General features: G+C 45.9%; 4 protein-coding genes and 1 non-coding gene across 9 annotated transcripts; 4 read left to right on the top strand and 1 right to left on the bottom strand.

Moving 5' to 3' along the window:
* Positions 1–12,358: 12,358 nt before the first annotated feature.
* On the top strand, positions 12,359–18,943 carry TMEM61 (transmembrane protein 61). 2 transcript variants are annotated; one of them, XM_063407019.1, is made up of 3 exons: positions 12,359–12,440; positions 15,895–16,308; positions 18,402–18,943. In XM_063407019.1, exons 2-3 carry the CDS (start codon positions 15,956–15,958, stop codon positions 18,685–18,687), a joined length of 639 nt encoding a protein of 212 aa, XP_063263089.1. In that variant the 5' UTR covers positions 12,359–12,440; positions 15,895–15,955; the 3' UTR covers positions 18,688–18,943. The 2 variants fall into 2 exon arrangements, with proteins under 2 accessions (XP_063263089.1, XP_063263088.1); XM_063407018.1 differs by lacking the exon at positions 12,359–12,440 and adding an exon at positions 12,540–12,909.
* Positions 18,944–20,134: 1,191 nt separating this feature from the next.
* Positions 20,135–25,077, top strand: BSND (barttin CLCNK type accessory subunit beta). The gene is made up of 4 exons (XM_063407017.1): positions 20,135–20,411; positions 21,392–21,471; positions 21,820–22,065; positions 22,797–25,077. The coding sequence occupies exons 1-4, from the start codon at positions 20,235–20,237 to the stop codon at positions 23,065–23,067; spliced, it is 774 nt and encodes a 257-aa protein (XP_063263087.1). The 5' UTR covers positions 20,135–20,234; the 3' UTR covers positions 23,068–25,077.
* A 357-nt stretch (positions 25,078–25,434) lies between these two features.
* Positions 25,435–25,505, top strand: TRNAG-CCC (transfer RNA glycine (anticodon CCC)). The gene has a single exon. It is a non-coding gene; the product is annotated as a tRNA-Gly (tRNA).
* Positions 25,506–26,742: 1,237 nt separating this feature from the next.
* On the top strand, positions 26,743–32,907 carry PCSK9 (proprotein convertase subtilisin/kexin type 9). 2 transcript variants are annotated; one of them, XM_063407016.1, is made up of 12 exons: positions 26,743–27,024; positions 27,769–27,954; positions 28,068–28,191; positions 28,347–28,480; positions 28,821–28,962; positions 29,038–29,231; positions 29,346–29,529; positions 29,810–29,980; positions 30,816–30,955; positions 31,037–31,187; positions 31,446–31,627; positions 31,880–32,907. In XM_063407016.1, the coding sequence occupies exons 2-12, from the start codon at positions 27,802–27,804 to the stop codon at positions 32,039–32,041; spliced, it is 1,737 nt and encodes a 578-aa protein (XP_063263086.1). In that variant the 5' UTR covers positions 26,743–27,024; positions 27,769–27,801; the 3' UTR covers positions 32,042–32,907. The 2 variants fall into 2 exon arrangements, with proteins under 2 accessions (XP_063263086.1, XP_063263085.1); XM_063407015.1 differs by lacking the exon at positions 26,743–27,024 and adding an exon at positions 27,225–27,680.
* A 1,729-nt stretch (positions 32,908–34,636) lies between these two features.
* On the bottom strand, positions 34,637–95,697 carry USP24 (ubiquitin specific peptidase 24). 3 transcript variants are annotated; one of them, XM_063407012.1, is made up of 68 exons: positions 95,196–95,697; positions 82,972–83,137; positions 81,937–82,004; positions 80,358–80,501; positions 79,726–79,848; positions 78,804–78,839; positions 78,172–78,237; positions 76,602–76,667; positions 75,717–75,791; positions 74,798–74,956; positions 73,578–73,692; positions 72,966–73,069; positions 71,707–71,814; positions 71,140–71,235; positions 70,877–71,038; positions 69,595–69,639; positions 68,917–69,024; positions 68,158–68,307; positions 67,357–67,488; positions 66,746–66,857; positions 66,424–66,500; positions 65,425–65,565; positions 65,217–65,270; positions 64,924–65,039; positions 64,159–64,225; positions 63,890–64,000; positions 63,424–63,522; positions 63,174–63,344; positions 62,479–62,564; positions 62,242–62,335; positions 61,831–61,986; positions 59,429–59,526; positions 58,584–58,679; positions 58,214–58,442; positions 56,895–57,054; positions 56,467–56,622; positions 55,851–55,921; positions 55,070–55,230; positions 54,592–54,653; positions 54,060–54,251; positions 53,703–53,820; positions 52,766–52,910; positions 51,956–52,075; positions 51,602–51,727; positions 51,292–51,390; positions 50,997–51,079; positions 50,644–50,785; positions 50,201–50,320; positions 49,592–49,815; positions 49,061–49,185; positions 48,375–48,516; positions 47,924–48,074; positions 46,805–46,900; positions 46,057–46,160; positions 45,859–45,972; positions 45,006–45,102; positions 44,689–44,805; positions 43,985–44,077; positions 43,562–43,667; positions 42,581–42,702; positions 41,980–42,093; positions 41,654–41,719; positions 41,318–41,384; positions 39,299–39,377; positions 38,648–38,723; positions 37,836–37,922; positions 37,272–37,382; positions 34,637–37,130 (listed from the first exon to the last, which is right to left on the bottom strand). In XM_063407012.1, exons 1-68 carry the CDS (start codon positions 95,499–95,501, stop codon positions 37,068–37,070), a joined length of 7,845 nt encoding a protein of 2,614 aa, XP_063263082.1. In that variant the 5' UTR covers positions 95,502–95,697; the 3' UTR covers positions 34,637–37,067. The 3 variants fall into 3 exon arrangements, with proteins under 3 accessions (XP_063263082.1, XP_063263083.1, XP_063263084.1); XM_063407013.1 differs by having other exon boundaries at positions 43,562–43,664; XM_063407014.1 differs by lacking the exon at positions 69,595–69,639.
* Between the last annotated feature and the right edge of the window lie 15,124 nt (positions 95,698–110,821).

Raw genomic sequence — 110,821 nt, 5'->3', positions numbered from 1 at the left:
CGGGAATGGGGGCCGGGAATGGGGACTGGACAGGCTCAGACCCCCGGGCAGGGCCGGGAATGGGGACCGGGACAGGGCCAGACCCCCGGGCAGGGCCGGGAATGGGGACCGGGACAGGCTCAGAGCCCCGGGCAGGGCCGGGCATGGGGACCGGGACAGGGCCAGACCCCCGGGCAGGGCCGGGAATGGGGACTGGACAGGCTCAGACCCCCGGGCAGGGCCGGGAATGGGGACTGGACAGGCTCAGACCCCCGGGCAGGGCCGGGAATGGGGACCGGGACAGGGCCAGACCCCCGGGCAGGGCCGGGCATGGGGACCGGGACAGGCTCAGACCCCCGGGCAGGGCCGGGAATGGGCACTGGGACAGGGCCAGACCCCCGGGCAGGGCCGGGAATGGAGGATTGTAAGGTGAGACCCCCAGGCAGGTCTGGGCACGGGTCCTAAGACACAGGCTGGGTGGGATACAGGGCAGAGGACAAGGGCTGAGGCAGAGGGGAGCCCCCCTGTCAGGGCTGGGGACAGACAGGTCCTTGGTGGTGCTGTGGTGACCGATGTCTCCCGGGCATGGGGTGCACCCTGGTGCCTTTAGGTTGGGGTCTGGAGCAAAACACCTCCACATCCCTCACCTGTGCATCCCTCACCTGTGCATCCCGCTGGTGGTGTGGGCACCAGAGAACCCGGCAGTGCAGGTGTCTCCGACAGAAAGTCCAAAGTGCCGTGCAGTTCCATTTCTGGAATAAAGAAGGGGGCACCTCCCTCCAAAGCACGGCTTGCTCTCTAAAACCCTGGCAGAAAATTCCTATCCATGATGGAACCACGTGACAAAAAGATTAAAGTCTGTGAGAAAGACGAGGCTTTGTTTTTTGGAGTTAAAATCCCTCAAGGGATGTGCTGCTTGAAAGGACAGAGGTGCAGAGGTGACAGAGGTGCAGTGACAGCCCCAGGAGGTCCTGGCAGTGCCAGTGCTGCCAGGGACCCTGGACTGGCAGAGACTTTGCCGTGGCACCGCTGGGTTCAGAGAGGAACAAGGAATCAAGGTGTTCGTGAGAACGCAGCCATGGTGATGTAACACAAGTGTTACACAGATGGTGACCCCTCCCCTTTGCCAGCAGGAGAAACGCTGACCGTGTCCTTTAGATGATTGATAGCTGGGAGATTGAAGCTTCAGACAGGGAGGGATCAAGGTTCAGCTGTGGCAGCACAGCCACACCTTTGCGTGGAAGGCTTTGTTTTGAACCCCACTTCATGATTTTATGGAGTCATTCTCAGAATGGTTTGGGTTGGACGTACCTTAAAGATCACCTAGCCCCAGCCCTTTGGCCATGGGCAGAGCCACCTTCTCTTAGAGCAGTTTGCTCAGGTCCCCATGCAACCTGGCCTGGAACAATTCCAGGGATGGAAATTTCAGCACACTGCTTTTATGGGTTTTGCTGCACTGCTTTTATTGGAGGACTAGACTGAGACGGAACAGCTCTCATATTTGGAAAGGGTCTCCTAATTTCCAGACTAAATTTATTTATAGCCAAATTATATTTGTTGCTCTTTTGCCTAGTCTGCTCACTAGCACTTCTTACATCTGAGCTGATTGATGTTATCTGCTTTTATTTATCAGTTCATCTGCTGACAGAAATTATTCATGCAAAAGAAGGTTCCCATGCACCAAGAGAGGTTATTTTAACCTCTCTGAAGGACCTAAATAATTATTCCTAATCTGAATGTGATCAAGCACTGGGCTTATTGAATAACAGCCTCATTTATTCATAAGGGGATATTTATGCCTTCAGTGTAAATATTATTTTGGAATTATTTTTATGAAGGACCATTAGGAGTCATTATAATATTTTTCATGTTTTGCCCTTGTTTTTGTAAGACCCTAGGCAACAAGAAGGGGGTAGGTGAGCTCAAAGATTGTGATGTGAAACTAAAGCAGAGTGAACCACCATTCAGATTATGGTCAAGTTGCTCCTGTAGCTGCTAATGCCAGGCATAGAGAACACAGGAACAAGAAGGGGATGAGGGAAGGGGAGATAGAAATGCTGCTGGTTTTCAATTCTAATTATTCTGGTTATTTGAGCAAATCATCATCCAACGATCTGTGTAGGCTTAGGAAAACATCATCTGCCAATCCTGGTTGGAAGCGCTAAGGTTCCCTTGGTAGCTTGGTGAGACTAAAATCCTTGGTTTCTTCAATTAAATTAACATTTTAAGTGTGTTTAAGCTGTTAGTGCTTCTTAAAAAAGCAGTCCTTTTCCCTTCCTCTGCTCTCCCTCGCTCTCCTGCCATCCCATCCACCCACTCATGCTGTTCTGGGCATGCTGTGCAGTACAAGTGCTTCTGCTGTCACTCAGTAAAACAGGTTGGAGAAATGATCTGACTGAAGAATTAAACATTTTCTTTTTAAATTATTTCTTTTTCTGCCTGGATCAGCTCCCTGGTGGAGCTCACCCCACTCACGCTTGTTCTGGGAGCAGAGCAGGGGCCTGGCACTGACCAGAGCTCCCCGTCCTCCTGGGGACAGCTCACCCCAGCCAGCCCTGCACAGGACTCTGTTCCTTACCCATGCAAAGGCTTTTGGATTAAAGATGCAGCTGTTTGTCCAAGGAGACAGGGAAAAGGGATACAGAGTCGTGGAATCATTGAATTGTTTAGGCTGGAAAAGCCATTAAGATCATCAAGTCCGACTCTTCCCCCAGCACTGCCAAGGCACCACCCTAAGTGCCACATCCACACAGCTTTTAAACCCCTCTAGGGATGGTAATTCCACCACTGCCCTGGGCAACCTGTTCCAGTGTTTGATAACCTTTTATGTGAGGAAATTGTTCCTGATATGCAATCCAAACCTCCCTGGCACAGCTTGGGGCTGCTTCCTCTTGTCCTGTCCCTTGTTCCCTGGGAGAACAGCCTGACCCCCACCTGGCTCCAAGCTCATTTCAGGGAGTTGTAGACTGAGAAAGTCCCCTCTGAACCTCTTTTTCTCCAGACTCCCCCCACCCCCACTCCCTCAACCTCAGACTTGTGCTCCAGACCTTTTCCCAGCTCTGCTGCCCTTCTCTGAACACACCTCAGCCCCTCAATGTCTTTCTTGTCATGAGAGGCCCCGAAATGCACACAGGATTCGAGGTGTGGCTTCATCAGCACCAAGCTCGGGGGCACAATCATTGCCCTGATCCTACTGGCAACACTGCATGGTCGTAACATACAGAGCATTTGAGCTGCACACAAAAGCAGGCTGAAGAGTTCTGTCTCCATAAGAGTAATACCAAGAGGCCTTCAGTGGCACCAAAGGAAGGCATTGAAAAGCATTAAAAAGCCCATTTTTTCCTGCAAACTCTCACAGCCCTGGTACTGACTGCCACAGAGCTGCTGCTGAGCAGTACCAGGACGTTGAAAGGACAGGCACTTAATAGGAATAGTTATGAAAACAAATAAAGAATTTTGGGAAGACTGCAAGCCTGCTTAAATCTGTAAACAAACCAGCGGAAGGTTACTCAGGGTTAGGAGTCACCTGGTTTTTTTCCTGCACGCTGGTTTGGTGCAAAGCTGGTGCTGTTGGAAACGGGAGCTTTTCTGAGGGTTGGAGGGAGGTGGGGCTCAAACTGCTTGTGAGAAGCTCCCTCTGCTGAGAAATCCAAAGCATGTTCGGTCACCAGGAAGGAAAAGCCTGCAGGGAAACCTTGTGTCCCTGTGTTTACCTGATGTTGCTCAACTGACCAGCTTCCAAATGGGTTTTTTTGAAAGGTATTTATCGATGGGATATCTATTGCCCAGGACCTATTTCTCAGGTTTCATGTGAGGGAGTAGAGGTGTGTGGTGGCTTGAAGAGGAGGAGGGCACAAGGTTTGGTACAGCAGCTGTAGCTGGGGTGGCCCTTGGGAAATTGGTCAAAAAGGGAAAATGCATTTTGAGTTACTTCAGAAACTTCCAGAGAGCTCTCAGGGGAAGTGAAACACCAACTGAAGGCTTAGGCAAGGTGAGATTGGTGAGGATGTTTTAGGTGTAGGTGGACCAATTTGGAAGTACTTGCTTAACATCCGTGGTGGGGAAAACTCTCCATGTGCATTGGTCCACCCTGGCCAGCACACCAAGTTCTTGGGATGACTTTGCTCTTTTCTCCTTGCCTTCCTGTGTCCTCTCAAGGCTGCAGTCACCCTGTTCACACTGGGAAGGGCTTCACCAAGAGAAGGAATAACTGGTGCTGCAGGAATCGAGGACACTGGGCTGTATCCCATGTGCTCTGATGCCATTTGTGTCACAAGTCCCACTCCTCTGGTGATGAGCTATTGTAGGTGGCTGGTGGGATCCATCACCACCTTGGGGGGAAGCAGATGCAGGGTGTGAAGTGAAATCAGGAATACTGATGATGGCAGAGTGTGTCCTTTTCTTCAGTGGCTGTGCTCTGCATCAGGAGGCAAGGTCAGCTGCTGGTCAGCACATTCACAGAGCCACAAAAAACCCTCAGTGCTGCAGAACATACGAGAGCTTTCGTGTATTCTCTGTGATGTGCATTAAATCCAGCTTTACAACTGCCTCTGAAAGGATACCCTGTCTGGGATTTACAAAAAGAATCACTTGTCAAAACAGAGAGTCAGACTGGGAAAGGAATTCAGTCCTCCCTTCATTGTCACCAGGGTAGTGTCCTCTGTGGCAGAAACTAAATGGTTGTGGCACGGATGTGGAGAGCTGGTTACTGAAGAACTTGGGGTTCCAGCACTCAAACCACAGGCTGGGGGAGGCCACTCTCCTCTGGGTGAGCAGTGGGGGACAGCGAGCTCATGGCAAGCATCAGTTGGCTTTACAGCCCTGAGAGTGAGGAGGAGAAGAGGGAGAGGAAACTGTGGTGCTTCCCTATCTCCTTCTATCAGTGAGATCCTGGGGATACCCACTGTGCTGGCATCAGAAACGAGCTGCAGCCACTGAAAGGCAATAAATGCATTATTTCAGACTCATCACAAAAGGGACACAAGTGCCAGTGGCTTCCAGGATGCTCAGGGTGAACTTTGTCAGGAAGGCAGTTGTGAACCACAGCTGGTGGGGAGTGACTGCAGGGCTCCCTCTCCCATCACTTGCCTCTGGAATCTTCTTGCTTGGAGTGGCAAATGCTGTGGGAACATGCAGGAATCATTCAGTGATGGTGAAGGCTTGCCAATGTCACTGGAGGAAAACCCTACAAGTTGTTTTTCTGTACAGGCCAAATTTTTCTCCCCTTTTCAGCTCCCAGAAAGCCTTCCTGTGTGTTTAGCCTCCCAGTTGCAGATGTACTTGCAGGCCCTTTTCCTCCAAATAAAGCTAACACTTGCACTGCCTTGGCTGTGGCCATTCTCTCTGTCTGGTGCTGTCACTCTGTCACCTGTCTGCTTTCATTTATTTCAACGTTTTAAAAATTTCATGGGCCCACTCCCAGATGATGTAAACTGATAAAACTCCAGGCCATGATCCAAAAACATCAGTGTAACTGTAGGATCTGGCCCTTTGGGTTTACTTACTGATGCCAAGGAGAAATAGAAAAGCTGTGAGCAAAGTGTAAAAAAAAAAGGAAAAGAATGGCTGGAAAAAAAAATTAAGATGTTGGTTATGTAAGAGTCGTATAGCTGTTAAAGTCACCTAGAATATCCTTTTAATAAATGAAAAAATCACAGCCAGATAAGTTAATAATTAAGGGTGACAAAAATATACCATTGTTCCAATAATAAGGAACTGTGTTGGTCTTACTGAAGATAAATGGAGGCGTATTTAACGTGGTTCAGTGCTATGCTGATAGACTACAAATGTCCCTTTTTTTCACTAGAAAACTCAGTATAAAATCAGGTCGAAAGCTGATTGCCAGTGTTTGTTCCCTCCAAGTTGCTCGGCTCCTTTCAGCAGCAGATGTGCCTTGGAAGCGACTCCCACGTGCATGGAACTGAGCAGAAGGAAGCTGGAGGCTTTGAGAAGAGGTTCCTGCCCTTTTCTGTGGAGAAGAACAAGATGTGCTCCCATGTGTGGATCATCTCATGGAGATACAGAATGATTTTCAGGCTGAGGAGTGGATAAATTGACTGGTCCTCAGCTCTGCAAATCAGTGGCTGGAAAAGGTGTCTGCACAGGAGGTGATGAGAGTGTGATTGCTCAGTTTCCTTTAATACAGGAAATTTCTGCAGAATCCAGTTTGGCAGACTAGGTTGGAGCCATACCTAGTAAAATGAGACAGCAATTTCAGTACCTCCTGACACTAACTCAATTTTTTTCGTACCTCCAGTAAGCATCAAAATATGATTGCTGCAGCACCCTGCCCATGGGGAAGAGTGGCCTTTAAATATCCACCCACAGAAACCCTGTGACTCAAATAAATCTGAGAATGGGTAAATTCACTGATCCTGCCCCCAGCTCCTGTTAAACTCCAGGTGCACTTCCAAGCCCCTCATGTGCTGAGCTGCAGTCTCACACAGCTGCTTTCTGTCTCCTGCCCTCTCCATCCTTGGCAAGGCCCATCTGTTTACAGAATGTTTGAGGAAAACATTGAGAAATCATCCAGCAATAAAACATTTTCACCCCAGAGCGGTTAATTACCATTATCTATGGTATCAGCCCAGAGCCTGTAATAAGCTCTGAACTTTTATTGCACTGAGGTGTCTGCTTACATCCAGGCTAATGCAGGATACAGGGCTGGGATGAATTTTCCCTCATGCTGGAACTGGCAGAGTGAATCAGGCCAGGAGAGTTTCATCCCTCTGTGAGGCAACCAGTCGTCTGCCAACGAGAGCTGACACTTCTCTGGCACAGGACAAGTTCCAGGGAAGTGAAACCACACCTTTTCAAATAAGATGAGTAGCCAAAGAAAAGGACAGGATACATTTTGGGGAGCAAGATTAACTCTCTGGATGCTGGGTGACTTCCCAGGGAGGCTGAGCAGGGAAGCCTGTGTTCCCCACCTGGGATGGCAGGTCTGTGTCTCAGGGATGCTGCTCACGGGTGCTTTCTGTGAGGTCCTGTTGCAGTCTGAGGTGCTGATGTAAGTCATCTGCATGTGGTAGATGGAGACCTTTCTTTTCATTCTGAAGGTAACTAATTTAGGCAATATCTTCCAGCTGTTTCTTCACCTGCATCTTTGCCAATGCCTGTTACTCACATTCACATCCCCCTCTTCCTTCCAAGTCAGAAGAGAGTCAGTTTTTCTCTGACAGATCGAGGGAGAAACCTCTTCTGACACCTCCATAGGAGAAATCTCCTGCTGATGCTGTTTCTTTCCGGCAGAAATCAGGAGAACATCAGGAGTGGGGTCTCCTCAGAGCCTCATAGCACAGAGCTAACCAGAGTGCAAGGCAAATTCCCTATCGAGGGAGCTGTGGCACTGGAGATGAGTGTTGATATCCTCTGACTCTTTTAATTCCATTACAGAGAAGCTGCAGCCTGTTATTTCCCAAACTCACCTCCTGTCATTTCTTGCAGAGTTTCCAAATTGTCTTCAGTTACCTAGAAACCCTTTTTAGGAGATGTGAACGTTCTGGGTAAAAGCGAGGCAAGGTGTGCGGGCAGAAATCACAGAGCTCTTACTGGGTCAACAGCTGGTGTTGCAGATGAGCTTTGAAGAAAGCAGACAGGCTTTTGGGCACAGCAGGGCACCAAAGGCATCCCAGGTGAGTATTTGACTGAATTAGAAGGGAATTTCTTACAGTATCTTGTACAGGCTCTTTATGTTGGTGTGCATGCAAGTGTGTCTATGCTGCATCAAATATCCTGGGGATGCTGCTCTCCTGGATTCTTAAGTACTTTGGATTTGTAAGGAAGTTAGGCCTGTAGGTAAATTACTGTTGTGGTGTAGTAAATCCTATATGAATCCTTTGCTATATTGTTTGACTTACCTGATAGCATAAGTTAAAGCTGTTAGGTTAAAGTGCTGTTAAGTTTAAATGCTGTTTATTGAGGAACTGTTGTGCCTTTAGGATGTATTCCTTTTTATCCTTACCTTCTCCTATCCTACTGGCTCCCCCTCCCCAGCCCAGCCTTCACATAGGTAGTGTTGAGTTTATATCAGTTTGGATTGATTGACATTGGATTTTTTGTTTGCTTTTTTTTTTCTCTCTGCACTTTAATTATCTAGTAAGTAATAGAGTGAATCTTGCCAACAAACTTCGTTGTGGTGTCTCTTTTATATTAAATCTGTTTTTGCTGATACCTTTGCTGATGGTTCTTTGAGAAACCTTGAAACCCTCCTCCTCTCAGCCATTCCTTGTGCCTCTCCCCAGCCTGTCGTGCTTCCAACAAAATGTTTGCAAGTTTTGCTGGCAGCATTATAACCCTCAGCCAGCTCCCAGCACAGCACACTGATGTGCACAAGTGCTTGTGGGCAGCCTGATGCCAGGGCAGGCAGTGGGATAATGCAGGAGCATTGGAAAAAGAAGAACAGCTGTGGAACATCTGGGACAGGGGTGTGTTGGACACTGAGGGCTTCACACATGGTGGCAACCAGAAGAGCTAGATGGCTGCTTCACTCTTTTTCTCTAAAATTTGTAATTAATGCTGCTTTGCACTTCTCTTTTGCACTTTTGTGCTGAAAAATAAACAAAGCCCAGCCCACTCCTTGCTCCCTGGGGAGCTCTGTAATAGCTGCAGGCACCAGAGGCATGAGGAGGCACCGGGTCTCCAGGATGCTGTAGTTCATCTCACACCTAATCTGAGTTCACTGGGAAGCAAATTTAGCCAGTTTTGTGTTTAATCAGAGCTCTTGCTGCTTCTTTGAACATCAGCATGTGAAATCAAGGATATGCAGGAGCTTCAAGCTCAGATATCCAGTGTGTGGAGTAAAGCAGGCTGCTGCTGAGCTTCAGCAGCCAGGGCACGTCTCCCCTGGCTCTCTCTGCTCAGGTATGATAGATGTCACTGACATCCAGCCTGACTGAGGAGCCTGCAGGGCTGGAAATCAATGTTTCCTCAGTGCAGCTCACACTCCAGCAGAGCTGCAGCAGCTGTGGCGTGTAAAACACGCTGCGTGGTGGGCTACCCACGTGTAACACAACTGAGGTGCCTCTTCATGGAGAAGGAAAGAGGTTCAGACACGAGGTTTCCCTCAGGCAAAAATCTCCAGGAGCTCAGGAAAAATTTTGTCTGACTAAAGGCTGAGGTGAAGCGTCAATATTTAACTCTTTTCTTCCCCCATCCCTTGTTAGGCAGATTTCAAATCCTTTGTAGATTTTGTTGGAGAGCTCCTAGGAAGCTCCTTCTGTCCTTCCCTGCAACACAGAAATTTCCCTTACATGAAACCCAAGGCTTAATCATACCCATTTCTCTGCACAACAGCCCTAAGAGGAGTGGGCACCTCAGCCAGGTGCTCCTGTTCTAACACAAACCCCAAACGAGGGGCTGAAGGAATTTGAGAACATTGCTTGTCCATTAAGCCCTCTGTGGATGATGCCATCAGTACTTTACAAGTCACTTTGCACCACAGTTGTGTTCCTCAGTGTGGTGCAGATTTACAGGCTGCTGGTTGGGACATCATTACAGTTGAGTAGGGAAACATTTAAGCTTTAAAACACAAGTTTTGGGTCCAGTGGTTTGCTAGATGATGGACATAGCTAACAGAGGAACCACATCACAAACTGATATTAAACAACTTTATACACATCTTGTTCTTCTATTATAATTCAAACTCAGTAAAGCCATTGGAACTAAATAATAAGATGTATTACAAAGTACATATTAAGGTACAAAAAGGACTTTGGCACAAACACAGCTGGTCTTCAGAAGGAGTACTTGTAGGTGAACTAGCCAAAAAACCACACACCACTTTGTGGTCAGGGGGCTGATCCCCTTTCACGTCCAAATTCTTGGCTTTTCCTGATGGAGACCACAAAGGAGTGCTCCCAAACCCTCCAGCAGGACCACCACAGAGAGATCCATGGCCAGCTGCAGGTTCAACCCCAAAGGACACCAGGGAATGTTGCATCATGTCAAGAAGTAGGACAAATATTTTCAAAGCCTGGGTTTGCTGACTGGATTAAGTAGGAGTGCCTGAGCCAGTATATCAACTAGCACGACTAATTAGGCATTTTAAGAAGATGCAAATTAAGGCAAAGATAAACAGCAGGAGGTTTCTCCTTTGCTTTACACGTGCAGAATGCAGGAACTCTCTCCCATCTGCACATCCTCATGGCTTTGTGCTGCAGTCCCTTATCAGCTTGAAAGGGTGCACTCAATGTGCCCAATGGCCCGTGCTAAGAGAAACACGAGGTGTGCCAAGCCCTGGGAATGGCTTCTCCATGGATCTGGACAACATGGACACCTTTTGCCTGCAGAGATGTGACCCCTGAAGCCACATCAGTGGCTCTTCAGTGACTCTGTCACAGGGGGTGTGACCAGAGGTGCTTGCTGGGGGCAGCTGGGCATGGGATGAATGTCCCGTGTGCCAAGTCACTGGTGGACACCTGTGGCCTGGCCCAGGTTCTCTGGACTTGGTGCATCCAAATTCATTCTTGACTTGGTGCTCTTGGTATCACCTGTCCTGTCGTGACAGGGCAGAGAGTGCATGCATCTGCACACACCCCCCCTAATGAAAAAGCTGGCTTATTTATCTTGATTATACAGCAAAATGCACTATTTTACATGTGATTTGCTGCAGCAGCAAAATTAGGTGAACAGTGAATCAAAAAGCAGCACTTTTTTTGTGCCAGCAGCGTTGCTCAGGCTCGGCATCCTTACCTGGGGGAGGCAATTACTGGAACAATCTTTCCCTGTTCCTCCTTTGTTCTTGTTCTTGCAGGGGCTGTAACTGTCTTTTATATCTCCTTGTTTTCTCCACTGCAGTTTTACCGTACTTGGGATGTTTTACATATTTTGCACAGATATTCTGTCTTTATTCTGGAGAAGCCCTGTGCCCCAAAGGAAAGTTCTCAGAGAGGGAAAACACATTTTGGCCAAGGTGCTGCTAAGCAGACAGAGGTGCTGGTAGCACTCAGCACTTCCAGCCTCTGCCTTGTGGTGGAGTGTTTGTCATGGGTTTGTGGCTGCCTGTAGGCCAGATCTCTGGGCAAGGCAGAAGGTTCTGGATGGTTATGGGGCTGGGAAAGCAGCGTATTGGCACAAAGCCATCTCCCTGTGCAGCCCTGCGCTGGGAACAGCATGCAGCTGGTGCACTAACACCACCTTGAAGGGCTTCATATGCTGTTTGACAATCAAATTTCAGTTAAATACAATATCTGAGCAGTTAAGGAGCAGAAAAAGTTGTCTTATTGTCCTTCAACAGGGTGACTGCTGATTCACTGTGCCCTCACATCACTGGGTGCTGGCCTTGGGGACCTCTGCCCCATGCTCCTTTTGGATGGGCACCCAATCTGCTGCAGGGCCACTCCTGTGTGAGCCAGCCCTCTGTGTGCCCCAGTTTGCCTTCTGTAAAACTCTGCAGTGGCTGCAGGTAAAGGAGGCTGTACTCCCACATGTTCTCAGCTGGGCTGAGTGGCTTCCAGTCGTGGATGAAGCAGATGTGAGTTCCACATCGGGGCTCTGCATCGCTCCCTGCAGCATGTGTGGGTAAACCTGGAGCTGGCTGTGAGCTGCTGAGATGGGGAGCTCCAAGCAGTGCAGGAACAGCAGCCCAGGGTATCCACAGAAATGGCTCTGCCTGTTGGTGATGCTCAGCTGCAGCCCAACAGCAGTGTGGTGGATCTGTGGATGGATCTGTGGATGTGTGAGATGCACAGCCGTAGCACAGCACGGTACAGCAGCTCTTGAGCAAATCTCTCTCCAGCTTTGTGATGAGGAATTGTGCCTGAATCCAGACCATCCTGAAATTTGGATCACAGCACCCTCATCTTGACACTCAGGTGTCCTGAGTGCTGCAGGGAAATGGTTTTGAACTAAAAAAGGGTCGACTTAGATTAGCTATAAAGGAAAAATGTATTTTTACGTTGAAGTTGGTGAAACACTGGCACGGAGAGGCGGTGAATGCCCCATTCCTGGAAACATTCAAGGCCAGGTGAGATGGGGCTCTGACCAGCTTGATCTAGTTGAAGATATCCCTGCTGGTTGCAGGGTGGGTTGGACTACATGGCCCTTGAAAGGTCCTTCCAAACCCAAACCGTTCTAATTCCATGAACGAGGAAAAAGGAACAATATCAGCGTTATAGAGGTGAGGAGAACTAAAGTGATCACAAAGCAAGGCTGGGGCACAGACCCTCCTGTGGGTGTCCCACACACAGGACGGCAGTGATGTCCCCAGCCCCCGGGGACCCCTCCCGGGCTCTGCATCCCGAACTCTCGGGAGCGCTGCTCCCCGACGGGACGGAAGGGCTGCAGGAGCGCTCCCGGGGAGCCGGGAGCCGCCCGCCGTGCGGGCTGTGCCGTGCCGGGAGGCAGCGCCGCTCCCTGCCCGCCCCGAGCCGCCGCCGCCCCCCGCCCGCCCCCGGCCCCGCCCGCCCCGCGGGCCGCGCTCGGCGGAGCCGCCGCTGGGCCGGAGCGGGGCTGCGGCGGCGGTGAGTACACGGGGGGACACGGGGGACACGGGGGACACGGGGGGACACGGGGGGACACGGGCACCCCACGGCTCGGCGCTGTGCCGGGCGGGACAGGGGCTGTGCCGCGGGGCTGACCCCGCCGGGGACCGCCACCTTCGCAGAGGGGACAGACGTGCGGTTCAGGCACGGCTGCTGAGCGGACAGACAGACAGACAAACAGACAGACAGACACTTGTGCTCTCCGCTGTCCGCGCCCGCCGCGGGAGGCTGAGCGCACCCGGGCTCTTGGATGCTCTTCCAAGGCATCGCTGTTACTTTGCGTGGAGTGGGGACCAGACCTTCGCTGGTAACTGTCACAACTAAATAGGAAATTTGGAGAGAGGCAGGAAAGGATCTCCCTAAGGATGTGCTCACGCTTTGGTGCATCTCTGCCCGGCGTTTCTCCTCTGTGACTAAAGGTCTCCAGCCCCGCATGGAAGGACGGTCTGTAAGTGCCGTGGAGGGACGGGTGTGGAGGTGGATTTCTACTTGATGGCGGTGGGAGATGTTCAAAACTCTTTTCTTTTCTCGTGTTGCTTGAAAAGAGCGTTTTTCTGAGTAATGCTTAGTAGACCCTATGAATCACCATCTGCATAACTTTATATGGGGGCTGCTATTCTCAGCATTTGACTGGAACTATGTAAACTATCAACATTCGTATCTGTTTGTACATGCAACGTGCAAATCTATTCCCCGGAAAACTATTTCAGAGCAGGTCAAAGGAGACAGGGCAGAACAAAATGTCAGGGTGCCTCGGAGAGTGGAGAAGGGTGTTTGAGAGCCGGCAATTGCCGTGGCTCCGTGAAAACTTGTGCTGGGGATGCTCATGGGGAGGGAGAGCTGCTGTGCAGACGCTGAGTGCCCCGGGAGCGGAGCCGGGAGAGGCTCCGGGAGCCCCGGGTCCTGCCCCAGCCTCTCCCCTCGCTCCCTGCTCCGCTCCTTCAGACTCTTCTGCCAGCGGTTTGTGTGCTGAGAAAACCCCGTGGGTCTTTCAGAGAGGCTCAGGAGAGCTGTGGCAGCCCGAGAAGGGGCTTGGCAAGGGGACAGCGCTGTGGTAATGTCACCCAGCGGTGGCAATGTCACCCAGCGGTGGCAATGTCACCCAGCCGCCCCCGCACAGGCGCTGCGGGAGCACGTGTGGGGAGCTGGGGGAGCTCGCAGCGGCGCTCCCTGCGCTGGGTTTGTCAAGAGAGAGAAGAGTTTATTCTCTCGAGCTGTCAATCCATCACCTCCCAGAGGCTTCTCCACCAGAGGCTCCTCCACCTTCCCTCCGCCTCCCCCTCGCCTCCAGCTCTCCCAGATGTGCTCAGTGCTGGAGGCTGCGAAATTCCCCGTGCCCGGGAAGGGGAATCACAGCATCTCCTAAATCCCACCAGGGAGATCAGAGGTCTCCCAAACCTCACCAATCTGACCCCAGAATGAGGAGTGTTTGTTGCAGGTGGTGAACATTCCAACTCTTGCTGCAGGTTCAGTCCAGTGTTTCAGTTTGGAGTGACCTGACATTTCCACACAGTTGGATCGAGAGCTTTGCTGTAGGGGTTTTTTGGGGTGATTTTTTTTTCCCTCTAAACAATATGCTGAAATTTCTGCATGAAAACGCATTGCTGTCCAGAGGAGCTGCATTCACAGGTCAGTGGGGTCCTTGTGCTCTCCTGAGCATCTCCTGCTGCAAGGCACCCTGAGTCCAGCCCTTCTGTTGTGTCCTGCTGGTGTTCAGTGATGGTTTGGGGATGCTGATCCCTGATCTAATGCCATCTCCAACAGTCTCTTGTCCATCTCAGCTCAGCCAAGCCCCTGCCATTCAGGAGGGAGCATCCAAATGTGCCCCCCATTACAGAGGGAAGCTCTGCCTCCTCTCAGCCCATGACTGCCTTCCCAGAGGGTGGCCACAGCTGAGGACCACTGGCCACAGGCAGCCCAGGTGGCATTTTGGGCTTGTGACACTGGAACAAAAGCTGGAGTGAGCTGTTGGGGCTCCCACTCCTGCAACTTTCCTAAATCTCAATTCTCATCAGATTCCTTCATTAAAGTTGATTAGATCAGATAGTGTTTCTTTCACTACAAGGTAATTTAGCTTTCCATTTAGTGGGCCCATCTGATAAATAACAGCTTGAAATAACAAAATTCCACCTGGCCTTGATGACACCAAGTCCACGCTGGGCTTCTGCTCCTTGCCTAGCTCTGGCTCTGCACTTCCACATCTCAGGGTACAATTTAAGACCCCTCAGTAGGAGATGAGCCCTGTCTGGAGGAATGGAGACCACAGCCACCACATTCTTGTCCTGTTACTGACACACAGGCAAAGTGACAGATGAAGGATGGATGAAGGCAGAGGTGACAGCTGAGTGTGGGTCATCCATCTGTCCACCAGCCTCTGCTTGAGCTCCTCCTCTGTCCTGGCCATCCCTCACGTGCAGCTCTCCACTGGCACTGCCACCATGACAAACCTTCACAGTGGAGTCACCCAGGCCTGAATCTGTTTGGGGGTGTTGGTGCTTAATTCCCACATGGTCCAAAGCTTTTTGTCCATTGAGAAGTGGGAGCTGAACCTGCATCTTCTTGCTGGGCAGTGAGCGGGGTCAGAGGGGATGTGGTGGGACCTCTCCTGGTTAATTGGTTTAATTGGGAGCTGGGGATGCACAAGCTGAGGAAGCAGATGCTTGCTGTTTGCTGGAGAAAGCAATGGGGACTGAGATCAGAAACCAGTTCCCCCTCCCCAAGTTTTCCAGCACCAGGGAAACTCTCTGCATGTGATATTTTGCTGAGAAGGGCCCCCCAGCAGGAACATGTGGCTCTACCTCACCTGTTTTGTTGTCAAACCAACCCCAAACCACCCTGATAGGGAGGGTGAAGGTGGTGATAACACCTGCAGGATCGATCTTGACAGGAAGTTGAGAAGGTCTGCACTGGAGCTGACCCAGGCAGGCAAGGTTTTGTGTGCCAAACTTCATGTTCATGAAGATCGAGCAGATTTTTCAATATAATCAGTTCTGGAGGAGAAAACAGGCACACTGATAATTCATAAGTGATGACATCTTACATTTATGTCCCTCTCTCTGACCTCTTTCATAAACCATGCTTTGAAAACCCAGGAAAGCCAGCTGGCATTCCTCCAAGTCTGGGAGGAAGTCTGGAATAAAACCCACAGAGAAGAGCTGTGAAAGCACCCAGAGCTGGGGTGTCCATCCTGCCTTGTTGTGCTGTGTTGCTCCTTGAAAATTAGGATGTTTTTATGAGGCTGTTGGGAAGCTGATGGGTCCAACCTGACTCTGACTTTGCTCTTCCCAAGGGCTTCCCATCTGAGATGGTGGGAATGCCCCTTATGGTAAACAATAATGTCTAAAGAGGCTGCCAGCCCCGCAGACCTCCTCGCTCAGTTGTTGTCTTCCACGAGCTTCTCCTGCTCAAACCTGGCGCCCTTCTTGTCTTACAGGACGTGGTCTCTCCCATGCCTTGTCTCCCTCTTCTCCCCTCCTGAGCCCTTCTCCTGAGGGATGGCAGCCGCCTCTTTCCGCTACGGCCTGACCATCACGGGGGCGGTGCTGCTGGTGACCGGGACGCTGTGCTTCGCCTGGTGGAGCGATGGGGAGGTGGGCTCCGGCAGCGGGGCTCGCCTCCTGCCTCCCCGGGGAGCCGAGGCCGTGCCCAGCTCCTCCTCCTCCTCCTCCAGCGCCCTGCTGCGCTCCGTCAGCTTCTTCTGCTGCGGCATCGGCGGCATCCTCCTCATCTTCGGCCTCCTGTGGTCCGTGAAGGCCAATGCCAGGGTGGTGTCCCGGCGCTACCAGTACCATTTCCCCCGGGACCTGCAGTACTTCACGGCGGAGCCTCCGGAGAAGTGGAACTGCAGGTGGGAACCTCGTCCCAGCCAGCGCCTGGGTGGGCAGAGGTGCAGGGTGGGTCTGGCTGTCCCTGAGCCTAAACCTGCTCCCAGCCTGGCTGGCTGGTGAGCTCACAGGGGCGGTGACACTGCTCTGTGCCCTCCTCCTGCTCCCCCAGCAGATGCTCCTGCTCATCAGTGTCAGCCCGAGCCCCCGCTGTCCCCTCCCTGCCCACCCCCTCCGTGCCCACGCTGCATCCAGCTCTTCTGGCCCTGCAGGATGCCCAGGGACACAAGTCCTCAACAGGGCCACCGAGCAGAAGAATACATTGGTTTTCTGGCACAAGGTTTGGATGTGGGCGTGGGGAGGGGTCACTCAGAGCTCCAGTCCTGGTCTCTAAGGTCTGCAATGCTCTGTAAGGATGAGGGTGGTTGTAGCATCCTTAATGGAAGGAGAAAAATCTTTCTTACAAGGGAGTTAAATGAAAAAAAAAACGGAAAATAATCCTCGGAGTGGCATCAAGATAGGAGTGTAGGCAGAAGGTCCTTTATGAAACCCATTTCAGGGTATAGAAAGACTCCTTGCCCTGCCCTGAACACCACTGCTGCTTTTCAGGTTCCCTAAATCTTCCAGTGTGAGCCTAAGATTCACTCCCCCTTCTTCATTTAAAAGTTTTTTGATCAAAAGGATTTTTATTTTTTTTTTCTGGAGACTGCTGTGGAAGCAGAGCCGGCCCTTCCCAGTGCTGCATTGTGGGGTCACAGCAAAGATCTTGGCTGTGAATAAATCGGGCTCTGAGGAAAAGCAGCACTGAAAGAAACTCCTAAGAACATTAAACCATGAAAACACAGTTGCAGTGGGAAGCACGTTCCTGGCTCTCCAGGGGTTTCAGCACCCCTCTGGATATCTGTGAGCCTGTGAGCCGCTCTGGCTGTCTGGGGGGAGGTTCCTTGTCCCAGGGAGGGACTTTGCTGTGCCCCTGTGGGGAATGTCCCTTTCCCTGAGCTCCCAGCTCCCCTGCTGGATGGGATGCTGCACCCTGGCAGTGCTCGTGCTGCAGCAGCTCCTCCAGCCCCAGCAAAGCATCCTGTGCTGGGATACATCCCCCTCTCCACACTTCCAGGGTAGCATTCCTGTGCAAGCTGAGGCTGTTGGGCAAAATCTCTGGCAGAGAAGCCTAGGGCAGTCTGCCTGGGACAGAGATCTGCCAAGTTCAGGATGGAGGCATCCCTGTGGAGCACATGGCTTTTCCTGTGGGCCAGCTGTGCCCTCCCCTGCCTGCTGCCTCCCCAGCACACTGGGCAGGGTTTCACCTGCAGTGATGGGTTGCTTTCACAGCATTCCCAGCTTTGGGACTGCACCATTCTGCAGGGTGCGAAGCAGGGCCATGCACAGGGCAAAGGTTGTCAGAGGTTTTCCCTGTACACAAGCTGTGTTTGCTCAGGAAATCTCTGCTGGAAGTGGCACCAGGCTTGGCCAGTGCAGGGAGGGCTCTGGCTGGCATAGGGGTGGGGTGTGATCACAGTGACCTGGTGTTTGTCCAGATCCTTGTGCCAAACTGCTCCCCCAGCTGTTGGCAGCCTCTGTTCTCCAGGGAGTGAATTAGGGGCTAGGCATGATGAGGATGCCCTTCTTCCCATGGGATCCTCTTGCAAAAACCTCATGGATGTCAGGGATCAGCTGACATGGTCACCGCTGGACACATGACACATGACACTTCAGCAAAACCAGCCCATGTGCTATCCCCAGCACACACCTTAATCACAGGGATGCTCCAGACAGTGGGGTTAATGGGATGTTGGGATGCTCCAATTAAAGGGGCACCGGGATCCTCCAGTTGGGTGCTGGGATACTCCAGACAATGTGGGGTTGATGGGATTTTGGAATGCTCCTGTTAAAGGGGCACTGGGATGCTCCAGCTGGGTGCTGGGTGCTCCAGCTGGGTGCTGGGATGCTCCAGTTGGGTACTGGGATGCTCCAGTTGGGTGCTGGGATGCTCCAGTTGGATGCTGGGATGCTCCAGCTGGGTGCTGGGATGCTCCAGTTGGGTACTGGGATGCTCCAGCTGGGTGCTGGGATGTTGACGGTGTGCTCTGCTGGGTTTCTTCCTCTCCCCTGGCAGCACCTGGGACTCCAGTGCCATCCCTACCTACGAAGAAGCGCTGACCTGCAGACCCGCCCACGGTGCCCCGGCCTACGTGCAGCCGCCGGGGAGGAAGGAGGAGCTCACGCCGCCCCTGTACCGCTACCTGGAGGAGGACGAGGGCTGGCAGGGCGGCCGCCGGCGCAGCTCCTCCGACAGCGCCCTGTTCCGCCCCAGCCCGTCGTGGCTGGACGCGCCGCAGCCCGAGGAGCCGCAGGCAACGCCTCCCCCCAGCTATGAAAACATCAGCATCAGGGGAGTCTGAGCTGCACAGCCCGGGCCGGGACTCTGCGGGTGCCTGCCCAGCCCCTCGGCTTTAAACTGAGCCTCTCCGCTGCGGGGGTGAGAGGAGGGTGGGCGAGGAGGGGAAGGGTCAGCCTGGCTTTCCCTCCTGCTGTCCGAGCCGTGGCTCCGGCGCTGTTGGGATTGCGGCTCCTGCGGGCACCTGAGGTTCAGAGCGTCGGGGGTGACCGGCATGTTTGAAAGCTTTCATATTTTTAATAAAACCACTGCTGGTTTCAGAGGCTTTGCATTCCCTGCTCCCACCCTGGGGAGCTCCTGTCAGGCCGGGTGCTGCCTGTTCAATAATAAATCTGCAGCAAAGACAGAGTAATCTGGCCAGAGAAAGCCCAGCTCCTTCTGCACCACTTGCTTCTCTGCCTTTGCAATGCCCCCTCCAGCCCTGTCTCCATCCCTTCCACCTTGCTTCCCTCAATACTGACTCCCCACGCCTCACTTCATGTGGTTCTGGAGATGCTCAGCGGGTCGTGCCTGTGGTCAGAGCATCCAAGTGCACTTGGCATTTCAGGCAACCTCCTGGAAAAGCCATCCTGAGTGGCACAGCCCCCTCCCTCCCTGCCCTCCACGGGTGGGTATGCAGCCCTGCCCAGAGGAAAGGCCAGCTGTGGCAGGGGCTGCTGCCAGTTCCTGTGTGCCACCAAAATCAAGGGCTGCCATGGACCCCCTGTGGCACTGCAGGGCTGCAGAGTGGCTGTGGAGCTGCTGCCACATCTAACACACTGTTTATAATGTAATTATTTGTCATCAACCAGGTGTATCGAGGGAATAAAACGAGGGAATAAATCAAGGCAATAAAACAAACACTCCCTGGCTGTCGGATGTGTGGTGGGAAGGAGACACCTTTTAACACCCGGCTCCAACTTAAGTGTACTCAGGGATACTTTGTCCTTCTCAGAGTGGACCAACTTCATCCTTTTCTGGCGTTAGTTCCTCCTTCACAGCCCCCTTGCTGCCCAGTGAGGCAACCTTAGCACTCAGCCAGAGCAAGGCAGGGTCTGTTCTAAACCCCTCAAGCTCCAAAAAAAAACAAAACCCCGGAACATTCCCTCTTTTCCTGTGGCAGTCCCACAGCCCTTGGGAACACGCTGGGCCCTGGCATCCCCCTTCTCTGGGGCTGTGCCAGCTCTGATTTATGCCCAAGTCCAGCTCCAGTGCCCAGGGCTGGGAAAATCCCAACAGCACCAGCTGCTCTGTGGGTCCCCATCCCTGCAGCCGTGCTCCCCTGTCCCCCCTGTCCCTTCCCCGGCGTGGGGTCAGGCTGGGTGTGCCTGCAGGGAAGGTAACCCGGACACGTGCCGGGTGGCTCCACTGGAGTGTGAACGGCGGGGCAGTGTTTGCATTCATTACAAACCCATTAAAAACTGGCTGGCTCAGCCCTGGGCAGGACCAGCTGATCCTCAGCTCCTGGCAGCCTCCGGAGAGAGAAGCCACTCCTCACCTGATGCTGCAGGTGCAGCCACAGGTGAACGGCCTTCCCCAAATCTCTCCTCCTGCCTCTCCTGCCCGGAGCCCATGGCGGAGGAGAAGACCTTCAGCTATGGGTTCATCATCTTGGGTTTCTTCCTGGTGATGGTGGGGATGTTCATCATGAGCGTGGACAAGCCCCAGTACTACATCACCTTCTGCGTCCTGGGTGTCCTGCTCGTGGCTGTGGGCATCACATGGAGCATGTGCCAGTGCTACCCAAAGGTAGGATCCTTCCCGCTGCTGGGCACCTTGGGGGGCTCCAGGACCCAGATGGGTTTTGGGGGGCTTTGCCTGCTGTGGATGTGGAGCCTCAGGTTTTTCCTCAGTTTCCCCAGGGGAAGCCAGCTGAGCAATCTGGAGGGGGAATTGTTGTTCTGGGAAGATTCTGTCTGCTTCACCCCCTGCACACCCCCTGAGCCTGGGGCTCTGCTTTCAAACAGGCAGCAGGGAATAATCCCGAGGAAGTAAACTTGTGATCGCCTCTCCCATGCAGCTCCTTCCTTGGGGTCTGGGGTTTGGAAGGCTCCTAGGACTTCCAAGAAGGGACTGTCGTGGTCATGGAGGTCGAAGGGTCCTGCCCCCTGAGCCCAGCCCTCACCTGCAGTCTCCTTGGCAGAGGGCACTGCCGGCACGGAGCACAGCCACACGTCCCTGCCTGGGAAATGGGCCTGGCAGAAAAGGGTTTTTTCCAAGGAGAGGGCATCTGTAGGACTGATCTGGGCACTGCTGGATGGTCTATCAACAACCTGGCTGCCCTCCAGAATGTGGGGGAGCCACCCCAGGACCAGCTGGGACCTCTGAGAGCAGCTGTGTTCTCTGGGGTTGGGGTGAAGCAGAAACCAGCTCCCCCAAAGCTGAGCTCAGTCCCAGCTAGGACGGAGATGTGGCTTTGCCACTGTGCTCGAGGCTCAAGGGTGGTTTCTGACCCCTGACCTCCTGTGTGGACCCTGGCACTCCCTCTGGGCTTGGGGACACGTGTGACTCCACAGGGGGAAAGGCACTGAGAGCAGGGCTCTGCTGGGTTCATTCATTCCTTACTGATTTCCCTCAAAAAAGCCATTTCCAAGGAAAACACCCTAACGTGGTGGGAGAAGACCCTAAACCCAGCTGAAGGAACACTCTGGCCCTTTTCCCACTCTGAGGGCTGAGGGTCCCTGTGATGCCCAGCACAGCCCCTGGGCTCTGCCTCTCTTTTCCCCCAGATAACGTTCATCCCTGTGGACCTCGAGGCTGAGAGATTCCTGGACCAGAAATCCACGGTGCTGCCACAGAAGGACACAGGGTGGGTCCCACAAAAGGGCAATGTGTGTCCCCTGAGGGCAGGGTCTGAGACTGGGGACAGCTGCACTCACTGCACCACAAAATGCCAAGCAGGGATCAGGCTGGGAGAGGCAAGGGCTGCCTGAGCCCCTCCAGGGCTGAGCCTGAGTGATGCTGGGGCATGCAGGGCATCCATTGTTGTTCCTGCAGGCATCCCCTGGCTCTGCTACTGGTGTGGGCAGTGACACGGCCTTGGTGGCATCTAAAGCCACTCCCTCAGGTGACAGAGCCCTGTGTGCACGCGCCTGAGCATCTCCCAGCTCCGTGGGGTCCAGGTCTGCTCAGCACCCTGTTCTCCCTTTGTCTGCAGCTTGATTTCCCCCTGCCCCAACCAAGAGGCCACCAGCAGCTACGAGAAGAGCCTGCCATCCTACGAGCAGATCCAGAGGCAGGGGGCCAGCTCAGCTCCGCTCCCAGCCGCGGCACAGCCTAGAGCCCGCAGCTGCTCCCAGTCGGCCGTGCAGGCCAGAGCAGAGATCCACCGGGAGCTGGGGGGCGCTGGAGACCCCTCCCAGGGCCTGGCACCTCGCCTGGAAGCAGCAGCAGGCAGCTGCAGGTATGTGGTGCCTGCAGGGCTGGGGTGGCACTGCTGGGATGTGGGGTGAAAATGGGGTGATCAGAGCCCCAGTGTTGGGGGAGGGAGGGGATGCAGAGGGGGTTTGCTGCTCTCACAGCACTGAGCCTCCACACCCTTGGCCCCACTGAAGCCCAGGTGGGGTCTCAACCCACCAGGATTCTCTGGGCCAAATTATTTCCCAGGAGGAAATTCAGATGGCCTTTGGTTGTAATTTGCAGTTTGATGTTTGTGGTTTTTGCATTTTGTTTTTATTTCATATGATCAATATAAACAGCGTCCCTCACAAGAATAACCCCAAAGTTCCTGGTCAGACTTTGATAGAAATGAGATGCCCAGCATCAAACCAGATGCCACATATGGTGCCCAAGCATTGGTTTGGGAGGTCCCAAAGGGCCCTGCAGGTGATGGGGGTCACTGTTCAGGCTCAGGGCATAGAACTTGGGTACCTGCCAAAATGTAGCTACAGCTGGGGTGGGTGCAGCACTTTCTCATCCCAGCTGTCGATTCAGGAAATGCAAGGACAGCCACTACATCACCCCATGGGCAGCAGGAACCTGGCAGGCAGGTGTCCCCACGAGGGCTGGGACAGGGACATCCCAGGGCCCCCCAGCCACCCAGCAAAAGGGATTGGTGATGCTGGGATGCTGGGAAGCCCCAGGGGGAACCGCAGCCGCTGCCCAGCCGTGTTTGGTGTGACCCTGTCCCCACAGCCCCGCCCGGCCAGCCCCGGGGGACGCCCCGCTGGCCTCCCTGCTGGAGGAGATGGACACGCCATCGCTGGAGGGCTCCGTGCCCGGCAGCCCCGCTCCGCAGAGCCGGACCCTGCCCTCCGCCACCCCGAGAACCTCCCCGGAGAGGGGAGAGCACCCCCGATCCCCCTGGAAAGGCCCTGCCGAGGAGGATGACCTCTACTACGGGCTCCAGGAGGAGCCGGATGCTCTGCTCAGGGAGAGTGATGGACTTTTCGAGCCTGAAAACTGATTTCCTGGGAAGAATGGCCACTCGGCGTGGACTCACCTCATGGAGGGGACACACAGGTCACAGCCCGGAGGAAAGGGGGCTGTGCCCAGAAGTGCAATGATCCCAGCCTCCTGCCTGCCCCTGTGCCAAGCTGCAGCCCCTGTGCACACCCAGCCACTCAGGAGGCTGTCATTTCCCCCAAACCCAAAGGGGGTACACCCAGCTCCAGAATTCAACAGAATATGGGACAAGGCCCCCTTGCCAAAGGCATTTGGGTGGGCACAGAGAAGCTGAGCTGGGCATAAATACTGTGCTTGGGAAGGGAAAGGATTGGCTGTGCTGTTTGGAACAGGATCAGGTTTAGGTAGGCAGAACATGCTCTATGCAGATGGGTCTTACCAGGCAGAGATGCCCTCAAAGTCTTTTTCCCCCTTACCCAAGCTCTGCTGAAATTAAAATTCCATCCTGAGTCTCCTGCAGCGGGCAGCCTTCATATCTCCAGCTTGGGAGAGGGGTGATGGAGGTGACAGATTGTGCTGTCCCCTGTCTCCTGCACAAGGACCAGCTTCCAGCACTCTTGGGAGCACAGAGAGGAGGACACAGCTGAGCCAAAACCCTGATGATGGCACTTGAGGTGGTGGCTTTGCACATTGTCTGCTGGGTCAGTGTTAGAGCTGCAGGTGGGTTTGCAGGCTGGCACCCACCGTCCCCAAACTTCCTGTGAATAATAAGTGTTTGTTCCAAACCACGTGGATGGATCTCAGCCTGGTTTGTCACCATGACAGGGACAGCACAAGGGCTCTCCACAGCCTGTCTGCAGCACACAGGGGTGGCAGTGCTGGTGGCAGCCACAGCCCTTGGCTGCTGGGGGCTGCGGGGTTCTGCAGGGCTGAGCCTCCCCAGGGCAGCTGGGTTTGGGCCAAAGCCTCAGTGGATCCAACAGCACGGGGATGCTGAGAGTCCCTTGCTGTGTTTTGGGAAAGCTGGGCTGGATCTGCCTGTGCAGATCTGCCTGTCCCAGGAGGCTTGGGAGCTCATGTCTGCTGGCAGAGGAGCGCTTCAGCAAATTCCATAGAGTCACAGAACTGAGTTGGAAGGGAGCTTAAAAATACTGCAGTTCCAACCCTCCAAGCACAAAAGTGGGGGAAAGCTGTCCTCCAGCACCCGAGGGGGAGCGGGCATGAGAGCCCTGGGAGGATGTTCCTGTGCTCCCTTGCCACCTTTGCTGTTTTGTGTGTTTTATGTGCTTTGCTGGTGGAGTGCAGGATGTGCAAGAAAAGGCTGTACCTGAGGGGTCACAGCCCTGTGACACCCCTGCTGCTGTTCCTGCACCCTTGGCTCACCTTGGTGTCCCCAAAGCAGCCAGGGAGAAGGGCAGGGAGCACCTACGCACTTGGGTTGTTTATAGCCAACAGGAGGGTGGGGAGTGAAGGCTGCAGTGTTGGCTAAACACTGTCACAGGACTGTGAGATGCTCTGCAGGAGGAAGCATTACCAGATGGAGTGCATGGACTCAGCTCCTGCTTGTCCTTTCCAGTGTGGGGGGTGTGGTGGCTCTGGGAATGCTGTTTGGTCGCGGCCATGTCTCACTGAGTTTCAGAGGGTGCCTGGGGCGGGATGTCACTCTGTGTCACTGCTCCTGTGGAGTGTGGGGATCTGGTAGAGACCCAGAAGCTTTCACCTATAGAACCTCAGAATGTTTGGGCTGGGAAAGGACCTTGAAGAGCATCTTGTTCTCAGCCCCCTGCCATGGGCAGGGACACCTTCCACTAGACCAGGTTGCTCCAAGGTCCGTCCAGCCTGGCCTTGAGTGTTCCCAAGGATGGGACATCCACAGCTTCCCTGGGAAAACTGTGCCAGGGCTTCACAGTCCAAAGCCCCTCCCTGCCCTCCTGTAGTCTCTGTGCTGGAAGGGGCTCTAAGGTCTTTCTGGAGCCTTCTCTTCTCCAGGAAGAACACTCTCTCAGAATTTCCTCACAGAAGTGATTCCTGCCTCATGCCTTGGCACCCGCTTTCATTTTTGGCAAAATAAATCTGTTTTCTGGAAGCATTTCTCCAGGCAGAGGCAGGGGAGGGGGCTGTCACGGGGCCTGGACCCTCTCCCCACGGAACCCTTTGTGCATCCCCACATCCCTGGCACAGCATCCTGGAGCCGGAGGACTCGGCTCCCGCGCCGGCCGAGGTTAAACATTGTGGGAATCGGGACATTCCTGCATGGCATTAAGCGCCGCCAGCAGCCCCGGCTCTGGCTCAGCTTGTGCAGGGGGGCACCGCCCTCCCGCCCGCCGCCCACGCGTGTCACCGCTCCCGGAGCCGAGGGACGGGGAGGGGCCGGTGGGACGGGGCCGGGCCGGGGGGGTTCATGGCCCGCGGGATGGGGAGCACCGGAGCACCAGTGGTGTAGTGGTATCATGCAAGATTCCCATTCTTGCGACCCGGGTTCGATTCCCGGCTGGTGCAGGGCAAGGCTTTCTCCACACCTTTCATCCGTGGTACTCTGATTCTCAGAGATACTCACACATGCAAAGATCTCCAAAATCCGCGGAGACCCTTCATTTTACCGACGGGATGCGCGCCCGCACCGCCCGGAGCCCCATCTCTCCCCGGCGGGACGGCAGCGCGGATTTAGGAACTTTTCCCCTTTGCTGATGTCTTCTCTGCTGCCTCCTCTGCTCTCTCGTTCCTCTCATTCCTCAACAGGAGCCCCCTCTTCACACAGACACATGCTCTGGAAGCCCCGCAGGGAGCCAGGACCGGAACAGAGCTCTTCTGTACAAGGTGCAAGATTTAGGCTATTTCTGAATAATTTCTCAACTTTTTTAAAAATAACCTTTCTGCAGATATCCACTCCTGGAGTGTGAGAGCTGGGCCCTTCCCAGGCGCTGGATGTTCGTGCCAAAACCTCCATGGGTTCCTCAGCACGTGGAACTGGGAGGACCTCCACCACCCCCTCCCTCCTCTTTGGGCTCCTTCCATCCTTCCCTGGGACACAGATTGTCCCCTGTGCAAAAACGGAGGGAGAGGGAGGCTGTCCCCCTCGAGACAGGGTTCCCCCATGCTCAGCTGCCTCAGAAGCCTCCTGAGGCCCCAGTGGTGTGCTGTGGGATTTAGCAGGACTGAGGAAGCTGGGCCAAAAATCAGGAGTGAGACTTGTCCCCATGATCAGTGTCCTGAATGCTGACACCTTCCAGTGTCACCTGTCTGCAGTGGAGTGGGTGACAAGCGGGGTCTGATGTCCCTGCAGTGACCTGAACCAGAGTTCAGGCACCCACTTGAGGTCTCATTAAAAAATCAACATTTCCCATACAATCTGTTCACATATTAGACACACACATATCCATATAAGCCATGCACATCCTTATAAAGCATAAACACTTATATAAAACATTCTTGTCCATGCAAACCATACACATAATTTTGTGTAATAATGTTCATCCATTTAAAACATATACGTGCAATACAAACCACAAACATCCATATAAAACATAAAAATGGATAAAACCCATACACATAATTATAACATATACACCCATGTAAAACACATATTCACACAAAGCATACACATCCACACGAAACACACATTTGTATAAAACATGTGCATCCATGTAAACGGATAACCTCCGAGGAGCTAATGAATAACCGGTCCAAACACAAATATATTCTTATTTCCCTGAAAAGCCGGGAGCAGGGACGGGGTTTGCCGAAGGTCACTGGGGATGTGGGGCAGTGTGGGATGCCGATGCTGCGGGAGGGCAGAGCTGGGAAGCGGCGTGGAGACCTGCGGGAAAGCGCCGACATCATCCCGCAAAAAGGGCATTTGCGATGAGTGACGACTCTGTAAAAAATGCCCAGACAGGATTAGAGGATTTCACGGGAATTTATTCGTGGAGCGAGGCAGTAGGAGGCACATTAAAGCTTTCAGTCCTTGAGCGGCTGCGCTTTGCTCGCCAGAGCCCCCAGCGATCCGCCGGGACTCGGGGTGAGCAGCGGCCCCGTTTGCCCTTTCCCCGCCGCCCCGCGCCCCCTCCCGCGGCCGCGTTAATGCTTAACCCGCCCGGCCGGCGCGATGGCGTGATCCGCGCCCCGCCGCGCTGAGCCCCGGCGAGACGGGCAGAGCTGCGGCCGCCGCTGCGCTCCGGGATCTGCCCCGGTGCGCTCCGGGATCTGCCCGGGTGCGCTCCGGGACCTGTCCGGGTGCGCTCTGGGATCTGCGCGGGTGCGCTCCGGAACCTGCCCGGGTGCTCTCCAGGACCTCAGACCCGTGGGTGCGCTCCAGGATCTGTCCGAGTGCTCTCCGGGATCAGCCCGGGTGCGCTCCGGGATCTGCGCGGGTGCGCTCCGGGACCTGCCCGGGTGCGCTCCGGGCCATTGGCTCCGCCGGTGCGCCCCGGCTCCTGCGCTCCGCGGGTGCGCTCCGGCCCCTCGGTGGTCCCCGCCGGTGCCACCCCCGGCTCCGAGGGTCCCGGCGTCTCCCGGCGCTGCCCGTCGGGGCGCGGGTGCGGGATGTCCCCGCGGGCGCTGGCGCTGGTGCTGGCACTGGCGGAGTTGGTTCTGGCCCCGGGGGCGGCCGAGGAAGGGGAAGCCGCCGTCGGGGCCGCCCCGCCGGGACCCGCTGCGTTCCATCGCGCCGCCAAGGTGAGGAGCGTGGGGAGGGGGGACAGCCACGCTTCTCTGTGTGTGTGTGTGTGTCCCAGAGCCCAGCCCGGTGCTCGTGTCCCCGCAGGCGTCGTGGCGGCTGCCCGGGCGCTACGTGGTGATGCTGCGGGCGGGCAGCGAGGCCGAGCTGCGAGGCACGGCCCGGCGGCTGCAGGCCCGGGCGGCTCGCCGGGGACACCGGGCAGAGCTGCTGCACGTCTTCCACCTCCTGCCCGCCTTCCTGGTGAGGATGAGCAGCGACATCCTGGACACGGTACGTGGAGGGGAGGACAGGGTCGTGGCAGGGGACAGCAGCTGCGGGGGGCACTGGTGGGAGTGGCAGCCCCAGCCTTGGGGGCAAAGAGGAGCTTTGTGTCCTCCCCGCAGGCGCTGAAGCTGCCGCATGTGAAGTCCATTGAGGAGGATGCCTTCGTCTTTGCCCAGAGCATTCCCTGGAACCTGGGCAGGATCGTGCAGCCACAGCCCGGCTCAGGCGCCTACAGCCCTCCCAGTAAGCGCTGCGATGTGTGAGGGTGGTGACTCTTGGAGGAAGAGTCAGGTCTCCTCTCCTTAACTTGAGGGATGGGAATATTCCTCTGGAGCGACCCAGGTGCCTGTGCTGGCCGTGATGGTGGTTGCCCTTCTCCCCTGCTGCATCCCTGGCAGATAAAGGTGACCTGGTGGACATTTACCTGCTGGACAGCAGCGTGCAGAGCACCCACCGGGAGATCGAGGGCAGGGTGACTGTGACTGGCTTCGAGAGCATCCCCGGGGAGGATGGCAACCACTTCCACGGGCAGGTGAGTCCTGAGGTGCCACGTGCTGCATCCTGGCCACAGCACTCACCTGCATCCACCACATCCTGGCCAGGCTTGTGAGGCTTTCCAGGGCAAGGGAGACCCTTGGCCTGGACTAAAATGCTGGGCAGGACGGGCAGCAGGAGCTGTGGTCTTTGGGAATATCGGGACCCTCAAGGTGGTCTGGCTGGAGACAGGGCTGAGCCGGGCAGGGCTTCTTTCTGAAAAGTGTTCTGGGGTAGCATGGGTGTGCATCAGGTGAGAGGGAATCAAGGTGGGAAGGGTTGGGAGGGATGTGTGGGATGCGTTGGGCTGGGGAATGAAGCTGCGGTGCCTGTGCCAGGCCAGCAAGTGTGACAGCCACGGGACCCATGTGGCCGGAGTGCTGAGCGGGCGCGACGCCGGCGTGGCCAGGGGCGCCAACATCCGCAGCCTCCGGGTGCTGAACTGCCAGGGGAAGGGCACCGTCAGCGGCACCCTCATGGGTGAGTGACCCCATGCCCCGGAGAGGGGCAGGACCCCTCGCGGAGCTTCCCGCGATCGTGTCTCGTCCCTCGCAGCCCTGGAGTTCATCGAGAGGACGCTGGAGGCTCAGCCGAGCGCGCCGCTGGTGCTGCTGCCCTTGGCCGGCGCGCACAGCCCCGCGCTGAACGCGGGCTGCCGGCGCATGGTCCGCATGGGAGCCGCGGTGGTGGCGGCTGCCGGCAACTACAAGGACGACGCCTGCCTCTACTCGCCTGCGTCTGAGCCCGAGGTACCGCTGTGGGCGACCCCTGAGGCTCGGGTGCCGCCTCATCCCCTCCGGCTCTGGGTCAGCGGAGCTGGGGCTGGCCGTGCCATCCCTCCCGTGCTGCCCTGTTGCTGCCAGGTCATCACCGTCGGTGCCACCGACAGCGAGGACCAGCCTGCCTCCATCGGCACCCTGGGCACCAACTTCGGCCGCTGTGTGGACCTGTTTGCCCCGGGGGACGACATCATCGGCGCCTCCAGCGACTGCAGCACGTGTTTCACCGCGCAGAGCGGCACCTCGCAGGCCGCCGCACACGTGGCAGGCGAGCGGCCTTCGAGGGGTGGGGAGGGGCTGCTGGTGCTGGCACAGGGCTTCAGGCATGCCTGAGCCGGGGCATTTTTGTGTAGCGTGGGCTCGGTTTGTCTCCTTGGGGTGCTGCAGCCTGCCCAGTGCTCCTGCAGCCCTTGTGTGGGCGATGGGCTGCTCCTCCCGTGTCTCTGGAGCCGTGCTGCCCACGGGAGCGCTGTGTGCGTGGCTGTGTCCCCTCTGGCGGGTGGTTGCGTCCCCTCCGGTTCTCACTGCGGCCTCCCGGGCCCTTGCAGGCATCGCTGCTGTGCTGCTCAGCGCCCAGCCCCGGCTGAGCCCGGCCGAGCTCCGGCAGCGCCTCCTGCGCTTCTCCACCAAGAGCGCCATGGACACGGCGTGGTTCCCGGAGGAGCAGCGCCTCCTGACACCCAGCAGCGTGGCGGGGCTGCCCCCGCGGCTGGTGGCAGGTGAGGGCCTGGCTGGGCGCTGGGCAGAGCTCTGCCCTCAGCAGGAGAGAAGAGCCGCGGTGAAAGCGCGGGGAATGTCCCCGAGCCGTGCTGAGCCTGGCTGCAGCCTGCATGGACGGGCAGAGATGGAGCCCGGGCGGTGGGGTGGGTGCTTGGTGACACTGTGGGTGACACTGCGGGTGACACTGCAGGTGTCAATGCGGGTGTCACTGTGGCTGTCACTGTGGGTGACACTGCGGGTGTCACTGTGGCTGTCACTGTGGGTGACACTGTGGGTGTCAGTGCAGGTGTCACTGTGGGTGTCACTGCGGGTGTCACTGTGGCTGTCACTGTGGGTGACACTGTGGGTGTCACTGTGTGTGTCACTGTGGGTGTCAGTGCAGGTGTCACTGTGGCTGTCACTGTGGGTGACACTGTGGGTGTCAGTGCAGGTGTCACTGTGGCTGTCACTGTGGCTGTCACTGTGTGTGTCACTGTGGGTGACACTCTGGCTGTCACTGTGGGTGACACTGTGGGTGTCACTGTGGCTGTCACTGTGGGTGACACTGTGGGTGTCAGTGCAGGTGTCACTGTGGGTGTCACTGCTGGTGTCACTGTGGGTGTCACTGTGGGTTTCACTGTGGCTGTCACTGTGTGTCACTGGGTGTCAGTGCAGGTGTCACTGTGGCTGTCACTGTGGGTGACACTGTGGGTGTCAGTGCAGGTGTCACTGTGGCTGTCACTGTGTGTGTCACTGTGTGTGTCACTGTGGCTGTCACTGTGGCTGTCACTGCGGGTGTCACTGTGGCTGTCCCTGTGGCTGTCCCCTGCCGCTGACGCCCCGTTCCCGTTGCAGAGGAGCCGCTGCTGTGCCGCTCGGTGTGGTCAGGGCCGGCCCGGCACGCCGTGGCTGTGGCTCGCTGTGCCAGCACCGAGGAGATGCTCGGCTGCTCCAGCGTCTCCCACAGTGGCAGCCGGCCGGGGGAGCACATGGAGGTGAGCAGGGTGCGGGGGCAGCGGTGTCCCCTGGGTGCCCCCGGCCCGCCGAGGTGACACCGTGCTGCTGTCCCTCCGCAGGACAGGGACGGGCAGAGGCTGTGCGTGGCCCATGGCGCCTCCCGGGGCGTTCGTGCCATCGCCAGGTGCTGCACGGGGCCCAGGGCTGAGTGCCAGATCAAGGCTGGCTCCGAGGGGGCCGAGTGCTCCCCAGGACACCACGTGCTGACCGGTAACACCCAACACACGGGGTTACACACCTCTGAGCCTGAGGGAAAAACTCTGGGATTTCTTTCTTCCAGAAAAACTCTGGGATTTGGGGGTAAAAGGGAGGGTGTGTTTGCTGGGCTGGCAGGGAAGGGGTACATGTGCTGTGTGCATGGAGCGGGGGAGGGTTCAGGGCTCTCTCGGGACATCCTTGGCACCAGTGTGCGTGCACTGGGATGCTGCCATGGCTGCTCTGTGCCAATATCCCCTCTCCCCCGGGCAGGCTGCAGTTTCCACTCCCCGTCCGTGGTGCTGGGAGCCAGTGGCAGGCCCGTGGCGGGGCTGGGGAGGGGGCCCAGCCGCTGTGCCAGCAGGACAGGGGCGATGGCACACGCCCTGTGCTGCCCCTCTGCCAGCCTCGAGTGCCGGCTGGAGGAGCACATGGCCCTGGAGCCTGAGGAGAAGGTAGGGATGGGCCACGCTCCTCTGGCATGGTGTTGTCTTTGTCTCTGCCTGTCCCTCTGCCACCCTGATGGGTTTTGGGTTGGCTTCAACCCATTGTGGCTGTCCCAACCCTGCCTTCACTGCTGTCCCCACCTGCAATGGGACATCCCAGCCAGTTGGGTGACAGCAGTCACCTCACCCTGACCTGTGGGGACATGGGGGGTGGGCAGGCCCTTTGCTGACCCAGGGATGATGACCTCTCCTCCCCGCCAGGTGACAGTGTCCTGTGACGATGGCTGGGTGCTGGCGGGCTGTCACGCCCTTTCCCAGGGCTCCAGGGGAGCCTTCCCCGTGGACAATTCCTGTGTGGCAGCCGCTGGCCCTGGCGGCAGCTCGGCCGTGGCCATCGCCATCTGCTGCCGGGGCCGGCAGTAGTGCCAGGCTGAGCTGCAGAGGTGGTGCCTGTGCACGGCAGGGATGGAGCCTTTGCTGGGCCCCTGTGTCCCTGGTGCCTTCCCAGGGTTTCCAGAACAATCCATACTCTGACATGCAGCTGATGAGCTCCACACCTGGGCTGCCGTGCTGGCAGGGGATGAACCTGTCTGTGCCTCCCACACAACGGGGTCAGGATCCAAGACCAGCATCCAGGGAGGCTCTGCAAGAGCTCTCCAAGCATCCCCCGTGCAGCTGGAGCCCTGTCCCACCACTGGGAATCCTTTCCCTGCCATGCACCGGGTCTCTCCTATAAACACCTCCACAGAACAAGCCATGGTGTTGTCACCCAGCATTGGAAAAATCCACCATCTTTTTAAAAGGAAAAAAGTATTGTGAGGATTGCTCCTTCCTTTCCTGGTTAGTTGCTCATTAGTTGTCAGCTAATGCTGCTTAGCACCTGGAAAATCTTAGTTTAGCCATTTTTGGGCAGTTTTGTAATTGCCTGTTCGTATTCCTGGGAGACTTCTTTACTTTTGAGTCAAGTGTAAGGGCTGTAGTTTAAACAGCCTGCTTGGTTAATTAGATTTTTATCTGCATTGCTACAGTCAGCTACTGCTTCATTAGTGCTTTTTTTGTTGTTAAGTCAAAGTTAATGATCTGCTGGTGTTATGTGTTAACAGTTTCAGGTCTTCCCAAGACCCATAGAACTGTAGGAGGCTGTAATTTCTTAAACAAAAATAGAATGAAGAAAAAGCTTTCATAGCACCTTAGTTTTTACATTTGTACCTTAAATATTTATTTGGAGTTTTATAAACGAACATTTTATAAGTGTCTTTTTAAAATAAAATTTATAGACCTGTGCTCTTGTGATCCATTGTCTGGCTTCATAGACAACCCCCTGGGGAACTGGTCTGGAAGAGGGACCCATCCAGCAGGGATTGTGCTCCCACAAGGAGCTCTGCTTTGTTATGAGCATCCCCAGGCCCCCACGTTGGATCTGATCCCTGCCTGGGATCCCAGGTGCTCCTGGGTGACTGGAACATCCAGGAACAAAGCTGGCACCTTTGGAAGTTGGCACAGACCACACAGGCACCCTCCCCACAGCTGGGCTGAGCTCTGGGACCGTGCTGAACACACACAGGCAAGACCAGAAGTTTGTTTTAACAACAGTGGTGCAGGGCAAGAGCTTCCAGTTATGGAAACAAACATCATCCAGCTTTGGGAATGTGCCCTTGAACTTGGGTTGTTCCTTCACCTGGGAAGGGCTGGAGCCCCAGGAAGGGGCTCAGGAGAGCCCTTCAGAGAGATGCCAGCAGCAGGGAAAGGCTGAGAAGCACCAGAAGTCACCAAAGCTGGGTCTCACTTTTCTCTCGGTGTTTAGCAGCCTCCTGGTACTACAAGATATAATTTTTGTGGAGTTATCTGAGGATAGATGAAAAAAAAAAAGCAGTTTGATACCACAGGCTTCAGGTTAACCTGTCAGACTTGGCTGGGCTGGATGTTTTTCCCAATCCAAAAGCCCCCTGCAGCTGTTACTCTGGCTTTAATTGGCAAGAAAAGACAAACCCAGCACAAAACACCACTTTGAAAGGTTGAAACTAATTCTAACTTGTTACCTGAAGCTGGCAAAAGCCCAACCCTAATCTAAGCATGTAATTATATAACATGGACATAATTACAGCCCATAATTTCATCATCTGGAACCTGAATTCTGCACAAAGAGGCAGAAAAGAAAAAGGGATGTCAGCCTGAGAGCTCCTGGACAGGCTCTGACACCGAGGGTGATTTTTCAGCAGACTCCTTGGGCTGTCACCTCTCAAAACACATCAGGATTTCAGCTCTGGTGCCCTCCCCGTGAGAGGGGAGGATCCAGCACAAGGTGTGAGCACATTCCACGCCTGACAAGCCAGGCAGAGCCTCCCCAGCTCAGTTCAAGCCTTCATAAGCCTGGTGGAAGGAAACAATATTAAAAGATTAGCCCTTGCTTTGTGCCTTGTAGGTGGGTAGGCACAAAAGCCTCTCACATTCAGAGCAGGGCTGATCCCAGGGATGCTGATCCCAGTCCTGGCAGCAGTCTGCAGTGCCCAGTCCATGCTCCCAGGACCACCAGGGGAGAGCAGAGGCTGGGTCAGGCTGGAAAAGTGGAAGTCCTTGTCCTTAGAGCAGGGCACAGAGTGGGGATGGCAGCCCTGGCTGGAGCTCCTGGTTTCCAAAGAAGTAAAGGAACACCAGCTCCATGTGCACCTCTGCCCCTATGGGAGGCAGGATGAACTCACGCCCAGCTCACCCACAAATCTTGGATCTGACACACAAAATCCTCCCCTGTGAGCCTGGCCAGGGTGAATCACTGCTGAGGGCAGGAGGAGCTGCACAGAGGTACAGATGTGACAGTGCCCCTGCACTGGCATGAGGAGATACAGCAGGGCAGCTCCAGGGCCACTCAGCTGCTTCCACTGACTGGACAGGAGCCAAAACAGCAACCAGGGCACCCTGGAGGAGCTCAGCATCTGCAGGGCTGGCCCAAGGAGGTTCAGAATAAGAGGATCAGCAAGACAGGAGTGTAGCAGTGTGTGCATAGTCTAAAGATTACACTAGTTTTCTGTGAAAGGAATAACTTTATTCCATTGACCAGGAATCCCAAGACTGTTCATCAAGACTGCCTATTTTTCCAGTGCCAAATGTCTACGCAATAATTGGACAATATCTCCCCGAGTGCTCACAGGCAGGCTGTGGCTGCTCCTCACTGAACATTTTGTAAGCTGTATAAAAACATTTTCATCCAAAAAGATTGGCAGTAAAAATTACAACATATAAATGCATCACAATTTACACAAAAACTAGTTTTGTTTTTTTTTGTTTTCGTTTAACTCTATTTTCCAAAAAATAATCTTCAGCAGGTTCAAATGACAGCAGCTGGAAACAAAAGATAAGTGACCAAGTATCACCTGATTGCAAATTATAACCACTGACTTTGTACAAGCGTGAGCAGAACCATGAAAAAGTTTGTATTGGTTTGGAGTACACAGTGGTGATGAGCCCCCTGCTGCAATCCCAGTGCTTCCCTGGGCCTGTGGCTGTCGAGGATGTTGTTTCCATAGGAAATAACAGGAACCTGAAATGACAAGTGGTGCCAACCCACAGGAACACGGCCAGCTTCTCCCACCACCATCACCGCTGTGTACTGACTCCTTGGGAAGATTCATGAGCCATTACCAAAGCATTTGGGGGTGGGGGAAGGAAGGAGGGAGGGAAGGAAGGAAGGAAGGGGGTGTCCGTAAGAAATGATTGGTTCAAAATCAATTTAAACCGCGTCACGTTTAAAACGCCCCAGCACATCACCAGAAACATTTATAAAATGCTAACTCTGCCGTGTGTCCGTGAAGACAGCGTTTGGAAAAGGGGAGGGAGAGGTTCCCTGTGGTGCCCCCCTGCAGCCCGTGGCTCTCGTAGCCCACAATAAGTTACAGAGCTGTACAGCTGACACCACATCCCGTGCTTGCTTCCAACAGTGAAATGACTGCTTACTTTCAATACTAGTGCACAACAGTGAGAGGCTGTCTGCTGCTCCGTGTTTTGGCAGCAGTGTGTGAAAAGAAACAAAAAAAGGCACTTTTTGGCTGGTTGTGCCTTTAACTTGGCAAATTTGTTGATTTTGGAGGTACCCAGGCACTCCTTAAGATGTCCCCCGTTTCTGTGCATGTTTGTTTATATAACTTTTTTTTAAAGTAAGGCAGAATCCATAAATAAAGGCAAAAAGCAGTGCAGAAAATGTGACAAACACAAAATGTACAAAAGATGAAGTTAGTTGGCACAAAAGAAGCTTGAATCCAGAGCCAGAAATCGCTGAACTGCACTTGACATAGAAAACAAAACTGTGCTCAAATCATCCCAACTGGTTTCCAGTTATTTGTGAGCAAATTAAAAGAGCTGTGATATTTTAAACGTTGCCTGGTCAAGTGAAAATACAAACAAAGCCAATTCTTTCTTTCCCCATGTTAAAATTGCTATAAAATCTTCACAACAGTGTTCCCAGCTCACTCAAGGAATTATTCATCATATACAACCAATACCAACTTTCTCAGTAATTTCAAAGCATAAGCAAGTGATTGCAGATCCATGATTGAGACTACATTTTATTCAATATGTCTCCAAAGGTTAAAAAAATTTAATGAGTAAAACTGCAACAGAATTCCTTCTTAAAGTGCTTTTTTCTTTTAAACTACTCATTAACTTTTTTTTTTTAAATTCACCAACATCCTTGAATAATAAATGCTTGCATACCTCGAGAACAAAGCTTTTCTTTTACTGCCCTTCCCAGCTGTCTGAGGGTTTTTTTGGAAGGGTACTGGGAAAGATGACTCATTCCAGAGCTCCTTTACCAAACCATTCTGTAAGGAATCACTCTTTTTACAGAGCAATCCTGCTGATCTTTCTCATCAAGAACTTTATAAATTAGCAGGGAGACATATTAAATACAGAAGTCCTTATGTAAACCCATTCTTTAACTAATATTTTACAATGAAATGTAAGTCATCACACATCTTTACAGAAGTTTGAATATTCCTATTCAATATTATCAGAAAGATTAAAAATTTGCCCTCCATACATAAGGGCAAGTCTGTTTCTTTTTTTTTTCCTGTATAAAAACCAAAAGAATTTTTTTTTTGCAGCATCACAGAAAAGCAACAGTTTTACATTCACTCATTTAATGTTCACATAAAAATTCAACCACTAGCGTTTGTGTATTTGATAAAATCTTCTTGACAAACTTGGTTTCGATGTTTTGGACTGTCACGAGCTACTGCAGGTGAAGATGCAGTTTTCTAGAGCATTTGTTGATCTGAAGCCTCCGTGGCTATAAAAATGCTTTTATCTTTCAGGGAAACAACCTCCTCCAGCATCTCCTCTGGTCCTGCACAGCCACTGCTCCCTCAGACTTCTAATGGCACAAACAACACGACTCCAGGTCCAGCAGGTACCAGGCATTGAATGTTTGAGTTGGTTCTTGTGTTCACAGGGGTCTCCTCTAAGGGTCAACATCATCAAGGTCACTTTTAGGCTCCCCAATCATCATAGGAGACTCTGAGCCCTTTCAAACACACAAGGGACAGGGAGAGAAGGACACAGTTACTTTTGTAAGGTGCACAGTTGTTGTGTGTGGGGTCAGTGATGGCTCTGACCCCCAGGGAGCAGCTGCCCCACAGAGGGGGTCAATCTGTCCTTGTTTTACCTGCTGCAGGTGCCTCTCTCCGTTCTCATTGGCAGGGCTGCTTTCTGACCCATTGCTGCTTCCAGACTGATCCTTCTCATTCAGCAGGGCTGTGGCATAGGCCAGAGTGTCCTGAGTTGGAAACAGTCCAAGAGAGTGTCAGGGCTCATGGTGATCCCTTCATTTCACAATTATTATTTTTTAAAATTTTTTATTGTTTTAAAACAATAATAGCTGCTGTAGTGAGACAGCTGAGTCACCACAGGTAATTGTCAATATTCACTACTATCACTCAAGGGTTAATTTTTTTTTCAGGAACAACCAGAAGGTCTGAGCTTCTAAAGGAAAAACAGCCTGATGTGCACTGAAATACCACATTAAGGTTGGAAAAGACCTTTCAAGATCATCAAGTCCAACTGCCAAACCAGCAGCACCCCCATGTTCATCACTAAACCATGGCTTCAAGTGCTGTATCCACATGTTTTGAACACTTCCAGGGGTGGTGACTAAAATTGCCAAACCCAAAGATGATTCTAAGAAAAGAAGTAAGCAAGTTTAACATCCTCTGCCAGGACTGACACATACCTGTGCTGAAATCGTGCGCTGGAAGGTTTTTGCAGTGGATGTTTCATTGGACACGTTACTCTGGGGAGCCCAGTAATGTTCAGACATCTGCACAAAAAACCAAGAAAGCCACAAATTTGATTTTTAGTTGTGTAAAGCCTCAACCCACTTGGTGGGTGAACTAAGACTGGAACAATCTTCCTGAATCCTCTGGCAGCGAGCTGGAGATGTGGGGCACAGACACTTTAAATGCAGTCACAAAGGTTATTGTTCCTCAGCTGAAAACCAGCACCCAGCTTCTGCTGAGCTCCAAGTTCCCAAAGTGTCCTTGGATACTTTTGAAAGATATGTTGGCCAAACTATGTTGAGTTTAGAGGGAAGAACAAACACTACACGTGTGGGAGGAAAAGCTGTATCAGTCAACAGCTGTGCTTTGTGCAAAGCTGTGATGATTCTGTAAGGAATCCAATCATCTAAACATTCTCCTGCATCAACACACAGGCAATGGAAAACTGCTTTTTTTAAAAAAATGAAGTCATCCAACACGAATACAGTGGCACTGAAAGCTTCCCACATAGCAAAGAATAATCACTGCAACCATTCACACTTGGTTTTATTCACTGTAAATGCATTTATGCCTGAAACACGTGGGGGGCTACTGAAGTTCTGGCATTCCATCAGATTTAGCTGCATCCAAGTAGTCCTTGTAAAAAATGAATTAACTTGTATTTTGTCTTTGGAGCCATCTCAGAGAGCCATGCAGAGGATGGAGCTTATCCACCCCTGATTATTGTTGTAAACAAGTGACAATTTCCCTGTTCCAGCCAAATTACCTTTTTCTGTAGCCACTGCACAGCCCAACTCCAGTGGTGGGAGTTCTCCTTGAAGTAATCTTTTGCAGTAGGGCACCTTGGGAATTGAAATTATATTCATTAGTCAGGAACAAAGTATCCTGGCCAACACAAAAAAAAATACAGAGACTCCTCTCTCTTTGCACTGCTGCCCTCTGTGTCCACTGTTATCACTGCAAACTGACTTCAGCTCTTACAGCCCTGTTGTTAATTGAATTAGCAAGAACAATAATGCCTAGTAAAATTTACTCAAAGCAGTCTACCCCACAGGTTCACATATTTCAGAATTATGCTTTATTGGGATATACGCCAAGTTCTAAACAAAGAGAATTTAGGAATCATAATATTTCAAAAATCTGGAACAGTTTCCCTATGTTTATCTGGTGTTAATGTCAGACTCCTGCCCTGCAGAATGGCCTTTTTCTTTATAAAAAAATTCCCATTTGTTACCTGAGAAATCCCTTCAGGTACCAACCAGTAAAGATTTCACTTCATACTGGCACGTGTACCACCAAGACCTTGCACCAGTAACAAAGGACAAAACTGATCAAAAATAGGAGTAGTAGGTTTTGTAACAGTCACAGAGGGACCTAAGGCAGGGATGAGGTTAACTCTGAACCTTTCTTTACTCACTTCTGAGCCAGAGTAACCAGGAATTTGACACACTGGTAGCAACGGCTGCTGTCCACGTGGTTGCTGTGGTGCATCAAGGCTGTGGGGAGAAACACACGGATTAGAAACCACCATCCTGATTTTCCATGTACCAGCCAGTCTGGAAACAAAGATGAAGCTAAATTTTTAAGTTAGATTTTGTTTCTACAGATGTAAGCATGAGTATTTGTGTTAAGCACACTGCTGTAAGTGCTGGCAGTCTTAAGTACTTCCACAACTCTACTGGATTAAAAATAGAACTGCTGCATTTTCACTTTGATCTTTCAAATGCAGTACCTGAATTTTAAACAGCCCTAATGCAGTTATTCTTCCCCTATAATCCATTCTATGTTAGATAATCACTATGGTTACATTTGTCTGAAGGGAAAAAAAAAAAGGGTCTGAAACCCCCATAAATGAACCAGATCACCAGCTTCCACCTGGATCAAAGTTTGCAAAGCCAGAGGAATGTTCAAAGCTTCTTCACATAAACAAGCACAGCAGAATTCAACAGCCATGAAACTGTTAATGGGAGACTCGGGCAAAACCCCAGGCCATTCCTAGCAGGAAGTTTTCTAAACCACGAATTCCCACCTCTTGAACAAAATTCATTGACTGAGGAGAAGCACAAAGATTTCCATGGAGCTGCCCCAATCAGATTTGCTACTCAAAAGTTGCTCTGTCCATAGCAGTCAGCAAAGAATGTTACAGTGAAACCTCCAAAGCTGGCAGAAATGGTTTGGGAACTGCAAATTGCCAGTTCTAATACTGTTGAAGCAGAGCAGATGATTAAAATTACAGCACTGCTGTACTACAAATTATGCACAAACATCCTATTAAGGACAACCAAAACCTATTATTTGCTGATTTCCCTTTCCTGGTTTAAACCCAGTGAATGTGAGGGATGCTGTTCAATGCTGTTGTGAGGAAACTTCAAGGTAAAGCTACAACTTTCACTCCCAAACCTCAGGGCAGTTCTCAAAGCCTTCAACATAAAAATCCAATTGAACACTTGCACTTCTCTGCAGAGGAAAAAAAAGGTCATGCATTGCCCAAGTTACAGCACAGAATTGGTCCAACTGGGACCAATTTATCCAGAAATTAAAACAATCACTTAGCTATTCCCTTACACTGCTGCATATTTCCTTCTCTGCCATCAGCCATACATGGAAACTACTAAACAGGGGAGAACTGATGAGAGAAATAAAGAACAAAGCTAAATATTCCTTCTCACTAAATCAGAATCCAAAATAACTGAAGGTGAAAGCCACAATCTGAAGCAGCTCCTCACCCAAACAGCCACGAAAGAGCTGCTTGAGCTGCACTAACCCATCAGAGGGGCTCTCTGTGTTAACCCACATTTCATTTACACACCAAAGCTGCTTCTCCTGATGCACATGAAATAAGATCTCACTACTTCTGAGATTTTTTTGCTGCTTTTGAATGCTTCACTCACTTCCCTTCAGGAAAGTTTTGTATCTAATGGAAAGAACAACACTTTGTATGAGCAGCAACAGGTGGGAGCCACCTGTGAGGCTCTGCTGCAGACAGCAGGGCAAGCATCCTGCTGTGCTCAACCAGTTTCTTTCAATGGTAATTAGGATGCTGACAAAACAAAAACACTGGCAGTTTCTTGAGATATGTAGGAAATAAAAATTAACTTTAAGGTTGCAGGATTCAAACAGTTCCTCTGTTATGGTAATCAAATGTACTTTTTTCCCCCCCCATTACACATACACCCTGATCTGCCCCTTATTTAAATAAGTTAGCTCTCTTTCCCAGTTCAATTCCTTTCTAGTTTGCTGTCACTACAACATTCCAATGCTTATTTTGGATTTTCTTAGAGCATTTTTGGGGTGACAATGGCTAAATCAAATGTGTCAGTTTTTTTCCCTGAGAAGTAGAACAGTTTAGGAGGATTAGGAACCAGGAGATGGAGTGAACCACCACCACCATCAGGATCAGCAGCAGACAGGGGTGTTCACCCACTGGCTTACTTGCCTATTAATCCATTTTCAGTTTCAAAGGCAAATTTGATGCGCTCTACTTGTAATGGGTCTTCAATAACCTGTTAGGAAAGAAAAATATCAACTTAGGTACATTGTGTGTGATGCTGTATCTGTTCTATGGAATGGCTTTTCCCACCCTCACATGCAAAACAAGTAAGATTGTGAAGTTTCATGTCGCACTGGATTATCAAGACAGAAATTTAGGAAGTAATAAAACCTCAAACTGAAGGATTAAAATATGTGCGGATGTTGAAATTACCAATGCAATCTCGACTTTTTTTTGTTACACATCAATCTAAAATCTATCCTGTCTTTACCCTTCACTTACCAGGATCTCATGGAGTAACTGGAATATGTTTTTCAGTTCATGAGGTGGAGCAGTTTCCAGCTGAGTCTGCGTGTGAGAAACAAAGTTACTCAGACAGCAAAGTATGCTGATGAAGCAAAGAATTTCAAGACAGACAGCTTTACAGATTTTTTGAAAATTTATGAATTTAAACAGTTAAAGCCTAAGAAAACCTAGACCCCAACACCCCCTCCAAATCCAACATTGTACTGATCGTTCTGCGGTGCTGTTACAGCACACAAGACACAGGATGACCAAAGGCTGTGAGAAACCCTGTTGGGACAGGCTTGTGCTGGTGTTGTGTGTACCTTGATGAAGTGCAGCACAGTGAAGGAGAAGTGCTCGTTGCAGAAGCAGCAGTACACCACCATCTCCATGAGCACCGCCAGCGAGCCCGTGAGCTCCCGCAGCGCGTGCATCACCTGCGGGCAGAGCAGAGCAGAGCACACCCTCACACACAGCACACTGCTGTCCTCCCAAAACAAGGCTGTAACACGAAGTCTCTCCTTCCCAGGAAGGATGCAGTGCTTTTCTCCAGTGCCTGCATGGCCCAGGAGGCTGAATCCCTGCCCTCACAGCACTCCTTCAGCTGATGGCCACCCCCAAGGACCTGGTCGAGCATTATCCATTAAGTGAGATCAACTCAAGTTAGCACCTGCATTTGACATGGGAAAAAGCTGCACAGGCCCTTGCAAAATGTGTATAAAACCAGACTGTGCATAAAACCAGGCCCCAAAACTTAGGGATATACTAGAATATGAACAGGTCAAGAAACTAAAGGTGCCCTCTTGTTTAGGCTCAAAATAGCCACTGCTTTTGGATATTCGCTGTTTTTTATGAAAGGATATGGCAAAGGAATACATCAGGTAAGGTTTTAGGTTCAAGCAGGGCAGAATTCAGAACAGATACCTCCATTAAGTAGGGTTTTCCCTCAGACAGGAATAGCAAGGCTTCCACCTCCTCATGGAGCGCCAGAAGCGGCCCTGAAGCGGTGATGCTGAGAGGTGGACGCTGCTTAAAGAGACCAGGAGCTATAACAGCAAATACAAAAACAATCCACTCATAGATTAGTTCGTTCTAACACACCTTGAAGACACTGCTGCTCATCTGGCACCATGAAATCCCTCCTGACACTCATCTCAACTGGTTTATAGCTCATGTGCTACCACTCCAAGTAACAAATCTCTTGCACATTGAAGCGTTGCTTGTTTTAGTGACAGCAGACAAAAGAACTGCAGGAAGGTCAAAGCAAAATGCCCACAGACTAGCAGTACTTTGAGCTTTAGTTTTGCTCCCAATCACTTTTGCACATTCATCATATCTAGAATATTTATACTTCTCCTGTTACCTTCTGATTTTTGACTGCTTTCAACATCAGATAGAAATTAAGTTATTCTTTTAAAAGAGAACATCAAATTCCTCCCTCGGGAAACTGAAGATTTTAACTTAGTCCTTTATTATCTTTATTTGGATACTTCTGCCTCTTGTAAGAAGTAACTAGGAGAGTGTTTAATTGTTTGTTATTCAGTAGCTTAGTCTAAATACTGCCCTTTAGATTAGCAAAAGACAGCACAAGTCTAAAAAAATACAGCCTGTGAGTTTGTTCAGCCAACAACACAGCTCCACTCACATCAGGAAAGACCTTTTAGGCACATGGAGAAGGAAAGAAGGTACAAAACTATTAGTATCAAGACTTCCTTCCCCCAAAATACTACCTGTTTGCCACAGCCTCTCAATGCATTTACAGCAAAATCAGAAGTAATCAAACTTGTATTAACCACTTCTGCCTTAAATTCAAAATTACAGTATTTTCCTCACTAATATTAAGTTACTCCCAGTGGATGTAACTGAATTGCCAAGTCACCAAAAGACAAACCCCACAATTCTTACCAACATTTCTTTGTGAGGAGACATCAGAGTGCAAGACAAGCAGTGCTACAGTGTTGTGAAGGTATCCAAACTCACGTGCCTGTGCTGAACTCCACCTGCGGTTCTGCTTGAGCCAAAGACAGATTTAATTAACTTTGGGTTATTTAATTGACTTTGTCAAGCCAAAATAACGTTCTTACAGTCCACCACCATGGTCTAATATTTCGGAGTGGGTAAAAATTTTATTATTATCACAAACATCGTGCTCACTTCTACCAAAATAGTTATTTCCATGCTAACTACACATAGTTGGGCTCACACTGCAAGAGGTTTACAGAATAATTGAAGGATTTGTCTGTTCTACTACATGAGAAGTATTTATTCATCATTTAAACATCATAAAAAACGTGGGGATGGCCAAAGGACAGCACAACACAACTGTACCTGATTGCTCTGCCTGTTGGGGCCAAGGAGAAAGTTGACCATGTGCCTCAGGGCAGAGTGTCTGAGGAGAAGACTGCTAGCCCTTATTCCCTGCTGTAAGGACAAAAACAACAAATTACCTTCCTGTCAGGTGAAGAATGAGTGCTCAAGAGAACAAAAGGAAAATGCACAGGCTAAAACCTGCATTTTCCACTCTAAAACCCCCATAATATCCCAACGCAGACCAAGAAGATAAACTGCTAAAGAGCTGTTTCATTTCTACACAGCACATTACACAAACCAGAGCAGAATCAGCAGATGCACAATAAATGTTTTCCAAGAAAAAAAGAAGGCAAAAAGTATGGAGAAGTAGAAAGAGTAAATTCAGTCAGTTATTCTGCTCCCCATAGAATAAAAATCCTGAATGCTTGACTTTTTAATATATATACATATATATATATTTTAAGAAGAAACCCATATAACCCTTCCAAACAACCAGAATTCAGATGGAAATGATATTTTCCATTAGTATATTTTATGTGGTTTTATCCTAATCCATTATTCTAACCATTTATCTAAAAAACAAATCAAAACAAACCCAATTACTACTAATAGAAGTTCTGAGTTTTACTGTGCTGCAAATCCTTCTATGAATAATGATCACTAGCTGCTTTATTACTGTCTTTTAAAATTTAAACAGCTATGAGAAAACAATGTTTTCTTACCTTCTGTACAAAGTTATTGAATAGCAAAAAGTACTGAGCACAGTTTTTACAGTTTTCAGGTACATCTTTATCCAGTAGACCAAGTAGCACCTCCAGTAACTGATGTAGAGTTTTTAACTGTGTGAAAAAAAAAAGATTTTGAATGTAAAGAGCTGTCTACTGCTTAAAAACCCAAAGTGTTTTCACTGGGCAGGGAGAGATGAGCATTAAGTTACTCCAGAAATGAAGAGCTACAGGCAGGATCAGCTCACACAGAGCAAGAGGCACCAGGGAGAGCCAAGCAAGGGATGTTTGGAGAGGAGGGGACACTCACTGACCTTCTCCTGATAAAGCAAGGCACTGTCGAGGGTTTTTTCAAGGATAGTGGCCACAGCAACTCGCACCTCCCTCACGCTGCATTCCAGCAGGAAAGTTCTGGAAGAGAAAAGGTGAAGCTGCAGGGAGAACTGGGATCAACATGTACACACAGCTGCTGTGATTAAATGTGGTGTGTAGTACTTATTATTTTAATACACGTTATTTTAATAGTCTAAATACATTTGGTATTGTACTTTTGTGGGTGAGCTTTAACTCACTTTCACACAATCCTGTTTGTAGTAAGGCCTATAATGTCCCTGTTAATATATTTATTCATTTAAATAAAAAAAACCCTCTAAAAGCTCTTATAGGATGCTGTTTTTCAATGCAAATTAAAAGATAACATTTTCTTTACACTGACACACTTCTTTCAGCATGTTAGATCTCAAATAATTTTTTAAAGAACCTATAGCTGATCCTTAGCTTGGCAAGAAGAAAATCTTTCCAGTTTATCTGTGATCTTTGTCAGGTAAGTATTTAACTTACCCCAACACTTTCACCATGCTCTCCTTTCCCACCACTTGCAGGGCTGACCACACAAACCTAAACCCTTTCCAAGTCCCTTCACTGAATTCATCACCTGCATCCTCCTCCTCCACACTGCACTATCTGATTTGATTTTCAACATTCTCAGAAAGCTGCACAGAGAAAATACTAGAAATAAAACTCCAAGTCACTATCTAAAGTGTTTATTTAAAGAATGTGCACAGTCAACTCTTTGAGAATACCTCAGTCTAGGCCAGATCATGTTATGAGGAAGCTTTATCCACACCTGAGACACAAAACACCTCAGACAGAATCACCAGGACTTACTTCACAAGCTCCCGGCCCTCTGGCCCAACGAAATACTCAACCAGCCACTGACAAGCATCAATGCTTTTGGAGAGCAGTGCATCAATGGTGGCAATCCATTCTTCTGTATCAGCCCTTCAACAAAACAGGGACAGCTGTCAGTAACCCAGGAGGAACAAACACCTCCCAAAGTGAAACCATGCTGCTTGTTTGCCTCACCTGAGTTTCTTCTTGGTTCGGAGATAGGTTTGGAAGAGGAATTGGACTGCCAGCTGTAAGCTCACCTTTGCCATGCAGGGATAATAGGGATGCTTTACCTTAGTCTGAAAGAAATATCAGATTTACTCCAGAGCAGAAGGATGCCTGCAGCACATGCTGTCTCTTAAATACATCAACACGTTCCAGTCAAGTTATTTGCTTCAGTTGGAAAAAACCAACCACAGCATTTTTCTGTGCTAAGTCAGTCTCCAGTGCTGACTGTGCTCATTAATAAATATGCTAAAACAGGAGCAAACTTGCTGTAAGACCAACTAGATCTGTGCATTTCAAAAATTTAATAAATGCTGTTTGTTTATGACTCCGTTTAGAAACACGTAATTAAGAAACTATTGCCAATTAAACTCTATCAACTTTGAGGTAATTAATACCAACTTTTGGACTTGACATATGGAAAGGGATTTCTGTCCCTCTAGAGCTCAGTTTGCATCATTATAAAAGGTATGGTTTATTAAATAAATTTTACTGGGCCAAAATGTTGTTCCTCCCAGTATGAGAAAAGGAGGCTGGAGCTTGCTTTGAGACAGATGTTATCAACAGCATCAAAAATTACTGGAGACAAGGAACAGCTTGTCTGGAAAAGCAAAATCATGTCAACTCTTCCTGTTTTCCTGGTTTGACCCAAACAGCTCTTCTGGCCATTTTACCCAACATACTGTGAACACTCTAAGATTAAAATCGAGGTACTTACAGCATTCAGGGAAGCTAAAGACAGAACAAAACTGAAGTAGTCACTACTGTACACATCTCTGTTCTTCATAAATTTCAAGTTTTCATCTCTCACCATCTATGAAAGTAAGAGAAAGCAAAAAAAAATGTTGTCAAAATACGCTTCTCTAACTAAAACTTCATCTTTTATGTAAATGTGTGGTGTTTAAAAATCAGTGTCAAACTTACTCTGTTTCTTCTGAATCACTACTTCAGCAGAGGGAAAAATACATACAGGAGACTTAGAGGATCTGGTATAAAACCAGTGATTTTCTTTCAAAGATATTACAAAACAACAGATGACGGACTTAATCATTTGGCCATTAAGGGAAAAAAGGAAGAAATTGCAGTTAAATTCTATTTTTTGCTTGTTTTTAATACACAAGCAAAGAGAACACTCCTCAAATCAGAAAGGCTTGCCTACCAAATTTAGATGCAGAGAACAAGGACTCCTGGTGTAATTACAAGCTGCAGCCACAATGAGGTATTAAATGCCAAGTCCTTCTTTTTTCAAATGAGATTTTGCTGAAAGACTCTCAATAAATTTGAGCCAAGTTCTGTTCATTGTAACAACACAATCCCAGATACAAGAATACCCAAAGTGGCTGTTAATGCCCTGAAACAGCCCATGTGGAGGGCCAGACACAGCCTGCAGGGTTTATTCTCCCTGAGTGTGTGATGCAGGCTCTCTTCACTGCTCCTCCTCTTTCTACATTCTTGTCAACTCAAGAACTTGAGGATCACTGTAATTTGCCATCATCTCCATTACTCCTCAAGTGTACTCCAAATGAAGCACCTTCTCTGCTGTTGTCTCTCCCTGCCTGCATGCTGACTGCTGCCAGCTCTCATGTTTGATTCATCTGCCTGCAGTTTCTTCAAAGCAAAGAATTGATGGGCCTGTTTTGTGAGAAGGTACAGCAAAACTTACAATAAGATATCACTAAATAGCTTGTTAGTAACTTCATGTCAGAATCCTGAACTGCTCTCTAGTTTTGCTACAAGGGAATGACTTCAATTCTCTTTAGAAGTTACTGTGTTTCTTTCACTGAGTGCTCAAATTTTACATGAGCAGAATTTTGTTGCCACTTTCAGGGTGCTCTACCTGATATATCCGCACAGGCATTTTCTCTACAAAAAGTCCTTTTTTCTCTCCTTTCCGAACCAGCTTAGTCAAGATGGAGAGACGGTCACTGTTGGGCCTGTGGGGTCGAGGGGATGACTGGGGTGAAATTTCTGGTGAAGAGGGAGCAGATCTGAAATAAAAACAAGCTGGAGGTGAATAAAGAAATCCTACAACAAATCTATGGTTTAGGTATAAAATACCAGTGCAGCCAGAGTGATCTTAAGGTAATTTTGATGACAGCCTGAATGTTTCTCGAGGCTGTCAGTCCGCTTGAACTTGCTGCAATAGTTAATAGTTAACAAGCAGCTTAAAAACCAACCCAAAACAACAGAAGGGTGAATACAGGACAGAAATCACTCAACTCTTAGTTGTGGAGACAGGTCTAGGTATGAATATGAGAGAAACCTTTATGGATGCAAGAGGAACTTACAAGGAGAGGTCCTCAGCCTCCTGTCGCACGACACTGACTCTGCTCTTCTTGGGGAGGACAGGAGAGTTCTGCTCAGACACCCTCTGGTAGAACAGCATGTAGGCGTTCCAGTAGCGCCGGCGCACGTCGGGGTAGGGGTTTGCTGTGGGGAAAAAAAAGGCCCTTGAAGGTTTAGGACCTTTCCCATTCCTATGTGGAAGCAAAACTGGGGGTACAAGTAATGTGAACTGCAGCAGTGTAAATTTGTCAGGTCAAAACATCAGCCTGTGTCAGTGATTAAAGCTGTCTGAACTATGAAACAGGTGAATATTGGAAATGTACTTGGAATAAATTCCTTAAAGCATTGAAAAATTCAACAATATGATGCCACACAGTTTTCTATGAAGTCACTAGCCTAAAATAAGGGCTCTTTTATGTTTGGTTGGGGTTTTTTAAAAACTACACTAACAAGGTGCCATTTTGCTTTCCATTAAGTCTACAAAGTGCTGAACAATATGGTTCAATTCATATTAGGCCATACACAAGCTGTTCTGTCCTTCAGTAAAGGGAAGGCTTTAGGGAAAAAACGGTTCAGGAGGATTATTAGTCCAAGTAACTCAAAGTACCTATAATGGACTAAGCTCTACTGCTACTGAAATCAGTAGGAAATATGAAGCTACTGTAAATCAGTCTGTATTTCTGCTTACATTGATCATAGACTTTAGGCCTGTACTCTCCACCAAAACATTCATATTCCAGGGTTTCATCAGTCAAATCAAATTCTTCAACAACGGTGTCATTAAATTTATACCACTTTCCTTTTCCACATCCTCTGTGATCAAAACAGAACAGAAACAGAACAGAAACAACGTTAGTTGATTGTCTCAGTAAAAATAACAAACCACCCTGAATAGCCTAGAAGTGACAAGCCTGAACTCGCATTTGTTTTGACAGTGAGAAGAAAGCTTAGTTCAACTGATGTCAAAGCTGCATTTTAAAAAATAACCTTGATTAAAACTATGAGAAGCTCAGTGCCACAGGAAGCCCTTAAACTGTAACACAACGTACACAAGAATTAATGAGCATTTTATTCTACGATGTCCCATATCACCGTGTCATTGTGTTGAGAAAGGGAGGAGTGGTTCCAGTAGAGCTCTGGATGGCTCCATGCACCTTCTCAGAACAAGAAGCCTTTAGACAGCTCTCAAACCTCCCCCACAAACCTTCTTGCCCGTTACCTCCTGTCCTTGATGAAGGAGTAGTAGTGCCCTGCATGAGCCTGGCCGCTGTGGACGATCACACCCACCAGCTCGTAGTTTTCTGTAGGGGCGACTTTCTTCCTCGGGGAGCCTCCTCCTCCTCCCTGGTCTGTGCTCCTGCCGTTTTCCCCCACTTCTGAGGACGAGTCCTGACGAGCCATCCCTGACACAGTGTAAGGCTCCATGTTCAGCATCCAGGGAAACTGTTTGAAGAGAGATTTTGGATTAATCGATGTCGCAGTGTGTACACGCTTTGTGTAATTTTATGAGAATGGTATCAGTACTTCCCACATTGGGAACACCAAAGGAAAAAAATGGAACTTCTTATGCTTATTACAGAGATACTAAAAAATTCTCTTTAAGGAGGTGTTTTGCCTTGCTTTCTGAAAGGACCCTGAGAATGCTGTAAACAAGGAAAGCTCTAAGGAAAAAAACTTATTTTCTGTAGCACTACCACATTGTGAGTGTACCACCTACTCAAAATCCCTGCATCAAAACGTGGGGAAAAGAAGGAGAAATGAACAGGAAGAATGAGAGTCCATTACACAGTGTAGGGGGGGAAGGCACCACCAAGAAAGGTTTTCTTACCCTTATTTGTTCATCATATTTAATAGAACGGCCGCTCTCCCAGTCAAAGCCAAATCTCATCAGGTGGATCACCAGCAGGCTCGGCAAGACTTTAATGCAGGTCCGCTTCACTGTAGTTCTCTTGAAAAGAAACAAGAATATCACCTCCATCTGATACCCCAGGCAATCCTCAGCATCCTTCTAGAGATCCACAGTGGAAATCCAGCCATGGGAAGCAGGGTGTCCAGGATTTCTGGGATACATCTCAATATGTTACACAAAACTTTACCATCCTGCCATCCCTCAGAATTTTTAGTTTACAACATGAGTTACAGGCACTGAACCTTTTGTCTTCAATGCAGCAAGAGTGAGCAGCATCTAAGCATGGTTTCCATGACCATGTAATGATTAGAAAACATCAAACTGCACATGACTCTTCTTTTACAAAAATGAAGAATGAATACCTTTTCTTCACACTTTTCACAGTAGTATGCATTGCTTCCTTCCAGAACCTCTCCTCTAACAAACTGATCCAGTGATATTTCCAGGCTTTGACATGAAGTCACACCAAGGTTGAGAGCCATGAAGGCTTCCTCACGCTCATACCTAAATTCAAGAAGAAAAACAGATTAGGGCTTACCCAACTGGCAGGAACAAGACACAGGTTTAGGAAAGAATATTGCATTTTTCCCACAGCTACCAAAGCTGTGATGCTCACAGGGGCATTTTTCTACTTTCCAGTGCTACTTTGACCTGCATATTTTAATAGTTCTGGGAGCACATAACTTTGTAACTGAAGCACTAAATGTGACATTACCTGTGAGGACAGTCCTTGCAGATCTTCTGATCAGAGAAGATTCCTTGAAAAGTATTCTTAAATATTTGATCTCTTCCTATTTTCTGTTGGAGGTATAAAGTCAGACATCAGTTGGATATATTGCAGGGTGGAAGATCAAGAAATCAGTAGGAACTTTAAACTCCTGAATATTGTGCAGATTATTAAATAAGTCAAATGGCTCTCTGCCTTCTTTTCTAAAGATCAAAGTAAAAAGAGAAAAAAAGGTACCAAGGATATGCATATGAACCAGAAAAGAAATTGCTGAGGTTTTTACCTTGAGGTACTCATCCATTTGATCTATAAGACTGGTGAAGAACTCATAAGCATCCTGTTGCTCTCTAACATAAAGTTCCTTATTCCACATCTTGAAAATCTATATAAAATACAAATATATGTTCAAAGGTGGTTGTTTCATACATATATCACTAAGAAAAGTAATTTTTTAATATGAATTTGTTATTTAACATGTTTTGATTTTTTGAATTAGAACTTGCTTCATAAATTTTGCAATGAGAAAAAGCTGAATAAATGATTACTTTTTAGGTAGAAAAGCTATAGATTCTAAAAAAAAAAAGATGCAATACCTTCCAAAAGTTCTCAGGTACATAATACTGTAGCTTGCTTTCCATCAAATGACCAAAGAGAGATTGAACTTGATAGAACACATTATCATCAGGATTGTCTGTATCATCATCAATGGAAAGCAAGGCCTGGAAGGAAACAAATAACCTTATTAAATTGTTTTTTGGAAAAATCATTACTGTAAGCTGTCAGGGCACACAGCACTACAACTTAAAATTTATGTATTTATTGTGCATATTCCTACATACACAGTTGACTTTTTATTTTATAGCTTATTTACGAATGCTGCTAAGATGAAGTGGTTCAAGTGAAACTAATTCCAAAAAGAGGACTTTATTGGATGCTGAACTAATTACCTCAGGGAGACCAGGCTGCATATACAGCTGCTGGAAAACAGCATTCATGTAACAAGTAGCACCACCATTCTTCAGCCCCACAAATCCAGAAATGGAGCGACTGTCCACGGGTGGAAGGTACTAGAATGACAAACACATTTTTTGTCTCAATAACTTATAAAACCCATGAGACTCCAACAACATTCTCTAGCATTTAGAGCCACCTTTATACTGTAGAATCACAGAATGGTTTGAGTTGGAAGGGACTTTAATCCAGCTCCACGCCCCTGCCATGGGCAGGGACACCTCCCACTGTCCCAGGTTGCTCCCAGCCCCATCCAGCCTGGCCTGGGACACTTCCAGGGATCCAGGGACAGCCACAGCCTCCCTGAACACCCTGTGCCAGGGCCTCCCCACCCTCACAGGGAAAAGTTTCTTCCTAATATGTAACCTAACACAACTCTCCTTCAGTTTAAAAACATTCTCTCTTGAAGAATTTAAGGGAGATCCAGGAATACAAATTCTGAAAAACTGCAAGACCACAGTATGTGGTCATTTAAATATTTAACACATTGCACAACACTGTTGAAAATGGCCTAAAATGTAATAATAAATAAAATTTGTGATATTTAGGAAATATTTCTTCCTTACTCAGATAATAACAGACAAAGACATGCTGGAAGAAGATCAAATGTGTCTGTATTTATCCTTAGCTGCACTGTGTAATTTCAAATTGAAGACCATGGAAATTTCATGAATGAAGCAACAAAATAAAACCATGCAGAGAACTCCAAACCATGCAAACACAAATAAAAAAGGCTTCTTGCTTACATCAAACTCCTTGGTGAGTGCAGGGTCACACTGGTGGTGCATAGAAAGCAGCTCCTTTGTAATAAGCTGGAGATTGGAGGGTGAGCTATCAGCCAGCATTACCAGCACTTCATAAGCAGCTAATCTGCTGTCTGCTGTACTGCACCTGGAAAGAAAACCACATCTGAGATCTACTGGCTAGATGATTCAATTATTTCTAATTCCAAAGAGCTGTATTACTCAGAACAAGCAACAATTAATGTTCTGAAGAACGCTTTGAGTGATTAAACACTCCTGAGGGACTGCAGAGTGCTATTTTTTTCTTTTTTTTTTTTTTTCTTGGGGTAGGAAAATGGGGAAGAATCCAATGAGAAGAGTGGCAAGAGGAATACTCCTTTAAGCCGCCTTTACTGACATGGATAGACTTGTTAACATTCAGTAGCAAGGAAAAGGAGGTGCTCTAAAAGAGGACACAGAATTGGTTGCATGCCTGAGGACAAATAGACACAGATACTCTCAATCATGTAACGCTGATGGAGACAAAATGACTTTTTGTTACAGGGAGGAAAGTTTGGGAAGAGCTAAGCCAGACAAAATCTTTGCCACAAGAGATGAGCTTAGACCTGAGCTGGCCCAGTGCAAAACCTGCTCATGCTCCAATTTAGCCAACTTCCTAAGCAGTAATGAGCTAAAGGAATATTCTTTGGACTCATGAAATCAGCACTTAGTTGTGCCTGAAGTTCATCATTGATCTAACAAAGCACAGACTTTGAAGTCCAGAAATGCAAGGATATTGGATCACAAAAAATGGTATAAAATGCTATTTGGGAAGTGTAGAAAGCTGGAGAAATGCTCCTCCACTGGTATTATATCCTACTGTCTGCAGGATTTAATATTGACATTTGCATTCATGACATTCAAGACAAAACTCAACATCAATAAAAAAAAGGATTTTTACTTTGGATGGAAGTCTTGCTGACTGATTGCAGCACTGCCTGCTGGGGAATGGCTGTTCAGAATAATCCGGGATGCTCGGAACAGGAAATCATCCAACAATGGCTTAATCAGAGATGAACCTGAAACACAGCAATCCACACCTACTGTTAAATACTTACATTATCACTGCAAATGCCAAAAAGGTGTTTCATAACAACAAAAATCACTTCATAGCATCACATCAACAAATGTTCTATCAAATACTAAAGGTACTGCCAAAATCAGTTCTTACAGATCTGTATCGCTTCTGCTGATGTCTTCACAGGACTGTTAATGCAGAATCCACACCAGTCTAGGCAATTTAAAGAGGAATACTCACCAACCATTTCCTTCTCTGCCCCACAGAGTGACAGGAGAGTCTTGATGAGCCTCAAGTGTCCTGCTAGCAGGATGTTATCAGCCTCACTAGTCTCACACTCGGCCGTGCGGTTGGGCTCGAAATTGTCCAGCCAAGTGATCTCATCTTCCAGCATGGCAGCTGGGCTTATCTTCAGCTGCTCCATTTCTGATGCTGCAAGGGAGAAAAAAAAGGAACACAGTAAAAATTAGCAGCTTTGGAAATGTAGAATATAAATACAAAGAATTTCAAACGGTTTGGTAATGGTCTAGTTTTGCCTCTATGTGTATCAAGCAAACCATCCACCAAGGAACTCGGTTCACTCTCCAGAAGGAACGAGCTACCCAGTTCCAAGAACAGAGCATGCCAGGCACAGGACAGTCACTGGCAGGTCAGTCTCAGTTCAAGGGGCAGTAACCCCTTTCTGCAGGCAATTCTACATGTTTTCTAAAAAGGAAGGTAAGCTTGGAAGCTGCCATCAGAATGACTGAGTCACGTGTCTGCACATACTTACATGTCAGGTCATCCAGTAATTGACATCTCAGGTCAAAGTATTCTGTACACTGGGACAAAAGTCTGAAATAGATATAAATACAAGAAAGGTATACTTAAAATAATAAACTTTTCTCTAACCAGTTGTCTGTAAAGTCTGTGTGCTATGTCCATCTAGCCCAAAGCAGCACAACCATCTAGATGTGCTCCTGCATGCTGCAGCTTAAAAAAAAAATCCTTCCCAACAGCTACTTCTGAATGTTAGAAATCATATTTAATCCTCATTTCTTCTCTCATCTCATAGCAATTCTAGTTAGTTGTTCTAGCAGCTGACAATAAAACAACGTGCTTTAACTTCTCAGTTACTCCTCCAGAAATTGCAGGACGCCTTCTTCCAACACTTGCCAAGAGCTAATCCCTTTTTCCTCAGAGCTTCCACAGTGCTCCCCATTCCAAAATATGTCAAATTTGCTTTGTCAATAACCACAAGTGTGACTCACCTCTGGTTGATTCCTCTCATGATGCTGGTTGGTGACCAGAGAGGCAGCTGGGCCCCAAGAACAACGCTCAGGAGGAACTGGTTTGGCTTTTGTACGTCTGGGTGAGCTGATGTGTCTGTCTGGCTAAGGGTGTACAGCTGGTCACAGGCAACGCGACGAATCTGCAGCAGGGGCATTGGCAAACACCAGCAGTTACTGCAGGGCTGCAGAAATCCCCACACTCCTCTTATGTTAGAAATCTCACAGAAAAAATGGACATTGCAATGGTGCAAAGCAGGCTAGGAGCTCTGCACCCACCAGCCAGGGTGTTGGGAAATTTAACAAACCCTGTTCATCCTTGAGTGAAAATAGAACATCCAAGATAATATTAAATCAAAAATATTGATTTTTAGGAGGGTTCTGACACTTGAAATAAAATTTCAAAAGTTCAGAAGAATCCATTAAATTTTACCCGAATCAAAGTTACTTGAAACTTTCCCTAAAGTCTTAGTTTTACAGAATTTGTGTCACCAAAATTAGACTGTTTTCTTTAGAGTGGTCACAGCACAGTCCTGTGCATCTCATGGATGAAACAAGCCTAGAAAATGTAATACTACAGCATCTTCTATCAACCCATTACCAGATCCTAGAACTATTAACAATTATACAAAGGTTATTTATTCAAATGCTAGTATCTAGGAATACTTGCAATGAACAATTTTATATTCAGACTATATGAAATTATCAAGACATACACATTTCAGAAGGAGCATTTAGAAAGTTTTCAGAGGAAGATCCTCACCTCAGCACTTGGTGATCCAAGCAGAATATCAATGATGAAATCAGCAACACAAGGCAAATTGTAAAAAGATCCTGGAACAGAACAGTACCAGGCTATCTCATTAAAAATAATATTTTAAAATAAATCAGTTACAGTCTTGCATTAAAATGCCACAGGACCTAGAGGACATCAATACAGAAAAGCAATAAAGGCTATTTCCTGATCTCCTTCCCTCACCAGAGGCTGCCACCATGATAAAACAGCATTTTCCTTGCCTTCCTCCACCAGCAGTGTTTACACTTCCTATACACAAAGACTCAAGTACTCAACAGGAGCTATGCAAACAGCAACACTTACAGAATTACAGACTTCAAAGGCAGTGCAAATATTTATATTCTGGCAGTAAGTCAGCTTTCCCAAAACACTTCACCAAGGCACTGCACTACATGCTTTATTCCAGTCCTGGAAATCAAAAATCCCTGTAATTTGAAATGAAATGTTGTGTTTTCAGCTTGACCTGTCTCAGCTAACAAAGCTACAAGTTTCTCATTATTTTTTCTTCACTTGACTGTATCCAAAATCCTCTTCCCACCTGGCTTATACTCCAAATAGTGAATAATCCAATTTTTTCCCATACCTAGCTGCTGACTACGTAGCTGAAGGCAGGTTACTAGGAGAGACAAGGCTTCCCCAGCAATGAGAGCATCTTTGGTGGACACAGACTGCTGCCTCACACAGATCCCAGCGTGCAGCGCCGTGGGCTCCCCTTCGCTTCCCGAACTGCAGTTACTCCCTGCATTAAAACAAAACACAACAAGTGCTGTAATTCACTAAATTTTACTCAGATGTTTTCAGCTTTTGGTCAGTTCTCTGCAATTTAAAAACTTCTCTGAATGCCTGGTGAATGTAGATGAGTTTGCTCAGATTTTTTGTAATTTAAGTGTATAATGTCCCAAGCTGGAGGAGACCCAAGAGGATGAACATCCAATGAATTCAGCTTCACGCTCCTGAAGTGCTCAATTAAGATTAAACCGAATGCTTTTAGACTGATTTAGGGACACCCACCTGAGCTGCTAAGTCTGTTTCTAATCAAAGCAGGAAGGAGAGTGTTGCTCTCTTTGATGGGCTGACTACTTCCCACGAGGTCCAGGCGTCCTGCAGCAGCAGCCCACGAGAGGCGCATGAAACAAGCCACGGTGGAGGTGAAATCATTCACCTCCATGGTCTGCAGGAACAAGAAACAGCAGTTACCTCTGTGATAGCCAACAGTCTGTGTTAAACACAGGGATAACAGGAATGTGTCTTCTGGATCGTGTCAAATTGACATTTACATTTGTTTTCCTCTCTCTTCTCTATACAAGGATTCAAGAGTCTTTGTTCCCAATGAGAGATTAGTATTGCTATCTTAGGAGAAGTAATTAACTTGGTAATTGCCCAAGAGGATAGATCCTCTTACCACCTATCTGGAGGCAGGCATGCTGATTTCAGTCGTTCAATCCATTTGGGAAGCACTGCCCAACAACCTAACACAGCACACTTGTCACATTAACTATGAAGTTTCTTTCAACTGGACTCAATGGGCTTTCAAATAACTTTTTTAAGGTACAGAAAATAAAAAGTTTCCTTTTTCTCCACAGTATCATCAAGCAAATTTAATTTTTAATGAGCTATTTGAAAAAAAAACCTAAATTTATCCAATTCTTTCTGATTCAAAGTATCATGGATTATAAAGCTACAAGTTCAAGCAGCAATCTTCTCCTTTCAATTCACAGAAAATTATTAGGAGTAAGATCTTAAGAGTTAAGCATGACTGAAGATAAACCACAAGTAACATTTCTGTGTACATCTATTTCTTGTAAGCACTTTTGGGGTACTGCTTCCCTTTGTAGTGCCAAAATAATCCATGAGAATAAGTTAAAATTCAGATCAAGACTGGCAGAGAGACTGATGGTCAAGATTTTCAGAGGCTTTTACATGCAGCCAGGGCAAAAAACCTGTATAAAAGACATTGATTAAAAATCTCAGAGTTACATAGCTGTGGTTGGAGATGACACTGCTACATCAAAACCACCAAACACTTCCTTACTTGTATGGCAACTCTCGCAACTACTTGGAGATAAACCACAAGTAAGATTTCTATGTACATCTATTTCTTGTAAGCACTTTTGGGATACTGCTTCCCTTCGTAGTGCCAAAATAATTCATGAGAATAAGTTAAATTTCAGATCAAGGCTGGCAGAGAGACTGATGGTCAAGATTTTCAGAGGCTTTTACATGCAGCCAGGGCAAAAAACCTGTATAAAAGACTGATATAAAATCTCAGAGTTACACAGCTGTGGTTGGAGATGACACTGCTACATCAAAACCACCAAACACTTCCTCACTTGTATGGCAACTCGTGCAGCTGGGATGATTTCCTCCACCCTGATGGAGGACCTGTCAGACACAGAGAGCTGGCGGTAGGAGGACTTCTCCGGGGTCCCGCAGATGCTCATCTGCCTGCTGCCCTGCCGGCTCACGTTGCGGAAGGGCCGTGAGGACAGAGCTTCCACCCCATCCTTCATGAAATCCTCATCCAGCAGCGTGGGCAGGGTCTGGCCAACCAGCAAGAACCTGCATTCATGGAGTGAAAATATCAAGCTTGGATCTGAACGCTCGCGGAGTGAATGAAACACAACTCAAAGTACCAATTAACCTTAAGTGTTCTAAAAGCCAAGAAAGCAGTGCTTTCTCCAGTGAGAAGCAATTACATACCTTGCAAGCTGCAGGCAGATGGAATAGACTCCTTGTCTTGTTTCATAGTCCACCTCTGATGGGATGGAATCTCTCTGCATCACATTCACCACCAAACTTTAAAACAAATTGATAAGAGTGAATCCATTTGGAAATATTTCACATTAGGAGAGCTGCAATTAATTTGTCTCTGTCTTTCCTTTCTCCTATTCATTCAGCTGAGTCCCACTTCAAAGTGACTTCTTTGGAGGCCAACATCCCCATTTTCCCCTTTTTTATTTACAGATGGAAGCTTTCTGCTCCTGCTGGAAAATGTTTCAGGATCTCTTGGGCAGAGGAGTGTCATGGATAGAATTACTAAGAGCAAAGTATACTTGATAAATCTCACACAATCAGTATTGTCAGGTCCTCCAAACCACTCACACTGTGACTCAACTCCTATCTGAAGAGTCTGAATTTTCAAGACTGTAATTACAAATTTTATTTGGTTCCCACTGCATGAGCTATACCTTGACTGCTTAAAATGTCCACTGGTGTCTACACAGAAGAGTGCAATGTACATACCTGCAAATACCTGCAAATTTGAATTTTTGTGACTTAAATGTCACAAAACTATCCAAATATCAACTGCTTTAGTACAAGTTACCCTTCACAAGCTTATTTGTGCCTAACTTGATTTTGAGGTTTAACAACATGTGCTCTGTTAAATATGACAGCTACTGGACAGTGGTAAGACAGCCCTGGGTGGATTTTTTTCAGTGAAAAAGAAGCTGACAGGTGTATTAGTGTGCTACTGTGGAAATAGGAAACCACAACTGCAAACTAAATGAAGTGCTACAAATTGAGTCAAGGTTTTGAAATCTAACCTCAAACCTCCTGCTCTGAGGAAGTTTTCACAGAAAGACTTGGCACAGTTTCTTGCCATTTCATCATCTGCAGTTGGCATCAGCTTGGAGCTCAGCACCTACAATAAATAAATAAATAAGCAGATGTAAACTAACAGCCCTCTTGGTGTTCTTTACCTGTTGAAGTTTGAAAGTGTAACAAAAAAAATCCACTAGATGAAGCAATTAATAATACCCTTACAGAAAACTGTAGTCAGTAAAAGAAATCTCATACATCCAATAAATCTCAAATATTTAGCACAACTATGGCAACTACAGATGTTTATTCTGAACCAAAGGGCATTTTGTTCTCACTGCAGGTTACATGTTAAGGGAACAGATGGAGTACATGGAATGTCATCTTCTTAGGAGCCCAAATTCTTGGTTTTGGATTTTCAACTCACAGTATCCCATAAAACACTATAGATGGCTTATTTATTGATTGACACCTTCTGAAATATAATTGTACAACTATTATTCTGGTGTTGCTTTGTAAAAGATGGCTCAGGTAATTCTAGAGGCATTATGAACATCACCACTCTATCATCCCTCCTGTTTTAAATCAGCACTAAAACTTCAGAGTGCAAATACACTCAGAAACAAGGCTGGAAGAAAATCTGTGGTCTCTGTGGGTCAGTTCTCATTTATATTTATAATCAGTTTCACTTCACATATGAAAACTCCAACACTCAAACCCACCAAAAAACTCCCCACAAAAAACTCCCCACAAAAACCCCAAAACCATCAACCAAACAAACCCTGGCCCCTCTCAAAATCTCAGAAAACCCCACAGATATTATTTACTTTCTTCAAAAGTCTCCTTGGCATGTACAGCCAACAATGCTGCAAACAAAATACATCTCTTCCAGGGTCACAGATCAGAAGAATGTTTTACAGAGTTCCAGGCATGAAATCTTATCACCCCCTGGACATCTGCAACATTCAATTTTCATCTCTTTCATATGTTCTGCAAATTTCCTGTGCACATTTTTTTCCAGAAAGCAGTTCAGACTGGCTCCCATCTTTTCACCAGATCACCAGTTGAGAGGATAAAAAAGCAGATATTCCTTTTCCTGAGAGAAACCATCTTGCAAGTGGCTTGACTAGGGCTGAGGAACAAATCCACTCATATGATCTACACATCTAATCCAATTTATTACTTCTCATCCCTTGCCAGAAAAGCAAGCAATTTTTTATCTGCTTTTATTATTTTCTCTGGCACAGAAAAAGCAGATTACTGTCCCATCCTACTGCAATATAACCTGTCAGCTCAACAAGACTCCCTAAACCATTTGCTTCGAGTTGTAGAACTTGTCAACATATTCTGAAGACATAATCAAGTATCTTTCACTCCAGCTGTACAGAAAAGGGGGAATCCTAAGGCAGGAGTGTGATGACAGTGTAGGAAGATGAAGAGCTAACATTAGACTGTGGAAACCTAAAGGGAAGCAAGCACGAGGAAATTCCTACAGTAATCTTGGAACTCAGCATGAAGGAAAGAGAATAATTTTGTCTGATGTTCTGGAAGCAGTTGGCAATTGGTCCTCCAATCTCAAGTTGTTCAAGTCACATTTATCATGGGTCCTTACAAACAGTGGGACCTGCAAGGAGAACTAAACAGTGTCCAGCTTTTAGTGTGCAGGTTACTGTGTCCTACCAACACCAGGTGAACTCCTGAAATCATTAAAATCCATCCACTGAACTCCAGGAAAGAATCTTTACAGGGCTTAATCCAGTATTTTGGCTCATGAATTTAGGAGAATGCTTAGGGGTAAACAAAGTTCTACATATTCCACTCTACCTGTGCAGCCAAAACAGGCCAGAGGACTCTTGGTAAAAGCCCTGCATGTTTGGATAGTTTGGAAAATTCTTCCCAGCTGAATGCTTTGTAAAACCACTCCTCTTTAGATAGAAAATGGGAGACTTATACAGCACAGAAGTTTCTGACAAATCTAATCAAGCAAAACCAATTCAACTTAAAATAGCTCCCATTAATTTTTAAGGGCAAACTTTTTTAATATATGTTTTTTTATATATACACACATTAAAAATTGCATATTCAGAGATCTAGAGATTTGAGCAGGAATTTTATCTAAACAGTAAGAATTCAACGTTTCTTTGCTCCTCTCCAGTTACTTCAAAACACCTCTTCCACCTTGTAAATAACACAAAGAGGGGCCTGATTTCTCAGTAAAGTCTCTGAAAGGGAACTTTCTGTCCCTTTCATTCTGAGTAAAATTTACCACATGCAAAAAAGCAGACTGTGTCACAATATTTGCATTTTTCATAATGACCCCATCACAGTGGACTCCTGCCCAAAAACCCTAGAAATACTTCACTCTCGCTGCTCAGAAACACAGAAAGAAGCAAATTTGTTTTCTTACCTCTAAATTGTAGAGCACTCTGAACGTGGACATGCCTGGAGCAAAAGATCTGAAAAGACTTTCTAGTATTGAACTGGCACTGGGCTGATGTTGGTGTTTTGAAGACAAGGATGGGGATTTTGAGGACTGAGAACTGGATTCTGAAAGCAGTGTTTTCTAGGAGGAAAAAGGCACAGAAGAAATATTTTGAGACTCCTGTGTTTTGCTGTAATTGAGAATACAATTCCTACAATCCCCTAATAATCCTCTCACCTCTGGCTGCTTGGGAATAAGTCAATAATGAACATTGACTTAAGATGAACATTATTTTGCTGTAGTTTCAAACCCTCTGTGTATAATAACCTGACTTTCGGGAATTGGTAGTAAAATCCTGTTTGTGTAGCTCACCATGATCAATTATTTAATCCATACCTTCCTTCCTAGGGAATCAAGCTGATCAAGAGCCTCCTGAATAGCTGGGTCAGTGGGAATCAGCAGCAGAAGCTTCCTCACTCTCAGTGTTATCCTGAAAAGAAATCAGAAGTTACATGCACAAAACAAGGGCTCAGCCACACTGGCCTGGTGGATGCCTGCCCACGGTGGAGTCAGCATTCAAACTGGGCACTCTGAGCAATTCTTTAAGATTTAGTAACCATTTAATCTGCTTACCTTGGCTCCTCCAGGTTGGCAAGCTGGTAAAGCATGTCAAACACATTACACACAAGAGCCATGACGACTCCAGGGAGGGATTTTTCCTGAGAATGAAGCAGAAATACAAAAGTCTTTTTCTCCCTTCTCTGTTACACGTAAATTTAACAGAGCTCTTCACTGAAGCAAATGGCCTAGATGCCAACCTGACCCACAGAAATCCCAGCTACTTTCTAGGCTGAGACAACATTTAAATTTTTACATTATTCCATTTCCCTTTTAACAGCCAATTTTTGCAGTCAGCTGTTATGACAAGCAAAATACAAAGCAGACCAGGAGTGATCTGAACATGCCAGTTGATGCTTCTTAGTTTACTTTGATACTGTAGCTTTATTAGTAGTGAAAATATGGAAATCTCTACCCATAACAAATACACAGTCTCAAAATTAAAACAGATGGGTCCTATTTGCTTAAAAGACGCTGTAGAGATGAATAAACACCAAGCAGGCTACCATAAGTGATAGAGTACAGATTATAAAGTCCAACCTGCATGCACAAGGCAGCTGTGCATTTAGATGATTTGTTTCAATTGCAGTTTGAAAGCAAAATCAGATTACTAAAGATTGGATGATCTAACTGGAGCTCCTGCTCTCTCCCCTATTTATCCTTGATTCAAAAAAATCTGAGGGAAGGCTTCAGGTCCTATTATACTGTACCTGTTCCATTGCATAGGATGAACTGAATACACTGCTGCTGTTGCTGGAACTGGCTGAGGAATCTGCAGAGCTCCCTGATGGAGTCCCACTTCCCGATGTTTTTACTGTAAGGATTTGTTCATCAGAGAAGCCCAGCTGATGGAGCAGTTTCTGATCTTTGTTTACTGTTAGCTGCAAGAAAATATTTATTGTTTAGTTCTGGAAAAGACTCAGTTTCATAAAGAATGGGAATTCTTTGTAGTTAACATACCAGGCTGTCATTGGCAAATATCTGTATATTTTCCACAGGTGAATTCAACATCTTTGCTATCTTCCACCTGACACTTCCTACAGTTTCATTGCTATGAGCCTGTGAAATTAAACAACACTGCTTCAGTAAGTCTGCTCGAGCAGCAAATGCCAAGAGAAATTAAAATTTTCCCAAAGAGTCTTCTTGCATAGGGTGGCAAAAGTATTGTTCACAAGAGTGACAGGATAGGACAGCACTGAAATGCTCCAACACCCACAGTGAGCTAAAAACTTATTTTTCCCATCCTGGAATTTAATGATCAAAATACATTTGGTCCACAGACACTTCCATATACATATTTTTAACATTTTCAAGAAGAGTTTTCAAGTTGACTGGAGTCTTTATAACCATCTTCCCCTATTCAGCCCAGGCATAAAACCCACCAGGAGTGGAAAGTCCATGGCACACACAAGCTGGGCACACCTACCTCTATGGTGAAGGTATCTTTGGTAGACTCATATGTAACATTAAGGGTTAAAAGATGTCCATGGAAAGAGGCACCATGAGGTAGAATAGTTCGGGGAACAGAGTAAAGGTCCTACAGGAAGAGAAGGATGTCAGTAAATATCCCTCTTGAAAATAAAAACATTTCTGTGATGGTGGCTAAGTAGGGTTGCATGTTTAAATAACTTTTACTGCTTTTAACAAAACTGGAAATGTGTTCTTAGCCTTGTCTAGTAGGAAATGACATCTTACCTCTATTGTTATCACGTAACGCTCTGCCAACAGCAGCAGCCTCTCAATTATTACAAGTTTAGTTGACCTAAAGATAAACATTAAAAACAAGAGTAACTTGTCTCGCACATTAATTTCCAACGCCCACGGGTAACTACCATGAATTGTGTGGTTTTGAAGGTACCTCCTTAAACTTGGAGTTATTTCAGCAGAAATGAACTAGGAAAACAGGCCAAGAGGCTCACGTTGTACTGCTTGAGATGCTGCCAGCTTCAGAGGAAGATTCATGTTTCTAAAGGTCCCACCCTATACTCCTATATTTAAGTTACACATATTCAGGTATGACTAAATTAGGCTTGAGGTTGAAAAAACAACCTTTTCTCTCTTAATTTAAGAAGAACCACACCTAAATCCCACTGCCTCAGAAATATTACATGATTAATAGGCTGGTAATAACCTGTGAGGTTTTTTGTTTTGGTTTGGTTGGCTGGTTTTGAGGGGCTGGAGGCAGGGTGGTATTTTTGGTTTTGATTCGTTGTTTTGGGGTTTTTTTAATGTCTATTTGGCTTTGGTTTTCTTTCTTTCCTTGTTGCTTTTTTTTTTAAACACAGGTTTTTCAAAATCTCTGGAACTCCTATTGTATAGCAATTGGAATATTCCAAAGAGGAACCACCAGAATGTACAACAACCAACAACCAAAAATTTTAATTAGCACTCAAAATCTTGTATGAAGCAGCTGGGAGCAAATGCCTGCTGTCATATTTATTCCTTGAGAGGCTGGCCTACCTGTAAGGAGACTGAACTGATGTTGCCACTGTAGGCATGGCAGTTGCTGTGAGCATTTTTGTAGCTCTTGTGACTGCGTGTGTTAATGTTGGACCGCCGAGGGCAGAGCTGGCTGCCTGCAACACAGAGCAAAGCAAGGGACAGTCAGGAGGTCCTGGAAAGCTCAAAGGACAAAAAATATTTGTGGAAAGGGTTTTTTTCTTTAAGTGGAATTATCATAGACAAGTATTCTTATTGTAAGACACAGAACCAAAAGGATGTAGGCATGAGAATAATTAAAATTTGTCCTTTACCTCTAATCGTGTGTAGCAATCAGCAATGAATTTCTTGTGCAGTGATACTGAATCCTAAAGATAAAATGGACAAATTAATTAGAACTTACTCTAAAATCATGGGCATTACTCATAAACTGACAGAACCCAACAAATCACACAGCTGAACATGCAGAGTATCAACAATTTATGAATGTCAAAGCACACTTGTATTCAAATATATGCCTACCTTTTTCAATCTGGGAGTTAGATTAATATAGCTGTAATTTATTATCAGTTGAATAGCTTCATTGGCAATTTCTTCATCTGGTGACTCCATTGCAATCTTCCAAATGAAATCCATTCCTATTAATTCCAGTTTTTCTACGCTCTACACAAGAAAAAACAACAGTAAAACACGACTGGATTTCTTACCCAACAGTGAGTTGAACCACAGGGACAAAACTGTTGGAAAAACACCTTTTGATTAAAACTTAAGAATTTTCCAACATGCTGCCAAGCTTTGGCACAGTGCAAAGTTAAACCAACTGCTGCACATTTGCTTATTTATACAAGAAAAAAAAATTACTGGTGGATAAACAAGTTCCAAACAATCTCAGTCAAGCCAACTGAAAAATTAAAAAAATTGAAAAGCATGGAGAAATTTAATCTAGAATGGAATTTGTTTCAAAAAAGTCAACATGATAACTAACCACGCGATAAATCAACACAAAACCTGCTATGATACTTGGCAAAAAATTCTGCATTTGCAGTAGGTTCTCTGTGATAAAGATCTAAAATGCCTATGGAAAACTACTTAACATATAACCATTAATTTAACAAAACCACTGAAGGATCAGAGTTAAAAATTACAGTAGGTTAGAATTTAAATATGATAAGTCTAATTCCCACTCAAAGAAGAAAAATAAAACAATAATTTAAAAAAAGACTTTCCCTGCTAGGGAGAAGAAAAAATTGCACACTAGAATTCATGATTATTTAAAAAAATAATTCAACCATTCCTCCTGCAAAGTCTTACAAGCTACAAGCCAGCTTCCAGCTGCCAACTACTGAATTTAACTGTTGAAATTGTCAGTTTTAGCTTCAGAATTTAACAGTGTTAATGCTACGAGGACAATCAGGTCATTAACACAAACATGACCATGTCCAACAGCTGCTGCACAATCTTTGTCTCACTTCCTCCTGTCCCTAAGAGGACACAGGAATAAACTTTCCAGAACAAACTCACCAGCTGAGTTCCTTGCCTCTTCAATCGATGGTCACACAGGTTCACATTTTCAAAGAATGTCTTAAATAAACTAAAACCTGAAAATGAAAAGAAAGGTGCAGGCTTTTTATGATGCTCAGGCTTAGTTTCTTTGTTTAAAAAGTAAAGTAATCAAATACAGGAGATAATTTTTTCCCTCTATAACTAATAAAGCTCAAAATGATTGACCCCTTTGTTACACTGATTTATAGAAGTGGTTAGATGTTTGATTTGAAGGCTTAGGAAGCAAATTTCTGGTTATGTATTTCAACCCCAAATCTGCTCACCAAATCAATTTTCTTACCATTCATAGTAATTTCATATGATTCCAGTTTAAGTATTTTCTCTTTGAAGAGCTGTTGCTGCACATCACTCTCCAGATCGTGCTGTCCTTTTGTAAACCACTCAAAGCACATCTGTGAATGAAAGGCAGACATCATTTTTACCCCACTGTCACATGAAATATTTTAGTTTTATACAGCAAACTATATCAGATACCACAGTAACTCATCTTGCAGAAGTTTTATCTACAAAACTCAGTTCCAAATCTCATCTCCTGGTAAGCTCACGTTACAGAGGCTGCATTGCAGCTTTAGGGTACTTCATAGTCATTTTACACCCAAATAATGCTGAATCTCTCCTGTGTCTGCACCAACCTCATTTTCAAACCAGCATCTCCAACCAATCTCCCCACTGGAAGTGTCCCACTTCCAGTGAAATTTAATGTTAAAAGAGCATTCTGGCCATAAGTGAACTCCTAACAGCGGCTGCTGTAGCCTACACAAAGCACAGAATGCATGACTGGTTTGTGTTTGCTACTCACACTCCACATGTCTCAACAAACACACATGCTGCTCACGATCCATTCAAATTCTTTCTGCAACCACAGAAACCAACTTTTCAGGTTTTTCTTACCTCTCGATCCAACTCACAAACATCTTGGCCAGTTACAAGGCATTCCCAGATCTCCCTGGCACGATTCCAGCCCAAATAAAGGGTGGCTTCTTGCAGAAAAAATGCCAAAAATTTTAGATGTGCCTCCAAATACTGAGAAAGAGGAAAACAAAAACTCAAGCTTAAGACTTTTCTTTCTGAAACAAGAACTCTGAGCATTCTATTTCTTTAATTTTTCTTTTTGCAAATTTAGTTGTCGAACAACAGTACACTTTGAAAAGCCTGGGAACAGAAACTGTTTGTGAGATTTATTTCTATTTTAAACATACTTCATGGCTACCTTTCTAAAAACAAACACTGAAGTCCCCTTGGATTTGCTCTTATTTTGCTGGTGGTGATATTATTTGACACTATTTTTCAAAACTAGCGTGGAAAAAATAATGATCAAGGCATCAGCAACAAACTGTTATTTGTGTGTGTGGCTGCCATGTGCTAATTAGCAAATCTGTTGCAGGTATTAAGAGCTTCACAAGACATTCAAGGCTATCACCTCTAGCAGGAACTGAAGCTGGTGAAGAAGCTGGAAGCTGCACAGGCTTGGCAACAACAGAACCTAGGATGGGGAGATCTACTCTTCACCAGCTAAAGATTTTGCCAAGGAACTTGTGTGTAATTTTGTGTAATGTTTACACAGCTTTCCTCTATAATAACAAGAGTACAACAAGCCTTCCTAGAGAAGTAGTAGAACTATAAATAAAAACTGGAGTCATTATTCAGCAGTGGATTTCAAAGATGGAACACCAAGGCAAAGGAGTTGGGTACCTCCCGGTAAGTGTAGCGGCCATCCACCAGGGTTGCTCCCACCAGCCCTCCTGGGCCTGCCACAGATGCAGCCAAACGGTGGCAGGAGATCAGGCTGCCTGTCACCAGCTTCACGATCTCAAAGTTCTTCTTTAAATCTTGGATAATGCTCTTGGCAATAAAATAAAAGAGAGAAAAGATGCTTTTAATTTAATAGTTAAAGAGGGATGTGCATACAAGCAAATTGCTCTTCTGCAGACACACAGCTCTCACCAGAAGGTGTCATGTTAATCCCTCAGAGTCAGCTGCTCCCCTTCCAAACACCCAACCCCCCTGATGTTGGTGTTTTCAGCATGTGCTGAAACACAAGTGCTGCAGATTGCAAAGCCCCACACCTCCACACAGCCACTCTACAGCACACACCATTGCTGGCAGTTCAGTTTGTTTTCCAAGAGTCAATGTCAATTCAATTACAAAGCAATTGGTCTAAACATTAGCCATTGTTCATTTCTTAACACAAACATGCTTGTTAATTATTCTACAAAAAGCTGAGAATAAAATAAATTATTTTACAGCAAACAGATTTATACATCCACACACTCACAAAGGGACAGCACAGCAACTCTACTCCAACAGTTTGTTTATGCTACATCACTAAACTACTTTTAAAATTGTTTATTAGCTAATTTATTTTATTTTTCTAAATTCAAACTTCCACATTTGGCAGAGCTACATAGACACAACAAAAGCTTCAAAACTCTTGTCAGCATATAGCCTTACCTTGTCTTGTTTTTGGTAAGTTTGCTTAATAAATGAACGCGTGATTTCGTGGAGCTGACGCAAGGCTGGCACCACCCACACAAACTGAGGATTATTGTGCTGGGACGACTGGTAGCAGGAAAGGTAAAAACAATTACACATGTGGTACATGCTCAACAACAGCTTAACTTTCCTCTCAGACTCCTGGGAGCCTACTGACATCTGTTAATGCTGTTGTTTCAAAACAACAGCTACCACCTCTGCTGGCCTCAGTTACTTCTCCTGCTCCCTTTTCAAACACTCTAAATGCCCTTCTTCACTTTCTGTAAGAAGTCCCTTGATACACACATATGCCATTTTGCTATCCCTATTATTAAGCCCAAAGTACCAGCTCCTTGCTAGAGAACATGCAAATTAAGTAGTCAAAAAGAACTCAGTTGCACCAGGGAGAGATGATAACCACCACCTTCCTCAATTTATGGGAGATGAAGCAGATCTGAAAGGGCATAAAAGGGCAAATGCAGTCAAATGATGTTACTTACTGCTAAAGCAAGAGCAACAGAAGAAAGAATTTCAAATACTATTGAGGTTTAAGAGACAAGAAATTTCTGATTGATGCTGCAAGCAGCTCCCTGATAGGAAGCAAAGGATACTTAAGCTGCATTTTGAAAGAGATCCTACAAAGAATAACCCTCCTACCTCATTTTTAGAACTGCTCATCACTTTTCTGGGAGGCTTCATTTTCTGTAAAGTTTGACCACACAGACCAGTACTGAGGTTGCTTGTTCAGAGAAGTGATGTCTGGTTTAAATACTGACAACACCCAAACACCACCTACACACTCAGAGAGGCTGAAGGAACCTGCCCACAACAGAGAGCTCTCCACTGAACGCTCCCTCACAAATTTGAGAAAGCTGCCTTAACATTCCATTCCCTCCCAGTTTATGTCTTCATTTCCCTAATGAAGGGAAATAAGAACACCATGTATTTTAGAAGTCTGCTGTATGCTTACCCCAATCCCCTCTAGTTTACAATTACAGCTTTTGTTAGTGTTTCCCACTGCAGCACCTCTGCAAAAGCCCTTGCCAGAATGTAATTAAAAGGAATGAGATTAGGAAAGCATAAGAGAAGATCCAAAGGAAAAAAACCTACAACTTTCGCAGACATTGAGTACCCAAGATTTGAAATTCATATTCATGAACACACAGTGAAGTGTGTCTGTGTGATACACACAGAATATCAAGAACCAACATACTATACCTCCTAAACATCTAAAATCCTCTACAGATGCTGCAATATAGACAAAACCTAAGTTATCATGAAAGAAATGAACAAAACCAGTACAAGCCTTTTTCCTTATTTACAGCATACTTCAGGCTGAAAAAAAAAGAGGACAGGAGCATTCCTGCAGGCTTCAAGAAAAACTGCCTGCTATGTGAACAGTGCAGGAGAGAATATATGCAGTCTTTTAAGCCATGCACATCTCTGCTGCTGCCAGGAAACAGTACAGGCAGCTTTGGGAATGGCTTCTTTATGTTACAGGAAAGGAGTTAAGTATTTTATTAAAATACAAAACTACTACGATTGAAATATCAATTTGCATTTTGAGACTGAACAGTCATGCCAGAACACATGCTTTACTCAAAAAAAACTAATCTAGGCTTTCACATGAAAGGGACAGTTAAAATACTGACATACCTTTACAGTGGTTCCATTTGCAAATTCTAACCTTGGGCCCATCCTGGTAGTTTCCCATAAACTGATCACTCCTTGTGCTGAAAATTTGCTTAAAACAAAGGCAAGAGACTTACTTTGAGTCTCATGATCAACAAAGTGGCTCACACAAAGCCTACCCCTCTCGAGGACTCCCCAAGGTAAGAACTTACAGATGGGACACACAATTTGTGCATCTTGAAAGAAAAGGGCAACATCGAGGCTAGGTAAGATTTTCATTTTGGAAAAGATAAAATAATAAACCAACCCTCTTAATATCCTCTATGCATTTGATGATGTAGCTCCTTTTAATTGCCTCTTTCACTGCATAAGCATCACTGAGGATTGTCAGGTGTTCCTCCAAGGCCTGCTGGATCAGACTACACGGTAATGTTGGAAGGTGAGCCAGCTCCCAAAGTACCTCCAGAACCTGGAGGAAGAAGGGTGAGGACAGTCAGGACCTAGGAAGTACACAGGCTAGCAAGTCTACATTTAATAAATCAAAAATCCAAAGGAAAACCATCCACTTGCCTTGCCAGTGGTGGTTTCCACTCGTGCTTCTCTGCCAATGCGCCCAATGAGGCTCAGCAGCTTCTGCCTCACTCGGTCACTCTCTGTCTCCCAGCTCTGGACAGCAAAGAACTCAGTGTTAGAGCACCTCTGTCAGGCTGTTACACATCAAGTATACACAAAAATATAATCCACAATTGCTTTACTGCAGGAAAATCAAAATACAAACAAGTATCTTTCTGCCATAAGTATTTCCTTATTCTTATTGCTGGAAATTACAGCACTAATTTGCTCAACTCTTTTTAAATACTATTGGGATTAAATATCATAATAAAATCTCACTTTAAGTCCCTTAGGACTGGCTACCTAATGTACTGAAAATCCAAGTAAATTAGTAATACAGTAGCAGATTAGGCTTCTGAGTTAACATAAAACCTTGTTAGTAGTAAAAGTGTTTTTTAATAGCAAATTTTACATTTATATAGAAAATACAATGTATTCAAGGTACTTGCCTTTCAGTAGGCTGGATGCACAAGTACATCTCATCAATTCTCTTCCTAAGGAATGTAAATTCATGTGAAAACTTACCTTTTGGATTAAAACAAATAAATGATTGAGCTGATCAGAGCTAAACTTCACAGCAGCTGCAGCAATAATGGTATGTATGTTCTCAATCACAGTGGAGGATTGTCCCGACTGAAAAGAGGGAGAACACAAGAAGGTAGGACTTTAACCCAAACAAGCCAGAGAAAAACCTTCATGTAAGCATTATTATCCTCCTATTCACACTGATGAGGGAGAATAGCAGCTTTTGACATGGTAGAAACACAAGTTCAGAGTAAACTCTCTGTGCTCCTCATTTCCCTGGCTGAGAGGTCTTTGGAAGTAATTCTAAAGCAGGAAACTACAAGTCTGCCATCATTACAGCAGCTTCAAGCTGCTGCAGTGGCAGCAGTACAAACATCACCTTTTCTATTGCTTGGTGAGGTTCACGTGTGAGGTGTTGAATCTTTGAAACTCTCCCAGGCTTTACTCAAAAATGAGCAATACAAAATCTCCTCCCACATGGATGGGAGCACCATGGTAACAACAGCCAGAGAGGGGGAGGAAGTATGGCTTTTTATTAAAGAATAAAAGTGAGGGAGCTAGAATCACATTTCAGCTCTGCTAAGCATTAAAGACTTGCTACCATGCCACACAAACTGCAGAGCTGACAGTGGTCAATGAGTTTAGTCTAAAATACCAACATTTGCACAGAGAAGAAAACCATTTCCTGCAGTGGAAGATTAGTTTCTTGTCAAAGTTTCCATGTGTCATTTGCAGAAGCACTCAAATCACCTTCCCAACACAGTAATAAATTGAATACCCTTAAAGTGAAGGCCAAAAGATGACTTGTCAGCCAATTATATGTCTATACAGGAAGGTAAATGAAAATTCATACAGTTGGAGCCCACTCTCTTCAAAGGCACACTCTGACTTTAAATCCATACCTCCAACCACAAACATTAATATCCTAGTTTGGTCTAGATAAATATTCTTGTCACCTCTTTCAGGCTGACATCCTCTTATGCCAAGTCAAATACTTTTGCAGTCCCTTAACACTTGTTGCAAAGGACTGAACTTCATCACAGGATTTAACAGCTGTGATACAAGAAATTTCCAGAACAATTGATTTTACACGGTAAAGGAAGAAGTAGAAGGAAGACTTTGCATTAATTACACTGTTAAAATCTCAACACCTCCACATTGCAATAGAGATGGATAGATTATTTTAAAAAAATCCCTTCAGTAGAATGTTTGCTTTTGTAAGACAGTCTAAAAGCACCTGCCTAGTCTTGATAGCTTACCTGAATTCTCCAAATTTTAGTAAGCTCATCTAAAGATAATTTACTGCCCAGCAGTTCAATAATTCCCTTTATACGATCACAGTATTGTGCTTGGTCTATATTACCTGTGAAACAAAGAAAGGCAACCCAATGAATATATTTCAAACACTATTAGATACATTAATATAAAAGAACTAATTCTTTTAAAAGAGAACAAAGCTATCTTCATTTGGAATGTCTTTCTTTCCTGTTACAGACAAGTATCAGTATAAAGAAAAAGAACAAGGCTGTTTCCATTTTTATTTTGTTTTGCTTCATACATCTGATAGCACACCTACAGAATGTTACTACTTGGGGAGAAAAATACCTCTTTTCTCTCTTTTTTAGAGGCTAACAATATACAAACTGAGAGTAAAAAACCCCAGGTACAGCAGAAGACATCTGCACAGATGTCAAACAGAGGACTGGACGATAGTTACAGAATTTGCAGGATTTTACTTTATTTTGGAGACAACAAAAACCTTGAACTCTTTGGTTAATAGTGCTCATTAGAATGTATTGAAAGGGAGAGATGAGATTTTTAAATTTAAGTCATTCAAAGCATGTGCCAAAAGGCTTTGTGAGAGTTCTTACCTTCCAGAGCAATGGACAGGACTGAATTCTCCACCAGCCAATTCAGCAGTCGGTCTGTGTCTATGGCATTCTTCACTGACTTGGACACAGTGCTGTCTTCTATTAATTTCGTTACCTAAAAATTGCAAAATATAAGATTTTAACAAAAAATTCTCACCTGCATCGTACACACACACACACATACAGAGTGAAATCTATTCAAAAAGGCTCATGATGAAGCTGAAGTGTGAATCCTGAAATATTTTGAGTACAGAAGGTGTTTGGGATTTTTGGGTCAGTTGTTTTTCGCACAGTGTTGGTTTTTTAATTTTTTGGTTTTGTTTTTTAATAAGCTGTTTAAAGGCAAATTTCTAACCAGAAACACCATGTCATCAGTCTCTGATGCAGCAGAATCTTATTCTCAGTCTGACACAGAAAAGCTGGCCTGTGCTGCCAGGTATTTTTCTACAGATATGCCAGAAGTAGGTTATCTCAGGCTTCTGCTTGTTCCACTCAAATCAGTGTCCTACTTTTTATCCAATACTGAACTGATACAGGCTTCTCACTCGAGGGAGAAAGAGAACATTTCTTCTAAAATCTTCAAAAGCTGCACTTTTATAAATTCACCACGGATACACAGCATTTATGATTAAGAACAAACAGCAATGAGGTTTAACATCTCAATATTCTCATAAACAGAGAAGGCAAAAAGCAGAAAAGCTGGACTCTGAAACACTACAGTGTCCACATACAACTGTAATAAAAAAGACAATATAAAACACTACAATTATGTAGTGCAATGACCTGATATGAGCGGACTAAGACATCAATATAGGTTTAAGTCCCATTTGGGACTCTCAGTGAAAGGAGAAAAATGGGATATACCACAGCACACTCAGGATTATCCCAGAATGAATATTCAATGCATAGCATAGACCACTGCTTATAAATCCATCTAAAATTGCATTTCTTAGAATAGTGCACTTCTCAAACCGTATCTAACTGGGAGGCCTTGCAGTGGCTACTAATACTATAAACAACTCCTGCTATATTAACTTGTTTGGTGTTTCTTTTGAACCGAGCTTTTGCTAAGGCAACATAACTTGCAAGGAGATGTTGCGCCATCTCTTTTCTTAAGGCTGTGGTTTTAGTGGCTTATTAACAACTCATCCCACCTAAACACATGCTCTGCACACACACACACACACACAGACAGACAGACAGACAAAAAGCCAACCTACTTCTTTGAGGGAATTCATTTTTGCACTGAAGTGGGGGGATTTCAGCATGCGCAGCAGGATGTCCAGCCTTAAGTCATCGACCGCCGTGACCAGGTCGGGCTGGAAGCGCATACACAGCAGCTTGATCCCAGACAAGAGCTCAGGGATGCTCACCAGTCTCTGGTTGAAACAAAACAACAAAAAAGGGACAAACAGAGGCATTGGTATTTTTGTTGTTGTATTTTTTGGCATTGTATTTTTGTTATTCTGCTACAGGCGTCAGTGACTCACAAAGAGTAGGTTTAGTGACCAAACAGAGATTGTTTAATCAAAACATAATACCTGGTATATCTGAAAGTATTACTTGTACAGTAGAAATTTTAAGATAATGAAACCTTTGGTTAAAGTTTCAGATTTGGTACAGTAAATTGCTGTCCTTTGGTTCAACAACCTATGAATACTTTCTTGTTTAAAATTAACAATTAATAACCAAGTAAAATGCCAACACAATTTAATGGAACTGAATGTCAAATTCAGGGTAATGCAGGAAGTAGCCACAAGTTACACAGACATTTTACTACCAAATTCTCAGAAGCAAACAGCTGATGCAGCAGGAATATGAATTTAACAGGCTGCAAGACACTAAATATCTTTGAGTCAGAGAAGTGAGCATTCAGCATGCTGCACAAGGGGACCAACAAAACCAAAAATTTGATAGCAACAGTGGCAAAATATTTTTAAAAGGGTCATAAACCAGGTATTTACTGAAAAGGGTATTGAATGGAATTGGGTAAATGCATTTTTATTATGTCATTTAGTCAGAATTAGAACAGGCTGTATTCTTGCCAGTGAGAAGAAAGCTATTGTTCTAGTTTACATTGACAGCATTTCCAAGACAGGCAGGAAGTTCTTCCTAAATATTTAATATGTTAAACATTACCTTGTCTTTCAAGTCCTTCTCTTCTACATTCTGTACATATTTAATCATTTTATGAATGACTGGATCCAGCATGGGCTAAAGAATGTGAGAAAAGGCATGACAATCATTTTAATGGTTCCCGAAATCAATTGAATTACTCGAAAGAAGTGGCTGCAGCAAAAGGAAATACTTAGCTGAAAGCTCACCATTATCTTAGAGATAAAGCAACATCTACAACAAAGATAAAACTATCCTGGTAGCTATGTCCAGGAAGAAACAAACTATTAGAGTAAGAACCCATTTCAGACCACTGTCATGCAGGTTTGCAAAAAGAAACAGACTGCTTGCCCTCTAAAAACACATCAGCTACCAGGTGCATGTGCCTCTCTTACTCCCAGGGGCTTCTAAACTACATCCTCTTCAAATAAAGTCTTTCAGTTACTTAAATCAACAGTTTTTGGTGGTGAGGGCAGGAGGGAAGCCTGGAGTATGCTTGCACATACAAAGAGATCCTGGTGAATTTTTTTTCCTGTACCACAATTTTTGCAGTGTAAACTCTTATATCCATGTGCTTGATCTCAGCCAGAAAGTCAAAAACTAAGAGCAAAATCCATCCTTCAGGCTGGATTCTTTTCCCACATGGTTTCTACTGCAGAAACTTCCTAATGGCAGTGGTAAAGCTGCTCACTGCTGCAGATGTAGATACATGACTACAGATGATTGCTTGGAAAATGAATCTGAATATTGTCTGAGCCCTTTATTCATCACTTCAGGATGCTCAAAATGGTTCTTGTACTTTCTGCAACGTGAGCTTTGAAAGCTTTTCAAATTAGTCACCAGTTTCACACCAACACAATTGGAAATTAATTTTCAGTCCTCTTACAAGTCATAACAAAGACATTTTACCTGTACTACAGAAGAGTTAAGATATTCTGCACAAACTCCAAATGGTTGAACTAATGCAGAGATTGCCTGAAAGAAAGACAGAAAGTATTTAGGTGCATATTTAAGAATTTCTTCATAGTTAGCAATCTATAGCTTAAAAGGCAAATGAAGGTGAGCAAGTATTATTTATATAATATATTTCCAGTCATTTGCTATGATTGGTTTTGGCGTGCAAGTCTTTTACAACAACACATGGTTTAAGAAAGATTTACTCTATGGCACACAGTAGAGTATGTGCTATATATTATATATGACATACAGTATGTGTTACATATTTTTGTCTGAAATAAAAAATGCCTTCCCAGTTTTCACTGAGCTTGGTCCTCTCATCACTCTGCTCAGTGTTCTCTGACGGATCCTGTCTCAGTCACAGAAATAAACAGACGGAAAGGAACATATCACATTTTGCTTGCTCTCTACAGCAATCAGAAGTGTGAATGCAAAATTTAAGGTTAAAGCCATATGGCAAATTTCTTTCCCAAAGCAATACGTGGGAGAAAGCTTTTGTAAATGTGTCACATACATGTCAAGATCTCTTCAATGCATGATTTTAAAGTGGTAGCTATTGTCAAGAAATAAATGTATAAAAGCATTTGTTTGCCAATAAATAATATCAAAATCAGTTTCTTTTCACACTGGATCAAGAATTGTGGAACTGAGGGTGCAGCAGTGCAACCCAAGGCCGAAATGAAGTGATGCTGACCCAGATTTCCTTCCTAAGCAAGCAGTTATTAATCATTAAACAAAGCCAAATCAAAGTTTCTATTACAGAACTGGCATGTAAATCAAGGTTTTCCTTATTCTTCTGTCAAGCTCACATATGAACCTATCTCCAGATAAAGCAGAAAATACCAATATCCCAAGAAAAGAAGTTGAATTCCTTCCAAGTGGCATGTCACTGAAAGCAGACTGATTTCACACTGGGGGACAAGGTTCCAGATGACACAGTTTCCCTTTAGCCTCCTCATTCTCCAAGGCTTGAAAGAATTGGAAGTCTCCTGAATATAGGTTAGGAAGCTAAAACTAACCAAGTTAGACTTCACACCAAAAATAGTTTAGCTCTGTTGAACCAGTCAGTTTTAAGACACTACTCTTGAAAAGTTATTTAGGATTAGACACTGTCTGTCTTCCTAAGGATTTTTTTCCTTAAACAGTGATTTCTGTAATAAGTGACAGAAGTCAATTCACTTGCAGCTAAATGCAGCTATGGGTGCAGTAAACAGAAAACCAGGGACATACTGGTGAACATACAATCAAACTACTTTGATTGATGTCTAACCAGAAGGCTGAATGCTAGCAGAAAGGTAGACTAATTTCTCCTCTTTTCTGTGAAGTCTTAATTGCTCTTCAGTCAGAATTCTTATGTACAGCCTCATTTGACCTCCAGCCTGACAGCACTTCTCCAGGGCTCTGTGGGAGTGTTGCTCTGGTACCAAAGAAAAGGTAAAAGCACTGCCAAAAGGGACACTGCTGGTTCTACATGAAGGGTAAAATGGAAAGGGAGAAGTGTCATGACAGAAGGTGGACTCACCCCAAGTTCAATATCTTCAGAATTGAGTTTGGACTGAATTGCTGAAAATCCACCCAACTCCGCAAACTGAAATAAAATAATCAGTATTACACAGTGAACTACAGTATCTCATCTTTTAAATAAAAGATTACAGAAAACACTCCACTGACAGTTCCTGAGATGCCAACAAGTGTTCTTTACCATGGAACATCCCATCCAAAAACAGCTTTGTATTTTCATGGGAGTTCATGGGCACACTGGGGAATGCAATGCAATTGTAGATGGTAGCAGGGTTTAAGCATCAAGCTAGAAACTCTGTCTAGAGTAAAAATGGACATGGGGAAGAAAGGTAGACCACATACAGCAACAGCTGACTGGACTGGGACTTTTGCTTGGGGAACCTTTGATTGCAGCCTCAGCTGGGCTCTCAAATCCCTCTAGTCATAGATATCATGTTAGGGTAAAGAGAGAAAGCAGCAACTCAACAAGCTTTATTTTAAAAGGCAGGATTAAAATCTCAAACAATTTTTTTGTGGTCGTCAGAGAAGTGACGAGTGAAAAAGCAAGTAAGGGTGAAGTGGGGGAGAAGAAATTATCTCTGCAGACCAATGAATTCAAGTGACAAACAACAATTCTGGTTTACTTTTACCTACCCTGTTTACCAGATCCACCAGCCACCCATGAGGTTCCTTGAACAGTAAGAATAGGAACAGATTAGCAGCTGCAATATCAATGCTAAACATTTATCTTCTGAAACAAGACATTTGAACAGACACATTCAGTTCATTAACCCACACCTCAAATGGATGCACTACTACACAAATAAAACAATGTTTGTAACAGCTCCTGTATTAAGTGTAGCTGGAGCTCTGGTTGGTTCCCATGAGCATCATCCTGTTTTGGACTCTGCCTGACATCACTGCCCATGTGCTGAGGCAACAGATCACATTGTGGCTGCTGACTCACAAGGAACTGTATTTATAGCACTGGAGCAGTGTGGAACATTACTTTCCCAAAGCAGCAGATGTAGAATTTTCTTTCTATGGCCACAAACTTGTTTTGTGAAGGAGAAATCAACTCCGCTGATGCTGTTTGGGACCCACCTATCTGGAAAAATGGTGACAAAACAATGCAAACCTCAAAAACTGCTTCCCTCCAGTGTGTTTGAGCTGAAGATATTTTATCCTTGGCTGTCAGAAAAGCCTGAATTCTCTACTAGAACTGAACACTTGGAGTTATCCTGGTCATTTCACACTCAACAACCACACAGATGTCAGTCCTTAGATACACAGATCCACCCGTTGTGTGCTTCATGTCTAAAGCAACACACAGATTATTGTGCTGCTTTAGACATGAAAGTACACTCATTTCTAAATGCAGCCTCAAACAGAGAATTGGAACAATTTGAGACCACAAATTAATGTCTACAGACCAACATACACTCCACATCTATTTGTAATAACTCTTGGTGACATATTTAAACTCTGTGTTATAAATACCTACTAAACAAACAATCTTATCTTGAAACAAAGGCATCCACCCTAAAATTAATTTTTAGGGCATGGCCTTGCTTACCTTCTGAAAAGTGGATATGGGTGAGACAGCATGCATGTTCCCCTCCCCAAAGACTTCTGCCCAGTTTCTCTGGCACACCTTCATTCGATTCTTGAAATGATATTCATTGTCGGGGTTAAACGCCTTGAAAGAAAAGCCCATGGCAATGAACAGGTGCCTTATGCCAGTTTCAAAACTTATCTTGGTAATATTTGACCTTTTCAGCTGAGCATTCTCCTGGCTGACAGTTAAAGATCTAGCAAAAAATAAAGCTGAATACAAGGCCCCTGCTCCTGCCTCTCAGTTCTTATCATATAAAGCATTTTGAAGCCTTTATTCTGTACAGACAATATCCAATAACCATGTGAGCCAGAGGTCCATAAAACAGAGAATTGAACACAAAGTATCAGTTTAAACAAAACCAGCAAAGTGACAAAAATGTGATTTTTTTTTTTAAACTACTAGTTCTCAGAAGTTTTGAACAGCACCCACTCCTTTGAATTGCATACTGGATATAAAATATCAGCAGCAAGCAATGGCTGCAGATTTTAAGAGCATGAACTACAACTTAAACAGTTGGAAAAAGCATCAGCTACGTAAATACAAAATGCCAAATACCCAGATATTAGAAACTGCATCAGAGAGTCAAGTACCATTGTAAGCACACCAAGCAGGCCCACAGGGATAGGATCTTGTTTTACTCTTTCTGCAACCAGGTCCACCAGCAGCATGAGCATGTTGTAGATTCCTTCATGGATTTCGGTTCCCCACTTGTGAACAGCACTGGATGTCAACAGCTAACAAGGAAAAAAAAAGTAATTTTTGAAAAGTTTGAGCACCATCACAAACAAGGACAAATTTATCAACTCCTGAGACTGTTTTCAGAATAAATGTTTCCTTGAATGCACTCATCGCCGTTTTTCAGATGTTCTTTCTGCACTAATGGCTTAAGAGTTAATTCAATTTGTAATTCTGCAGAAGAACACCTTAAATCACAGCTTATGACAGAAAATAAAATCTATCAAAGTGTTTTCCATTTGCATGCACTAGCAGAGACTGTAACCTTTGCAAAGAGCACCTAATATGAAACCAATCTGTTTGCAGATTGAACACACACCTATTAAATCTTGAAACAGGCAGCCATAAAGCTGCACTGATTTAGCTGAGGTAACCATTTACCAATTCTCACTTTTTGAGCAGCTTCTATTGGAATACAAAGCACATGTACCAGGAGGGAGAGGTATTTAATGCTGCTTCCACCTACTGAAACATGTTCTTTAAATCTGGTTTCATAATTGTTTATAAAGGACACTTGGCTGCCATCTGCAAATCTCATTTAATTTCTGCTGTGTCTGAACAGGAACAGATAAAAAACTTAATAGTTTAAATACAATCGCTTTTTGTACCATTAATAGAGTTTCTTGTAAATATTTCAGCAAATTGTAATTCAGCACATCCTGAACTTAGATTTCTACAGATTATCCTTCTGGAGGAACAATCTACATTGTTTATTTCACATGCAAAAGATACCAAGTGATATAAAATTCTTGTATATAAGATTACTACTCCGATAACTAATTGGAAAAAGATTTTTTCCCTTAAACTTCTGCCTTCCTTAAGAGGAATTATATCCTCAGCATTTGAACACTAGGACAGAGTAACCTTTTAAAGGGTAAGTATGTGTTTTTATACCTATGGTCTAAAAACTGGGCAGGAAATTTAGGCAGTATCTAAAGTGGATGGAAGTAGTGGGAAGTCAATTAGTTTGGGGAGCTCTATAGAGAAAATTCACAACAGCCCAGAGAAACACAGGGCATTGAGAACTGAGGTGAAAGATAAAATTCCAAATGGATTGTGAAAACAATTTAGCAACTCTCTGAAGAAATAACAGAAAGAATAGTTAATGGAAATCTGACCATGAACTTGCCACCAGTGGCCATATCCAAGGGTCTTTAAACCTCTCTTTGGGTTCTGGTAATTACTACAGGGCTCCTCATTTAAGAGGGAAAAAAAAAAGAAAAAAGCTAAGTGCTAAAGTCAGCCAAGGTTATAGAATTGGGACCTTGTACCATTTATATTTAAATTTCTATGGTTTTAATCTAGGAAAACAATTTGAGTGTGACTTTAATCTAAGAACCCATTCACTTGCTGCCTGAAGTCTGGACTACAAAACACTATTTCCATCATGAACAGCACAAAGAAACATTGAACTGGCCTCCTGTACCTACTTACCTTTTTAAATGCTTCAGGCATGCATCTGTCCATAAACCTCTTGCAATTCTCATCGGAATCAGAAAGACCTTTACAGAAAAAAGACTGCTTTTTAACAGCATTTAAAAACAACCACTTTTTAAGATGACCTCAGGGACCCTGCTGCAAATTTGAGGGAACACCAACCCAAACCAGAAGTAGTAAATGTGCTACTGTTCCTTCATAACTAGCCTGCCTTTTAAGCCACAAAAAGCATGACTTGAGAGAACCTGCCTTTCAGAACTAAGAATTAATTTCCCAGTACCTTTTACAGCTTCTTCAAGCATTATTAGCACCATAAGCAACTTGTAAACTTCAGAGTTCACAATTCATACATTACTGATGCTTCACAGCCTCCCTTGAAAACCAAATTAAAGCACAGCCTTTTAACACAGATTGGAAACAGAGAAGCAAACCAGAACCACTTAACAACTTCTATTCTTCCAAGAGATTACAACATTCCTTTAGTCTGCCATCAGGCATGACTAAAAAACTATCTTGCACTCTCAATTATACACCAGTTGTTGGGTGTGGTGCCTCCACAACACTCCTAATCCCAGCCAAAGTACTGAATGAGAAGAGTCAAATTCAGATCTAATGCAATATAACATTTCACTATGAAAAAACAACCACTTATATGAGCATGGTAGAGCAGGGATTGAGATGACAGCTTGCCTTTATGAATGGAAAATAACCAGCACAAGGAAGAAAGAGTCAGTAATTTAGCTCTGAAAAGATGCAATTCCCACAATTATTAGAACATAAAGAAACGTGCGCACCACTTTTTGAAAAAAAATTAAGTAAACAAATTACTTCAGAGAGAAAGAAATGAGATCAATGTTGTTTTTACAGCATTGGGTAGAACAGTTCACTGTTAACCCCTTTCCCAGAGATGTGATTGTTGTGCACAGTGCAAGAAAACAGCAGCAAGATTAAAGTGAAAGACACAACTGCCCAACATTCTGCCTGTGACACCCTCTGAACAGATAATCTGTGTAATTGTGAAATGGAACTTACCCAGTCTTGCCAGGTAGGTGGATGCAATGAGGCACTTGCCTAGAGACTCCTCCCGCTTGTAGGGTATGGACCAGTGATCTGTCAAAACTCTGCTCTCCAGTTCATACAAGTTGGTTGTTGGAAACTCAATCCCTTCACCAGAGCAATTCCCATTTTCATCATTTTTCTGTGGGTGGAAAAAAAAAAAAAGTTCAAGTCAAACAGTTTCCTAGACACATGAAAGAGTTTAGAAAAGGCAGCTGTGCTTGTAACAAGCATGTCAAATCCTCAACCCTGAGGCTGCTTGTGTTTTTCAAGGCAGAATTTAATATTTCAATTTGAATTTAAGGGATTACATACCTGGATGTATTTCATGTTGGTGATAACTACTATGTTTACATAACTAATTGCTAACTAATTGCCTCTTTAAGCAGCAAATCTTGTTTCATAGCATATCAGATCCTAGAGCCAGGTGATAAGTACTTCCAGTCCCTGGGAGACTGCAGAGTACAAGTTTTGATCTCCATAGATCTGCACATTAATCCTCTGTTCAACAACTCCTGTAGAATATGGGAATAATTTACTCTAAGGGAAGTCCATGTCATCTCATCACATTAGAAATACAGGATACTGTTTCAGTATATCAAGATTTTCTTTTACTAACTAATAATCTAAAGAAAAATCTACATTGAATATAGTTGTCCAACAAGGTTAATGTAATTATCCTTCTCCTGAAGTTATAATGAGTTACTGGCAAATACTCTGGAAGGTAAGAGGGAACAGGCAAGCAGGTGACTGCAGCTAAGCTTTACAGGTTTCCTTGCTAGTGGCACTAAAGAGCAGCTATTTCTGTGTACAGGACACAGAATTACCCCCTGCTCTCCACCAAGTGCCATATGAGGTAACCGCCTCAACAGCGCCAAAAAAAGAGTGGACAGGTTATTCATTTATTTTCTTTTGTTTATTTTTTAACCTCCCATAGATGCCAGGTACCCAAAGTGTCAAAGAGTTCACATGGGCTACCTTTCCCTGCCTCCACAACAGCAGGCAAAGCCAGCAGGAGGAAGGACAGAATGTCTGGATCAGGGCTGGCAGTGAGCACCAGCCACTGTTGGAGACAGTGAAAAACAAGAGCAGTGATGGTAACAAGATCCCACTGAGAAAAAAGGCAGAGACGTGGATGGAGGAAGGACAGGCAGGAAACACATTCAAAAGTAAAAATCAGACAGTGTCAGGAAAGTGAATGGAACAACTAGAAAGTAATAAACCAAAAGAAAGAATGGAACTCTGGAGGAGATGGCATACCAAGAACAAAATCAGTGCATGCACACAAGTGTGCTTCCAGCTCTCTCACTGCTTTTGCTATTTGTAGGATTAGACCTCTTGTAAAAAAAGTAAATGTGTCATTCACTTTCATAATGGTTCAAAACTATTAAGCCAAGGGAACAGCAATTGTACAGAGCTTAACCTTTAAAGTTCATGGACGGCACGGGGGCTGGACTTGCCAATGTTCTGGAGAACAGCAGGACAATTTATAGGAACAGAAAAAACTGCTTAGAAAAAACCACATAACTGGTGTTTGGGCAATAAAGTGCCATCTTTCTCCAACCCCCTACTAAACATTTAGTCCTCAGTTTGTCTATATGGGAAGTTGGACCTTAGCAGACCTGAATGTCAGCTTCTGAAACTGTGGTCACCTGATCCAGCCCTGTGCATGGACACCGAATGTAATTCCCATCTAGCAAATCATGCCCTATTTAAATACTTCAGGTTTGGGAGAAGGGAAGTTTGAAAGTCTACGTGAAAAGACACTGACATTACACAGAAGCGTTTTTTAGGAATTAAGCTGTTAATGATACAGCTTCTGTAAAGAACACCCATGCAGAAAACAAAAACATTTCCTACAGAAAACAAGTGCAGTTACAAAGAAAGTGCTCACAGTAACAGAGCATGAATGAACTTCTAGTATAATAATGGCAGACTGAGAATAACATAAATATCCAATTGCTGGGCACTCAAGGACTGCACTTCAGCCTTCAACTGTAGCCAAGGAAAGCAACATTTCAACAAATGTTACAGAAACAGAGCAACAGTTGCTCCATTCCCTGGAGGAAAATGTACATTAAATGAACGCACTGACAGCAATTGGTATCTTAAAAGGTTCAGAATAGCAATGCAGACCTTCAGCTGTAGCTGAAAAACTCCACTTGTTCTGCTTTCCCATCTGCATCCAAGCAATGCTGCTCATTAGTTACCTGTTTCCACACAAGTGATTGCCAGGATCCACGACACAGAAATTCATATGGAAAGTGAAATAATACATGTTCTTCACTGTACACTCAGCTCCCACATTATCATAAATTATGCTTAGAACGCATCTGGACTATTGCTGGATTGAGTCTACCAACAGTGCAGTGAAAAGATGGTTTTACACAAAAAAAAGAGTGTGGTATTTGGAATACTGCCCTAATAATAATGGGAACTATTTGCATTGGAGGAGCATGCTTTTGGCACTTTCCAGGAATTAGAGGCAATGAGGCTTCTTGCTTGAAAGCACTCTGCTACTAAAACCATGTGCAGAAAGTATCAAGTTCATTTATTAATTTTAGAACACACCAAATCCACATGGCTTCACAGCTACTGTGAAACCTGTGACAGTCTCAAACATACACCCAGGCAGTTCCAAACCCAAATTCCCCTCCAAAGCATTAATAAATTTAACACACTGCATTTCTGGGAGATTACAGCTATGTTCGCATTTAATTAGTGCAGACTGAGTTGTGTTTCTTAAAACAAATCTACTACAAGAAACAGTCTCTTTAAAGACTTACTGCTGTTCTTTCATAATTAGTGTCTTTCTGCACATGAAAAAGCCCAAACTGATCACCACTCAATTTTTAAATCAATTTGGGCATTGCTCTTTAAAGTGAAGGATTTATTATCAGCAGCTGCTGCAGCAAGGTGAAACATCAGCTCAGTTCTTGCATCATCTTGTGCTGGCTGGAGATCTGCACACAGATCTCACACTCCAACACAGCCTGGAGAACTCACCTCTCTGCTGACATTCACAAATGCAACACAGCCCTGAACGCTTAATGAACATTAATTGTATCCACAATTAATGCTCTGTAACTGAGGAGCTCGGGGGACTGTCACTGCAAACTCTACTGACAAAGATCCATGGAGGAAATAAAAGATTTTGAAGAGAAGTTATGGCATATGTGAAAGTAAATAGGATAAAAGGCCATGCCAGCCTCCCCAAAAGTGGTTTTCTGAATCTTGGCTTTGGGGAATTACATGGGGTTTGTTTGCTTGTTTATAAATAAATATATTAAAAAAAGCTATCTCCCTCCCTTCAAATAGGTGACTTCAGAATGGTGTCTGCCACTGATGCTGATCTCTATCAGGACTGTGCAATTCTGGCTGAACAGACTTAGCACCCTCAACATGATGAGGATTTGTAGGGATGTTCTTCCACAGAACAGCAAAAAGCAAAAAAAAAAAACCCCAACCTTATTCCTGGTAACCAATGGGTCATGCAAAGATAAACTGTCTAAAAGGCTTTACAATCACTATTTTCTGCAGTAGGAAGTCATGGTGCACATCATAAAACTGTGACTATTTCTGCAGCTGAAATACTGAGACCAACAAACTTTTGCTGGCAAACCTTTAATACAGTTTTCCACGTCTTCTGATGTATCTCTAATTGCACAATAGCCCTGAAGATCCCCTCATTTTAACAGTCTTGGCTCTTCTGGCTTATTTTCAAGGTGTGAAAATGGAGTTATGACTAAACACACACACAGGCTCCCAGGAGAAAAACCCTCACAGGAACAGGCACAAGCTCAAGATCCCCTCTCTGGGGAGCTGGCACCTCCCAGATCTGCTTGCAGGGCTGAATAAACAAAAACTGCTCAACATCTGATCAATAAAACATTGCTTAAATCTCTAGTATAAAACCTTCTATTGAAGAGTAACACAGAACAAAGACTAGCACAAAAAGTGAAATATGGATTAACTTTAATTGCCAAAAGGTCACAGTTTAAAGCTTCAAAATGCATTCATGCAGTATTCAGCTAATTAACTCATCAAGCACTGTTTAACTAAAGCCTCTGACAGTTCCCATACCAGTCATTTTACATAAAATAACACGGAGTTTAAGACTTGTTTTGATTCTAGTTGGCAGGCTTAATAATGAAATTACAGTCAAATTATAATTCAAATTCATTAATTTGATTTTGATAGGAGGCTACCAACAGAATCTATTATCACCATAGCTAAGTCACATTATGTGCTCTTGAATCCAGTATAACTTAGGAAACAAAACCCCAAAGTCATGATTCTTTCAACAAGCAACAGGATCAGACTTTCTAAGACACAGCAGACCAAGCAGTTACCTCCACCTCATGCCTCTCTAGTAAGTGATTTTCACAAAATAACCATCATTTTATAGCCAAGAAAGCAGATTTTTATAGTTTCATTGCATTGTTAAAAAACAAAACCCCACAAAACCTTGTTACTATGTACCCACACATAGGACAAAGTTTAACTGCTCTGACAAGCAATAATGAAAGAAATGCATAAAGCCAGAACTAGCAGATAACAACTCCAGGTCCACCTTTCAGTTTTTATCACTGACATAGTCAACATAAAGAAATCAATTTTCCAATGCTTTTCCAGCTTTTCCAGCTGCCAAGTGTCAGCAGGGATGCTCCCCTGTGCCTCAGCACTGAGGTACCACTCACAAGAGTTTGCAGTGCTCAGCTGGAGGCAAGGTGAGAGAAATAGATCAAATACCCATAAAAACAGAGCATTTCTCTGCTCTGATGTACTGTGCCCATCAATTTGTGGGAGAAGCTATGAATCCTCAAGTCATGACCTGACAGTCCCTCCACCTGCCAGACTATTGATTAACTCAGCTTTTACTCTCACGCCTGGATGTCAAACCTTTTCTTCTTTTAATTAACTCCTAAAAGGGGGACATTCTGTTACCTAGAACTGAAACACAAGTGTAGGAATTCAAAGCCTTTCAAATAACTCAAAGCTACCACCTTGCACTTACAACATAAACACTAAGAACAAGGTATTGAATGTTTTCAAAATATGTCACACTTTCATACTTGTAACCTATTCGGTTTTTATAAACTGGTATTCCGGAGGGTTAAAGAACCTTCAGCTCTGGTTAAGTGGCAGATGTGGGAACAAAATTGCAGAGTATTTCCTTGTCCTTTCCAGTCTGTTCCTGCACTCAGATTAAACTCACTGGACCCACATTTCTAAGAGCAAGCTTAGTATCTTGTGAATATGTCAGCATTAGTAAGACTCAAGAAATGGTGTCATGTATGGAATTTCCACATTATGTTTCTTATCTGGCACGAAGAAAACCCCCTGTGATTTCCAGAATGTTACACTGACAGACATTTACTTGCAAAGTATTGTCACAGTTTTTAACTGTTTTAAGTCCTAAAGAGATATAGCAGCTCATCCCTGAATTTTCACTCAGAGAAACATATTTGGATGCAAAAATTTTAAGTACAGCAAGAGATAGGAATGGTTTTTGTTGTTTATGTTCTGCTAAGAGAACATAAGCTTGTTGGTGAGATACACAGATGTTTTGTTTTGTCCTTTTTTCATAGAAATGAAGCTCTTAAGATTTCAACTATGGACTACTTTACACAAACAAATGCAGTCTTGTCACAAGAAAAAACTGCTCGTATTTTGTCACGTTAATATAAAAGAATGATACCAGTCTACTACTAAAGGAAAAGAAATCCTGCTTTACAGACTCCACCTAACTGAAGTTGATCTGCACTCTCATCCCTCATAGAGATGTCCTAAGAAAAACCTAATTTATTTAGTGAACTTTCTCACAGAAGGCTTTAGACACTGACCTTAACTGAGAGTTGCACAAGGTCACCATCAAGGATGCATGTTTAGACTAAACCCTTAGTAAAGGATTATAACAAACTATAACCACAAAACCCCTATGGCTCCACCTTCCCTCTGCCCCCCATCTCTCACAACCAACAACTGTGTAAGACTGGGAATTGGATAGGAATTTGTAAAATAAAACTAAATTCAGCAAAGCTGAGAATTGACTCAGAGTTTCTGAAAACATGGGTTGTACTCTCTCCCTGATTTCCAGGGTGACGGTGTGATGTTACCAGGCAATACTCCCTGATGATGTACTTGCCTACTCGTACAAAGACAAACACAGTCCTGAGCATCACTGCAAAACAAAACAACTGAGACTCTGTAAAAACAGCACTTGAATTAAAACCTCCATTTAACTTCAAAAATACAAGGAGCCTCTTTGCCCTTTTACACTGCTATCACCACAGTGTTCAGTGAAACCTGAGGCAGAGATTCACTACAACCACTTCTGGCAATGTATTTCGAGTAAGTTGTATGTGGTAAGTATTTGATAAGTTGTGGGTGAGGGAGAGGTCATGGAAAGCACTGTTAGGAATGCCATTCATAAGGAACCAAGGAAAACACTTACCTTCCTTGTGTTTTCACTATTGTCTGTGAATATATTTAAAAACTTACTCCATTAGTAACTACAAACAGCCAGATTCAGAGTCAACACCATTATTCCTCCCAACCCTTGAGTTTTCATAAGCACAAAACCTCATGCTTGTTCCCAAATAACTTGGTGTGATATCAGATAAACATCATGCTTTAAAACAATAAAACAATGAATCACAAACGCTTAACATTTCAGTGCTTAAAATTAAGTCAATACTTGTATCTCCCTTTGCCAAAACACCAGGAATTAACAGAGAAGTGCTGCAGAGCCACTACATAAAGTATTTACTGTAACATTTTAGTGACCAAAGGTCAGGTTCTGGAGAGGAAAATTGATTCAATAATGCTGCTAAACAGTCATCTATATTTTTGTTCTACTGATGTATAGTGAAACAGAAACCAGAACTGACAAAGCAGCTGATTTTGATAGTGTGTAATTCCAAAGTTGTGACTAATAGGAAAAAATCTTTAAATGCCTCTCAAGATCGTTCTGCTGGGCATCAGAAAAGTCAGAACTGTTGTAAAATAGTGGCAGGAAGATAAAGGGGCAAGAAACACTGGGAATATTGACTTTTAAAATTAATTTTTAATTTGGTCCCTGAAATATATATACCAAAGGCTATTCCTACAGCAGCACAAATACTGTTTTTTTCAAAATAAAAGCTTACAAAAGAAACAGGCACTTCCTCTTTGCCCTCCTCATACAAAGAGCTACTGTTCCTTAATCCAAAAGCAATCCAAATGATTTGCTGGAATTAACTTCTAACACTGGCTAATTTGTTTTTATTCCCATTCTTCCTCAGTATTTCACTTCCTTATTAAACAGCTGCCACAGAATAGCACTGTAAACTGGGAAGATGACCAAAAAATGCTTTCAGAGGACATTATACCAGAGACATTTCCTGCCCAGCTGAGAATTTGGCTGTACAGAGCTGTCTCCCACCTTCACTGACCCTGCAGGCATCACCTTCACCAATGAACCAGTAATTACAGAGTGCTCCTCTCAATCCAGCAATTACTCTAACGATCACATTACATGATAATGACTTTGTGAGTTATTCAAAACAAAGCTTACACTTCAAATTAACCAGCTGCACCTCTCAGTATTGCCCCTACTTCCCTAATTTCATGTAGCATCTCTAATAGTCTGTGTTAGATCAAGAATGAAACCCAGAGTATTTTCTTTCAAATGCTTTCAAGGAAGTGTTAATGGAATCAGAATACAGAAAGGGGTTCCACACCAGGGCCACTCATTTTTGCAAACAGTGATGCTGAAAACCAGGAGTGCTAAAATACTAATTCCACTTGACACTCTGATGGCATCCAGCCAAGGACTCGATGCCAGAATCCACCACAGAGCTTTATTTGATTGCTTAATTGTTTTACAAGGCCGATTCGTTGACAAGCCACACTGTAAAACTTCCACATGAGAATGCAAGAAATACTCACATTTGCAAAGCTCAAGACTACTTACAAGAGAGGAGACTGACTTTAAATGTGCAGAATTGTAGTGTGAAATCCATCTCATTTGCTTGAAACCTAAATACCTTCTTTGTCCTTAAATAAATACAGCTCCTTCCATTCAAGGATGAAAGAACTTCACAAGCCTAACATCCGTGGTTCTCCTAATAAAGCATACCTCATTATCCTCATTTTACACATTAAAAGCTAAACCAGAGGTTAAGCTACACACCCACCGTGATGCAGCACATCTGTGGCAGAACTGCTTTCAGTCCTGAGCTTTAATAATGAGGAGAGGTAGGGTTTGAACACCACAGTTCTGCAGCATGACTAGTGAGAATGTTCCTGGCACTGGCACTCACTACGCTCACCAGCCTGTTTTTTTCACAAAATCCCTTCTCTTGCAGTCAAACAGCACCTCAAAAGCAATCTTGGATGAGTTTTATTATAAACCTTACCTAGTAAAATCTGGTATGTATGAGCTTTTGATCCAGTTCAACTGAAAAAACATAAATCAAAAAGGCACATGCTGAAGGGGACAGGAATAGCCCGGGGGTAATATAATCTGTTCATCACAATTTAGCCAAAAGGTCAGAGTAATGGCTCTCAGAAGCTGTTTTAAAAGCAAATTAAGATTGTTTCAGTGAAGGTTATACAAACCATTGGTATATGTTTAGTATTTTTACCTGCTCCTCCCCACAGTTTCAAGTTCTCTGGTCACACTCCCCACATTTGTTTAGCCTCCTCTTCTCTCCCTATTCCTCTCAAACTCATTAAAGCCAGCCAATTGTGGCACTCGTGGCAATTCATGGACACACTGACAGACGTTGTCATCGCACTCATTTATAGTCTTGTCTTAAATTATAAGGATTTAGCAGCAGTTCATAAAGCAGCTTATCTGTCAGTCAGATGAAGAGATGAGCATAGCATCCTTCACCCGCCTCCCTCGGCACAGAATCACACCGTGACAATCTGCATGTTGCCTAAGGAATAAACACAGAAACCCCACATTCTTGCCAAACTGCAAGATTTACTTCTGTCAACAGACATAAACATAGAAGTTGTGTCAAACACACAAAGTCACCCCTTGGAAAAGCAGGTGATTTTGGTCTATCAGTGTGGTTAGGTGCTACAAAGGGCAAGACTTCCAACCAGCTGTAAACCTCAAGGTGAACTTGCTGTGGTTTCAGAAAAACTGCACAAATGAACTGAAGGACCCTTTGCATGTACAAATTTGTGTGGCCTTTTCCTTTTGATCACTCAAGTGTGGTCATGCCACACTTGGCATCAATGCCAAAGGCACCCCACAGCTATTAACCTAAAACTGAAGCAATTGGGAAACACCGGCCCCCTGAAAGTGAAGTTTTAACCTCATGAAATTGAAATTCATGCACATCTTCACCTCAAGCCTCATACAGAATGCACAGGGCATATGTTGGGCCAGCTCACAGCAGCTATCTTCCTTCTGAGCCAGTTACTCCAAATTCAGGCCTCTTTAACACTTTCAGACAGCCCTGAAGATCAGCAGTCTGGACCTCTGAAAGAGGATTCCCACTGATTTTTAAAATCTTATCTAAACAAAACATGTCTTAACTAGTATGATATGTATCTGGTTGCTGTGCTCCTCTCAAAGAAAACCAAAGACAAGCCTTTCTTTGATCCACATGAATGCTGAACAGATTCTAACATTATATAATAGAGACCAAATAAGCATATGCAAACATAATGGATTCATTACTGATTAGGGAAAATGTAAAGTGTTTAATCATTCATAGACCTATTCTTATATGCATGCTAAAGTGTGCTCAGCCAAAAAAAGCATGTAAATTCAAAGTACAGACCTGTTATACGTGCCTTGGAGAATGACTGAAGCATTCTTGTTATTTTTAAATTATAACATCTAATCCTAACTTTTGTTCATGAAGCGTTAGACTGGAACATTTTACTCGGGGGAAAATTTCTAAGAATTCTTCTCCTGTGATTTATCTCCTCTTTATCTCCTATTGCTGATGTATAAACCCCCAAAATCTGACATAACACTTCCTCTCCACTGAATAAAAGTTAAAACTGGTATTATGAAGAGAAGGAGGAATACACACTCGAAGAGCTGTTAGAAAGAGAGATGATACTGAGAGGAAGAAAACCAGAAATAACATCTGAATTACCACAAGACAGCATGGGGTACAATATGTTTCACCATAATGTGTATGACTACAATGAATAATATAGCTGCTTCAGCAACGGCTTTCTGTACAGCTTCATATGCCATAAACTTCTGCTTGGAATGGAAAACTACTGATTAACCTGATTAATTACTGATTAACCACTTAAAGAATAGCTGTAGCTTATTAAATGTAATGCTAGATTATAGCTGACGAATAAAAATACCCGAGAACTGATCATATATCACTTTCCTCCTTTCATAAAATGTATGTCAAAAGGTGTTAAATTGTACTGCAGTGTTAGACAAATATGCACAGGCAACAATTCCAATCTCAGGACTTTTATAGATGTAACTCTTTTATTACAAAAATACTGTTTTGCATACACGTGCAGAAGTTGACAGATGCTCATACGCAAATGAATCCAATTACTAAATTGAGGCATGAATTTATATAAAGTTTTATGTAGAAAGACACTTGAATCCTTCTGAAATGCCTGCTCTGTGCACTGATTTACCTACACTGAAATGTTTTGGCTTCCCTCCTGTGGGTTAAAAAGAACACAAGCCAGAGCAAACAAGAACATGAGTGGCAAAGGAAACTATTATAAAGCGTAAGTAAATTTGATCAGAAACACAGGATGAAATAATGGGGGGCGGGAGAATCCTCAGAGAGTTGTCAAAGTGCCATTTGTGATGGGAACAAGAGCAGAGGAAAAAAGTGCTTCTCTGAAGTTTACACTGACAGCTTCTCTTGAAATGTCACACTGACAAGGCAGACTGTCCCAGCTATAACTACATCCAATCCAAATGCCAACAAGAACTCTCTTTCACTCTCAATCCTTCCCAGGAAAGGTTCCCTGGCACCTCAGTCAAGGAAGTTACAGAGCAGCGCAGCTTCTGCGTGGCACACGTGCCATCCCACGGATCACCTTACTCCACAAGCACACATCAGCAGCTTAGAGCAGCTCAGGATGTAACCCAGTTAATTCAGTGAGCAGGATCACCTATCTTTACTCCGCAGGGCTGGACGTCAACACGCCGAGGCTACGGATACGGATGATCCGTGCAAGTGTAGTTACGCACCAGATACGCCCATGGATTCTTCATGGATGTATTTATAGACACACACACATGCATGCACAGAAAGGGAGCACATTTCTGGCAGAGAAAAACCTCAGGATACTCTTTACTGGAGCCTGGGAGGGTACACGAGGTTCCCTGGTTTTATTCACGGGCTTAAGCATCTGCTCTTGACCACTTCTTGAGACAGAGCCTGGGCGAGGCGGCCCTTTGGTATCACATAGAGGGACTTTCTGCTCTTCTCACCCCACCAGTCCCATAGTCTGGACACTACTAACTAGCTTTGTTCTTAGGAGCACTCTGTGAAGTTTAGGGAAAAAGACCAGGAGGAGGAGGAGGCTTTATAGGAAAGCATTACAAGACTGTTCCAGACAGCAAGGACAACACCATGAGTGTATCTGCTGCTGAAAGGTTCAGAGTTCTGGAAGAGGATGGGAGAGAGAGAGAAAGGCAAACAAGCAGGAAGGAGAGAACCTGAGAGAGGCTGACAGTCTCCAGTACTGCGATCTACTTCAGTTTTATTTTAGATCACAGCCCAAAGTTATGAGTTTAAGCTCTGTTCTGAAAAACATTTGACCTCACTGCGTTCCTATTTCAGAACTTACGCTCCGCTTATCCAAATAAAACTGTACCTAAAGTCATACCCACACTGCGCTTTCCTTCACATTGTGCAAACAGTTAAAAAAAATAGACAGCCCTTAGTCACCGGGATTATGCAAGAAGGCACAAGAAGGGGAGTGAAAAGCAGAGCCCTACGGTAGCCACACATTCCTGGAATGCCAAGGAAAGCCCCGGGTGCGCTTCACCTTGCAGCGATCGCAGGGAACGGGCTGGGGAGCGCGCCGGGCGGGCGGCACGCAGGGACCGCGGGGGGATGAGGAGTCCCCGGCCCGGGGAGAGACCGGGGGTCCCCGGGCAGTCCCGCCGGCCCCACGGCCGGGCCGACCCCCGCCCGCCGGGCCCAGGCTAGGGCTGGCTCCCCCCGGCCCGGGACCGCCCGCCCGCAGCTCACCTCGGTCTCCACCACTTCGTGGTAGGCGGGCGGAGGGTCGAAGCCGCCCCCGCCGCCTCCGCCGTCCCCGTCGCCGCCGCGGGGGCCCTGCCCGCCGGCGGGGGAGCCGTGCCCGCCCGGCGGGCCCTGCCCGCTCTCCATGGGCTCGTAGCCGCCGTAGTGGAGGCCGGGCCGCTCGTTGGTGAGCAGCGCCACGGCCTCGTTGATGTCGTTCTTGGCCAGGCGCAGGGCCTTGCGGATGGCGGCCGCGTCCGAGAAGCCCATGCAGAGCAGCGTGGTCATGTGCTGCTCCTCCTCGCTCTCCATGGCCGCGCCGGGGAGCGGGGCAGGAGGAGGAGGAGAAGAAGGAGGAGAACGAGGAGGAGGAGGAGGAGGAAGAAGAGGAGGCCGGTGCCGGGGGGGAACCCCCGCGGACCGAGAGGCGCCGGGCTCAGGCGCTGCCCGCCCCGCGCGCCGCCATGTTGCCGGGAGCGCCGCTCCCCTCCCGCCGCCGCCGCCGCGGCGGCCGCCCCGCCCCGCCCCCCCGCGCGCGCCCCGGCCACGCCCCTGGCCACGCCCCCGGCCACTCCCCCGGCCCGGAAGCGGCCGCGAAGCCCCGGCCGGGGAGAGCCCGCCGGGCCCGCGTCACGTGACGGGGGGAGGCGGGCGGGATGAATGGCCCGGCGTGGGAAAGGGGCGTGGCCGAGGGGGCGCGTGAGGGCGGGCGGCGTTGTGAGGGGAGCGGGGACCCGGACCGGGATGGGAACGGGAACGGGAACGGGAACGGGAACGGGAACGGGAACGGGAACGGGAACGGGAACGGGAACGGAGATAGGACTGGGAACGGGAACGGAGATAGGATTGGGAACGGGAACGGAGATAGGATTGGGGATGGGAACTGGAATGGGGATGGGAACGGGAACGGAGATAAGATTGGGGACGGGAACGGGAACGGGAACGGGAACGGGGATAGGATTGGGGATGGGAACGGGAATGGGGATGGGAACGGGAACGGGGATGGGGCTTGGGATGGGATTAGGGACCGGGATGTCAACCGGAACGGAGATCGGGATGGAGACCGGGATGGGGACCAGGATGCGAACGGGAATGGAAATGGGGATAAGGACCAGGAACGGGAACGGAGACGGGGATGGGGACCGGGATGAGGACGGGAACAGAGATGGGGGTGGGGACCGGGATGAGAACGGGATCGGGGATGGGGACTGGAGATAGGGATGGAAACGAGTCCGGGGATGGGGACCGGGACGACGATGTGGACCGGGATGTGGTCCGGGACCGTTACTGGGATCAGGACAGGGAGCTGAGGCTCGGTTCTACGGCCAAGGCAACTCCCGGGCCCTGCCGACAGCTCCGGCCGCTGGGGTGGCGGCGGCGAGCGGAGCGGAGGTGCTGGGAGGATGCTTTGGCTCCCGGGAACACATCGTGGAGTTACTGGAATTACATTCTTTAAGCATATAATGTTAGGAGGAAATTCAGCCGTCTGAATTTCCACAGGGTGCCCAGAGAAGCTGTGGCTGCCCCATCCCTGGAAGTGTCACAGCCAGGTTGGATGGGGCTTGAAACCACTGGACAATGGAAAGTGTCCCTGCACATGGCAGGGGTTGGATCTAGATTTTTTAAAGCACCTTCCAACCCAAGCCATTCTGTATATCCACAATAAAGCAGAGTACAATCAGGGTAAAAAGAAAAAAATCTAGTGCCCAAAGCAGAGAGAAAGTTGTATGTATTCCCTAAACACACTTGGTGAACTCTTGTACTGCACAGAAGTCAGCAGATCTGGATCTCCTGGCACTCTCCCAGGCAAAATTTACTACCTCATTGTAACAACGTATTTTCTGTGTTCAGAGAACAGGAGGAAGCAGGAAACAGATAAAAGATTTGTCAATATCAGTGCTGGTATCTGCATATAAACATTTGGTTTTGGAGGCTCATGTTTTCAGGCAAACTATTTTGTGTTAACAGTGACTGACTCTGGGATTAAGGATCCAGAAACCCCTGTCTGATGCCTCAGATACAAATCACATTCAGCATAAAGGAAAGTTTCAATTGGAGAGGACACAAGCAGTATTTAGGTCTCTAACATGAACTTTCAGAGCTTGCTGTTGGTCTTTGAAAGAGACAAACTGAAAGAGATAAACACTCTGTTGGACTGGCAGATTTTGGATTAAATTGTAGATTGCAGTATGGCACCAATGATCACATTTTCCTTACTTACTTTCCTGAAAAGTAATCACAGCTCCTTCTTCTTGCTCAGTCCTCTCTGATGATTTTTTTCCCCTAAGCTGACATTCAGTGGAATGGAGATAATGTGCATATGACTCTGATCTTCACCTTCTGGATCTCAGGAAGGTCTTTTATTCATGCTGAGCTCCAGCTATAAAAGAAATGGTTATGGCTCAGTCTTGGCAGGCTTCAGAAAAACTCCAGCACTTCAAATGCTTTCAGTTAATATGCAGAATATTGACTCACTGCTTACTCATGTGACTAACATTTAAATGACACTTTCTCGTTTTTAAAGGGTATTATAAATGATGGTTTAATCCTCACAGACTGATAAAGTCAGTTGACATAATTTTCCCCTACTAATGGAAAAAAAGTTTGTAGGAAAAACTAAGAAATTTATTAGATGTCGTTATTGCCTTTAGAATTGTTTCAAGGAAGTGCTGCTGTAAATTTGTGCTGAGCTAACTAATGTGAACTACGCAAGAGATGGAGGAACTAATTGTAATCCCAAGTGACAAAAGAAGAAGAGAATGCTTTGCTATTAAATCACTCATGCTCTGTAGTCCAGCTGTCCTGAAAGAAGTTTGGGGGGAATTTGAATTTACCAGTAGATGAGAATAACACTTGGACACAGCAGCTCAACAAAACTGACAGTGGGGTGTGCTGGTCCTCAAAACATTTTTTACAGACTTCACTGACAGCACCTCTCTTGAGTCTGCTTGAAGGACAAGATCACACATTCCAGTTTAGTGAAGGAATAGGCTCATCCTTTTCTAGTTCTTCAGCCTGGAAGTCCCAGTTTGCAAATGTTTTTCATGCATTGCCACTTCTAGAAAAGTTGCAGGGAGAGGCAGAGCCAACTTGTCTGAGAACAACGAAAGGGAACAGTGGGTGATTCTCCGTGGGGCACCAGGAGCTGCAAGGAGAAAAGGAAAGGAAATAAACTGAAAGGGGGGAACAAATATCCCCGAGATCTGCCTTTAGATAACTTGGAATTTGTGCCTGTGTAGTTGCCAGTTGGATATTACACAGTTACAAGTTATTTGATTGCCTTACCGTGTGGAAGGTAGTTGCTTTCTACTGACTGCATCAAATTGTGTATCCTGAGGCACGTCTGACATGAGAAACCTCTGTGTTACAGAAAAAAAAATTTTTTTTGAGGAGAAACCACTGATTTGCTAAGTGATCATGCTGTGACATCGAACCTGGCCTTATGGGTTGATCATGGTCTAGCCAGGTAGAATAAAAATAGTGTGGTGGAGAATTGCAATGACTTCTGCAGGAATATTGCAGTAGGCGTGTTTGAAAAATCTGTCTTTTTAATGAGAATACTTTTATGCTTTTCTCCATAAACTTGTTTTGAAGCCAGTCCTGTGTTTACAGCTCTTTTGCTTTTTAAACAGTGAATGCAGTGTTTTCCCTCAAAGAGAAACAACTCTATTGTTCTGGTGAAACACACACTCACAGCCAAACCAAGAAGTGACTCTGCCTTATTGAACTTGGAGGTTTCCTTGTTGTTTATAGCTGTTGGGAAATTCCAGCCAAAATCCCATGTACTTGGAAAACACCAATGCCACCCTGATTTTGTTTCCTTCTTTGTTGTACTGTCCTAGCCATGATTGTTACATAAATACTCAGAGATTATTGCAGAAAGGACCTAAAGTTCATTATGTTGCCATCAAATCTTCAATTTTATGTGTCATTTACTCAGCATAAAAGAGTATCTTTCTCATATTTTGTTAGAGGTACCATAGGAATATATTACTGAGGGAAGCTTAGATGAGCTAAAATTTCCTGTTTATAAATAATGGCTAAATATGGGAAATCAGGACAGAATTTAATGATAGAATTCTATCACTCTACATTACATAAGCACAGAAGGAGTTTTATGAAAACTGGGGCTATGGTAGTTAGGAAAAAAATTCCTTTGCAGTTCTTGCATGAGTGAGGAGTGTGTGTGAGCCTGGATGAATCGTTTTTTGGAAGAGAAGAACATTCTTTTTCTGAGTGATGTTGATGGTTTGGGATGCTAGTATAGCTGGATCTCAGGATTTTACGAAGGGGCTTCTGTCCTGTCTGCCAGATGAACAGAAACACTCACCACAAGCTGCAGGGTAAATGCTTTTTGTAGGCTTGAATTACACTAACCACAGAGATGGCAGAGCAATTGGTGTCTTGCAGGAAATCTCATCACCCACTGGAGGCAAGAAGGTAACTTTCTGGGGAGAAATGTGTTGTCACTGTACCCCTAAAAATACCAAACACTGACAAGAGGAATATTTGTAAGCAAAGTTTACAGAGATCTCCCTAATCTTATATTTTGGATGGCAACACCTACTGTTTAGTGGAGGTGTCTGTTGGGGCAAAGGATACCTTTACTATCTGAAAAAAAAAGTATCTAGGATATTGCAGAACCAAGTATTTGTATAGTATTGCAAAGGATTAATTTAGATTTTATGAATGAATTTATCCTCCCTCCCTCCCTTCTATTCCTTGCCCCACCCAGTCTCTTCCAGTTTCCTCTTTCTAGTTTATTTATACCTTAATGTAATAATAGGTGGATTTTAAGCAAGTGTCTCAGGAACTAGGTACTGAAAATCCCCCTGAGTTATTGGAAATCACATTTCTTGTATGTAGATCTTGATGAATTGTGTTTGGTTGCCTTCAGCAGAGGGGTTCAAAGTGTTTGTGTAGAGCAAATCTTCATAACCCCCCTCCAAGGTACAGTTGCAATGGAGAAAGAAGAAAGTAGATGCTCAGATGCTTTTGGCTCCTCAGGTGCAGCCCCACTCAAAACAGATTTTAGCAAACACAGGAAGTGTGTGAGTCTGCTCACAAGCACCAGCTGACAGATTCCTGCAATACACTTCTAGACTTTGTCCATGGCAGGAATTTTTGTTGCCTTCACAGCTTTTGCCCATTGAGAAAGGAGATTTGAGCTGGGGCAGCCGCCAAGGCCTTGCCTGCTGTCAACAGTGATTTGCAAAGAGGCAGCTTCCTGTGGTTTCAAGCTGGGACTCATGCACCCTGTAATCATAATTACAATGTTTAGCTCAAACACTGTGCTTTTAAGATGGGTATCTAACAAGCCTTTTGGGGGATGGAGGGATACCATTAGCTCCTCAACGTGTATTAATTTTTGCAACAGCTACAAACCATCGTGGGGCTGAAAGGGAAAGAAGGTGAACAGATCTCGTGGTGCTGCTGTGCCTCCTCCAGCAAGTCTGTCCCTGTTGTTATTCCTGTGTCCAAAGGGAACAGGAGCTGAACCATGACCGTTTCCCTGCAGCAGAAGCTGGGTACCCGCTGGCCTCCTGAATACAAAAATGAACTTTCACACTGCTTCCCTTGAATGGAAACAGCATGATGTGAGCGTGGAAAGAGTGGAACAGTACGTTAAGGGAAACAGGACTGAAAGGAGAGAGCAGCTGACTCCAGGGGCTGAGCAGATCTGCCCCCTCTGCTCCACTGTGTGGGTTTGTTTTCAACTCAGACCATCTTGTGGGGCTCCAACACAGCTCCACAGCTCTGGGCTGGAAAATGAAACAACTGCAAGGAGCTTGTTTCTTCTTCCTGGAACAAGCTTTGCAGCCTGTGGGAAATGAGAGCTAAAGCTGAACTTTAAAACAAGCTGAAAGCACTCAGATGCTGAAGTGCAGAGTGAAGCCATTCAATAGAGGCAGATTTGGAGCAGAGCCCTGAAAAAAACCTGCAGTTATGACTAATCCATTTTTAATGTGTGTGGTTGTAGGTAAAATCACTTCTTTAAAAGATCATTTCTCTCCCTGTATTGCTTGCAGTTCTTTACCGTCATTTTAGATAAATGATGTGTTGACATGTGAGTTCAGTTACAGATGGACTGCAAGGACAGAATTATTTCTGATGCTGGAGAGCCTCTGGCTGAGCTGCTGGTGAAGGGGAGAAATTATACAAACAGTGTCAAGCTGCAGCAGCACCCTGAGAGACCCGCACAGGGGCAGGCACTTGAATGCTCCCTCTCCTGCAGCCGAGTTAGCTGAGGAAATTTGACCTAATAATTGACAGTGGACAGTGGAGCCCCATTTGTGCAGGGACCAGCTCAGGCAGTGGCATTTTAGAAGTGAAACAGTCTGAAATGGAAGCTTCTTGTTGCACTGAACAAGTCTGTGGGGCATCACATGGTTTTACAGGGCAGCCTTTGGGTGCTTTTGTTTTGTGCTCGAGCTGTCCCAGCCTCGCTTGCTGTCCCCTTGCAGGGATCCCTCACTGCTGTCAGAGCCAGTGATGTTAACACACTGCTGTAGGGGCACGTGTGACACTGTGACTGTCCTGGCTGTTGTGGTCCCAGCCCAACACTTACTGACCTTGCAGCCTTCTCATCAGCAAAGCTGTGAAAAGGAGCACAAAATCACTGAAACATGCATTGACTGTGGTGGGGAGCAGCATGGAGACTGTTTAGGCAGGTAGGAAACAGCACAGCAAACCCAGCTCTGATGGGATATACTCAAAGACTGCCTCCCAAAGCCTGGATGAGGGTGTTGGTGTAGTGACAGAGCCTGCAGTGACTCTGCTGTGAGGGTGAAGGCTGCTCTCCGTGGTGTGTGTGTGTATCTGATACCCAGGAACAAAAGCAGCTGGCATTTCCCTGGTGTACACTGAAACGTGGTGCAGTGTGAGAGAGCAACAGGGAACTCTTTGCTGGCTTCTCGCCCTCTGCAGATTCCTGCTGAATTAGGTGCTGACCTTTAAAGCAAGACCTGCTTCTTCAGTTTCTCATTGTTTAAATTCTGCACTGAAGCTTGAGAAACAAGTCTGTGAAGCTGCAGGATTTTTTTTTTTACACTCTAATTGGTGAAACACAGAATAGGTTGGAAGGAGTCTGAGGGAGAGAGTCACCAAATGGAAACCATTTTACAAATCTGGTGCCTTTTTTATTAATTTTATTTTTTTTTCCATTCCACAACAGTATGGGCCTGTGTGCTGCTTGGTTTAAATCAGCACCAAAAAATGATATTAAAAACTGGTTCCTAACCCTCTGCTGCTGTTAAAGGGCACCTCTGCCTCTTGCTCAAAACACCACCTGTTTGCCCTCAGTGATTTGGAAACCCAAAGTTGTGCTCCTACTGCCAAGGTTTTGTACTAGAACACCACAGCTGCTTGGTACCAGCAGGAGCTTGGAGGTGACAGAGGTGAAAACCATTATCCCGACTCAAAATCTGGAGATATTTAGACAGAGGGACTGTGACGGAAGAACCTCTTTCCCTTTTTGGATGTTTTTAACATTACTGCTGCTTTGGCTGGGTTTTCACAGGGTGTCTCCATTTGTCATTTGGGCAGATTCTGACATTTCATGCAGATTATGAAGTGCTGGCTGCAGGGCAGTGGAGCTGGGGCTCAGCTCTGGGTGGGAGGCAGCATCTGGCCCGTGCTTCGGGATCTGCAGGTGGGACTTGCACAGAGCACGTGAATATTTTTGGTTCCATCACAAGGCTTAATTTTTCAGAAGCACGAAGAGGTTCTTCAAGGCTGTGAGAGCCTAAAGCCTTGGATTCCTCCTGCCTCATCTGCCTGCTGGCACGCACAGCCCTGTTGTCCCATTTAGAAGGCATTTGATCCGTCAGTGACTCATTCCCGGGCTCACTATCTGCACCAGCACGGTGCTTCAGGGCTGAGTCGCACCCATGTATCAGCCCTGTTGCTGTACCCTGTTATCAGCTCCTCCTTTCACTCCTGGGGTGCTCCCGGCCTTTGATCTGTTCCTGAAACAGCTTTTCTTGTTTTTTTAATGCTTCATTACGCTCGGCAGGCCCATCAGCCCTCCCCAAGTGCTGCAATCTCTGCTGCCTGCACGCTGCTCTCACAAGTTCTTCCAGGCTTCCTCTTGAAAGCGTGAAATAAAACTCTTATTCCCCTCAGCCCTCAAATAATCATGGTGGAAATCAGTTTGCTTCAAGGTGGCAATTTCCATCAGACACTACATGGCGGTATAATGATATGGTTAATTATTCCCTTGCTTCTCCCTGCTGCATTTAGCTGCTGCTTTTAAAAGCCTATGGAGCAGAGGCTGTTTACTTCATCCTTAAAGCACCTGCTATGGGCTCTGACCAATCTGTAAATCCTAATGTTACTGAGCAGTCCTGAATCCTGTCTTCCAGCAGAAGTCCCTTTTGCTGGCCAGGCTGGATCTAGATTAATTTGAGGCTGATTCTGTCAAAGAGAGACCCCAATGGAAAGAAAAATTCTCTGTGTGCTGAAGGACTGAAAGAGCTTTCTGTGTTTTAGAGTTGGGTGGGTTTTTTTGGTGGTTTTTTTTTCTTTTTTTTCTTTTTAGAGTGGCAAATGGGCAAAGGCAGAGACACACAATAATTTAAAATGTGTTTGCTTAAAATCAGCTAAATTCATAGTAATGCTGGTAGAAATCAGTAGCAGCACCTGAGCTGGTTCTGCTGAAGATGGGGCTTATCAGATGACCTAGCAAGACCTTGCTGGCTTGTAGGATTTGGGGCAGAAACTCCAGCATAACAAGCACATTCCTCTGAGAGCCTTCTGAGCAGCCAGATCCTGCTGATGTGTGATCCTTGCAGATCAGTGATCCTGCTCATTCTGTCCCTGCACTCAGGGGTGCACCTTGGCTGTGCTGCGGGGTGGGGGACAGACAGACAGACAGACAGACAGAAGTGTTTGCTGCACTAGGACATGCACAGGGAAGGCTGTGGCTCTGTGTTTGTCAGCTCACAGGGTCCAGCCAAGTGGCAGAGCCCTGATCTGCAGCACGTCCCAAACACTGGGAGCCCCGAGCACAGCGTGGTTTAACAGGGATGAATCGCTCTCCTTCCACTGCCCAGGCTGGGCTTGGTTTGTTTATGCCTTCAAACCTCTCCTCTCCCCCATTCTCTGATCTCTGCCAAACTATTTGGCAAGCTAGAAGCTCTGGCTGCTGCGTGGGCAGGAGAAGGCCGCAGTGTGGTGCAGAAAACGTGTGAGATGTGTTCCAGGCGTGTGAGGAGAGCGAGGTGAGGACCTGAGGTGTCATTTGTGTGCTCAGTTCATGACTTGCCCAGCCTGTTTCACAGACCTGTAACTACTCATCCCTGACCAAGTCTCAGGCCTGGCCTACAGTCACTAATTGTCAGTGTCCTGGGGCTTCTCCTAGGTTTTAATTGTCCCTATTAGTGTGATGGATGTGGGAAGAAAGGACACGCTGGAGAAAGGTGGCAGCGTTTTTGCTGCTGCCATTGTCATTGTCAGGGCTGCCATTAAAGCTGATTATTGGCATTTGCCCTCCTGTGAAATGTGTAGGTGAGCTATTTATAAGTGTCCAGAGAGATTCTACATCTCTAGCTTGTGCTCTGATTTAAGAGTAATCCTCACCAGGAGGGGAGAATCTGCCCAGTACTGCAAAGGAGGTTAGTGGCAGAGCTGGAAATAATCCACCGTTTGTGAGCCTCAGCGTTTGCCTGTAGGATGGGGTGGATTTCTGGAGGCACATGAGGAAATGGAGAAGCAGCATGTTGTTTCCCCGCTAGCTCTGTTGTTCTAGTGTGATCTCCCATCTTCACTTTTCCTGCTGCACAGCCCCCTCTCCTGTCCTCTGCTCCTTCTACACAGCAAATGCTCTCAGCTCTCTCCTGGGCTCCATCCAACCTTAGCCTTCAGTTGCTTTTACTTTTCCTTTCTGGAGCAGATTCAGCCTGGTGTGCAGGAGGGAATGGCCCTTTTCCTGGAGCAGTCCAGCCACAGGCACACAGGAATTAGTGTCTGTACTTCCCAAAATTTCTTCTGGAAGTAGATACAGCCATTTGCTCCCATTATTCCTCTTGTGCAAGCTGCAAATGGCCTCACCTTTTAAAGCATGCAGTTTCCTGAAGAGCAAGATTAATGTAGCAGGATTGTTGGTGCATCTGATTGTCTTTTACCTTTCCACACGAAGCCTTCTTGATGACTGATAACAGAGAAGCTTCTCAGCCTGTCCTGAGTGGGAACATGATTCTTCTTCTTGACTCCCAGGGTTTTTTGTGAGGTTGTCATTCCTTGCCTTCATAAACTTGTTTGGAAATATCTTGCATGCAGCTTAAGGATGCTGATTAATGTTATTTCCAGAAAAAAATTGCTTTCATACATGTTATGAAGTTTCCCTGTTAACATCAGTTTGACATAAAACTTTAGCAAACCCAGGAGCTGGAATTTGGTGATCCTTTTGGGGCCCTTCCAACTCAGAATATTCTGTGATTCTGTGATTTTATGTAGCTGAGGGAAATTATCTACCTTTGAGGCCTGCACCTCAATATCCAAAATGCCCAGGTAGGGTCACACAGACAGGGGTGCACCCCAACAGCCTGGCTGCTGTAAGAAGGTGAAAGTGGGGTGGCTGTAATCAGGAAATGAGACTTTCTCCTTGAGAGCTCCTGGCCTGCTGGCTGGATCTGCAGGACACACTGCCCTCCCTTGGCCATGGATGGGCTGTGGATCTGGGCTGGATCTGAGGAACCTGCCTTTCCTGAGCACCCCTTGGCCAAGGAAGGTTACTGGAACCTGGTGTGTGCTGTGATTTATAAACACAGTCAGAAGTGCAGACTTTGTAGGTGATTCCAACATTCCCTCCAGGAGTTCATGACAAGATTTATGTGAAGCTTCAGCACTGTGTGAAATCAACTGTGAGAAAAATAGCTGAGGAGTGATTTTATCGTTGGATGCAAGAAAGTGATGTAAGAAACCACAGAAATCTGCTAGACTGATTTTTGAGCATGCAGTGGAAGAGTTTCATCTGGTTTTGCTTGTAAATGAGAGTTTTATGTAAATGTTGGAAAGTCATAATTATGACATAGACTTTTCAGAGAATTTGTGCTTCCAGATGTCGTCGGGATGTGGGAGCAATCTGGCAACAGAGACTTGTCTGAAAGAGATATCTCTGAGTTTACCCCTTTGAGGTTTTGCTCACTCAGAACCTGTCCCTGGTGCTGTGATTCAGTGTCAGGCTGAGATCTGCACTGTCCTCCAGACAGGTATTCCAACAATTGAGATGTAATGGTCCCACATTTTCCATTTCTGCTGCATGTTCTTCTTCTTTCTGCCCTTGTGTAGGTTGTGTTGTCCTGGCAGAATCTGACATTGTAGTCAACCTTTTCCATGGCCTGGAGGACCTCATTAACATTCTCCAGATCTTTCTTAGATTATTGAAATTTCATGTTACAGCAAGATGGAGGTGAGGGAGAGGAAAAGCTAGCTGTTTTCCAGTATGATCCTGTTCTTATGTTTTGTCTTTTATCAAAATAATTACTGTCAGCAAGAAAACTCTCTGTGACTCGGAAGTGTGTGTACTCACAGCACATGCCCTTGGAGGAGCTGGAAACAGGCAGTGCTTGGGTCAGAGTGTCTCAGAACAGCCACTGTCCTGAGGCTGCAGAGATTGATGGATATCTCTATATCCACAGGGAGTCACAGAGGAAAAAAAAAAAAAAAAAAAAAAAAAAAAAAAAAAAGGTATTGTGACCCCAAATATCTCATTTACCTGCCTTGCTCATGGGGTCAGGTGCCCTCACTGTCCACACAAACGTGGTCTGCAAATCCCTCTGTGTGCCTGTAGCTCTTGAAAGCCCCACAGTGTGTCAAACTCCAAAAGTGATTTGGCAAAGCCAAAATCTTAACACCTACACAGGCAATGGGAGAGTTGGGATTTTGGTGCTGGGGATTTCGTACACACCTCCCAGAAACAGCCTGGATGCGTGAGCTGCTGGAGGAGGCCTGGGCAGGCGGAGGGAGGGCTCAGGGAACTCTCCCTTGGAGGCAGAGGGGAAGAGCAGGGCAGAGTTCCTCACGTGGGAAAGCTCTGTGTGCTCTAACAGGGGGAGCAGGCTGGCTCTCAGTTTGCTTTTGAAAATATCCTGCCATGTCTCTGTTTAGAAACTCACTGTCCTGGGGCACAGGACACCAGCTCAGCACTCTGCCAGGCTGGAACTCTTTCTTATGCTTTTTAAAGAGGGAGAAAAAAAATCACTTCTGATCTACAGCACCACACAGCAGAGAGTGCCTGTCCTTGAAGAGCATTCCCAGCCCCAGATGCACACAGTGTTCAGAGCAAGGGACATTCAAATGATGTTTCAGTTTGCTTGCCTTTGGCAATTTCTTCTCAAAATAGATATATATTCTTTGTGCCTAATCCTTGCAGATGGGCCTGAAGTGCCTAGTTTTGTTTTCTGGCAATTTGGGGGGCCAGTAGGTGCAGAGAGACATTGGGTTAACATGGAGCTGATTAGCTGACCCACTCTTGTTGTTCTGTGACAGTTAAACAGAGAATTAGGTGTGAAAACCTATGCTGGCTAACAGGGGTCAGCTGGCACTTGCCTCCATGGTGCTGGAGAACACGAGGCAGTCAGACTGGCAACACCCTTGGGTTTGGTGAGAAGAAGAGACACCCCATGCCCTTTTCTGGAGCCTTTTCCTCTGTCAGCCTGCAGGTTTTCTCAAGCCAGGACCTACACTTGGCATTCTCAGCCTGTGGACCACCAGAAATCAGATTAAGATGGGAGGAACTGAAGTGCCAGGAAGGGAAAGTGCCATGAATAAATTTCAGCACAGATTTGCCATCCTGGGAAGAAATGCCTTCTGTCTCACTAGACCTCCCTGCCTCTGCTCCTCCATCCCTCCTTTCTGGACAGTGTCTGTATGACCTCACTGCTGTGTAAGTTTTGTGATATCTTTTTTAGGAGTCTGACATGCAGAGAATGCTAACCTGTACTGGTGGTGATGGCCTGTTCTGGTGAGGAATCAGCTGTGTGAAAGTGGGAAGTTCCTGCCTCCACATCCAGCCTTGGTGCTTCTTCCTGTGCCTTGCATGCTCACTGCTGGTGATGCTGCTCTGTGCTGGTGCTGTCTGGCTGTGCCACCTTGAGGGAAAGGCACTCTCCAAGCCTGGGATCATTCAGAAACTCCACCTGGCATCTTTATAGTGATTTACAATTTCTGAGGTCGGGCCTTTGAACCAGAACTTGCTTTAAAATTGTAATGAAAACAGAAAGCTGGAAAACCATCCTAAGAGTCCCTTCCCCTTCCCTTCCCCTTCCCTTCCCCTTCCCTTCCCCTTCCCCTTCCCTTCCCCTTCCCTTCCCCTTCCCTTCCCCTTCCCTTCCCCTTCCCTTCCCCTTCCCTTCCCCTTCCCCTTCCCCTTCCCCTTCCCCTTCCCCTTCCCCTTCCCTTCCCTTCCCTTCCCTTCCCTTCCCTTCCCTTCCCTTCCCTTCCCTTCCCTTCCCTTCCCTTCCCTTCCCTTCCCTTCCCTTCCCTTCCCTTCCCTTCCCTTCCCTTCCCTTCCCTTCCCTTCCCTTCCCTTCCCTTCCCTTCCCTTCCCTTCCCTTCCCTTCCCTTCCCTTCCCTTCCCTTCCCTTCCCTTCCCTTCCCTTCCCTTCCCTTTTCCTATTTTCCCCTTTTCCCTTTCCCCCATTTTCCCTTTTCCCCTTCCCCCATTTTTCCCTTTCCCCTTTCCTTTTCCCTTTCCCCTTCCCTTTTCCCTTTCCCCTTTTCCCTTTTCCCTTTCCCCTTTTCCCTTTTCCCTTTTCCCTTTTCCCTTTTCCTTTTCCCTTTTCCCTTTTCCTTTTCCCTTTTCCCTTTCCCCTTTTCCCTTTTCCCTTTCCCCTTTTCCCTTTCCCCTTTCCCCTTTTCCCTTTTCCCTTTTCCCTTTCCCCTTTCCCCTTTTCCCTTTCCCCTTTCCCCTTTCCCCTTTCCCCTTTCCCCTTTCCCCTTTCCCCTTTTCCCCTTTCCCCTTTCCCCTTTCCCCTTTCCCCTTTCCCCTTTCCCCTTTCCCCTTTCCCCTTTTCCCTTTTCCCTTTTCCCCTTTCCCCTTTCCCCTTTCCCCAGTGCAGCAGGGTTTGCGGGCAGCCCGGCGTTGCTGCTGCCCGGGCACGGTGCCATCCTCCCTGCGGTGCCCGGGGCTTGTGCCAGCCCGGACACCCCCGGGTGACCTCGGGGACACACGGACAGCTCTCACCCCTCGGCTGGACCAGACCCACACCCGTACAGCTGCGGGCACGGTCAGAGCGACTCAGCAAGGGCTGTTTATTAACTTCCATCGGTCCCTCGCTAATTAGGAGATAAGGGAAGGGGCACTCCCCGGGCCACCGCGGCTGCTGTGGCTGCTGCCGCCAGAGGACACTCTTGGATAGCCGATGGATCCTTCCCAGCACGGCAGGGAGCCTTCCCTCGCAGGCTGCTCCCAGCTCCATCATCCCGCGCTCCCAAGGCCAGCCTCCCTCCCTCTGCCTGCTCAGCCCGCTGTCCTTGGCACCTCTGGCTCCTCTGGAGATGCTCTCTGCAACCCCGACTATCCATTCTCCTGGAGCAGTTTTAGCTGACATTTATTATTACATATTAAATATATATACAATATATAATATTAGATGTAATATACAATATATTATATTTAATATATTATTATAGCTAATATATTAATAAATATTAAATGTATTTATATTTGTAATTATTTACACTATGTATATGTATATGTATCTGTATATGTGTATGTGTATGTATATTTATTAAATGCCCGAGCTCACCCAGTTGCAATATCTGGAGCTTTGCTCTGTCCCTGTCCCCAGGGGCATTGATGTAGCCCAAGACACACTCCATAAATTGGTGTTTTTCACTGCTGACACACAGGTTTGGAAGAAGCATGCTTGTGAATCTCTGCTCATATCACTTGGTATAGTTGCCTTGAATTCAGACTTTAGTCCACCTGAGAATCTGTTCCATCTCGTACACTCAGCTTTTTTTTATGTAGTGGTGCTTCTCCAAACACCTTTTCCGGGTGCTAATATTGCACCAGAGAGAAAGTGCATGCTTTTTCTCTTGTGAGAACCAGGGTGCTGAAGAACTCCATGCCTCGTGCTTAGACCAACAGGGCTTCAAACACCTCTGGAAGTGTTTTTAGGTGGCAGTTTCCTTTCTGTTTGGGAGATGTTCTCTTCAGAATGTGCCCACAATTGTTAGTGCAGGAGGATTTCAGCTCACGAGTGCTTTTATACTTGAAGTGCTTTAAAAAAAAAGAATGGTGGTTTTAGAAATGAAGAGTAAAAACCGTCTGGCAGTCAAGGTTAAGGATGAATGTGGTGCAGGCAGTGTTCCCTATTCCCCAGTAATATGTCAGGAGGCTCTAGGCAGCAGTCTGTGTTAATTATGCTTATGGTGAGCAGCCAGTGCTTCAGCTGGGACTGACTGTGCTGATTATGATGGATTGGAATTCCAGAGAAGGCTCAAACTCAGTGTGTCTCCTCAAAGTATGCTGAGATGATGATAACAATTCATTAAAGTTTTATATTCTTTATGGTGCTTTGTCCCCTGCGACGGCAGAAACATTTCTGCAATCCAGAGCATGTTGGATTATTCCTAGACCATTTCTTTCCTAAAGAGTGTTTTCACTCAGGAGACTGTTTCAAGTC

This window comes from Prinia subflava, chromosome 10 (assembly GCF_021018805.1).
Source record: "Prinia subflava isolate CZ2003 ecotype Zambia chromosome 10, Cam_Psub_1.2, whole genome shotgun sequence".
NCBI lineage: Eukaryota > Metazoa > Chordata > Aves > Passeriformes > Cisticolidae > Prinia > Prinia subflava.
This window is presented reverse-complemented; position numbering and strand designations above follow the sequence as displayed.

Coding starts and splice junctions, on each gene's coding strand:
- BSND (XM_063407017.1), top strand. CDS start 20,235: ATGGCGGAGGAGAAGACCTTCAGCTATGGGTTCATCATCTTGGGTTTC. Junction 20,412..21,391: donor TGTGCCAGTGCTACCCAAAG/GTAGGATCCTTC, acceptor CTTTTCCCCCAG/ATAACGTTCATCCCTGTGGA. Junction 22,066..22,796: donor GCAGCAGCAGGCAGCTGCAG/GTATGTGGTGCC, acceptor CTGTCCCCACAG/CCCCGCCCGGCCAGCCCCGG.
- PCSK9 (XM_063407015.1), top strand. CDS start 27,549: ATGTCCCCGCGGGCGCTGGCGCTGGTGCTGGCACTGGCGGAGTTGGTT. Junction 28,192..28,346: donor AGGCGCCTACAGCCCTCCCA/GTAAGCGCTGCG, acceptor CATCCCTGGCAG/ATAAAGGTGACCTGGTGGAC. Junction 29,530..29,809: donor GGCCGCCGCACACGTGGCAG/GCGAGCGGCCTT, acceptor GGGCCCTTGCAG/GCATCGCTGCTGTGCTGCTC.
- USP24 (XM_063407012.1), bottom strand. CDS start 95,501: ATGGAGAGCGAGGAGGAGCAGCACATGACCACGCTGCTCTGCATGGGC. Junction 73,693..74,797: donor AAATGAATTCCCTCAAAGAA/GTAGGTTGGCTT, acceptor TGCAATTTTTAG/GTAACGAAATTAATAGAAGA. Junction 56,623..56,894: donor AAACAGACTTAGCAGCTCAG/GTGGGTGTCCCT, acceptor GTTTTAATGCAG/GGAGTAACTGCAGTTCGGGA.
- TMEM61 (XM_063407019.1), top strand. CDS start 15,956: ATGGCAGCCGCCTCTTTCCGCTACGGCCTGACCATCACGGGGGCGGTG. Junction 16,309..18,401: donor CCGGAGAAGTGGAACTGCAG/GTGGGAACCTCG, acceptor CTCCCCTGGCAG/CACCTGGGACTCCAGTGCCA.